Source organism: Eschscholzia californica, unplaced genomic scaffold (genome assembly GCF_041429995.1).
Source record: "Eschscholzia californica isolate CP2 unplaced genomic scaffold, dmEscCali1.0.p SCAF_2, whole genome shotgun sequence".
In the NCBI taxonomy this organism is placed as follows: domain Eukaryota; kingdom Viridiplantae; phylum Streptophyta; class Magnoliopsida; order Ranunculales; family Papaveraceae; genus Eschscholzia; species Eschscholzia californica.
Window position 1 is genome coordinate 27,646,298 of NW_028238309.1, and position 144,179 is coordinate 27,790,476.

At 36.8% G+C, this 144,179-nt stretch overlaps 3 protein-coding genes, 2 long non-coding RNA genes and 1 pseudogene across 6 annotated transcripts; 5 read left to right on the top strand and 1 right to left on the bottom strand.

Moving 5' to 3' along the window:
* The first annotated feature begins 18,725 nt into the window (after positions 1–18,725).
* LOC147557210 (shaggy-related protein kinase eta) lies at positions 18,726–24,376 on the top strand. Its single transcript, XM_086658192.1, has 12 exons — positions 18,726–19,106; positions 20,208–20,300; positions 20,613–20,672; positions 20,763–21,035; positions 21,120–21,194; positions 21,271–21,327; positions 21,862–22,002; positions 22,095–22,145; positions 22,227–22,322; positions 22,742–22,825; positions 23,041–23,142; positions 23,559–24,376. Exons 1-12 carry the CDS (start codon positions 19,002–19,004, stop codon positions 23,649–23,651), a joined length of 1,230 nt encoding a protein of 409 aa, XP_086514318.1. The 5' UTR covers positions 18,726–19,001; the 3' UTR covers positions 23,652–24,376.
* Positions 24,377–28,275: 3,899 nt separating this feature from the next.
* Positions 28,276–31,057, top strand: LOC147557211 (uncharacterized). The gene is made up of 4 exons (XR_015233894.1): positions 28,276–28,425; positions 28,508–28,556; positions 29,594–29,660; positions 30,748–31,057. It is a non-coding gene; the product is annotated as an uncharacterized LOC147557211 (long non-coding RNA).
* Positions 31,058–41,232: 10,175 nt separating this feature from the next.
* LOC147557212 (uncharacterized) lies at positions 41,233–41,904 on the top strand. The gene has a single exon (XM_086658778.1). It carries the CDS (start codon positions 41,233–41,235, stop codon positions 41,902–41,904), a length of 672 nt encoding a protein of 223 aa, XP_086514904.1.
* Positions 41,905–47,692: 5,788 nt separating this feature from the next.
* Positions 47,693–48,247, top strand: LOC147557213 (uncharacterized). The gene has a single exon (XM_086658779.1). It carries the CDS (start codon positions 47,693–47,695, stop codon positions 48,245–48,247), a length of 555 nt encoding a protein of 184 aa, XP_086514905.1.
* A 38,878-nt stretch (positions 48,248–87,125) lies between these two features.
* LOC147557214 (uncharacterized) lies at positions 87,126–88,748 on the top strand. The gene is made up of 2 exons (XR_015235187.1): positions 87,126–87,263; positions 88,308–88,748. It is a non-coding gene; the product is annotated as an uncharacterized LOC147557214 (long non-coding RNA).
* A 19,752-nt stretch (positions 88,749–108,500) lies between these two features.
* LOC147557215 (epidermis-specific secreted glycoprotein EP1 pseudogene) lies at positions 108,501–109,874 on the bottom strand (annotated as a pseudogene). Its single transcript, XR_015235103.1, has one exon. The product of XR_015235103.1 is annotated as an epidermis-specific secreted glycoprotein EP1 pseudogene (transcript).
* Positions 109,875–144,179: the final 34,305 nt, after the last annotated feature.

The following is a 144,179-nucleotide window of genomic DNA, read 5'->3' on the forward strand; positions in this document are numbered from 1 at the left end:
GGACAGGATAGACATGAAGTTAAGTGGGAGCCCAAGAATGGATTGTGTCATCCTAATCACATTAGGGCAAAGTGTCTCAATGCCACTTGATGAGTAGCAACTGAAAATGCGTGGCCACGCTCAAACGGATTAGGAGTTAATCGTTTGTCTTTTACAGTTGTACTCGGATATCAAGAAAGCCTGAATGACGTGACGTATCAGATGGGATACTAATTGACACAGGAATCGAGCATTGCATTTGTTCTAAGTCCAAGTAGGAGTCTGAGGGAGTTGAAGGAGATGTCCTTCGACCAAGGTGACAATGCAAACAATTTGTCGGATAGGAAAATTGATGTAGAAGATCATTAAGTCCGATTGATTTAGGGATCGTAGAGTTTAAGCTAGAGACCAACTACGATCGTCGAATTACGAAGTAATTCGCGGCTAACTTCGATCGGATCCTACAACGGGTTACACATAAGAGTGACAATTTGATCAAGGATATGACTAGTGGGAGTGAGATATAATCATGGGAGTGTCCCATAAACATATATCATAGGCCTAAAAAGGAATTAGGCAAAGATAGTACAAAAAGCCCAAAAACGAGGTTTTGGGCCTAAACCGATTCGGGCACTTTTAGGGCTCGGATTTGGCTGATTTTTGGAGGGACGTTTCCTTATATTATGAACATTAAATATGCCAATTTTGGCTGGGTTTGGACGTCATATCCTTAGGAAATTGAGAAAATATCAACTAGTTGCTATTTTCGACAATTTCCCTAAATCTTATTCTAAAGGGTGTTTTAGGAAACCTAAAAGGAGGTGCATTCTTATTAGGGTTCTATATAAACACTCTTAGGGTAGAGAATAAGGTGTGGAATTTCTCTCTAAGATTTCTTACTCTACCACATCAAGTAGAGAGAAGAAAGTGAGTTAATTCCCAACTATCTATCTAATCAAAGAAGAAGTAGTTCTTCTATCCAACCACCATTGGTGTGCTAGCTAACAACAAGGTGGGAGATCAAGTTGATTGCTCGTGTCCCAAGTAGAGGAGCTACGTTTGAAGATCTTGGTCTTCTCAAAAGCGATTGGAAAGGTTCGAGGGAAAAACTAGCGATTAAGGTAATCATCAAACTAGTTTTATTTACTTAGCATTATTGGTTTATGCATGTGATCCTGGGGATACTAATGTTAGACATTAGATGTCGTTATCCGCTATAAACATTAGTAGAAGGGTGTAAATCCCAACAGCCCCCTTAGGCCGGCACCTTCTCGGTGTCCCCCAAGACCTCACGGTCACGTGTGTTCTTGTCTCTTTTGTCACAGGTTGAGCCCAAAGACGTCGTCGGTGCCCGCAAAATTATTAATAGGTGGAGGTTCGACATCCAATCAACGGCCCGGTCCAGCTGACTTCTTGACCCACAATTTCCTACCCTCACAGTAGATTCTGATTTTTCAGGGGATCTTCATAGGAAGAGGTCGCTGACGGGCTATACGATCACACTCTGCGAGAGTGCCATTAGCTGGAAGCAGTGCTGCAATCGGTGGTAGCGTTGTCTGAAGGAGTTGAAGGAGATGTCCTTCGACCAAGATAGCAATGCGAGCAATATGTCGGCTAGGACAATTGATGAAGTAGATCATCAAATCCAATTGATTTAGGGGTCATAGTGTTTAGCTAGAAACCAACTACGATCGTCGAATTACGAAGTAATTCGCGGCTAACTTCGATCGGATCCTACATCTGGTTACACATAAGAATGGGTATTTAATCGGATTATATGACTAGTGGGGGTGTGATATAACATTGGGAATGTCCCATAAACATATCTCACTGGCCTAAATAGAATTTGGGCAAAAGATAGCAAAAATGCCCGAAATAAGGGTTTTGGGCCTCGGCTGGTTTGGGTACTTCCGGGACTCGGATTGGGCTGAATTTTGGTGGGTGAGTTTCTGACATACCCAGTAGTATGCATGCCAAATTTTGTGGTGTTTGGACACCTCATCCTTAGGGAATTGAGAAAATATCATTAATTGCTATTTTCAACTATTTCCCTAAATCTTATTTTAAAGGGTGTTTTAGGAAACCTTTGAGGAGGTGTAATCTACTTTAATCTATTCAACTAGCTCGAGGGAAATAGCGATTAAGGTAATCTACTATCTTCCTATTAGTTAATTACTAGTAATGCATGATGATCTTGGGGATACTAGTGTTAGGGATTAGATGTCGTTATCCGCTATAAACACTAGTATAAGGGTATAATAACCTTCAGTGGCGTGAGAGCCTCTTGCAATTAACTAGTTTTTGCTAAGAATCGAACTAATTGATATTAATATGCTTGATAGTTTGATAGATTGAGTTTATAAAAGTATTTTAAAAGTGTTTTAAAAGTACTTCAAACTCATAATTTGATTACAATGAATATGATTCAACTAGTTTTTCAAATTATAAAATCAAAATTGATGATTGAAAGTGTTTCAAAACATTGAATTTCATTGATTTTGAATTGGTTTTCAAAATTTTTCTTTAAAAAGTTTCAAAAACCTAGAATTTTGATCCAAAGTTGGTTGATTAAAAGAATTGTTTTTGAGTTTTAGGAAACTCCCAAAAAAAAACAAAAAAATTGGAATTTTATAAATATTCTAAAAGGAATTGTTTTTGAGTTTTAAGAAACTCCCAGAAACAAAGTTTGGAAATTTTAAAAGTTTCTAAAAGTTTTGTGAAATTTTAGAAGTGTTCTAAAAGGGATTTTAAAATTTAGAAAGAGTTTAAAATTTGGAAAATAGCAAATAGAGATTTGCAAAAAAAAAAAAAAAAAAAAATTGGAAACTAGGGTTTTGGAAACCCTAGTGTCTAGGACATGTCCAGAGCAGCTGCTGAGACGCGTCCAGCAGCTGCAACTAGATTGCTGCTGGACGCGTCTAGGACACGTCCAGAGCAGCTGGGACGCGTCTAGGACGCAACCACCAGCTGCGATGGAAGCATCTGGACGCGTCTTGGAGACGCGTCCAGGTCGCGTCTAGGATGCGACCAGAAGCTGCACTGGTAGCTTCCTGGACGCGTCTAGGACGCGTCCAGAGCTCTCGACCAGACGCATCTTGGAGACGCGTCTGGGAGATTCTGGGTGTCTCGGACTAGGTCCAAGACACCTAGTGCTGGTCCGGTCCAGCACCAGACGCGTCTGGTACATGGACTAGCGTCCTGGCCTCGGCCAAGACATGTCGGCCCTATGGGCCGTGCTATGTCCGGACCTTGTCCGAGCCCTTTTGTGGGCTCGGGCCGGGACTTGTCTAGGACTTGTCCCGGGATTTTTCGAGGCTTTTCGGACCACGAAAAGAGATCATCATTCGAGTGGGAGTTTTTGCCAAATTTTCTTCCGATTCCAACCAAATAATTCCAAAATTAATCCGGGCCATCCAGAAGGCCAAAACGGATTTCTCTTTAAATTGATTTATGAAATCATTAAGAATCGAACCAATATCTTTTTCGAAATTGACTCGGGGTTTCAAAACCCGAAATGGAGTTTTTCTTGAAGTTGATTTTAGAAATCATAAAAGATAAAACCGGAACGCACCATTAGTCGAATTCTTCGAATTTAGACTTAAGATCCGTAATGTGACATGTGATGTCGACAAAAGTGTCTCCCAAGATAATGATGCATATATAATTCTTAGCCTTAATATATTATATGAATGCATGTGATGTGAATGCGGGAAACTAGTATGGCCATAGATTTGTTTCTATATTCTTGTTTTAAGCAAGGATGGGTGCATATTTGTAATTAATTTTAATTTCAAGTTTATACGATCTGCGAATCGTTAAAGTCTTGTAATTAGAGTTTAGGGTCTATGAGTCCATTGAAGAAGCTTAAGGAGGAATCCAAAGGCGAGTGGGACAATTCAATGAAGGTTCAAAGATGGAGATCTAGATGAACCAAAAGGCGAAACAAGAAGCAAACCAAAGGAGATTAGATCTTCAAGGTTAGGGGTCATACTAGGATCCATGTCTGCTTGATTTATTTTCTCGCGCGCAGTTACTTACTTATTTACGCTTTATGTCGTGGATGTTAGTTAGGCTAAATAGTTCACTATAACAAACGCCAGACTAGCGTAAAAGTCCCCAAAAAGTAATCTTGAGTAATCGCCTATCTAGATTAAGACACTCGTTACGCCCTTGTTCGAGGAAGGTGGGTCGACCTTCGCAGAGTACCTCCTCTACCTTGGGACAATGCGGGTAGGTTTATAGAAGAGGCCTGCACGTCTAAATGGTTCTACTCAACGAGATCAGCAAGAGAGTCTTGGATACTCGAGGCAAAAGGATAGATTAGTCATTCATTAATGAAATCTATCAACCAAGAGTCATAAGGTATGATCAGTGAAGTAGTTCGCTCACCCGGAACGACGGAGTCAAAGGGGAGGGCCTTCGTCCGCTTTACTTCGAAGAACTGGGGTCTTGGAATCACTTATTCAATCGGGGACGATTTTATTGAATAATGTGGGAAAACTAATGTTTTTAAAAAATGATAACGAGTTTTAAAACTTTGCCATTTCTTTTTATGTAGTTTTATGATGACACAAAGAAACGAGTTCAACTTTAAATCACACCTAAGGGAGGTGTTAATCCACTTCCTAAAATGGAAGAATGAATCCGAGAATAGTTCTCATAGTCAAAAGGAAGGTCACTAGATTACCCAATCTCAATGTTGACTCATACAAGAGAAGGTCAAAGTCATTTGCAAGCAATCGTATAACATTCTCTTTGGAAGAGTGGATGCTAGCATAACCATTGAGACAAACTGAGGAAGAAATTCCTACAGAAGTCATAAATGGAAAGGTACGAGACCTCCAAGGTAATCTGAAAGTCATCCTAAGGGAAGACAACATCTATCACCCAATTCAATTTCGATTGAACAAAGATAGATAAAGACCTCAGATGAGTCACTCAGGTTGTTACGAACAAACTGAGCAGAACATACGGGAATATCCACTCTAATAAAGGTTCTTGAGATTTGGTACAAAGAATCTAAGAAAGAGCTCTTGAGATTCAAAAGGGCAAAGGATCAGTCAAGTGAGACAAACATTTGATCAAAGAAAAGCAGTTGTCGAGTACATGATCAAGAGTATTCCTCATTACTGTGAATGTTTCGAAACAATGGCTAGACCATTTAAAAAGAAACTACCTTTAGTACCTGGAGGACAAAAGGAATAGAATTATGAATTCTGGTTCCGTATCCTTGTTAACAAAGTTAAAAACAAATATCATAAAATTCCTTCATCAGGTATTTTAAACCGGATGTGCGGCTCGGTAAAGCTTAAGGAAATCACATACTTGATTAAAAGAAGTAAAGATCCAAGAGGGAGCAGAAATAGTAATGCTAAGGATGCTGAAAGGGATCGAAGTCTTCTCTTAGACACTGATCTAGCTTAGAACATTTTGTTCTTCTAGAAACATCTGATGTTTTAAACCAGTGATAAATTAACTGAAGGTTAACATCGATAATGGCTAAAATCAAGAGATTCAAACTCATCAACTTCAGCATTGTCGATTTGGTCTTAAGGACTAATTGACGAAGTCACCCTTTCAAAAAGGCATAAGACTGGTAACCTATTAGGACTCATACAGTATTATGCAGACCTATAAGTCTACTTGCAGAAGCTAACGAGAGCTACTTCAATATGTATTCTGACAACTTCAGAACGTTTGAAAGGCTCAAACAAAGTACACACCGAAGCAATGAATCACTTTGACAAGAAAGATTACGCCATCCGATTAGATTGGAGTGGTGAAAACTTGAGTCAAACACTTGATAACCATCAAAGGAGTTAAGAAACAGTTTCTAACTCTGCTCCATGGAACACATCCGAAGGATGGTGGTTTCAGTGGGAGTAATCGAACATTGCTATGCATGATTCGATCAAAGATGGGTTAAAGCCAGGCCTTCGAATACTTTGGGATATATTCTAGAAACGATTGTTTCCACAAATTTACCAAAAATCCGTCTAAAAGTTAAATGTTGTGTAAAAGTGTTTTACGAGCGTTACAAAACTAGCTAATATCTGACGCAATTTTTTTTTGAAAGAAATTTGGGCTTCTTCCACAACCAATCAAGAGAACAAAGTGTTTGTTGCTCATGATAGTATTCTTCTAGTAATTAGCACACCTAGTAGTCTGGAAGAAAAGTACTAATTATTACAAGAATAAGTAGGAGAAAAGTACAAGTCGATTTAATTCGATCATGAGAAAAATCATGAAGAGTCGGGAAGAACAATCATGAAACTTGTACAAGACGATTAAATTCGACCAAGAGCAGCAAACTGCGGCTCCTCGGAAAAGGAAAGGTTAAAGATATGATCTTATAAACCCACCGCACAAAAGCGAATGTCATTCGCAGGAGAACTCTCAAAGCAAGTGAAAGTTTCTCTAAAGGAATATCTCAAAGTAGTTGAGAAAATTCCAAATTGTTGTTCAAAAGCCCTAAAAGGTCAAAAGTAAAATCTCAAAGACTCAGAAAATAAAGGTTATTTCTGAAGAGATAAAAGACCTGCGTAGAAACGGAAACAGACTCTAGATTTTGGCTTCTAGCCAAAATCATCATGGAATCCATATCTCGTCAAGACATGAAGCTTGATAATTTAAGTCAACGGAAGACCTAATTTGGTTTTCCAAAGTAGAAAACTGAAAGGGATGGAAACATTCATGTTTCCCGAAACTAGACAAGAAGAATAAGATTCTTCCAATCAAGTTATGTCCATAGGCATGCTTCAGAAATCAATCGACGGATTAAAAGCACGCAAGAGTTAGAATCTTCGATTCAAAGAGGCAATCAAAGAAGTTTGATTCCTGAAGAATGAAGAAAAATCTTGAATCACAGTTTCATGGGCTATAGGAATAGTGTATTCGATTCGACTACGTGGGTGTGTAAAAGATTTATACACTAGATAACCCTCTAATGAGAAGTACATCACTCTTGATGAACATCAAATACTTCTCAAAAGACAAGATTGGAGAGATTCCTCAAAACTTTAGTGCTGCACTCATCTTATGTAAGGAATGTCCGACTTTGGTTCGGTCAAACACCGCGCCGTAAAAGGAGGTTATAAAGACAGATACTGGGAAGGGCAAGATAGACACGAAGTTCAATAGGAGCACAAGAATGGATTGTGTCATTCTAATCACATTAGGTCAAAAGTGTCTCAAGGCCACTTGATGAGTGACAACTGAAAATGCGTGGCCGCGCTCAAACGGATTAAGAATTAATCGTTTGTCTTTTACAGTTGTACTCGGAGATCAAGAAAGTCTGAATGACGTGACGTATCAGATGGGATACTAAATTGACATGGGAATCGAGGCATTGCACTTGTTCAAAGTCCAAGTGGGAGTCTGAAGGAGTTGAAGGAGATGTCCTTCGACCAAGATGGCAATGCGAGCAATATGTCGGCTAGGACAATTGATGAAGAAGATCATCAAGTCCGATTGATTTAGGGGTCGTAGTGTTTAGATAGAAACCAACTACGATCGTCGAATTACGAAGTAATTCGCGGCTAACTTTGATCGGATCCTACATCGGGTTACACATAAGAATGGGTATTTAATCGGATGATATGACTAGTGGGAGTGTGATATAACATTGTGAATGTCCCATAAACATATCTCACAAGTAGGGGTGGCAATGAAGCCCGAAAGTCCTATATCCGAAACGTTCACCCGAGTCCGATAAAGGTCGTGGACGCCCGAGCCCGCTGATGGGTAACACCCGCCCAGCCCGCTTGATTATGATGGGCGGGCTCGGGTGTTAAAGGCTACCCGAGGGTCCGCCCATGCCCGTACCCCTATTGGCCCGATTACAAACCCGACACCTACCCGCCTATTAGTGTGATCGTAGTTGGGGAGAGTAATGGTTAGAAACCTGGAGGCTATTACAACCCTTAGATCAATAAGGGATCATCTTTCCTGATCCGTTGATGTTAGGTCAGGGGTTATACACTAGTGGTTGTTTTTTCATAAACCTAAAGTCCACTCCTCATTATCTTCTTCATCCACAAATTTCTAGTGTGAGAGTGAGAGAGATTGTAGAGAGAGAAAGTATGTGGAAGAGCCAAGAATAGGAAAAGTTCAGAATAGATGAGTAGCAGACGCTACGAGATCAGATCTGACTTCTATCTTTCTTCTTCTTATTCTTTTTCTTATATGATTGTGGTATGATGGACATCAAACATAGGCAAATATATGTAATAAAAAGATGAAGTTGAATAAAGAAATTTTGCAAGAAATAGATATGTTCTGTTCTTAATATTTTAGGATGTAAACATTTTTGTTGAGGTACTCATTCCCCATCTTCTCTAACTGTTTTTTATGTTTGAATATCATGTTGTGATGGTAGTTGGGTAAGGAGATATCAATACATAATTCGTTTTTTATGATATAAGTCTGCAGATAGGAACTTCAAGTTCTATGTTCTACATATTTCATATTTGGAGCAGATTTGTTTTGGAGAACAAGAAACTCTAGATCAAATTTTACTTTTTTCTATTTTTATAAAAAAATTGAAGTGTTGCCCTCTGCCCGAGGTGCCCGGAACCCGACTGGCCCGACTCTTTTCGTGGGCTAGGGCGGGCTTTGGGCAGTGAAAATTTATAAAAAGCCCGCCCGAGTCCGCCCGACACCTGAATGGTCATGGAGGAAATGTACCCGACCCGCCCGAGCCCGACTTATCAATACCCGTGGGTGCCCATACCCGCCCGATTCCCACCCTTACTCACAGGCCAAAATAGAAATTGGGCAAAAGATAGCAAAAAGGCCTGAAATAAGGGTTTTGGGCCTAGGCCGGTTTGGGTATTTCCGGGACTCGGATTGGGCTGATTTTTGGAGGGTGAGTTGCTGACATACCCAGTAGTATGCACGCAAAATTTCGTAGTGTTTGGACACCTCCTCCTTGGGGAATTGAGAAAATATCATTAATTGTTATTTTCGACTATTTCCCTAAATCTTATTCTAAAGGGTGTTTTAGGAAACCTTTGAGGAGGTGTATTCTCATTAGGGTTATATATAAACACTCTTAGGGCAGAGAATAAGGTGTGGAATTTCTCTCTAGGCTTTCTTACTCTACCACATCAAGTAGAGAGGAGTAAGTGAGCTAATTCCTAAGCTATCTTCTAATCAAGCAAGAAGGTCTTCTTATTATCAAACCACCATTGGAGTGCTAGCGAGCTTTCAAGGAGGGAGATTAAATACACCTTTCGGTGTCCCAAGTAGAGGAGCTACGTTTGAAGCTCTTGGTCTTCTTTAATCTATTCAACTAGCTCGAAGGAAATAGCAATAAAGGTAATCTACTATCTTCGTATTAGTTAATTACTAGTTTTGCATGATGATCTTGGGGATACTAGTGTTAGACATTAGATGTTGTTATCCGCTATAAACACTAGTATAAGGGTATACCACCCATCACTGTCTACAACGGAAGCTGAGTACATGGCAGCAACAGAGGCGGTGAAGGAGGCAATATGGCTGAGTGGTTTAGTTCAGGATTTGGGCCTGAAGCAGGAGGTGACTGAGGTCTACTGCGACAACCAGAGTGCTATTCATTTGACCAAAAATCAAATGTATCACAGGAGAACTAAACACATTGACGTCAGGTATCACTTTATCAAGGACGTGATTGAACAAGGGAAGATCACGATGAAGAAGTTTTCTACGGCAGAGAATCCAGCGGATATGCTGACCAAGGCAGTTACAACTTTCAAGTTTAAGCATTGCTTAGACTTGATTGGGATTTCCAGATGTTAGCCCTACCAGGGCTGGAGCGACGATGGCTTAGAGGCGCTGAGCTATGATGGTGGCAGATCTAAGTCAAGAGGAGCATATTCAAGTCAAGGTGGAGAATTGTTAGAAGTGACTCGAATATGGATTGATATCGAACCCGGTACAACCTACCGAAGCTTGGACCCATTAGCGAAGCTGATTACTGAGACAAAGCTGGTATGCGAAGCAGTGCTCTGAGGCAAAGCTGGACTCCGAGACAGAGCTGGAATGCGAAGCTAGGCTTATGGCGGTGATTAGTGTTTATTCGTGTATAATGTTGGTTGTAGAGAGAGAGTCGGTGAGGCGGTGGGGTTAGGGTTTAGTGGCTATATAAACTAAACCCTAAGGAGATATCAGTAAGACACAATCTCACGAATCTCTTGTGTAAACTTGTTTGCTTATCATAGTGAAAATCATCGCGCCGTTGTCGCCATGGAGTAGGTCTCACCAACCGAACCACGTAAATCTCTATGTTTTGTTCTTCATTGTTCTTTACTATTCCTATTGCTTGTCTTGGATTACTCGTATTGTTCACATTAACCCCGATTAGGCACAACATTTTGATTACATATAAATCTAATTTAAACTAACAAAATGTGTTCGAATCTCTATTCAAACTAATCAAGAACATGTACGAATCTTATTCAAACTATTCAAGAACTTGTCCCGATCTATATTAAAACTAATTTACCTAATAAATCAAGTATGAATCTAATTCGTTCTAGTCAAAACTAGTTACATGCAAATGGCTTATGATGCCTTTGTAGGGTTTTGTACGTATCTAATACATATAATCATCTAACTAGTGTTGTAAGCGGAATCTCAAACATCATATGTTTAACACTAATTATCCAGGATCATATGCGTGAACTAATAATGAACTAGAAACTAAAAGAAGAATACCTGGATTCGCTTCCCACGAACTAGATTCCAATAACTTTATCCTAAAGAAGATGAGAGCTCCAATTGTCGCTCCTCTACTTGAGACACCCGAGTAAATAACTTGATCTCCCTTCTTTGTTCTCCGCTAGAACTCCATTGAAGGGTGATAAGAAGAACTATTCTTCTTTTGACTCCATAGATAAATTGGGAGTTTTTTCTCGAAAACCCCCTCTCTCCATTAGTTGTATATTGTGAAAGAGATGAAGTTTTCTCTTGAGAAAAATCCACACCTCTTCTGAACTTAGAATTGGTCCTTATATAGGCATTACCTTAGTAGAGTCCTACTCAAATAAGGAATCCTAAAAAGTCCCTCAGAAAAGATAAGCACAAAAGGAGTTTAATTCCTCTAGGATTCCCTAATTAGATAAAAACCCTAATTAGGGTTCCCCTTTAGTGTGGCCGGCCATAACAGCCCCTTATGGGCTCGATTTGGCCGACCCACTTATCTTATATGGCCAGCCAGGGGAATCCCTTAAAGTGTGCTTTTTCGCCTTTGCTGACTTCTCTTTCGAGTCTGATTTTTTTCTATCTTTTAAGCACTATCAGACTAGATCATATCCATCTATAGGCAAACTCCCACGAGTCAACTCTCTCCGATCAAGCTACCACTCTTTGGTGTAACCCGTTGTAGGATCCGGTCTATGTTAGCCGCGGATTACCGAAGTGATCCGACGATCGTAAGCGGCTTCTAGCTAAGCGTTACGATCCCTAATGGGACCGGACTAGATGATCTTCTAGATAAAGTCATCATCATCCTAACTGACAAATTGTACGCATTTCCACCTTGATCGAAGGACACTCCTTCAGAAAGACATCTCCTTCAGACCGAAGGACTATATCCTTCACGGATGTCAGACCACTTTTTTTCTCAACCGAATGATTACAGACAACAACAAAGTAGCAAATCATTTGATGAAAACCAATTGTAAGCAAAGATTTTCCCTTAAAGTAGACATGGCGAAAGCTTATGACAGAGCTAGTTGGGAATTTTTAAAATTTAACAATTGGGTATTCCTTCTCATATGGTTAATCTCATTATGGAAAGTGTAACTTCGGTATCCTACCAAATCCTTCTGAACGGCAAACCACTGCGAGTATTCACAGGTAATCGAGGAATTAGACAAGGATGTCCTCTATCTCCATAACTTTTAATATTAACATCTCAGTGGCTTTCACTTAATTTCTTACAAGCAATTTCAGACAGATCATGTGAAGGCATTCGACTCAACAACAGGGCTTCGGTGGTCAAACATTTATTATTTCGAATGACATTTTCATCTTCGACCAAAGTAAGCAAGAGAATGTTCAAAATATTATACAGATCTTTTAAGTTTACTCATACTCTGGACAAAAAAGCAACTACAGAAATCAAACATTTATTTCTTGTTTACAATATCTTCTACGGGTGTCTCCTTAATGGAGGATAATGATAAATACTTGGGTAACTTGTTGATGAAACCAGCCTGAGATATTGTCTCTTATGATTTCTTGGCAACATATTCTCTGGGAAACTACCAAGCAGGAAACAACAGTTTGTTTCACAGGTCGGACGAGGAGTTATCATCTAGCCCATCTTATCGGCTATGCCTATCTATTTCATGAGCACTTCAATTTTACCTAAGGGAATTATTCGACTACTTGAAAGAATATAAAGAAATTTCTAGTGGGGTCATGACTCAGATACCCAAAAACTATACTTCATTGGTTGGGATATTATTTGGCGCCCAAAAGGTGAAGGTGGCCTGGGTTCTTGGAATTTACATTATACGAATATATGTCTACTGACTAAATTATATGGAGATTCCTTACCAGTTCGAATTCCATATGGGCCTCCATTTTGCATGCAAAGTGATTCTGAAATTCATACTATTGGACTATTCACCGAGGATCCGTCATTCTTCTACTTAGTAAGGCATATTATCTACGACAAATATATTTCGAAAATCGTACATTTAGTTGATCGATAATGGTAATTCTATATCCTTGTTCGAGGATCTTTGGATTCCATATCTTCCAACACATATACTTCTGAAGCCATGAGGGATGGCGGGAAAATTTTACTGTAGTTGACGATTTATTTATTCCAGAATCCAAATTTGGGATATGGAACAAATTTCCGGTTATTAGATCCAGACACAACTTCGAAAATCTTGCAACTATATGTACATCAAACGGATGCTCATGATACCTAATACGGACTCCAACTAAACCGGGTAAATTCAGTGCCAAATTTTTTTTATACAAGTTTGTTAGAAAGCAACTAGACACCGCACATCCTCCCAGCATTCAATTGGAAGGCATTTTGGAAAAAGACATTTTACCCCCTAAGATGAGAACATTTATGTGGAAAGTCATACATCAAGGGCTACTTAATAAAAACAATACAGTAAGATTTGTTCCTCAGATAGTTACATATTGCCCTTTATGTGCAAATGAGTGGAAACTGAATACCACTTATTAATGGAGTGTTATATCCTTTTACTCAAGCTACAAATTATAGGTCTAACTTTTTTGTATATATTTTATTTAGTATTATCTATTCAAATTTGTAGATATGAAATAGTAACGTGATACACCAATTCAAGTTGTACTTAAAGATTTATTTAAAATAAATAAAAGTTTTGACTAATTTTTTTTAAACGTTATGAAATCAATTTTGAATGAAAAAACGAGAGAGAAGGAAAAAACTAGGATAGAGAAAGAGTTTCGAGGGGGGGGGGGTGTTGCTATGGTGGTGACTAAAACCTTAGATTTTTTAAGTTTTTTAGTTAAAATTTTATGTGAATGACGATTTTAATATTAATCATTCTAATATTTATTAAGGATTATTTTGTCCATAAATATTAAATCTCCATTGATTTGGTATTATTCCATTTGGGGAGAATTCAATTCCTAGAGGAATAGGATTCACCCTGCATTCCCACGAGCCAAACAGTAGCCAGGATTGTGATTCCCAGATTCTCACACGATTCCCGCACGCCAAACATGGCATGAGAGTAATTACTTATGGATGGCATTAATACATCATGAATGTAATATGCTATTCATAATGAATTTGGATGAGCACTATAACCGCCCTATTAATACATATGTGGCCCTAAAGGCCATATAAAGATTCTTAGGGCCATCATAAAGGGCATGAAAGGCCATCTATTCCTATATCTACTTTATTTATTTCTTTAATTACATGGGGTAAATCTTGATGATAAACTGCTTCCACCAAGACTTGATGCCAAGACCTCATGGGTTTGAGAGGAAGTGCCTAACCACTGCACTAAAGGAGCTTTTGAGTCAAATCAGGTAACTACTTTTGGTCGGTAAACAAAAATATGAATTTATGATATGCGCACTTCCTAAAATAGTTCACTAAGAAAACATATCTTCATGTTTGGCTCTAAAGTTTTACCAAACAACTATTTTGGCCCCAATTGTCCAACAAATCATTTTAGCCCGTTTAACGACCTAGCTAATAGTTTTGCTACAATAAAGTTGACTTTAATTATGCATTTATTTTCTTAATTTCGTCCTCTATTTTTTTTTTCCTCTCTATCTTCTTACTTCTGTCTTCTTCCTTCTCCTATTTTAATTGAGGACCTTTATTAATAAAAATCCGCCATAAGTCATCTCCTTTCTATTTCTTGAAAAAGATAACTCGTTCCCTTTCTAGATAGAGGAAAGGGGTTCATCTTTTACCCAAACTTAAGGTGTCGATTTAAATAAGGTATTCTTCTAATGCTTTATTGAGAACTTCCATGAAATAGTAGAGAAAGGAGAAAGTCCAACTAAATTGAATGGTAAGAGCAAACTCAATAGGACTGGGACTGGATTCTAAATTGAAAAATTTGGGAGTCCAGACCCAACCCTGTAGCTCCATTAGGGGAGCCCTTGGGCTTGCCCTACATAGGGGGTGTGGGGGCACGTGCCCCCAAGGTCTCAGAGTTAAAACTATTTTAGTGCGTTGAAAGTTAAAGTGTTCCTGATAACATATTATTGTCAAATGTAGTTAAACACATGTATTTGACGCAAAATAGCGATTGGCTTCTTGGTTAAAAAGATGGGATACTACTATGCTAGTCTTATTGGACAAAAATTCGAATCCTCCCACCAGCCAATTTTCTTTTATTTTTCTTTTTAAGTAATTCTCTTAAACTTTTTTGCCCTTCAGTTTTTTGCTTATAATTTTTTAATCAACATTCCATCTTGTGAGTTATTTCTTAATGTATCTTTTATGACGATGATTTTTCGGAATCAATCTTCTCTTGTCTCTTATCTCTCCTTATCTTCTTTAGCTAACATAAATGACGAGGATTCTATTTTAGGCAAAAAAAAATCATCTTATTTTTTTTAAATAATTTTTTCTATGTAATTTAAATAATATGACTAATTATCTATATTGAGTGCTTTCAACAAAAAAAAATTATCCATATTGACATTATTGTTGAAATGCTTCACAAGTAAGTTACATGCAATTCCTTGAGAATGTCGCTATAACATATTAGGGTTACTAATTTGAACACCACATAAATTTTGAACAAGTTACTTATAACACAAAAATTTATGTAAATTTGACAGAGGTTGGTAATGTAATTTGACAAGCAATCGTCGATCATGATATTTTCTTTTTCACCGTTTGTTATAATTAAAGTGTGCCGCCATAACTAAAATTTTCTAGGCCCGCCACTGACTGGGCCCCTCCCTTTGGGCTCCCAACCCCTCCCAGCTAACGGCTAGTTTGGGGTGGATTCCCTTAAAAAAAACAAATCCACCCCACTTATTTTTTCTTAAGTTCTTGACCAAATCTTGTGTAAGCTCAATTTATTTATTTACTTTTTATCTTTTCAAATTATTCTTCTTGGAAATTTGGTCAAATTTTAAACTTAGAAACCAATAATCCATATTTGGAAAATGAAATTGAATCCCACACGCATATGTCACACATGTACAAAATAAATTGAATTTGGAACGAGGGCCCTTCATTTAGGGACCTTTATTAAAATTGAAAATTCAAGAGGTTTCCAAAAATTTAGAGGCTTCTAGAATGTGATGGAAACCCCTCATTTTGGGGCCTTAATGGGTTTCTTTCTAAGACTAGAAGAAAAGACACAAACTAAATTGACTACCCTTGACAACATGATTGGCTAAGAGCATCTCCAATTTAAAACTAGAAAATACTCAAAAAATTTTTTGTGTCAATCTTAATTGAGATTCGTTTCATAGATGTTACTATTGGGATCATCAATTCAAAAGATATTTAAAATGAAACATCGCAAAAATTTAAAAATTAATTAGATATCTATTCTTTGATGTGTAATTTTGCTTTTAATATTGAGTGGACAACTGAGATCGTCAAGAGAAATCTTAAATATTTAATTTTTCTTGAGACATCTTAGAATTAAATGCCGCCACATCGTCTTAAAACTTAAAAACTGAGTTTTGCTTTGGAGTGAGTTATTTTGTCAAAAACTTAAAAAATCTTAAATGTCACTTAACAATTTTCAATTGGAGTCTTGCAGCGGAGAGGCTCAAAGCACCTCAAATGCAAGATTCACAAGTGTGAAAAGTAAATCTATAAATTGTTTCTTTCCTATATGTCCATTTAGAGACACTCTATTGGAAAATCTTCTCTAATGCAACATTTGAGAAAAACTCTAAAACTTACATTTTGACCATAAAATTAATTGATTTACTTTTGTTGCACTTAGAGCATCTCCAATGGTACACTCAATCTCTAACACTTATAATGTCACATATGATTATTTGGAGTTTTTGTTAAAAAACCATCTCCAATGGGACACTTTGTTAGACACTCTATTATGAAGTGGACACATTTATTATAGAGTTTCTAGAGAGAGAAACTTTAAAACTAGAGTGTCTTTTTGAGACTCTCCAAGTGTTACTTTAAATTTAAACTAATAGAAACATTTTCTTTTCAACTACTTTTTTCATATTCAATTTAAGAGTGGCATGTGTATTAAGTAGAGAAATTTCAGAGATCTCCAATGGAGACCAAAGAAATTTAGAGTGTCTCTAAATTGACACTTGAAGAATCTCCAATGGGACACTCTAATAAACACTCTAAAAGCCTAGTTGTCAAGTATCAAATAAATATTCTCTTTCCTAGTGTCAATATATTCTAAATTTGTTTGGTCTCCAATGAAGATTTCTAAAATATCTTACTTAATACACATGTCACTTTTAAATTGAATATGAAAAAAATAATTGAAAAGAAAAGGTTTATACTGGTTTAAATATTGAAGTGACACTTAGAGAGTCTCAAAGAGACACTCTAGTTTAGAGTTTCTCTCTCTAGACACTCTATAATAAATGTGTCAACCTCATAATAGAGTGTCTAACAAAGTATTCCAATGGATATGGTTTTTTAACAAAAACTCCAAAAAGTCATATGTGGCACTCTAAGGCCATGTTTGGCGCGCGGGAATCGCGTGGGAATGGAATGTGATTCCTGGGAATCACAATCCTGATATTGTTTGGCTCGCGGGAATGCAGTGGGAATCCTATTCCCGGGGGAATAGAATTCCCTCAAAATGGGGTAATAGCAAACCTAGGGAGGGGGGTGGGTTTGTGATTCCCATTCCCGGGAATGCTTTGTTTTAATATTTATAGACCAAATTATCCTTAATAAAATATTAGAATGACTATTATTAAAATCGTCCTCCACACAATATCACAACTAAAAAAATTAAAAACCTATGGTTAGCCACCACCATAGCAATACTTTCTCTCGCTCAAATGTAACTTTTTCTCCCTCTCTAGTTTTTTCTCTCTTCTCTTTTTCTTTTTTCATTACAATCGATTTCATAATGTTTAAAAAGAAAAAAATTTAGCCATGACCTTTATTTATTTTAAATAATTTTTTTTTAAATGGTCAGCGTCCCTCGAACCTTTGACCTCTGAAGTGGAAGATTATACCTTTTACGACTCCAACCAAAGGTTGTTGGCATTTTAGATACTATTTAATTGGTGTGTCATGTTACTATTTCATATCTGCAATTTTGAATAAATAATACTGATTAAAGTACATAATAAAATTGACGTTTTATTTATGTAGTTTAAGGATATAATAGGAATTTTACAAAAAATTATATTCCGATTCCTACACGAACCAAACACCAAGTTAGGAATCTATCAGGAATCGAATTCCTATTCCTGGCCAAACCAAACATCAAACTGAATAATCTGATTCCCGGGAATCGTGTTACGGGAATGTGATTCCCGGGAATCACATTCCATTCCCATCCGCCAAACATGGCCTAAGTGTTAGAGATTGAGTTTCCCATTAGAGCATCTCCAATGGGACACTCAATCTCTAACACTTAGAGTGCCACATATGACTTTTTGATAAAAAATCATCTCCAATGGAACACTTTGTTAGACACTCTAATATGAGGTGGACACATTTATTATAGAGTGTCTAGAGAGTAAACTCTAAAATGAGAGTGTCTACTTGAGACTCTCTAAGTGTTACTTTATAATTCTAACCAATAGAAAACTTTGTTTTTCAACTACTTTTTATCTATTGGATTGAAGAGGGACATGTGTATTAAGTAAGAGATTTTAGAGATTTCCATTGGAGACCAAACAAATATAGAGTGTCTCTATATTGACAATAGGAAAGAGAATCTTTATTTGCCACTTGACAACTAGATTTTTAGAGTGTTTATTAGAGTGTCCCATTGGAGATGCTCTTAGAGATGCTCTAAGAAAAAGAATCTTCATTTGACACTTGACAACTAGACTTAAGAGTTTTTGTTATAGTATCTCATTGGAGATGCTCTTAGAGATCCTCAAAAGGACACTTTAAATTTAGAATGTCCCGTTAAGAATTTCTAAATTACATATTACTACATCGTTGTTTTAGAGATTCACGTTGAGATTCGCATTGAACATGGTTTAAAAAAATCTACAAAATCTTACGTATCATTTTAAGTTTTAGAGTTTGAGTGTTGCATTAGAGATGAGGCGACGGATCAACATGGTAGGTAATCTAGGCTCTAAAATATGACTGATTGGTTACATATGGGGTCAAGATGGAAGTAATCGTATGGAATACTAATGCGAACGCCTGTAATTAGCTTAATAACAGCAGATATCTGTTGTGGACTGTGGTAATAACTAATAACGAGACCAAATTCTTATCTATTTCTTATATTTTTTTAAGGAAAAAAGAGAAGAGAGAGAGAAAGAAAGAAAGTATAAGAGTGGAAGAAGGAAAATATATAGAGAGAAAGTAGAGAGAGAAAGTGGTATTGAATAGCTGTAACCACATGGCTTCGTTGCCTCTGGGGCCTCCTCATCCACCAGAAAATGAGGGAGTAAAGAATTCTGCTTCTGCTGCTGCACCTCGTCGGACGGAAATGGGAGACGAAAAGGTACTCTTCAAAGCATTTCCGTCATGTTTTCCGACTAGATTTGCAGGATCCAAACTATGCGTTTGATTCTTTGTTATTGTTGTATTTACTTTATTCTCACTGATTTATGTTCTCTTTAGGCATTTTAAGCTCACTGATCATCTTTGTTTATCCTTGATCTAAGTTCATTACTCTTCATTATGATGAAGAGTAATGAAATCGAGATCTCTGAACTAGACTTGTTTATAAGCAAGGATTGTTTCTAGTTCTTGATCTCAAAAGTGATTCTTCTTTGAGATGGTGTTTCTTTTGGTGTTTTAGTTGTTTGAAGTTCTTTTTCATTACAGTTTTCTTCTCTGCAACTCACTCTTGATAAGTTGTCTTCGTAGATCTTTACACAGCTAATAGTTCAAGACTGAGCTTGATGTGTCTTTTTAACTGTTTCACTTTGAGATTTACTTCTTTCATGGCTTCTAAACTATTGATTTCCTATTTCGTATAGATCAGCAAATCTGTGATATTCTGCTGTTCTTTCTTTGCCGAAATTGAACTTTATCTGAGAATTTACTTGGTGTAGATGATTCTCTGATATTTTGCCATTTTAGGGTTTTCTTAGGTTTATGATGTTACTTCAGTTTAGGTTCATCGGTTTCTTGTAAGGGTCACTTCTCTTTTGTCTTTCCACTCGCCTTCTTTTGAAGTTTCCTATTTTTTTTTTGTTTGCCTTTCTTATGTCTTGCATTTCAATGTTGTCTGGTTTAAGTTTATGAGGTTGATGGGTGTTTGATTCTTTCTTCTTAGTTGCTCCAATTGATCTGTAAGTTTTCAGGCATTTGATGCTTTCTTGAGGGCAATTTTCCTTTAATTTTGCTTCTTCATGTATACCGTAGGAATCTAGCTCTTGGTTCATTTTACTCTAGTTCTATAAATATCTACTAAGGAAACTGGTCCGTACTGATGTTCAAATCTCATGGTTGGTGATGCCATTTTTCACTACTACTTTTGGTTTAATAATGTTCCTTTTGGGTTGTCTTCTAGCATTTCCTTTTCATACAACCTATTTTTTTTCTCTTATGGTTAATGGTGATCGCTTAAATTCTTTTGCTGACCTATTTTTTGCAGGATATATCAGCTGCCGTTGTTGAGGGAAATGATCAAGTTACTGGTCACATCATTTCCACCACGATTGGGGGAAAAAATGGTGAACCCAAGCAGGTTAGAATCAAATCCTAGGAATTTGTGCTTCGATTCTCACTCAATTATTTATTTCAAATATGTTTCAGATTTCCCGGATCATTAATAAATTGTAGCATTCTACTCTCCTTATTGATGGCCTCATCTTTTGAAGACTTTTCACAGTTTTGTGATAGTAGTTACCTTTGAATTATGTGAAGTGTGATAGATTGGGTAGAGTATAATGAACTTCGCACCAATGTTGAACGGAACTTAGGAAGTTCTCTTTTCAAAATTAAATGTATTCGTCTATTGGTTTGGAAAGAAAAATTAATGGTTTCCTTCTTTCTGCAGACCATTAGTTACATGGCCGAGCGTGTTGTGGGGACTGGGTCCTTCGGGATTGTCTTTCAGGTACAAATCTAGTAGTTGTCTAGTATTAGACAGTGCTGCAAGTTCTGCACCAGCTTATTGTATATTGCCTCTCATTTCCTCTTAACTCAGGCAAAATGCTTGGAAACTGGAGAGACTGTGGCTATAAAGAAGGTTTTGCAAGATAGACGGTACAAAAATCGTGAGCTACAGTTAATGCGTTCGATGGATCATCCAAATGTGATATCTTTGAAGCACTGTTTCTTTTCCACCACTAGTAGAAATGAGCTTTTTCTTAATTTGGTAATGGAATATGTCCCGGAAACTTTGTACCGGGTTTTGGAGCACTACAGCAATGTGAACCAGAGGATGCCTCTCATTTATGTGAAACTTTACACATACCAAGTACGTATGCTTCCCTCGAACAAAGCGATTTCACTGTGTTCTTTTTTTTCTTTTAGTCTAGTTAAGTTTAAATCTGTGTTCCAGATTTTTAGGGGTTTAGCTTATATTCACACGGTCCATGGAGTTTCCCACAGGGATTTGAAGCCGCAAAATCTTCTGGTATGTGTTTCGACAGTAGTTTCAATTTAGGCAATGAGATATAGTGGTTTCTTATTCTGTTGTGGATTTTTTATAGGTTGATCCTCTTACCCACCAATTGAAGCTTTGTGATTTTGGAAGTGCAAAAGTGCTGGTATGTTCATATCTTCTCCTGCTCCCCTTCCACCCCACCCCCCTCCTTTCAGTGATGGCCATGTTGTTTTGGTCCCTCCTCTCTCAAGTCACATGCTTGAAGAAAGATCCTGAGGGTAGCGGATGCAATTTTGGTTGGTTCATGCATATGATTTGTTCTGGTGCTGGTGAACTTTGGACTTATTTGCTATTTCACAAGTGGTCAATGTAACTACTCAACTACCCGTGCTCAATAAGTTCCTTCCACCAGCTAACCGGGGTCAGACGTGGAAACAATTAAAGAAGAGTCCTAGGTTTATCATCATTTGTTATACTCATGGCACACATGTGAAATTACTATTCAAGTAGAATTGCAATTGAAACAATTCAATTGTTTGGAATACGTCTGCAATAGTGTAATGTAGTGTAGTTTGTGTTATAATTTTTCATTCTGATCTGAGAAGTATTATGTTTCTATAAGGGACTTGTTTACTTCCTTGTTATTTAGTAACTTTTAGTTAATTTTCTTTTTAACTGATAATTTATTCACTATCAGGTAAGAAGTGAGGCAAACATATCGTATATTTGCTCTCGTTACTACCGTGCTCCAGAACTCATATTTGGTGCAACAGAATATACAACATCTATTGATATTTGGTCGGCTGGTTGTGTGCTAGCCGAGCTTCTCTTAGGCCAGGTCAGCACTTGACATTGTACATCATTATATTAATCGGAAGTTTTTCAGTCTTGAAGTAATTCTGATGTACTTTTTTCATTCCAAATTCATAGCCCTTGTTTCCTGGAGAAAGTGCTGTTGATCAGCTTGTTGAGATCATTAAGGTACACAGCATTTTCAATTTGATTTTGCTGCAAGGAAAATTTGGAATTACAAAAATGACCTTTCAACATGTGCTCTTTCAGGTCCTTGGTACTCCAACTCGCGAGGAAATTCGCTGTATGAATCCAAATTACACAGAATTTAGGTTTCCGCAGATTAAAGCACATCCTTGGCACAAGGTGAATTACCATGCCTTTACATTTCTCTAATGTCTACATAATGTTCTCATACTTTTATTGTTCTGTTAAGTTAAGAGAATCATTTCCTTTTCCTGAACTTAACCAGCACAATATTTTAAACTATAATTGCCAACAAAACTAGACCTTTAGTTTCACATTTTACATCCTTTTATTGTCCTTCGTCCCTTTCGGTTTAGCAGTACTAGTAAATGGCACATATAAGTTGGTCATTGAGAGAACACATTTAATTTGTACTAATTGACTTCCTGATAAGTTACTTACTAGGACTACCCCTTCAACTTAAAGATTTCATGCAATTCATAATTGATGTTGTATTTTTTTTATTGCCATGGCGAACAAGTGAAGATTTCCATCTCTCTTTCGATGGTTGTATTTATCACTTAAGTATCTTTACGCAGGTTTTCCACAAGCGAATGCCCCCAGAAGCCATCGATCTTGCTTCACGACTTCTTCAATATTCACCGAGTCTTCGATGCACAGCGGTGGGCCTTTCCTGTCCTTTTTAATCTGATGTCTTTCAACATTTTTCAATAACTTTTTTTTCACATTAATGCTTCCCCTACTAATTTCGTCTTCAAATTCTTTGAAAGCGATACAAAATAAAGTAGAATCTTCCAATAGGAAACTTTGTTTCTTTGGGATGAGTTCATTTGTTGATTATTTCATTTTCTCTCTGACCTCCAATTTGTAATTGTAGCTTGAAGCATGTTCTCATCCTTTCTTTGATGAACTCCGTGAACCCAATGCTCGTTTACCAAATGGTCGCCCTTTGCCTACACTCTTCAATTTTAAACAAGAAGTATGACCTCTGAACTTTGCAACTTTTCCTATTTTCTTTACTATTACTCGAAGGACATGTTTGGCCCGTAGATACGACCCAATATAATTGAAGCTAACTAGTCCGGATCAGAATTGACAGAATTTAAATCATCTTTATTTAACTCGTTTGTCTAGATTATGGTAATTTCAAGTTATTTCAGAAAATAGACTCTTATTTCATACTAACTTCATGACGGACTTGAGTGGACCCAAAATCAGCCATTCAGACGAGTTAGACACACGAGTCAGCCAAGGAAACAAACATTCTGAAATCATTACCAGTCAGGATTTCAGACCCTTCAGATGAATCAGATATCATTAAAAAAAAACACTACTTAATAGTTTTATATACTGACTTCTAACCATCACCCATTCTCTTGCTTTCTACTGATTCAGTTATCTGGGGCATCTCCCGAGCTCATCAACAGGCTAATACCTGAGCACATAAGGCGACAGTCTGGTCTGAATTTCTTGCACCCAACCACATAAAATGAAGACAGAAGCTTCGTTGTAATATTTGGACTACTTGGTCAAGGTGCAAATCAGAGGACTCCCTCTCATTGTGGTCAATGCATCCTCGTGTATCGAGGTCTTCCGACCAGCGATTTCTAGCTCTCATGCAGATACAAACAAGGGTAGCTAGATCCCATAGTCTCCTGGGGTTTAATTGCTTTTGTTTTCTTATTGTCTTCCTAAAATGTTTCTTTTGCCTTTTGTATATTTGTCTGATCATCAAAGATAATAACAATTGTATCGATCGGAACTGTGTTGGAATAGCTTATATTGCAGCCAACCTTTGTCTAGTTATATAGGAAGTTGTGGATGTAAAAGACCCGCAGGAGATAAACTGGGTTAGTTAGTTTGTTCCATTTCTGAACTTGGCTCCTCTCGTTGTTTCAAGTTAACACTTTGTGGGCTGCTCAAGGAACTACCAAATCGCTAAGGTCTGAACGCTTCCTTTCCCTTTTCTTCCTTTTGCAGTTCTTATATTAGGAATTATCTTTTTTAAACCTAGGTTTGTGTTGTTTGAATCTAGTTTTTATTGCCGACTTCTAACTTCTTCCCTGGAACATTTACACGTGAAATATAAGATTCAAGAAAGTCATGTTAATGCTACTTGTAAATTCCAATGGTGTTGATTCTTATGAAAAATAGACGATGTGAATGTATTTCTTTCGATTATATTTTTCAAAGGAAATTTTCGAGAGAATCAATTATGTGGAATTGTTAAGTCATGGTTGGTATATTACCTTGGCTGTTTTAAATCTGTCTGGGGGAGCATAGTTGGCATAACCATTTCTAAAGCTTTTGCGCTTCTACATGAGGGGTTTTGCTCCACAGACAGGGTGTAGAATCATATTGTGGTAACAAATTGTATTGCCTTAGCGGTGTCTTAAACTCTGACGTTATGACCTTTTAAGCAGAGCAGCCTCCATCAACTTGGCCAAGCAAATTTGTACATGCTTTTGGTGCACCTATCAACATAAGATACAACTTAACAAAAAAAAACATAAAATACCATATAATAATCAAGTTCTTAGGTATTCATGATGTTATCACTAAAAAGAAAAAATAAGTGTTTTTGGGTACACAAGGGGGCTTGAAGTCCAGACGTCTTCAACAACGCCTTACCAATTAAGCTATGTAGTACTATCTTTTAACGAAAACAAAGTGCAGTGCCAACCTCAAGTAGTCACGATTTTTTTCTTGGAAAGACTCCAGAAAGTAAGAGAAATCGTGCGATGCCTAGTTAAAAGAGAAACCGAAGGGACAAACATACACTTATTTTCATTTTATTGAAAATATGGAGGACATACATGCCTAGTCCTGAAGAAGCATTAGGGTTTATTTATTTTTATTTTTTTTGTTGAGAAGCATTAGGGTTTATGGGTGTACTTTTATAACTTCTATTGGGGTTTTAGTATTCCCATGTCTAGTCAAGTAGTGTAGGCAGCTTTATCTCATTTTCTAATTCCCTCAGTATTCTTTTCTTTCTTACACGCCTTAAAGGAAATAGTCACATGAATTATGTGTTATAAATTCGTTTTCATCAACAAAAACTCTGCATTTTGCTTTTTAGAATTTCCCTTGAACAATTTACTGTCTGAACAATAATTTCCACATAAATTAGGACTAAATAAAGTGAACCACAAAAGTATACCGACCATTTTTTATCCAAAATCTGAGTTTTGGAGACGCAATACATTTTAAAATATTATCCGAGCCTCAATTTGGAGTTGTGTTATGTTTGATTCGGGACGCTTTTTTAGATTTTATACCTTGTTCCATTGTAAAATAGTACAATGGTGTACGACCTAACATAGAAAACTCAATTTATTACTAAATATGAGTAATAATAGATATTATAGTTATATCTAATCTCTGCACAAATAATACTCCTATAGTTATCAAATATGAGAATATATTCATTAATAAATATGAGTAATATGGTTTATAAATAAATGGGAACTATTGTAGAAGATAAGAGAATGAGTAGAGTCTTCATTTCATTGGAGATCTTTGAGGAATTCCTTTTCTCCTATGCAATTTCTTCTTCGGTTTCAAATTCACAGATACCTAAATTTATTTCAAAAAACATATTACAGTTATATTCGAAATTAAATAACTGAGATATAGAAAAGTTAAATAGTCATTATACCTTGCACGCGACGGAAGAATATTGATTTTGGTCTGATAAAATCCTCTCGCAAACTTCACAATATACGTCCTTATACTAGATTTCGGTAACTTGGACTCTACCCGAGTATTCAAAAATATAACCTTGGCGCTATTGAGTGTATATGGCTGATAATAAGGTCAAGCATGAAGTTCAGTTTAGATCATAACAAAATCATAGCAAACCTAAAGGGTGTGTCTCTCGGTGCCCCTCCTTTTTACTCTTGGCCTTTCTTATTCTCGCGGCCCTAGGGGTTGGGCTGTCCAATGACACTCAGGTCTGCTCCTGATCCGTGTTGTGCTCAAAGCGCACAGACTGAGGCTGAGACCCTCGAACTGTCCTAATTGGTGGGCCTCAGAGTCCTCAAACCGAATCTCATAAGGAGTACCACGAGACAAGCTAAGAGCAAAAAGACCGAGACTCTTTAGAGGCAGCCAATACATAATGAGAAACAATATTTTGCCTTTTTTAATTAGTTTTTTAGGGAATCCATGTCTTTTTGTACATTCTCGGAGGAATATTTTATTTTAGTCCAAAAACTCACTTGATTAAACATTGCCCCACCTAATCCTTATCTTCTTTATCACCTTCACCACCAAAACTTCACACCACCACCATTCCGGCCAGTGGCGGACCCAGGAATTTTATGTTGTGGGGATACTTTTAATTATAAAAAGAAAATTTAAATTGTGCAAAAATTTCGATATGGCGTTCAAGCGATTGATTTATGTCTCTTATACCTACACTCTCAACTCATTCGACTATTGCTAACATGTGAGTTGCATTGACTTTTGTCTCAATACAAATAAACATTTTCATATACATTCTAATTATACTAAAAATAATGTGTAAATTGTATGTCAAAAGAATGACAGACCTTCATGCCTTGAATAATGATTATCACATTTTACGTTCTTAAAGAAATTAAGAAAAGAAAGAGAATTGACTAAGTTAAAAAAATAGCCCGAAATATATATATGAAAAAAAGACCCTTTCAATAAATTAAAGAAAAAGAAAAAAAGATCCAAACATGAACTTATGTGAAAGTATGGAGTCATAAGGGAGAAATACAAGGACTAAATGATAATGATCACTCATTATACATTGAAAGTTAGGGGCCACAAACAAATTTAGGCAAAAAACAATAAAAACGAGGGTGGAGGGAGTCGAACCCCTACTCACACATGCAACTCTCTCTCACTCTGTTGGGCTAAGACCTAATCCTTGCATAGAAAGTGTTACTTGGACTATTTTTACAACTGATTTTACCTCATTTAATTGAAAACTCGGTTTGGACTGTGGGGGCCCGTGACCCCACGGGCCCCTACGTGGGTCCGCCCCTGATTCCGGCCACCATTGCAACCTCTTTTCTTTCCTCTCTAACTCACTATTACTCTCTCTTTCTTTCTTGTAGCTTTCATTTTCTCTCTCTATCTCTCTCTCCCTCCCTTTCACAGACTACTTCTCGAAATCTGAGTGTGTTTGAATATCAAGGCAAATCACAATTAAGTTGAAATTGACGACGCAACAAGAAACGATACATTAACATGTTAAGGTATCTGTTACATTACATATAGGTATTTCCAATCGTAAATAAGTTTGATTTTTGAGAAAATGTATTTTACGATCTTATTTTATTAGAGTGATAAAAAGAGCATGTAACAAGTCATATTTCACAAGCGAATTAGAAATAATTAATGAAATTTATCTTTTTGACTCTGCTAAGTATAAACAAATAATGCTTGGTAAAATCACGAGAGATGTGACCCAGACCCTCCCCGAGTTCATAAAAGTAGATGGATTAGAATGGCTCCACAAACATAAGGCTTTCAAAGTGTATTGTGTTTTTTTATAGGATTATCTTTATTTCTTTTTAAAATATGCACCTTCTTAGTTCCTTCAACCAATAATGATTTACAACAAAAAAACCAATAATGATGGCAATTGCGGCTAACGTTTGAGCATTGTTTCCAAGGTTTGCTAACATGTTCACACTATTTACTGGGTGTAGTGGGCTGACACTACTCCGCATAGCAGTAGTTTCAAATTCGATTTCTATGAAAGTGAAAATCTATGATTGATTTATTGAACATGGATAAAAAAAAGGTATATGTAAGAATAAATGCGCTAGCTCTCATGTTTCGTAGGATGACCTAAAGGGTCTTCATATGACCTTTAACGCCCAAGATGTATTTGAAATGGTAGTTATTGAGGTTATTCAATTCATGATGTATCCATGCCATGTAATACTGTTGTAACATCCCGTGTTTAAAAGGTTGGTTTAGGGACTATTTGACATTTAGGTCAAATCAAAAGAGGGACTAAATCAGCAAAGAGTTCAATTTAGGGGTTATTTTGCAATCCAGCCAAATTCAGGGACCAAACGGGAATTTCGTGAAATTGGATAAGAATAAGAAAATCAGATTTCTTTATCTCTTGTTCGATTTTTTCAGCAGGGTTAGGGTTTGGAAGGAGAGGAAATACTCAACCAAAGAGAGGATTTGATTGGATTTTGAAGGAAAACCTTGTTTTTGTTGAATTCAAGCTTCAAGAGAGTGATCTACCATGGTTTTTAATGGAGATTTAGTAAGTGAACATTGTTTTCTCTCTCCAAACCGAGTTTATGTTGTATTTGGTTTTAATGGGTCTTTTTGCTGCAAATTTGTAGTGGATTGAGAAGATACTATGAAGATACAATTCAAAGACAACTAAGTAAGGTATAAATTATGTGTTTGATGCTTTAATTTGACTTGTTCTAAATTCTAGGGTTTGAGGTATATGAATTGAGAGTTTTTATGATTCATGAAATTTAAAGGTTAATATGGATGGGAATTAGTTAATTATGATATTTAAACAATGTTAGAGAGAAGTTATTTGGGTTAAATTATCGATTGAACGCCGATTTGCGGGACTGAATTTCAGTCTACTGTCCGAGCCTTTCTGGGTTTTATATGTTACTTGGACGGACTTTCTCAAAACACAAAAGTCGTAGATTAGGATCTTAGCTTTCCAGAATGGTATGGTACAAGTCGTTCCGATATCGGACGAGAGGGTTACGACTGTTTTACTAAACAACGCGCTATTCAACAAATCTGAAAACTGCCTACTGTTTTACTATTTTATCTGGTCATCGAGATATCGAATGCTGTTTGATTCTTCATCAATATTGTAGTATGTCTCGTGACGATTCCAGAAAGGTATAGTACGAGTTTATTGGAGTTCGGATGAGGGAAATATGAGCATTCGAACACGCAGCGTACGGTTAGTCAAATTGATGCACTGCTGCGTATATTTTGTGGTTTTCGGAGATGTTTTAGTTGGAAATAGAGGATACTACCTTACAGAAAAATATCATAAATGATATAAGATTTCTAACGACTAAAGATTTGATTGAAACCGATCAACGATAAGAGAGTTGTGATTGTTATAGTGCGTAATGCGTTGTTAGGGATATCTATGGTGCTGTTGTGTGTGTGGTAACTTTCGAGGGTGGTTCACTCGGAGTTTGGCGTAGAAATTTAGTAACCAAATGTTAAGGACATAAGTACCGGTCAAACGGTGTATGAGTGGGCTTGATTGGATATGTCTGTGGAAGTTAGATCGATCAAATCCGGTGATATTCAAAGTCTTCCGAAGTTCGCGAATTTACTTTTATGTTTTAAGTTTTCTTTACGCTATTGCTTTGTTGTGCGAAGGTTATTAGTATAAGAACTTAATGCTTTTATTCGGTTTTGGTTATTCTTCCTTATCCCAGAGTTTGCGAATGAGGAGGAATTGGGTCGTCTGGTAGGCGGGAGGTCTTTGGTTATGCAAGGACTGAGGTAGGGGTTCTGAATCCTTTATCCAGCATGGTTTGATAGATAATGAATATGCTAGATTCTATAGTTATATATGCGCCATTATAACTAGAGTTTAGGTAGCATGAAACTCGATTTATGTGATGAACTGAAATATGGTTGAATGATTTTACTGCGATATGAGAAATGCTTTCGAACTGTTTTTGATATGATTGCGAACTACTTGAGATTTTCTTGTATGTACCCGACTGCGGATTATGTCAACCTACGGGCACGTAGCCATTGAGGGTAGGTGACATGTGGACCGGTGAGGTGGGCGACACTAGTCATGAGACCTGTGGGAGTAGAGTGTTTCACTTACTGGCCATTGGTGCTCGTGCCTCCAGTTCGAGGCTCAGGGACGTACACCTGACCGCTCGTCTGGGAGGTGACATTGATTGGGAATCCCTCTGCTTTGTGGCGATATGACTCTTGGTTGTTCCACTTCCGTGTTTGATAAGATAATGAATCGAATGAGAATATTGGTTTTGCTATACGAATGAACTAATTTGGATCGAATATGAGAATGTGGTTTTGAAATACGAATAAAACTGATTTTGAAAGATCGCATTAGATGCATGACTAGGTACCGAAGAGAATGAGGTTCAGGTCCTTCCATGGTAATTGGGGGACGACTCTCTTATTCGAACTAGGTGATCAAAAATGTATTTAGATACCTAAGGTATATATGTATCATGAAGTAAACTCTTCAATGATTGCGGAGTCCCTTAGTGGAAGAGGGGCTTACCGGCTAGGGGTAAGTCTCTTTCTCGAGGAGGCGTAGTGCATTAGCTAGTGCCTAAATGGGCTGGTACTATCTAACACACTCTAGGTTCTCCTGAGGAACTCTCCCCTTATTGGGAGCGCACCATGGGTGGGCAGCTAATCACTGCTATTGCTTGCTAGATTAAGGAAAACGGTTTTGTATATAGTATATATGGTAACTGGTTTGATAACTCGTTTTGTCACGATGCTTACAATTTATTAAATGAACTTTTGAAAACGTGATGGGTTTTGGATTGGTCTTCTACCAGAATAACTCGTGTCGGTGAGTATTCTAACCCCCTACTAGTTGTTAGTGTGCAGGTGCTTTGTCGTAGCCTCGAGGCGGAGTGTGTATTCCAGCCGGTGATCTTGTCTGACGAGGCTAGTGGAGTTTTGTCGTTTTATATGGTTTTTCGTTATTTCCAAGTTATGTAGTTATTGCAGAACCGAACTCGAATATGTATATACGTAACACTTAGAGTTGTTTATAAGTTGTATCGGTCTTTAGGAGGCTCTTGTAGTTTTTTTTTGTGGTTCGAGTTTCGACCCGAAACAGAGTTGGGTTTGTTTAGCTTCCGCTCGATAGTTTATTTTTGGTGTATGCAATTGTATGGTTTGCATGACTGGTTTACAGGTGCGACCGGTTCGATTTACAGAGGAGATTCTGCCGGATTTTTGTCTCATCTGTGAATTGCCGGGGCGTGGTCGTGTCTATTTTGGGACACGGGGCGTCACAACTTTAATGACTCTTCCGTCAAGAAAAAAGAAAGTATCGCTAACCATAACCAAATGTTATGTTTCTAGAGATAGAAAATCAGTACAAGGATGAAAATGACATTTAGTTACTTTCGTCGTTATTCTTTGATTATTGCTTACTCTCGAGTCAAGAAAAAAAATGCAATATCTAATTAAAATTCGAAGAGAGATAAATAAATATAAGAGTGGTCACTAGAACCGTGGACAAGAATTTGGGAACAGTGTTAAAAATAATCGACATTGATACAACTAGAAATTTATATGGACTAATTTTAAAGTTGAAGTCAATCAAAATAAGAATTTATATAAATAGTTTACTAGAACTTTTACGATACGAGGTAGTATTTTTAGTTGTACATATACTCATGCACCTATCAACATAAAATACATCTTAACAAAAAAAACATAAAATACCATATACATATTATTGTATATCATTATGTCTTAGCCTACAAGCAATGTAGGGAAGAACACAATAATAATCAAGTTCTTCGGTATTCATGCTGTTATCACAAAAAAAAAAAAAGTGTTTTGTGTACACAAGGGGGCTTGAAGTGAAAATCCATGATTGATTTATTGAACTTAGATAAAAAAAAAAAGGTATATGTAAGGATAAATGGGCTAGCTCTCATGTTTAGAAGGATGACCTAAACGGCCTTTATATGACCTTTAAGGCCCAAGATGTATTTTAAATGGTAGTTATTGAGGTTATTCAATTCATGATGTATCCATGCCATGTAATACTGTAATGACTCTTGAGTCGAGAAAAAAGAAAGTATTGTTAACCATAACCAAATGCTATGTTTCTAGAGTTAGAAAATCAGTACAAGGATGAAAATGACGTTTAATTACTTTCGTCGTTATTCTCTGATTCTTGCTTACTCTTGAGTGAAGAAAAAAATGCAACATCTAATTCATATTCGAAGAGAGATAAATAAATATAAGAGTAGTCACTAGGACCGAGGACAAGAATTTGGGAACAGTGCTAAAAATATTCGGCATTGATACAACTAGAAATTTATATGGACTAATTTTAAAGTTGAAGTCAATCAAAAAAAGAAATTTATATAAAGAGTATACTAGAACTTTAACGATATGAAGTAGTATTTTTAGTTATACATATATTCATGCACCTATCGACATAAAATACATCTTAACAAAAAAAAATAAAAAATACCATATACATATTATTGTGTATCATTATGTAATAGCCTACAAACAATGTAGGGATGAACACAATAATAATCAAGTTCTTCGCTATTCATGATGTTATCACTAAAAAAAAAGTGTTTTTGGGTACACAAGGGGCCTTGAAGTCGAAACGTCTGCAACAACGCCTTACCACTTAAGCTATGTAGTACTATCTTTTAACGAAAAACAAAGTACAGTGTCAACCTCAACGGCTGGTAGTCACGATTTTTTTCATGGAAAGACGTTGGACAGCAAGAGAAATCGTGCGATGCGTAGTTAAAAGAAAAACCGAAGGGACATACCTACCCTAATTTTCATTCTATTCAAAATATAGGGGGCATACATACCAAGTCCTGAAGAAGCATTAGGGTTTATGGGTGTACTTTGTAGTGTAGGCAGCTTCATCTCATTTTCTGATTCCCTCCGTATTTTTTTCTTTCTTACACGCCTTAAAAGAAATAGTCACATGAATTATGTGTTATAAATTCGTTTTCATCAACAAAAACTCTGCATTTTGCTTTTTGGAATTTCCCTTGAACAATTTACCTTGTGAACGATAACTTCCACATAAACTAGGACTAAATAAAGTGAACCACAAAAGTATACCGACCATGTTTAGTCCAAAACCTAACTTTTGGAGACGCAATACATTTTAAAATATTTTTCGAGCCTCAATTTGGAGCCGTGTTATGTTTGATTCAGGCCGCTTTTTTAGATTTTATACTCTATTCTATTGTAAAATAGTACAATGTTGTACGACCTAATGTAGAAATTCAATCTATTAATAAATATGAGTAATATATTCATCAAAGATTTTATAGTTATCTCTAATCTCTACACAAATAATACTCTTATAGTTATCAAATATGAGTAATATATTCGTTAATAAATATGAGTAATATGGTTTATAAATAAATGGGAACTATTGTAGAAGATAAGAGAATGAGCAGAGTCTTCATTTCATTGGAGATCTTTGAGGAGTTCCCTATGAATATATTAGTCATTTTTCGAGCCTCAATTAGGATCCGTGTTATGTTTTATTCAGGACACTTTTTTAGATTTTATAACTTATTCTATTGTAAAATAGTACAATGTTGTACGACCTAATGTAGAAAACTCAATTTATTAATAAATATGAGTAGTATATTCATCAAAGATTTTATAGTTATCTCTAATCTCTACACAAATAATACTCCTATAGTTATCAAATATGAGTAATATATTCATTAATAAATATGAGTAATATGGTTTATAAATAAATGGGAACTATTGTAGAAGATAAGAGAACGAGCAGAGTCTTCATTTCATTGGAGATCTTTGAGGAGTTCCTTTTTTCATGCAATTTCTTCTCCGGCTTCAAATTCACATATACCTAAATTTATTTCAAAAAAACATATTCGAGTTATATTTGAAATTAAATAACTGGGATATATAAAAGTTAATTAGTCATTATACCTTGCATGCGACGGAACAATATTGATTTTAGTCTGATAAAATCCTCTCGCTAACTTCACAATATAGGTCCTTACTAGATTTCGGTACCTTGGACTCTGCCCGAGTATTCTAAAATATAACCTTGGCACTATTGAGTGTATATGGCTGATAATGAGGTCAAACATGAAGTTCAGTATTAGATCATAACAAAACTATAAAAAACCTAAAGGGTGTGTCTCTCGGGGCCCCTCCTTTTTACTCTTGGGTCTCTCTTATTCTAGCGGCCCCAGGGGTTGGGGTTGTCTAATGACACTCAGGTCTGCTCCTGATCTGTGTTGGGCTCAAAGCGCACAGACTAAGGTTGAGACCCTCGAACTGTCCTAATTTGTGGACCTCAGAGTCCTCAAACCGAATCTCACAAGGAGTACAATGGGATAGGCTAAGAGCAAAAAGACCGAGACTCTTTAGAGGTACCCAAGACAAAATGAGAAACAATATTTTGCCTTTTTTTAATTAGTTTTTGTTTTTACAAATAAAAACTCTTATTTTCTTGTCCTACATGGAAAACATAAGAAGAATGTAATAAAAAGTAAGAATTCACTTTAGGTGTGCAGTGACATGTAGAGAGAGATAGAGACCTGAATTCTAGAATAATGAAGGTAGTTTAGCATATCAATAACATGAACAACGTTATGATAAACGTAACAGCCAATCTGAAGATATCTATGAGAGGCATGTGAAGAAGAGACAATGTTGGCAAATTCCAATGTTACAATCTAAACAAAACACATTTGTTTCATTCTTCTTTGATTCTTTTTGACAAGTGCATGACTCAAAGAAACTTCTTGACAATAGCTTATCCAACTAGCAATTTGTACCCAACCTTGCCTCCTACAATATCAAATTCATCGTAGGTAAAAACCCTAGCTAGTAGTATATCAACAAAAAAAATCAATAATTAAATTAAACTAACCATTTTCTAGTTGAATACTTTTACTAATTGACTTCGAGAGTAGTTCTGAAAATAAAGAAGTAATATGAGGGTATTTAAGAAGGTGGGAGATTTCATTATTGAGTAAGTAAAATTTGAAAATATACAATTTAGATGTGTTTGCTCTTAATATTCTCTCTCCTTTTTGAAGATATGTTCTTAATTAGGGTTGGGCGGGAGGCAAAAAATTACTAAACTCAGCAGTTCACCAATGTATCATTTTTTTTTTGGAAACCGATTACATTGTCGTACAATTGACATTGAATACATTAATGGTTATTAATGTATTCAATGTATCATTAATGGTTATTAATTTATTTCTGTTTGTAAAGATAGATGCCACGTAATGGGATTTTTTATATGGAAAACTAAAGGCGGCTTTGGTGAATAAAGAATGATTTTTGAATTTAAGGTCCAAAAATAGGGAGGGTAATTAGTCATATATCCACTTCTAAATTAATAAATAATATAAAACCAAAATAAACAGAAAATAGAAAGAAGTCCTAAAATTTATTATTTAGTGGGTCCCAGGCATCAAATCATTTATTTCCTCTCATTCTTGCCCTTTCATAAATATATATTTAACCATTGACAAACAAAAGGTTTCTAATGGTTGAGTTAATACATTTATTCTTTCCATAAATTTTAAGAGAAATATTTATGGTGGATATTTATTGTCAATATTTATTTCAAAAATTTATATTTGTCTAAAGTAACCTAGCAAGACAATCCTGATTTACCTAAAACGAGTTCATGTCTCTATCTAACTTTATGTTCTTCGAACTTGAAGAAATTGTGAATTTGTGATTGGCTTTTTATCTCTACCTCGATATTTCCATCTCTAAAAATAAAACATATTTTTCCTCGGATTTAAGAAAATTATATTTAGGTCGATTAAACTTAAAATCTTGTTAAAAAATTATTTAATTATAACAAAAAATTTAAAATCTAACACTTTTTCGTACACAGTGAATTTTGAAAACTCTATCACTAATCTTGTTCTCATAAAAAAAATATAAAGTGAATTTGTTTTTGCTACATTTTCAGTATTTTACTAGCATAATCTTGATTCTATTAGCATCTGTTATGAATATGTTAGAAGTAGGTTAATAATCATTTTATTATTTTGCTAGCATCTTATTGATTCTAACAGCGTTCTTATATATAACAGAATTCTAAAAAGTTTTCTAGCATTTTATTTATTTTAAAAATTTAATAATATACATACAAAAATAAACTCTTCTGAAATTAGGATTGCATTTCTCTAGCATTTTATTGATTCTAAAAACATTCTTAAAAATTTATTTAAGAAGAAGGACCATTTTTTTTCTCTACAATTTCTTTGATTCTCTTGCAATAATTATATTTCTCTAGCATCTTATTGTAACTAACAAAATTTGTCTGAAATTGTATTATGTTAACCAAATTTTTAATATTTCTCTAGCATTTCACAGATTCTCCTACACATGTCTTAAATTATGTTTCTCTAGCATTTCATTGATTCTCATGCAATACTTGTATTCTCTAACATCTTATTTATTCTGACACAATTCTCCTGAAATTATATTATGTTAACCAAATCTGTATAAAAAATGTATAACTATAAACTTGGTCATTGCGATAAACGGAAAAGGAAACTTTTATCGTAGAAGAAAATTTCTTTTTTGAGGAAATAATTTAGTGAATCTTTAATTAACTAAAAACAGGTTGGACGATAGCTTATCCAACCAGCAATTTGTACCCAACCTTGCTTCCTACAATATCAAATTCAGCATAAGTTAAAACCTTAACTCGGTGTATATCGATAAAAAAATCAATAATTGAATTAAACTCACCATTTTCTAGTTGAATAATTTATTAATTGACTTGGAGAGCAGTTCAGAAAATAAAGAAGTAATATTAGGGTATTTAAGAAGGTGGGAGATTTCATTATTGAGTAAGTAAAATTTGAAAATAGACAATTTAGATGTGCTTGCTCTGTTTAAGGTTATTCTTAATATTCTCTCTCATTTTTGATGATATGTTCTTAATTAAGGTTGGGCGGGAGGCAAAAAAATTACTAAACTCAACGGTTCACCAATTTATCATTAATGGTTATTAATTTATTTCTGTTTGTAAAAATAGATGCCACATAATAGGATTCTTTTATATGGAAAACTAAAGGCGGCTTTGGGGAATAAAGAATCATCTCTTGGGAGATGATTCTTTAGGGAATCCATGTCTTTTTGTATATTCTCGGAGGAATATTTTATTTTAGTCCAAAAACTCACTTGATTAAACATTGCCTCCCTAACTTCATCTTCTTTATCACCTTCACCACCAAAACTTCACACCACCACCATTCTGGCCACCATTGTCACCTCTTCTCTTTCCTATCTAACTCTCTGTTACTCTATTTTTCTCTCTTGTTGCTTTCGTTTTCTCTCTCTATCATTTTCACTCTAACTCTTTCTAATATTGTAGATCATTCTCATTATTTTTCTCGTTCTAGACATTTCACCCTCTTTTTCGCAGTCTCTCTCCTTCCCTCTTTCTCGGTCTGTATAGATTATTTTTTTGTGAAAATCACAGAGTTTGTGGTCACGAAACATTTTGTGCCACGAAACGCTTTGTAGCCACGAAATGGTCATAGACACAAAATGTTTTGTGGACACGAAATCCTTGAGGAGGGTCTCACCAGAAATCCTCCTTGATATTAGGTTCCGATGAAGAGGACGCTTCCTGTTGTCGGAACGATGTCTGTGTGGGGGAGATAGAGAAACAATAAGAGATCGATTGAGAAACAATGAGAGATTGAGAGAGAAACAGTTAGATATCGAGATACATAGATAGTGAGAGCAATAGAGAAATAATAAAAGATAGACAATTAGTAATTGAGATAGTGACTAAGAGAAGAAGAGGGAAAGAATAAGAGAGAGATGGTGAGAGACAGTGGGAAAGAGAGAGATAAAGAGAGATAGAGAGAGGGAGGGATAAGGAGAGAAAAAATGAAAATTAAGGGGCAATGTTTGATAAGTCAATTTTTCGACAAAAAAAACCCACGAGTCCATATTTATTGACAATTTTTATTCCCCTGAGGATTTTATTTATTCCCCAAAGCCACGGCCAAACTAAAGGCCTACGCAAAAAAAAAGACAAAACTAAGGGGTAAATGTGAGTTGGGTTCGGAAAATGCATGGCAAGACAATGGGATTAAGGTCAAAAGTGCATGCCTCAAACCCATGACATTGAGATTAAGCTTGTCTGAACGATTCTAGTGTTATTTGGAATTGATCTAGAACCTTTAATTTGTTCTGGCTCAGGATGTCTGACTTGGTTGTATGGGACACCCCCTTCTCCCAACCCTTGATGTCTTAATTTCCTGTTGATGAAACGCTTTGTGGACTGGTAGAAAGTAACACGGTTAGAAGGATCGTTAGGTCGATCGGTTACTAACAACTAGGCTTCGAGCCTTCATGTAGGCGGGTAGACGAATAGAAGGTCCATCCTGAAAGCTGGATAATTTGGAAGGTAAAAACCCGGGTAGGAAAAGGGTACTGGTAGACGAATGCCATAGTAAGAAACGAGTACTGGTAGACCTGCACAAAGGAAATAGAATCGTGAAGTCCAAAGATACCAGGATGGTGTCTTCTATGGACCCTCCGACGGTCAAGTCGGGAACCAAATTCAACAAAGAAAGATAAAAAGAGCGAGTGTACGGACTAATGATATCAGCGTGGTTGTAAAGTCGGAGTGTGGTGCGACTTGTAGAGTGGTCAAGGCTCGATTCTATGGAGTTATGAGTCTGGGTAGATTATGGCCTACTGGGTCGGCGAAAAAGATCACTGGAGTAGACTTTGGGTTGTTGGAGAATATACTAGCAAGGGGTAAGGAACAGAGAGCTTCTAGCGACATCGGATAAGGCGGAGTAGAAGAATTCTTGCGGGAACCTCCTTCCTTGACTAGCTTGATGAAAGATGAATGCAGTAGGACACTTCTAGTCGGAACCTTCTGGTAAGGGTAGCTAGATAAGAGGTGATCGGAGTAGGAGACTTCTGGTATGTTGATCAGAGATTAAGTGATTTCCGAGTGAGAGTTTGTGAACCCCTTCTATGAGTGTGGCTCCATTTATTTATAGAGTTAGACAAGTGTAGACACCTTTGGAGCGTGGGGCTGATCAGATCCGAAATAATAGGATCTCACTAGGATCTTTAGTAGTCGTTGATCTCTCGGAGAGAGCAACTTGACCATACGATATACGCCATCCCCAGTTTGTTTGTTCCTGGTAGAAACGATCTTCTACCGTGACTTCAACGTGTACCAAAATGTAGGATTAAGACGACTCAATCTCTAACGATCTGGTCACTTGGGCAAGCGACTAGCTGGAATGCGAGTGGATTGACATGGCAGACTAGGGTTAGCATTCTAGAAGCATGGGCTTGAGCAATGGTCCATGGGTTATAGGCCCAAAATAAAATTCAAAAAGGGATTAAGGTCCAATCTTCACAGAAAAAGAAATTTTAGTCCTTTTCCCTTTCAGAAAAAACATTGTTGATACATAATGTATTATGTATGACATATATAAAAAAACTGAAATAAAGTACGAAACTTTAACAATAAATAACGCGTTATTTATAAAACAAAACGAGAATTAATAAACAGAAAACACTGTAACTTTGACATCTAGACATACTTTAACTATACTAAATGTGTTTTGTTGTCAAAATATACGTAATTTATACTAAATAACGTGTATATTGCGAAACAGATAGTAAGTTTGAAGTCAATCGAAAAAATCTGACAAAAAAAAAAGAATTTTGGGGATTGGTTATCAGAAGTGGGATTTTTCTTATATAAAAGGTTATAATGGGTATTGTGATTAAATAGAAATGATAGAGATCTGTTTTTTCTATAGAGATGTGTCAATTTGGACTAAATATTCATTATAATTATTATTTTTCCTTAAAATCCTATATTAATATTAGGGTGGACTAAATGTGTGTTTAGGTGTAAATTTTTTGACTAGGAACCCAAAAATTACTCGAGCAGACATCCCAAACTTCGTGGACTTGCTAGGTGAAGGGCTTCTAGTGGACGTCCCAGTTAGGCTAATTGAACATTTGAACTACTAAAAGAACACCCCTCAAGTTGTACAAAGGCGGATGCATAAAGGAAGATCTCAGTACGATCTCAACTTATGTTAAGTCCATATGCCATTTTGGACTAATACACACGTGAATGAAGAATGAAATTCATGGATTGAGGTATTTTTTGGAGTTCAATATAACTAGGTCAATGAGTGCTTCGTCTTGATTGAACTAATACTAGGACTAGAATTTAATGTGATGATAAAATATTAATTAATATCTTTAAAGAAGAGTTTAGAAACAAAAATTTGTATATTTCTCATTCTTTTTCTCTCTTCTTTTTTTTTGTTGAAAATTCTTTTTCTCTTCCTTGTTAGTCCTTGTTGTTAGGTATCTTGGTGGTGGGTCTGTTAGTTGTTACGTTGGGTGTTTAGTTGGTTTCAGTGTCTTAGTCTGTTTTCATTCTCCATAGACTAGTAGTCTTTTCTGGACTTTTTTGGTATTTCTATTGCAGTAGTTTGAGCTGGAGTGGTACTAGACACTCCTAGTCTCTTTCACTTCTTTCTTGTAGTCTGGTCAGAATGTTAACAGACTTTTATGGTATTATGAGGTATTGTTTAATATACTACTAGTTATTTTGCTTCCTTTGTTTCCTCTCTTAGTCTTAGTGCTTGCTTATCTTTGTTTTGTTGTACTTGCTTATCTTTGTTGGCTTGTATTCTTTTTGTTGTTCTTCTCTTCTTGTTAGCTGTAGGTGGCCTAGTTTAGTGCAGTTCTCTCTGCATTTAGATGTAGGTGCCTTTAGTTTTTAGTCTAGTCTGCTAGCTTAGGCAGTTAGCTTTGAGTAGAGATTTTAGACCTTAGCTTTTCCTTTCTTCAGCGGAGGCTGCCTATAGGGATTAGTTTGTAGGCTTCTGGCTTCAACTTAGTTTTTGCTCTCACCCTTCGTAGGTGCCTTTATAGTCATAACGCTGTCTTGGACTTTGTCCCGCTAGAGATTTTCTTGGTTTGATCTTTGGGGGGCCTTTATAGTCTTAGTGTTGACTTTATTGTCTTAGTGTTGACGTGAACTTGGCCCCGCTAGCGATTTTCTTGGTTTGTTCTTTGGGGGAGGGGGGGCCTTTATAGTCTTAGTGTGACCGGCAGAAGCTGTCTTTAGTGTGGTGATCCTTAGTACTTATTAGGGTGCCTTTAGTGTGTTCTGTTTAGGCTTTGTGTTGGACGTTAGAGGTCTGGCAGTGGGTGCCTTTAGTGTAGTGTCTCTGATTAGGTTGGAGGTGCTGTTATCTTCTCGGTCAGCCTGTCTGGCTGGGGGGGTGCCGTTATATTTTTTAGTCCCTATCATTATTTAATCATGGATATCTCTATGCTGGCCTGGAATGTTCGTGGTTGCAACAACTTTGCTAATCGCAAACATCTCCTTAGCCTTATCAAGGATCATAACCCAGACATTATTTTTCTGTCTGAAACCAAATGCATGAATGCTTACTTAGGTAGGATGTTGAATCCCACTAACATTTACAATAATTATGCTATTGAACCAGTTAATAAAGCAGGGGGTCTTGCCCTCTTTTGGGCTCCGAATTATGATATTGACATCATCCACGCTGACAATAATATGATTCATGTAGAGTGTACTCAGTCTGACACTGGTAATCAGTTCTACCTCACGGGTTTCTATGGTTGCCCGTACAAAAGCAATAAAATGAAACCTTGGGAAATCCTATCTAAACTTGTCCCTAACAACAGTACCCCTTGGTTAGTTATAGGTGACCTCAACTGCATTCTTGATCAATCTGAAAAATTGGGAGGTCAACCGGCTCACCTTCCTACTATCCAGCAGAACAAGAAGATTATTAATAATTTGGGATTACATGATTTAGGTTTTATTAGGTATCCGTATACTTGGACTAACAAACAATTTGTAGGAAATCTTATTGAAGAGAGGCTTGACAGAGCGGTGGCTAATTATACTTGGCTCACCAGTTTCCCGTACTCTAAAATCAATCATCTTGCCACTTCATAATCCTATTCTTCTGTCTACCAAGAATTCGTCGCCCCTGGGGCGTAAACCTTCAAATTCATTCGTACTTGGATGTCTCACCCCAAATGTGCCAATTTTATTAAGTCTAACTGGCTTACCATCCCCTACCCGATTCAAACCAAACTTAATTCCTTGGCCATCAAACTCTCTAAATGGAACAAGGAGGTTTTCGGTAATCTGGAGAATAATATAAAGCAGCTCACTCAGAATCTTCAATTGATTAAAAACGCAGAGGTGTTCAAAAACACGTATTCCCAGATCGAAACTCTCCTTCTCCAGCAAGAGAGTCTATGGAAAAAAATCGAGAATAGCCAATATTAACCTGGGTGATAGAAACACCCAATATTTTCAAGCCAAGGCTACAACTAGACATCGTAAGAATAAAATTCTTTCCATTAAGAGGGAAAATAATACTTGGGCCAATGATGAAGTGGAGATTTCTAATATCTTTTCTACTCATATCCAGAAGATTTCCACTACAGCGGGCTCAACAATGTCCTCGAATATTAGAGAGTGCTTCTACCCTCAGATCTCTTCCGCTCAGAATGAGTCTCTCACAGCAATTCCACAGTATGAAGAGATTCAGATTGCCACTTTCTCTCTCAAGCCAAGAGTAGCTCCTGGCCCTGATGGCTTTCCGCCCTATTTCTACCAATCTAATTGGGATACGGTGAAGGAAGACATCCAGCTTATGACTTCCTCCTTTTTTCAGAACTTTACCTTACCAGCGATGTCTAATCACACTCACATCTGCCTTCTCCCCAAAACCAAAACTCCCCAATCGCCGGCAGATTATCGTCCAATAAGCTTGCTGAATACCACGTATAAAATCATTACCAAAATTCTAGCCAATAGACTGAAACCTATCCTGGCTGATATTATTTCTCCGTTTCAAGGAGCCTATGTTCCGGGCAGACAAATCACTGATAATGTTATTATCAGCCAGGAACTCATTCGTTTTTTCAAAAAAGTAAAGGGATCCAAGAGCTACTGATGTAGAACGCAGCGGAATTTAAGAATAAAATAAACTAATACGAAGAACGATAAAATAACGATTAAATAACTCTAAATAACTGTAAACTCGATTAAACCTGATTGGGTTTTCTCTTCAACATGAGAATAATGGACAAACTAGATATCCTTTTATAGGATTCTGGACTTTCCTAGATAGACTTGAATTAGACTTTCCTAAATAATTAAAATACTGCAACTTCCTAAATAACTAGACTCAAATTTGGACCTTTCCAATTATTGGAAATACTAAAATAACATAATTTCCTAAAACTAAATTCTCTAATAATCATACTTAAATTGGGACTTCCTAAAACTATTCTCCATGGCCGGTTGGCCCGGTTTGGTCATGGAAAAAGCCTCCACGCCGGGTGCCCCTGCATCAGCTTCCTCTTCTCCCACGAGGTTCGTCCCGAACCGTTTCGACGAAGAAAATAATGTGAGCCGCCCGTATACGCTGAATTCCGTCATGGCGATTCGTAATTCCCACTTCGAACGATTTTTACATTGAATCTGAAGGAGACGAATTTGGCAAAAAGCGCCAACTTCAATTCCAATCTCATATGCCACTGAATCAATTATAGTTTGAAGAGCTACACGTCGGTCTACTTCCAATAAATCAACATACGGAAAAGGGGGACGTTGGCGTTCATGTGCAGCTACATCCTTACCATATTCTCTAGGCTGAAGTATGAAATTAGGGATTGAAATAGTTCTGAACTTCTCACTTCCAACATCAAATGCAATTATACATGCACGTCGATCATTTGCACCCAAAAGAAGTGCTCTAGTGCTCCAATATATAGAACCACTAACATAAAACGAAGGACAGCCAACAGCCACAAAATAAGGTGCCACTTCATTGATCCTTCTCCATCTATTAAGCTTATTACAATTGTCTTCTCTCCCGACTCTAGCGACTAAAACTGTCAACACCTCACAAACACTATATGATATACTCTTATCTAAGGTATAAAATTGATGTAAACCAACCAACTTGTATTCACTGCAAACAGGATCGTATCCAAATTGATAGTTTGATTGTGAGATGAGTAAATTGTTACTATATGTTTCTTTGTTTACTATCATTGGTTTAACTAGTGGTGATTCTTCTCGAGTACTGATATTGTACAAACGAGGAGTACAACCAAACCTTGAGTCAATAAAACAAATCAGGCCATTAATGGAGTTTGTTATTATTTGAGGATAGAATGACATTGCTTTCCTTATGTTGTAAAATTGAATGGAGACCGCTGTTGCTGCTCTTGTTTTTCCTTCTTTATAAAAATCTTCAAATAAGTCACATGTCAAGAAGATGTCCCCATCATATTCTGGTTTATAATTTTGATTTGGTAGTGTAGCGATTAAATAGGGATTAGGTTTACGTGATTTTGATCTGGAAAGGTGTAAATCAATGAAGTTTTCATCTTTTTGAATAATAGAGTTCCAACTGTTCCGGACAGATTTGAAACGAAGAAGGGATTTGACTGGTAATCTGGTTAGTATCTCATATACTATTGTATCTTCATGAACAATAACATCACTGCCACTACTGTTAATAGGAGAAAGATATGGAATAATAACAATACCTTCACTGTTCTTCTTCTTCTTGAATTTGTTGTTGTCGTCTTTGTTGTTGATAGTGGAAGAAACTGCATTTATCATCGTGTTGGGAGGTGCCATTTGTAAAGATGGAGTAGAATGATGGAAGAAAATTAGGGTTTCCTTCTTTATTGATGGAAAAAGAGAACGATTCACCATTGTTAATGGGATGGAAGATGAGGGTTCAATGTCGGACTGAAATTGTTTAACAGTTTGACGACCATCTTCTAGGTTTTGTGTTGGAGCTGACGTATTGGTTGTCAGTTGAAAAGTAGACAACGATGAGGTTTGTTCAGATATGGTTATATGAGGAAGTGTTTGGTCTGTAGTATCCTCGAGTTCAACGTGTGGACCTTCTTCATCTAGATAGTCATTTTCTGTTTCTTCATGTTCTTCTTCTTCTTCTTTAACTTCAACTTCTTCTTGAGCATCTTCTTTAACTTCTTCATTCTTTTCTTTTTCTTTTTCCTGAGGAAAAGATATAATCGACGAGGAAGATGGTTGACGTATTGTTTTGACGTCGTTACAATTATGTAGTATCTTATCCAAATCGGACTTTAGGGATAGAACCTTCTCTGAAAAACACGGTTATGGTGGAGGTGGTGAGTAGTAAAGAAAAGATGATTGTGTTGGTGGTGGCGGTGCCGAAGATGGTAGAGGCGGTGAACACGGTTGTGAATAATAAGAGTACGGAGTTGGTGTATAAGAAGAATATGGATGTGAAGCTGTATAAGACAATGGTGGGGGTGTTGACGGTGGTGAATTCGGCGGTGGTGAATGATTAGAGTACGGAGGTGGTGTATAAGAAGAATATGGATGTGAAGCTGTATAAGACAATGGTGGGGGTGGTGACGGTGATGATGAATACGGTTGTGGAGGGGTTTCTCGTTCGATTTCTCCCGGATTCCAATGATAATTGTACGAGTCGTTATTCGCATATAAACATGAAGAACATGAGCATTGATTCGTTATCTCTTGATGAGTATAATTTGATTGAATAATCATCTTGACGAATATTAATACGATTGATACTGATGTAACTGGTCTGAAAAAAAATTTCCAGAATCATTAGCCAAAAACTTTGGTGGCTCTGAATACCACATGATGTAGAACGCAGCGGAATTTAAGAATAAAATAAACTAATACGAAGAACGATAAAATAACAATTAAATAACTCTAAATAACTGTAAACTCGATTAAACTTGATTGGGTTTAAACTTCAACATGAGAATAATGGACAAACTAGATATCCTTTTATAGGATTCTGGACTTTCCTAGATAGACTTGAATTAGACTTTCCTAAATAATTAAAATACTGCAACTTCCTAAATAACTAGACTCAAATTGGACCTTTCCAATTATTGGAAATACTAAAATAACATAATTTCCTAAACCTAAATTCTCTAATAATCATACTAAAATTGGGACTTCCTAAAACTATTCTCCATGGCCGGTTGGCCCATGGCCCGGTTTGGTCATGGAAAAAGCCTCCACGCCGGGTGCCCCTGCATCAGCTACTTTGGTCTCAAGCTGGACATGTCTAAAGCGTTTGATAGAATTGAATGGAATTACCTGGAGAATGTTATGAGATTGATGGGATTTTTGAGTACTTGGATCAATCTCATCAACACATGCATCTCTACTAGTTCAATGACGGTTCTCATCAATGGGCGTCCGGACATCATTTTTAATGTCAGTCGCGGTATTAGGCAAGGCGATCCGCTTTCTCCGTTCCTTTTTGCCATTGCTATGGAAGGTCTTAGCCGTCTGCTAGAAAAGAATTTCAATGATTCCTCTTTTATTGGTTTTCCTATTCCTCATTCGAACATCTCTATTAAACATCTCCTTTTCGCTGATGACTGTATCATTTTCGGGCAAAACTCTCTTGAGAATATTTTCAACCTCAAGCAAATTCTTAAGGAATTCAGTGAGGCTTCTGGCCAAAATGATCAACTATGCGAAATCGAACATTTTCTTCTCTAAGAACTCGCACCCTAAATTCAAACGCATGATTATTAGAGAACTTAAGGTCCATCAATCGTCTTCTGGTGATAAGTATCTGGGCACTAACCTTTTCATTGATTGTAATAAGAAACAGGCCTTCAACTCTCTTCTTACTCAGATAAAAAATAAACTTGCTAAATGGCAAACCAATCTCCTCTCGCAAGCTGGCCGCTCGGTAGTTCTATCCACTATGGCAGCGGCTTTTCCCCGATACCAAATGCAGTGATTTGCCCTACCTAAAGGCATTAGTGACAGCATTGAGCCTATTCAAAGGACTTTCTGGTAGGGGAAAATCCAAAACATTCCATACCATCAACTGGCAATCTATATGCAAACCTCGCAAACTTGGTGGGCTCGGTCTTTGTCTGCCTCATCTTGATAACCAAGCTTTTCTTCACAAGCTTTTCTTCTTAAACTTAACTGGACGTGGAAATCTATCTCTAAATATTACCCTCAGATTGAGAATCTTGTCTTTTGGAATATAAATAAAGGCGAGCATATCAATATATGGACTGATTATTGGATACCGAATCATCCACCCCCCATTACGAACTATAACGATTGTACTTTGGAAAAGGTATCTCAACTTATTACGGATAGTATGTGGAATTTAAATGTCATTCATACTTGTTTTAATAATGATATTTGCAGTGCCATTCTCAGCATCAACATTAATCCTGACCAAGAGGATAAAGCCATCTGGACGCTGACTAAATCTGGTAATTTCTCGCTCAAATCTATGTATAACTATTTAAGAACTAATACAGTATACACGATACAAGAACAGATGGACTGGTTCTTTATATGGAATATGAATACAATTCCTCGCATAAAATTATTTTTCTGAAAATGTTGCACTAATAGCTTACCGGTGAAAGCAAAAATTGGTAGATTTATTGATAATAAATACTGATGTGTTAATTGTAATGAAGATGAGACTCTTGACCATGTGATGCTGCATTGTACTTTTGCAAAAGCATTTTGGTTTCACTATCAAGTTAGAACGGATCAAATCACTACTACTATACAATGGATTCAACAATGGAAACCTCTAGAGGAAGAAACTATAAATCTATATGCTAAAATTTTATGGTTTATTTGGAAAGCACGATGTGAGAATTGCTTTACGACGAATAAGCAAAATCCCTTACAAATGATCGAGAGAATTAACAATACTACGACTACTCCACTCAAGAATGAGTCTAGTATTACAACTAAATGCAGAGAAAAAACGAAGATTCAAACATGGAGACCTCCATCGACACCCTTCTTAAAGATCAACGTCGACGCCTCATTTGTTAGTCTCGAGGAACCGGCTGGGATTGGATGCATTATCCGAGATGCAGAGGCAAACTTTATAATAGCGGCAGCGGATACCGTACGTGGACAACACGCAGAAGAATGTGAAAGCTTGGCTATATTATATGGTCTTTTATGGGCGATTCAACTACAAATCTCTCATGTGCAATTAGAAAGCGATAATCAAGCATTAATTCTATATCTCAATAGCAATGGGGGAGGAACTCACTGGCAGTCGCAAAAAATCATCCAACAAATTACAGACATCAAGGACAAATTCACAGGAATAATCTTTTCTCATGTGTCGAGAACTTGCAATACTCATGCAGATGCTTTAGCTAAATGGGGTTGTACACATTGTCAAAAGAAAATTTGGAATGATGTTCCCACTTTTATTTCTGATGTTTAGTTGGTCTGTAATTGACGTTAATTTTTTTAATGGTATTTCTCTTCATAAAAAAAAAAAAATCTTAAATATTATAAAGACTATCACTTTTTAGGCTAGCTGGAGTAGTAAAGAGACCACCCTCAAATTAAAATCTTTATTCCATTTTAATGAAAAAAGAAGATAGGCTTGAAATTGCCATCCTGCCGTTAACCAAGGGAGGTCACATTTTTTTTTGTCACATTAAGAATTAACTCTAATTATTAGATTCAAACGGGCTAGAATTAGGTAATGAAAAGGACTAGAGAAAATCAACCCCACCTCTCCCGGTTTGGTAGTTAAAATACAGTAGGTAAAAGGTAGCCCAACTCTAGAAGTTTTAGAAATTATCAGAAATATGACATCTTTGTGACCTCGTACTGTTATCATCTATTTTCAACAATCTAAATGGGTTTATAGAAATTTTCACTTGACCATTCCCCAGCTTTTCTAAACGTAGTTGCTTTATTCACTGAAATTTCAATCGAACCACAATAAATAAAGCAGTAGGCATGCCTAATGCAACCTTCTGGGCTAGTTCTCCCATATATCAATCTTTTTAATCTTCATTTTTCAAAATAGATTGTACATGATTAACTTTCTTATCATTATTCTTCATAAAATTTATGAAAAGTAGTATCCTTCATTTCGAAAACTTAAATGCAATTATAAGTAACTCTTCACTCATTAAATGAGTTCCAAGAATAACAGATACAATTACGAATCAGTGAACTGATGCCAATACCAGTATTGAAATGATCAAGTTGGCAAGCCAATGATGTCGAAATTATGTACTCTACAACCTGGGTAAGATGCGTGGTTGATCCCACTCGGTGACTATGTGGTTACGAGTTATCTCGTTGAGTGAGCGGCATCCACTTAAAGCCATGGTTAATTCGAATTCATCACGAAGCATTTGGAGTACCTTTCTTACTCCTGCCTCCCCTTCGGCAGCCAAAGAGAAGACCACAGGTCTTCCGATCTAAGATCAAAAAAGGAATTAGATGAGTTAACATGCCCTAATTGAGAATTTTGGGGTCCTTATTGCTAAAATGATTAATTCTGTACTTACAAATATGACAGAGGCTCCCAGTGCTAATGCTTTGAAGACATCGGTTCCACGACGAACTCCACCATCAAGGAAAACGGGAACTCGGCCTTGTGCAGCTTTGACTACCTAAAATTTTGCTCAAATAGAAGGCATCGCATTAGAGAACACCACATGATACAATTTCACTTTTTGCAAGTTGAAATGATTATGTGAGAACATTGTATGCGTTAACTATCTGGTTCAGTTGAATTTCTAGTTCAGATTTGTCCGTGCGTGAGTGAGCTTTAGTACCATGTTAAATTGGTATACATCCAACTCAATATCAATTTGCGATTAGCGAAGAGGACTTGCATCTTATATTCTTTCCTGCGGACTAGTTTCACCCGTTTCTCACGTTGGTGTTCTTTGAGCCTATAATAAGTCTTTTATTGAGTCATGTGGAGAATGTGTGGTTGTTGGGTTTCTCACGTGTCGGACTAGCACTGATACCATGTTAAGTGTACACATCCAACTCAAAAGCAACTGGCAAGAAGTGGAGACGAAACAAATATAATATTTTCTGTTATGGGAGTACCCTTTGTCCAAGAGACTACTCTCATGCACCCCCTAACATTTGGTGTGCTTTGAGCCTAACTCGTGCATTCTGTTCGGTGACATGGAGTACGTGTAAGCAGGGTGTATCACAAGTGGACCTAGCTCTAGTACCTTGTTATTTGTAGAGTTGTAGAACCCAACTTAAAACCAGTTGGCAATGAGTGGATATGACCTAAATTTTATATATTTGTAGAGTTGTAGAACCCAACTTAAAACCAGTTGGCAATGAGTGGATATGACCTAAATTTTATATTTTGGTTATGGGAATACCCTTTGTCCATGCTCACATACTTGATTTTAGAGACATGTAGATAGTGAAATGCCAATATACCTCTTCAAGGCAACTGATTGTGGCAGGAGCATAATCGAGTTGTCGAGCTCTATGGGGGGAGACAATTATCCCTGCTGCGCCAGCTTGTATAGCTAATCTAGCTGCATAAGAGAAGACGAGAGTTACACAGAAAACGATTACCAAGACGTATATAATCAAGATTATAAGACTCGAATGAGTTAAACTCTAAAATGATTACTATCCTCCGCAGCGACAACACCCTTTACTAGAATTGGCATTCTTGTAATTGTTTGAAGCCACAGCACATCATGTTCAAATCATGACGATTCTTTTAGAAAAATGATTTTTGAGCAAAATTAAGATGAAGAGACAGTCTTACAGTAAGTTAAAACTATACACGTTCGATATCAACTAGAAATTTTGGAACAGTGCCAAAAATAATCGGCATTGATACAACTAGAAATTTATGTAGGGCTAATTTTAAAGTTGAATTCAATCAAAAAAGAAATTTTATATAAATAGTTAACTAGAACTTTTACGATATGAAGCGGAGTGTATATATATATATATATTATTGTATATCATTATGTAATAGCCTACAAACAATGTAGGAAATAACAAAATAATAATCATGTTCTTTGGTATTCATGGTGTTATCGCTACAAAGAAAAAAAAAGTGTTTTTGGGTACACAAGGGGGATTGAACTCTAGACGTCTTCAACAACGCCTTACCAATTAAGCCATGTAGTATCTTTTAACAAAAAAAAAAGAAAGCGCAAGTGCACGGCTCACAGTGCCCACCTCAACGGCCTGGTAGTCACGATTTTTTTTTTCTTGGAAAGACGTAGGAAAGCAAGAGAAATCGTGGCGATGTGTAGTTAAAGAGAAACCGAAGGGACAAATCTACCCTTATTTTCATTCTATTCAAAATACATACCTTATACCTAGTCCTGAAGAAGAATTAGGGTTTATTGGTGTACTTTTATAACTTCTATTGGGGTTTTAGTATCCCCATGTCTAGTCAAGTGGTGTAAGTCTTGCAACAAAAAAGTAGTGTAGGCAGCTTTATATCAATTTCGTCTTCCCTCAGTATTCTTTTCTTTCTTACACGCCTTAAAAGAAATACTCACATGAATTATGTATTATAAATTCGTTTTCATCAACAAAAACTGTGTTTAGTTTTTTAGAAGTTCCCTTGAACAATTTACAATGTGAACAATAACTTCCACATAGATTAGGACTACATAAAAAAAGTGAACCACAACAGTATACCGACCATTTTTAGTCCAAACCTAACTTTTGGAGACGCAATACGTTTTAAAATATTTTTCGAGCCTCAAATTGAAGCCGTATTATGTCTGATTCAGGACGCTTTTTTAGATTTTATACCCTATTCTATTTTAAAATAGTACAATGGCGTACGACCTAATGTAGAAAATTCAATTTATTAATAAATATGAGTAATATCCTTTCAACAAAAAAAAATAAATCTGAGTAATATATTCATCAAAGATTTTATAGTTATCTATCTGAGTGGCGATTCAATGAGCTCAAGCTCACACGGTGAACTATGAGCTTGAGCTGATGACCGTTAGATCTTCCAAGATCATGTTATAAATCATGGTTTTCCTTGATTTAATCCTTGATTTAAGGAGTAAGTTAAACCAAGAGATAATAACAAATATATTCTTAATTATACTATATTCACATATTCTTTCTGTAGTTCTCAAGCTCGTGCTCCTCTCCCCAGTCCGCACTATATCTTTCTAGTTTTCTTCTCTAATGGGTCCTTTGTCTACTGCCATCACACTAAAAAATCGTAATTCAAAACAAGAATATTGCACGATTTCGCGATTAAGAACAAGATTGTCATAGGAAGAAGATGGTGATTTTTTTTTTTACAGATTCATAAGCCAAATTTCATAAATCCTTTTCAAGGACTGAAAATAATAAAATAGAATGAAGATGAAATCAGCTCATGTTTGATCTTATTCTACAATTAGAGGCAGATTTGATTATTCGGTTTAGCAACTACAACAAGTTGAATTGTTAATTTACGAACCATTTCCTTTTCTTGTTAATTTATGAACCATATCCTCCAAATTGAAAAAAAAAAAAAAATCAAATGCATAAAAGATATTTGATTTGTTAGTTAGTCGTGAGGGAGGTGAAGATGAAAGGACAATGGTGAATGAGATTAAAGAAGATTATAGTGTTAACAAATAAATCTAATTATTGTATCCCGACAACCAAAACCTTCTTCTTCTTTAGCAGACCAACCCGGATCACCTAGGGGTGGCAATTTGGTCCGAACCGGTGGGTTTTTACCCGAACCCGCCCCTAATGGAACGGGTTTTACCGCCCCGTTTATTAAATGGAATGGTCATGGTATGAAGATAAAACCATTTACCGAGTTCGGGGCGGGTTTGGGATTAGGTAGTAAAACCCGCCCCGCCCCGATTAAATATGTTATTATTATATATACAATAGGTTTTTAAAATTTTTTATCTTATATCATCAATTTAACTATTTTATATTTTATATTATGTAACAAGTTGTAGTGTTTATAGTTGATGTTGTTATAAATATCTATATTTTTTATTAATATAATTTATTTGAAATAAAAATATGAAAATCTATGTTAAACGGGGCGGGGCGGATCGGTAATGGTTAAATAATTTTTAATCGGAGCGGGTATGGTAATTAAATACCCAACCCGATTAACTATTGGGGCGGGAACGGTAAAACCCGTTTATTAACGGAGCGGACTTGGGAAAGAGGTAAACCGTCCCAAACCCGCCCCGTTGACATCCCTAGGATCACCCCATGGCCATAGATGGGTAATGGTTGGACCAAGGCATTGGTTCTCAATCGGTTCATTTTAATGGTGAGAGAGTTTATACATTTGGATAATTAAATCGGCCTTTGGAGTGGAAAACAAGAGAAAGAAATTAGAGAGAGGGACGAGGAAGAGGTATGGAAGGATATTCAGTAATATACTTTCTTTCGTTTAATCTATTCCTTAAATCAAGGAGAATCATAGTTCACCGTATGAGCTCTAGCTCATTGAATCATAGCTCTATCTCTAATCTCTATAAAAATAATACTCCTATAGTTATCAAATATGAGTAATATATTCATTAATAAATATGAGTGATATGGTTTATAAATAAATGGGAACTATTGTAGAAGATAAGAGAATGAGCAGAGTCTTCATTTCATTGGAGATCTGTGAGGAATTCCTTTTCTCCTATGCAATTTCTTCTCCGGCTTCAAACTCACAGATACCTAAAATTTATTTCAAAAAAACATATTTGAGTTATATTTGAAATTAAATAGCTGCGCTATAGAATAGTTAATTAGTCATTATACCTTGCACGCGATGGAACAATATTGATTTTGGTCTGATAAAATCCTCTCGCAAACTTCACAATATACGGCCTTACTAGATCTCGGTACCTTGGACTCTGCCCGAGTATTCAAAAATATAACCTTGGCGCTATTGAGTGTATATGACTAACAATGAGGTCAAACAAAACTTCAAGTTCAGTATTAGAACATAACAAAACCATAGCAAACCTAAAGGGTGTGTCTCTTGGCGCTCCTCTTTTTTACTCTTGCGCCTCTCTTATTCTCGCACCCCTGATTCGTGTTGGCTCAAAGCCCACAGACTGAGGCCAGTCTGAGTCTCTAAGTCCTCAAACCGAATCCCACGAGGAGTACCACTGACAGGCTAAGAGCAAAAAGACGGAGATTCTTTAGAGGCACTCAAGACAAAATGAGAAACAATATTTTTTAATCCGTATTTTTTTTAACAAATAAAAACACTTTTTTTTTTCTTATTTTACATGGAAAACATAAGAAGAACGTAATAAAAAGTAAGATTTCATTTTAAGTTGAAAATCAATTCTTCAACAACTGTGAAATTTACTTCGGTTGTGTGGTAACATGTAGAGAGAGATAAAGACCTGAATTCTGGAACAATCAATATAGTTCTGCATATCAACAACACGAACAACGTTATGATAAACGTAACGACGAATCTGAAGAGATCTATGAGAGGCATGTGAAGAAGAAGTAAGACAATGTTGGCAAATTGCAATCTTACAATCTAAACAAAACACATTTGTTTCATTCTTCTTTGATTCTTTATGACAAGTGCATGACTCAAAGAAACTACTTGACAATAGCTTATCCAACCAAATATTTGTACCCAACCTTGCCTCCTACAATATCAAATTCATCATAAGTTAAAACCCTAGCTAGTAGTATATCAATAAAAAAATCTATAATTAAATTAAACTCACCATTTTCTAGTTGAATAATTTTATTAATTGACTTGAAGAGTAGTTCAGGAAATAAAGAAGTAATATGAGGGTATTTAAGAAGGTGGGAGATTTCATTATTGAGTAAGTTAAATTTGAAAATAGACAATTTAGATGTGCTTGCTCTGTTTAAGGTTATTCTTAATATTCTCTCTCATTTTTGAAGATATGTTCTTAATTAGGATTGGACGCGAGAGGCAAAAATTACTAATCTCAGCAATTCACCATGTATCATTAATGGTTATTAATTTATTTCTGTTTCTAAAGAAAGATGCCACATAATATGAACTTTTTTTTTTTTATAGAGGGGCGATTGGATGACCTCGAGCTCTCGAGTCATCAAGGGTCAGATTTCTAGGAAATCCCCGTGAGATCATTCCAATAGGCTAAGATGACCGCTGGCATCCCTAAACTTTCTCCCAATTTTATGCTCACTAAATATAACCCAATAAAACTGAGATATTCACAAAATTGCCACCAATACAAATGACACGTCCCTTCCCATGACAACTCAGTTTATTACTTTGTTCCTAAAAACACAGTTTATTACTTTTTTTTTTTTGTTGAAGAACACAGTTTATTACTTATTTCTAATAACTTTATTGCAATTAATATAACATAGTAAAATCATATTATTTACATACGTTTCACCCAAGGGTTATATTCTGCAAAATAATGAGTATAGTGTTATATAGAACTTGGCTTTCTGAGTTTTTTTAGGAGAGAGAAGCTCCAAGTTGACGTCATCAAGGCGATTTTTTCTCTCTTCTTTCTCGAGTAACTCTAACCCTCTTTCACCTTCTTCAACACTTTCCACACTAAATTCGACTCCAATCCCTCTCTATTAGTTGATGTAGAGACTTCAATCTCCACCTAAACCCTATAAAATCATTAACCCTAACCCAATCTAGAAAATAAACTCAGAGCTACTCTCATCTTGGAAATAGAATCAAGAAGAACAACAACGATTGGAGTTACATCACAACCAGGGCCGGCCCTGAGTTTTTGGTGGCCCGAAGCGAAATCTAAAATTGGGGCCTCTTTGTTAAACACAATTCAGATTTTCTCTTAAAACTCTCTAGAACCTAAGGTCGTCCCAACTATATAAATATGTCTAAAAACTTAACATCTTTCCCATTATCCAAACTTCATTCGAAAATGCATATATAACATTATTTTATTATATTAATCAATAGTTTGACACAGGTTCACCCAGGGGCGGATCCATGGGGGTGTGAGGGGGTGCGGCCGCACCCCCTGGACCCTCCCAAAAAAAAATAGTAGTAGTAGTATTTTTTCTTTATATAGATGTAGGTATATGTGCATATGTATATAACGATGTGTTTAGATGACATGAAGAAGACTCTGGCGTAATGGTTAAAGTACGGGATTCAAGTGCCCTTGACATGAAGGTCATGAGTTCGAAACCCAGTACCTACATTTTAAGTTTTATTTCTGAAGTGCCTGTGCTTGTAAGTATATGTAAATGACCGTGCATTGTTCTAACAGAGTTGGAGAATGGCCTGATGGTAGAGATGGCAAGCCCCTTAGCATTGGGAACCAGTGTGACATGGGTTCGAACCTAGCTGCCCCCCAATTTAGTTTTATTTTTTTAAAATATAATCAATTTAACTACTAACCTATATAAAATCCATGTGCTTATTATGTCCACTGCTTTGCTCATCAGCTGCAACTTTGTTTGGTATCACTAGCGGATAATCATGTGAGTATGAACTTACTTTTCCATTTAGTCGGGCAAATGATTAATGTTATTAGAGGATCGTGCAAGCGACAAAGTATGCTTAACATTATACAAAAAACAAAAAAATAGAAGCAAATGAACTCGGAGACCTTATAACTGGACAAGGTTTAAATCAAGAAACAAGTCTTAGGCGATCTGGAGCTACTCGTTGGGGTTCCCACTATAACAATTTGACATCTTTGTTAGAACCTTTCATGTTCAGTACTGTGATGGACGTCCTTGAAGTTATTGCTACACATTCTGTTGGAGCGGATCAAAAAAGGGAAGCAATAGATTTGTTATCCAAGATGCAAACTTTTGAGTTCGTATTTTGTTTACATTTGATGGAGCTTTTGTTGGGAATAACAAATGAATTGTCACAAGTACTACAAAGAAAAGACCAAGATATTGTGACTGCAATGGATTTTGTTGAGTCATCAAAATCTAGAATCCAATATGTACGAGACCATGAGTGGTCATCGTTGGTCTGGAATGTTTGTACTTTTTGTGAAAAAACATAATATTGAAGTTGTTGATCTTAATGGTTCGTACATAGTTCAAGGGAGAAGCAGAATGAATGCACAACAAATTACAAACTTGTATCACTATCGAGTGGATATTTTCAATACCGTTATTGATATGCAACTTCAAGAATTAAATGCTCGTTTCACTAAGAACAATACGGAGTTGCTCCGTTGTATGGCATGTTTGAGTCCATCTAGAGATTTTGCTCTTTTCGACAAAAGTAAGTTGATGCGTCTTGCTGAATTTTATCCGTCAGATTTCAGTAGTCTTGACACTATGCTACTAAGTTCTCAGCTTGATAATTACATTTACGATAAGAGGCACAATGATGGTTTCTCACATTTAGATGGAATTGGAGCTCTTGCCAGAACATTGGTGGAAACTAAGAGGGATAAAGCATATCATCTAGTTTATTTGCTTATCACTTTAGCACTGACTTTGCCGGTTGCAACTGCCTCTGTTGAAAGAGCTTTTTCAGCAATGATGCTAGTTAAAACACGCTTAAGAAACAGGATGAGTGATGCGTGGCTAAATGATAGTTTAGTAGTCTTTATTGAAAAAGAAATTTTTAGTGAAATTGACAATGAGTCGATTATGCGAACATTTCAAAATATGAACTCTCGTAGAGGTCAATTGCGTTTGTAATCGTTGATGTATTAATATAATTAATGAATATAAGTATTTTATTAATTATTGTGTTTGCAAAAAAAATTTTATTTAGGTATATAAATCCGCACCCCCTAAGTGAAAATCCTGGATCCGTCCCTGGGTTCACCTTCTTCGATGCGAAAATAAGATAACGGACATTTGGTCTGTTTCTCATTTTATTTTCCTTCCACTTTCGTTTAAGCTTAAAAAATTTAGGAATCGCTCAATGTCATGAAGTAAAGAAGTAATTTTAGTTCCAAGACTACCTTGATTTTATGGTAGCAAGACTCATCGCAATCTAACATATTTGAAAGTTATGTGTCCACAAAATTCTTAATAATGTGTTTGTGTAACTTAAATGACAAATACATTATGTATAAAACATTGTTTTACGCTTTATACTGTTGGGAAAAAAATCAAATTATTTCGCTATCAGCCACCAAATTCTAAACCTCCTGTTACGAGAAGAATTTTATAAATGAGTTTTGGCATTTAGAAGGGTTGAAATACCCTAGTTTATTGAAAATTCCACTTAGGAATATTTTTCTTTTGTTGCAAGTAATTAGGAATAACTTGTTTCAACAAAAAAAAAAATTAGGAATAACTTGAACATAATAAAAGGAAAACAGAAATCATTCAAAAAAAATGAAACTTAAATTAATTTTGTTTAACAACAAGACGAAAATTAATTAGGAATAATTACATAACAATAATAACTCAATAATAAAGTAAAAAATAAAAGTTATATATATGCTAACTGATAATTTTTTTATGTACCGACCCTAAAGTATAATACTAACTAATATTATAAATTTACAATAAAAAATAATAATATTGTAAATACATAAAAACATAAATAAACATCCTATAATCCCATGTATTAGTTGTGGAGAGAAGTGGGGATGAAGTTAGAGTGTTAGACCGTGAGAGCGAGTGGCTGAGAGATAGAACGAGACAAGAATAGGAGATGGAATCACGTTCAAACTTTTGGTGGGCCCACTTGATGAAACAAATTAAAAGAAATGAGCTCATCTTGAATACGGGCCCTCTTATGTCAATTTCTACTGGGCTTAAGTTCAAAAACATAACTACTACAAAATTCTACAGGCGCATCTGGAAATGTGGCCCCAAAATTTGGTGGCCCAAAGCGAGGCTTTGCTCGCTTTGGGCCAGGGCCGGCTCTGATCACAACATGAACAACTAGGGGTGACAATGGGTACCTGTTTACCCGAGAACCGAACCGACCCGAGTCTTAATGGGTAGGTTCTGGGTATAGATTTTAGATCCATTAAGGAAATCGAGTCTTAAATGGGTATACCCGATAGGACCCGATTATGAAGCGGGTCCTTGCCGGGTATATCCGTCGGGTACCCGACGGGTAATGGGTACCCGAGATAATACAAAAATCTACCCTTGATTGTATAGTACTAGGCATAATCCCCGCCCTACGGGCGGGGAAATGCCTTTTAAGCCAAATATAGAAGTGATATTTGAATATTTAACTTTGCTCTTTTTCTCCGCGTTTAATATTTTCTCATTGTAATTTTTAACTTTTCAGATCGTCTAAATATATGTGTAGTATTCTAGAAGTATAAGACGTAATTATCTTAAGGTATTTAAGGTTTAATTTGAGCCTACAAAACCATTTGACGTTCTTAAATCTGTTAAGAAAATATATTTCTTGCTACCGTGATGCTCATTACAACATAAATGATGAAATTTTTCCATACCATTGCTTAACGAACATACTTGATTTACCACGTGCATCTGAATCAACATCAGCCGTGTCCTATCAATCCACCATATACAAGAAAATCACGAAACTGTATCAAACTTATTCAAAAATATGAACAACAATTTACATCGAAGTAAATAGAAATGTTCCTTTTGATCAGATTATCTTGTTTGACATATATTGATATAAGTATGTTAGGATTCTGATTAAAAATTTAAAGATCAAAATACCTGAAATCGAATAACATTTATCCATTTGTTACCTGTGGAGTATTTTTTTTTACTAAAAGGGAAAGATAAAATAAGTTTTTCAGCATAAAAGATCGAGTTAACGCAAGATGCTAATTAAATGAAGTTCTTAGACCGATGTTGTTAGTCCTATTTATCCACCCTATAGATGAAAATCACAAATTTTGATCTAATATAAGCAAACTAAGATGCACAACCATGACGATCAAAGTAAACAAAACTATTTGTTGTGTTAAATTATCTTGTTTGACATATATACGCAAACTAATATGAACAACCATGACGATCGAATAAAAACCTAAATCTAATTGTTACTTAATTAGGTTGAACTCCTGAAAGTGTCATATGTTCAACATAAAACAAAACACCAACAACATTTATAGTAGCTTCATTTAACGTTGTTCATGATTCAAAATCTCTTTGTGGTATTTCAACACACAGTTCGTGACATTTACCCATTCACCACAAAATGAGTAATGATTGAAGATAGAATGTTGAATATAAATACTATCATTAAAAATAACCAATTTACGAACATGGGTTTGAATATATTGCACTTGTTTAATACATCTAAAACAACAAAAGGAAATGTATAATTATTAGGAAAAACTGAGTTTTTAAGTATATGGATGTAAATGGTTTTAAGATAATTAGAGTGAGAGAAAGATCGAAAGAAAGAGTTACAAATAAAAACAAGGATAGAACATGAGAAAGATATAAACTACAAATGGAATTATGCAAGAAAGACTTATGAGAAAATATATTTACCTGGTAAGTTGGTTTATCATGAATAAGCTCTATGTAAACCAAAATTACAGTCAACGGTCTAAAGAATGAACAAACTAATTTGTATGTAACATTTAATCTAGGAAATTCCAACCATAAGTTCAAACAAATGGCTAAAAATTGAAAAAGAACACGTACTGAACTTAATTTGTGACAACTCCATAACTAAACTAATTAATTTCTTAGGAGGGGATGATAATAAGTGAGAGTTTCAGATAAACGAAAAGTAATGAAGAAGCTTGCAGGGAAAGAAAGAAAAAGGTTGCGAAAGGCGATGAATTGAGAAATTACACTGCGGGAGAACCTTGTAGGGGTGTGTTTTAATTTCTTCGCAAGAGATGCACACTCTTGATTAAAGAACAAATGATATCTCTAGTGATCCTCCTATAACAGATGGCTTACCCAGTTTTAGTTTCTACCTTTTACTTGGCAAGCTCCTAATTTTTAAAGTTTCAAGGAATCTAATGCTTGCAACATTTTCAACTTTAACAAGTTAATAGGTCTTGTCAAGATATATTTGAATGTTTCCGTATTTGTTGCTCATTTTGCCAAGGTAATTTTGAATGTTTCCGTATTTGGTGTTCTTTTTGCCTAGACTATATTACAAAACAAAATGGTCTAAAACAACAAGAAGAAAAAGCTTAGTATAAGAAATTTTAGTTGCGTTTGTTGTACATAACAATTTCGCTAAACAAAGAGTCTCACTCACACGGTAAGATGGGTTTAAGATACGACTACCAACCTGGATAAACCTGCAACGATAGGAAAACAATGTTTAGTATAAGGAATTTAAAGTGCAAAAAAAAAAAAAAAAAAAAAAAGATCATATCTTCTTTATGCGGCGGCTAAGTTTACCTCTACAAAATTTCAAGTAACTGGCCACACACTCTATCGTCTTCCCGTTGTACATCTTAGTAATTGAATCCTTCTCTACGAGTTAAAGTGGTAAGCCTAGTGGCGGAGGATATTAACAAACATATTTAATCTTTAAGCTAAAAAAATGATAACTCAATTCGAATTGAAAATCTTGATATGTACTTCACTAATAGGATCTCTATTTTTCTTATCTGCATACTTCAACTGTAACAAAACAAGAAGCTGAAGGGTTTGGTGCCAAGAAATTCGAAGAAAGAATTGTCATGCATGCAATGAATCAAAGACCAATTTATTTCACGGGAGAAAGGAGAAATAGAAATTGTTCACTTGTTCGTAATTTTTTGTCATTCTAAATTGGCGATGAAGAAAGTTTTGTTAGTGTGACTTTGAATACTTGAAAATTGTGTTTAATTTTGAGGAGAAATGGAGTTGGGTTCCGAACTCTCGGATTTACAGATTTGGGATTCATGAGAGAAAAAAAAGGAGGAAAAACCAAAAAATAATGACAACGTGGGAATTTGATTTGTGAGAAATAAAAATTGTTCACCTGTTGGTCATTTTTTGTCATTATAAACTGGTGATGACGACAGTTTTGTTAGTGTAACTTTGACTACTTGAAAATTATGTTTGATTTTGAGGAGAAAGGGAGTTGGGTTTCAAACTGGGATCTACAGATTTGAGATTCATGACGGAGGAGAAGGGAAAAGATAAAAAACCAAAGAGTTGTGACAACGTGGGAATTTGATTTGTGAGAAGTGGGACATTTGAGAGAAATGAAGGACCTATACGGTTGGATTTTACTCGAGGTGGCGTATTATATGGTATGATTTATGAAAGTGGGAAAATAGAGACATTAGTCTCGCAGCATAAGAGTTAACTCGATCAAACATATATAATTTTTTAAGATTTTTAGTTCATATCATGTTATACATGGAAATCAATTATTATTTCAAGGTTCTTACGAGTTAATTAGTATTAATTGTACGACAACCTCCTAGTATTCTCCTGTAAAAATTTTCACATGAGTTGGAAGCCTTGACCCTATTATCATTATTTGTCCATGCACCAACAATGAAATTTGTAATTCATCGATTAAAAATTCATCTAGATCTTTTGACTCTTCAATATAGCATTCGACATAACAGGGATTTGGAGTTATTGATATAACAACTATCCATCAGAACATATTTAATTTTTTCACTTCGAAATTTTCCCAAGCAGACTGTGCAAAGATAGAAAGATGTAGTGAGAAATTTCGAATGAAGTTTTATATATGAGAAATTTCATATGAAGTTTTATATATTCTAAAATCCAAAGAAACTAAAATGGCCGGCGTTTCAAGATTGAAAAAACTAAGGGAGAAATAGACAAATTAGAATAAAATTTGATATATGTGGGAGGAGTAAGTAGATATTAAAATGAGAAATAATTACAGTGAAATTAAACTAAGGGAGAAATAGACAAATTAGGATAAAAATTTGATATAATGTGGGAGGAGTAAGTAGATATTAAAATACAAAATAATGGAAGAGGGAGAGATAAAGATGGAGGGATAATAATTATTAAGAAATTAAAAGTAATTTAATTCATGTCCTAATCACATAATCACATATCATAGGTCCAATCATATTAATTTTGTCCTAATCACATATCCTAGTCACATTCTTTTGTATTAATTGTGTCCCAGTCACAAGGATCTGTTTTGTATAATAGATTTTTATACGTCAGGATTTTTCTCACCAAATTACCAACTTACCAAGTTATGAAATTTCTGAAATCCTCTTTTCCTTGGTTTAAAGTTAATTTATAAAACACAAAGGTGAGCGAGTTAATATATAAATGTTCATTTCTTCTTTCTTGATTCTCCTAATCTCTAATCTCTTATACTCATCAACTATTGTACCCGAGAGATTTACTTATTTAAGGATATATGTCGTTTATGGCATTTTTTTTCATCAGATTCATGCAAATTCTTTTACTTTAAGAAATATTTGATATACTCTTGTGAATACCCAATGGATACCCGATACCCGATGGTACCCGAGAATTTTAAAGGTTCCGGTTCTGGATCCTTTGATTGAGGTACCGGTACCGGAACCGTCAAGAACCGAAACCGTTACAATTTATAGGTTCCGGTTCTGGATAGTTAAATACCCGAACCGGAACCGACCCGTTGACACCCCTATGAACAACACGAGAGCTTGAACTGATCATCCATTTCTGGCCTCTAACACTCAGATCTGAGAAGTGACGTTCACTCACAACAAAGATAAGGATCAGCTAAACCCAGGGAAGTCCTCTTGAACTATTTTGTAGTTTTCTAGGGCTCTTGGATATAACATATCTACTGTTAATTTCACTTGATTCATGTTCTTTTTTGTTAAGTCTTGATTTGATTCATGTTCTTATTTATTAATAGTTGATAGCTTTGCCCTCAAATCTGTTTGGCATGGTAGAATATTAAGTTTTTTTGGAGTCCACTTCCTTCACTACCACACCTAGTAGACTACCATATCCAGTAGATTTAGTGATCCGTGTTTTACTTCTTCTTTCATATTTAATCTCTCACTTATTAATTAATGTTCCTAGTCCACCACTGTTGTAGTTTCTAATATAATTTATTTATCTTGTCTCTTTCTCCTTCACTGTTTTCACTTATTTGCTCTAGTTTTGTAGTTTTTGTGCGTCCATAGTCTTGTTCGGTTGCCTCTCCCTTTTTCCCTATTTTATCTCCTGAAGATGTTGAGTATATGTCTATCTGCTTTGTTGTTTTGGCTGCTCTCTTTTGCCTCTAAATATTTGAGTTGATGGGTGGCTTTTGTCTTCTTTAATTCTATGCTACCTCATGTTAAGTTAGTGTAGTTTTATTAGCTAGTATTGTCTCTTAGTAGATTTAATCTGTTCATCTTTTTGTTGTTAGTTAATCTGTTTACATAATCTCATCCTCTGTTAAATAGGTTTATAGTTTTAGATTTGCTTTTTATTTCTCTTTGCAGTACTATATTACTAGACTTGGTCTTAAGATCAGCTTATTTGAGTGTTTGATTCTTCCTTGAGTCTCTCTTTGTTTTCTCTTAGGTTTTCTCTCTTTTGATCTCTGATTAGTTAGTTTTCTTTATAAAAAATAAAAAACCTTCATAGATATATTAATTACAGTCATATTTATAAATGGAGTTGTGTTAGTTTCATAGTATGGTTGTTAGCTTGTATATTTTTCCTGTTTGTTTTCTGTGCTTTAGGAGTCCACGGGTTCCGCCTAGTTTTAATCTCGTTTAGTTTGTAATGTTAATATTATTCGTGTTTACTTTCTACCATCCTTATATGTTATAGTGTTAGTGATTATCTTCTTTCATTGTAGTTTATGTATATGTCTATTACTAGCTTCTCATTATAGTTCGTCTACTTAGTTTATGCTCTTTATTTTACTATTTGTGGTGCTCTTGGGGAGTGCCTTTATACTTTGGGTCTCTGGGACTTTAGGCCTGCCTCTATACCTCAGTATGCTGAATAACACCCCCACCATGAATAATCCATCCATTATAAGTTGGAACGTGAGGGGAGCCTCAACTTTCCTCACTAAGAAACACACCCTTAACATTATCATGAAACACAAGTCGGACATCATTTTCCTTTCGGAAACCAAAAACACATCATACAATATGAATAAACACATTCCCATCTCCAAAAACTACTCTAGTTACTTTGTGGACCCTTATAACAAAGCAGGAGGCCTCGCTATTTACTGGAAGCACCACCTCAATCTCAAAGTTATATACTCGGACAACAACATTATTCACGCTGAATTGAAGAATGCCAGCTGGCCCACTCCCATCATGATTACTGGTTTCTATGGGTCCCCTTACCACAAGAACAAGTTCAAGCCTTGGAAAACTCTCAGTCAGCTGAATCAAGACCAAGAGAACCCTTGGGTGATGATTGGGGATCTCAACTCTATTCTTGATCCCACAGAGAAGAGTGGCGGTTCTAAAGGGTCCTACTCTAATATTACTAAAATCTTGGAGATCATCAATAAATTAGGTTTATTAGATTTAGGCTATCAAGGTAATCCCTACACTTGGAGTAATAAACAACTTGGAGAGAATCTGATTTAAGAGAAGTTGGATAGGGCATTGGCTAACCTTCAATGGCTTCACCAATTTCAATCTTATGGAGTCACTCACTTGGAAGCAGTCGGATCAGATCATTTGCCCATCCTTCTTGACAACAAAGTTCCTAGTCAAACTTCCCCTAAACCTTTCAAGTTTATCAGAACGTGGATGACCCACCCTGACTGCTATAACTTCATTGCTGACAATTGGAAACACATAAAACAATATCAGAACCCCAACAATATTTAACAAGACCTTAAAAAGCTTAGCAAGCAGCTATCTAAATGGAATAAATATGTCTTCGGTAACATAGAAAATAACATCAATCAGATTACAAAAAGCCTTCAGAATAGTAAATCGAAAGAGGAAGACCACAAACTCACACTTGCCTTGGAGGAGCTCTACAACCAGCAAGAGAGTTTATGGAAGGAGAAATCAAGAAACAACTTTATCACCTTAGGCGACAAAAATACCAAATATTTTCACTCTCAGGCTATTCAACACAACAGGACCAACAAAATCAGTGCTATCAAAGATAAAGATGGAGATTGGCACGAAGATATGAAAGACATTCAGGATACCTTCACTTCACATCTCCTTGATATTAGTACGACGATCAATCCTAGAGAAGATCAGAATACTCTCAACCTTTTCACCCCCACTATCACGCAAAATCAAAACAGAGACCTAATAGCTATCCCAGACAAGGAAGAAATCAATTGGGCTATTCATAGTCTCAAGAAGGAAGCTGCCCCGGGCCCAGACGGTTACCCTCCTTTTTTCTTCCAATCTAACTGGGAGACTGTCAACGCAGATATTTATGACCTGGTTCAGAATTTCTTCAAAAAAGCCTACCTTTCTCCTGATATAAATCATACTCACATCTGTCTGATACCCAAAACCCCTATCCCCCAAACCCCTATCCCCCAAACCCCGGCGGACTATCGGCCCATCAGTCTCCTGAACACCACTTACAAGATCATAACCAAGCTGTTGGCTGAACGTTTCAAACACACCTTAAACCCTATTATCTCTCCCTTTCAAGCAGCTTACGTCCCAGGTCGACAGATAACCGACAACATCATTATGGGACAGGAAATTATCCACTCCTTCAAGAAGATGAAAGGTTCCGCTGGATATTTTGGTCTTAAGTTAGACATGTCCAAAGCGTTCGATAGAATAGAATGGAAATTTCTAACAGACATCATGAGAAAACTAGGCTACGACGAACATTGGATTAAGATGATCTATACTTGCATCTCGACTTCATCAATGTCAGTGCTTATTAATGGTCGACCAGGTAAAGCTTTTTATCCTTCTAGAGGTATTCGGCAAGGTGACCCGCTTTCACCGTTTCTCTTCACTTTAGCTATGGAAGGCCTAAGTTGTAAGTTGATGTTGAATAATAATCAAGATAGGTTTTTGGGTTTTCCTACTTATCATGCAGACTTTGAGATCTCCCACCTCCTATTCGCCGACGATTGCATCATTTTTGGTAAAAACACAATAGACAACATCCACATCCTCAAAAAGATTCTTCAGGACTTCTGTGATAGCTCGGGTCAAATGATTAATTATGCTAAATCCAACATCTTCTACTCTAAGAATTCACACCCCCAAGTTCAAAAGACTGATTATGCGCACTCTGAGAGTTAAATATGCTTCCGCCTCAGAGAAATACCTGGGAGCCCAGCTATTCATCGGAGCACAAAAAACCAAAGTATTCAAGGATATCCTGGAGCACATCAAGAATAAGCTCAACAAGTGGAACCACTCGTTCTTATCCCAAGCTGGTCGCACTGTGGTCATCTCAGCCATAGCGGCGGCCGTACCCCGATACCAGATGCAGTGCTTTGCAATTCCTAAAGGAATAAGCAAAAGCATCAAGACCGTTCAACGGAATTTCTGGTGGGGTAAGTCGAAAGGTATTTGCACCAAAGCATGGTCTTATATCTACACTCCTAAAAAACTTGGAGGGCTAGGGCTTCATCTGCCTGATCTGGATAATACAGCTCTCCTTTCTAAGATGGCATGGCGGCTCACGACTGAACCAGAAGCAATATGGGTCAAACTCCTTAAAGCCTATTTCCCGCACTCCAACACCCCAGGCCCAGCTAAATCTCATCACTCCTGGAATTGGAAGACGATCAGAAAGCACTATAGCCTTCTTGATGATCTATCAACTTGGGAAGTGCAATCGGGTAATGACATAAACATCTGGACTGACAATTGGATCCCTGAAATCAATGGAACTATTCAGAACAACAATCAATCCGATCTTACCAAAGTAGCTCAACTTATCTCGAACAACAACTGGAATAATGAAGTGCTCAGAGCCAACTTCGACGTTAATACTCAGAATCTTATCAAAACTATACCGGTGAACAGCGAAGGTAAGGACCAGCTCAAATGGAAACTTACCAAATCGGGTAAATTCACGGTTGCTTCCATGTATCAGCACCTCAGCAATAATAACAATAATTACAACCATAACTGGAATTTCATCTGGTCTCTCCCGACCGTTCCGCGCATCAAAATGTTCATCTGGAAAATCTGCACCAAAGCTCTCCCTGTTAAGGAAAGAATCGGAAAATACATCGACAATAATACCACTTGTCCCAACTGCACTAGTATAGAATCTATTGAACATGCTCTTTTGCACTGCGCTTTGGCTAAAAACATCTGGTTTAACTACAATATTATATCTGAAAATATTACGTCCATATCTGACTGGATCTTCTCTTGGGAAAATCATATTCATCTTTGCTATACCAGAGAAAATATTCACTTTTCGACCATTTTATGGATTTTATGGAAAGTGAGGTGTGACCATTGTTTTCAATATGAAATCAATGACCTGAATAAAATAATCAGAATGATCGAAAACTTCCCAAAAATCAATATGAAACAGGAGAAAATCAAACATACTTCTAGTGAGAAATGGCAACCCCCGCCCAGAATTTTATTAAGGTGAATGTTGATGCATCTTTTACTAATATAACATCCAATGTGGGAATTAGCTTGATTGTTCACAATGCAGAATCGAAATTCATAGAAGCGAAAGTAAAATCCACTAGAGCCAGAAACAGTGAAGAAGGAGAGTCGATGGCAATCTTACTCGGCCTCGAATGGGCGAAAGCTAATCAACTCAAGAATATAATTGTAGAAAGCGACAATATCAATCTCATCAAACATCTTCACAATAAACATCACATGATACACTGGCAATCTTTAATCCACATCCGGAGAATTCGAGAAAGCAGAAAAGAATTCGAAGTGGTGAAGTTCAAGTATATTAAAAGAGAACTCAATTCCAGCGCAGACAAATTAGCTAAATGGGCAAGGAAGAAAAACGCGAGCAAAGAGTGGAAGAATGTACCTTGTATTTTAGTTAATAAGTATTGTAATAACGCTGTTATTTAATCTATGTAAGCTAGTTCAACAAAAAAAAAAAATAGAACATTGAAATTTTATTTTCTATTTCATTATTTAGCTTTTTATTTTTTTTATTGTTTTAGAGAATTTATTTAACCGAAAAATCATAATACATGTACAATTTTAACTTCTCTTCTCTACCCGATCAACTATTGAATATGAAAAACTTAGAAAAAAAAAGGAACACAGAATTTCAATTAAAAAGATGTAATAATGTTGGACCATTATCATATAATTCATAAATAAAAATTAGTTAAAAATTGAATTCATAATTTAACAAAGTACTAATAAATAAAAGAAATTAAAATGAAAAAGCGGTTCCAAAAATATAGAGAAGATAAAAAAACAAAAAAATTATAAGGTTTAAACCTAATAGTACAACAAAGAAGATATTTTTTTTGCATGAAGATAAGAACACAATAAACAATTAGCCATGCAACTTTACCTGGAGTTTGATAGTTACGCAAATTTGATGAAGAAATATCCGAAATTCAATTTCTGAGAAACTCATTTGTTGAAAAATTGAAAAGAAATCATCAACACCCCCACCTGAACCCTAGTGAGAGAGAGAGAAAAAAGGAACCAAAAAAAATGATTTTTTTAAATATGAAGGTCGTCGGCCAGTCGCCAAAAATTTGGTCGACCGACGACCTTATCGGAGAAGGTGATGAGGTAGCAAGAGGGATGACGTGGCAGAGAGAGGTGATAAGATAGAGGAGAGAGAGTTAACGCACATTTAATGATAACAGAAAAATGAAGTCATTTCGATATTTTTTGATAAAGTATTGGGCCATGCGGGAAGCTGGTTAGAGAGAAGGGGCCATTAAGGAAATAACCCTTAGAAATAAGTAACAAATTGAGTTGTGAACCGAAGGGGACGTGTTATTGGTTTTGGTGGAAATTCTGTGAATGAATCAGTTCTAATGGGTTATATTTAGTGGGCATAAAATTGAGATAAATCTTAGAGATGTGAGCTGTCATCTTAGCCTAACCGAATGATCTCACCGGAATTTCTTAGAAATCTGACCGACAATGACTCAAGCTCATACCTCTAGGTATCATCCAATCGCCCCTCTTTTTTATATGGAAAACTAAAGGCGGCTTTAGGGAATAAAAAAATCATCTCCCGGGAGATGATTCTTTAGGGAATCCACGTCTTTTTGTACATTCTCGGAGGCATATTTTATTTTAGCCCAAAAACGCACTTGATTAAACATTGCCCCCCCTAATCTTCATCTTCTTTAGCACCTTCACCACCAAAACTTCACACGACCATCATTTCGGCCACCATTGCCACCTCTTCTCTTTCCTCTGTAACTCACTGTTACCCACTCTTTCTCTCTTGTTGCTTTTGTTTTCTCTTTTTATCTCTCCCTCCCTTTCACTGATTATCTCTCTGTCGTTCTCACTCTAGCTCTCTCTATTATTGTAGATCACTCTCATTATTTCACTCGTTCTATACATTTCTTTCTCTTTCTCGCAATCTCTCGGCCTGTATAGAATATTTTTCTGTGAAAATCACAGAGTTCGTGGTCACGAAATATTTTGTGGCCATGAAACGTTTTGTAGCCATGAAATGGTCATGGGCACAAAACGTTCATTTCATGGCTACAAAACGTTTTGTGGACACAAAATCCTCGAGGAGGGTCTCACCAGAAACCCTCCTTGATGTTAGGTTCCAGCGAAGAGGACGCAATCTGTTGTCGGAACGGTGTCTGTGTGAGAGGGAGAGAAACAATAAGAGATCGATTGGGAAACAGTGACAGATTGAGAGAAAAACAGTGAGATATCGAGAGACATAAGATAGTGAGAGCAATAAAGAGAGATAGTAAGAAATAGACAATTAGGAATTAAGATATTGACTAAGAGAAGAAGAGGGAAAGAATAAGAGAATAAAAGAGAGATGGTGTGGGAGAGAGAGAGATAGATAGATAGAGAATGAGAGACATAGAGAGAGATAAGGAGAGAAAATATGAAGATTAAGAAGTTTGATCAAGTCAATTTTTTGACTATATTTATTGCAAATTTTATTCCCCCGAGAATTTTTTTTTATTCACCAAAATCGCGACCAAGCTAAAGGCAAGCAAAGGAAAAGACAAAAACTAAGGGATAAATGTGTGGGTTCGGAAAATGCATGGCAAGACAATGGGTTTAAGGTCAAAAGTGCATGCCCCAAACCCATGGCATTTGGATTTAGCTCGTCTGAAAGATTCTAGTGTTATTTAGAATTGATCTAGAAACTTTAATTTGTTCTGGCTCATGATGTCTGACATGGTTGTATGGGACACCCCTTCTCCCAACCTTGATGCCTTAATTTCCTATTGACAAAACACTTTGTGGACGGTTAGAAACTCACACGGTTAGAAAGATCGTTAGGTGGGTTACCAACAACTAGGCTTCGGGCCTTCAAGTAGGCGGGTAGACGAACATAAGGTCGATCCTGGAAGCTGGATAATTTGGAAGGAGAAAACCCGGGTAGGAAAATGGTACTGGTAAACGAACGTCCTTGTAAGAAACGATTACTGGTAGACCTACACAAGAGAAATATAATCATGAAGTCCAAAGATACCGGAATGGTGTCTTCTAAGGACCCTCCGACGGTCAAGTCAGTAACCAAATTCAACAAAAAAAGATAAACTCCGAATAAGTCTTTCGCTTTACCATGACAATTAGCTATGTCACAGAGAGTTAAGTTCAGACTATGAGTCCTTATCCAGATGTATCATTGACAAATTGTACAAAGTATTCTTCTATTTTCACAGGACTTCCAGACATATAAACACACCTCAAAACTAAAGTCATTTGTTCTTGGTAATTGACATCAGGAGTGCAATCAAGTATAACGGAATAATATTTTGTTTCTCTCACCTTTTTAAGAATCGCATCTCTAACTTTAGAAGATAATAATTGAATCAATTCGTTTTGAATTCGATTACTAAGATAATGGTGTCGAATTTCATTGTCTTGAATTCGACGAAGATGTTCTTTCATCAATGGATCATGTTCTGCCAACATCTCAATAAGACTCACAAAATTTCCGCTGCATTCTTGACCAATCTTGTGGTTGCTTCACAAAATGCGAGATTATACTTCGAAAGATATTTTACTATTGAAATCAACCTTTGCAATAAGAATCTCCAATGATCTTTTTCTTTTTGAATTGAGTCTTGTATAGCTTGATCAATGGTATGCTTATTTTGAAATCGAAGCTGCAATCCAATCCAGGTGGCCATTTTAGATATATGGTCACTGCTAAGCTCATGTTCTTTAAGCCTCTCACTAAGATGTCTCCAGTCTCCGTAACCATCATTTGCTAACTGTTTTTTTGAGAGTTTTTTCTTGAACAATTTGCAACAAAAGCGGAAAACTTTATCGTCATCTTTTAAGTACACTAGCCAAATTCAATCATGTTTTTCTCCATTTGGTAAATGTCTAGTGTAAATTTTGACGAAAAACATCTATTTGCCTTATCCTTAGGACCTTTCTTTAGTGATAAGTCTCTAATTGGACCTTTTTCAACTAATAGATCTCTCCATTATCCAGCAAGACAGTCTCAAATTTTCGGATCATAAATATTATCTGGAATTTCATCAGTTGGTTCGTCAACTGACTCATTCAAATCATGATTAGGAATACCACCGTCAAACTCTTCATCAACATCCACGTTTTCGGAACTCCCCTCGTGAACCAATATTATGATCATCTTTTACTTTCGTCTTCAACGCGGACTTCAGTTGATTTTTCATTATTTTGCCCAGCTACTGCCTCTTCAGTCGAAATCGGTTGTTGTTCTCTTATAATTAATTTATCAAGAGCTCCTCTTTGTGATTGAATCAAATTTTCTTCTTTTTTTTCCTCTTGCCTTTTTAAATTTCCAAATTTGTATTTTTTTGGTGCCATGTATTATAACTACATGAATAAAACAGCTTATCAATAATAATATAATAAAAATTATTGAAATATAAAATCGTATACCCAGTTGGATATTTCTTTAATAAAATACTAAAGACTTAATCTGATATAGCAATTACAACGACTAAGTTAAAGCGACTGATGTAACCACAATGAATTATTGCTCTAGTAGCTAATAAATTAAGGTAATTGCCTAGTTTCATCAAAAACAAATTATAACAACTAAATAACAAGAAGAGAAATAAAAATAGAAAAAAAGAGATAAATTACCCGGTGATATTGATGCAATTATTTCAACTTCAATATAAATTTATAGAATAATGCACTCATAAAGAACACACTACCAATACAATAGTAGTAATTTGGAAAAAGACTTAAGTAGGATAATGAAAAAATTGTTTTGCACCCACAATTTATAAAAAAAAAGTTAACTATGCCAACAAAAAATCTAAACCGACTAAGCGTCTAAGCCGGTTCTAGAAAAAGGAAAAATCCACTAACCGATTTTTGTGCAAATAAAAAAAAAGAAACTAGAGCGAGAAAGAGTAATAGCCGGAGAGAGAAAGGTAAGTAGAGAGAGAAATAGTAAATAGCCTAGAGAGAAGGAAAATAGAGAGAGAGAGAAAGAAATGCGTCATAGTGGAGAGTGGGCCCCATACTTTACTTAAATATATATATCCTAACTCCTTTTGGAATTTGACTTTTTCAAACTTCCTTTTTATTTTTAATTGGAAATGGCATAAAACAGACAACGACATTGAAACTTGGAAACTAAATTTTTTTTTTTGGGCCCCACGTGGGTGGTGAGCCAGTGCGGGCGCCCTGCCCGCACTGGGCACCGCACGCCGCTGTATATAGTGACAGGTTTGATAAATCGTTTTGTCATGATGTTTAGAACTTATTAAATGAACTTTTGAAAACGTGATGAGTTTTGGATTGGTCTTCTAACAGAATAACTCGGGTCGGTGAGTATTCTGACCCCCTACCAGTTGTTAGTGTGCAGGTGCTTTGTCTTAGCTTCGAGGCGGAGTTGTATTCCAGCCGGTGATCTTGTCTGACGAGGCTAGTGGCGTTGCGTCGTTTTCTTTGGGTTTTGTTTATTGGTTTTTTGTTATTTCCAAGTTATGTATTTATTGCAGAAACCAAACTCTAATATGTATATACGTAACACTTATAGTTGTTTATAGATTGTATCGATGTTTATGAGGCTTTTATATTTTTGTGGTTCGGGTTTCGACCCGAAACTGAGTTGGGTTTGCTTAGCTTCCGCTCGATAGTTTATTTCTTATATATGCGAATGTATGGTTTGCATGACAGGTTTTACAGGTGCGACCGGTTCGATTTACAGAGGAGGCCCTGCCAGATTTTTTGTCTCGTCTGTGAATTGTCGGGGCATGGTCGTGTCTATTTTGTGACACGGGACGTCACAGTTGGTATTAGAGAAGTTAGTTCTGGTGTCCCATATCAGAACAGTTAGTTCTGGTGGCCGATAAGTCACGTATAGTGTAGAGCATTGACTGCTCTAGACTTTAGGGAAAGATAAAATTTGCCAACATTAGGTTTCTAAAAGCTTCAAGATTAAAAGCGACCAAGAATAAACGATGCTATATATGTATTTGTTTCTTTGTGATTTTCGTTTCTTGATTCATTTTACTCGCGAACGGAAGGCTCGATGGATGGTTAATGATGGTAGTTTCATTCCTCTGTTGTTGTACAAGATGGTATGAGAGGATGACTAAGGGTTAAAGAGGGTTTGATGGTAAATTTTGGGCAGGTCGTCATATTGATGATGTTTTGGTATCAAAGACAAAAGTGTCGGAGGAGGTTAAGTGTAGTTGACATTTGACGGTACACAAGTTCACAACGATTGACAACAACGAACTGTTAAGAAATTTTACAAGATACATGTATATATCAGTTTATTTGGGCAAGGATTATTTTTGTGGTCAACTTGTTCGACATCGATGAATTTATGGTAGAATTTTGTGAGCCTAAGTCACTCGAGCAGGTGATTCTCATATGAAGGCACTGACAGGAGTAGCTAACCTAGGCGAACCGGTAAATGGGAAATGCCATGGAGAAATGAAAAAGTTACTGATTGAACCACTTAAGAGGTATTTCGACCACAATAGTGTGACCACAATTTCAGTAAGGATACACAAGCTGAGGATTTGTGATGAGGTAAAAAGATTCAGATGCATGAAGAATGTAGGAGAGGTGAACGATATGATTCTATCTAAGCAAGTCATAAGTTACTAGTATAAGAGGAGTTCTTTAAGAATCTGTCGATGGACTTAGAAGTTCTTCGTTGTAGTGGGAAATGATAAGGAAGAGTTGTGGTATCGTTTGATTAAGGAGTCGTTAAAGGAAAACGAGTCGATTTAGGAGATGCATTAGGAAAAGTGTGAGTTGACCCAAATTTCGGGGACGAAATTTCTATAAGGGGGGAGGATTGTAACCTCTCATGTTTTTTAAGCTTAGTGGAGGGACTATTTGATATTTGGTCCCGAACACTTGTTTGGTTGAGCTACAACATTCGCCAGATAAATTTTGAGAACCATGAGTTTTGCTTGGTCAGATTCGAGATTTGGACGTCATCTGGACCTTGATCAATAGATGGTAGCATTTATCATTATCGATGAACGTCGACCATTAATCGCGTTAGGACGTTTTCTAGTGAGTGAAGATCTTATTTGTTTTCTTTATCGTTCTGTAGAAGTAAAAATGGTTTTATGGATGTTTAAAATAATTTTATTTATAAAACAATTTAATTCATGTTTTCTTTAAACAAAACCATTGGTTTTCATAATATACTGAAGTATTTAATATTATGAGTTTTAGTATAATATAAAAGTTGTTGTTTTGGGGATAATTTGAAAAGTCCATTAGTGATTCTAAAAGTCAAATGGTTTTGAAAATCAAATGAGTTGGAAAATTAATTGAAAAGAAAAAGGGTTATTTCCCTAATGGCCCCCAACTTTGTGACCAGCTTCCCGCTTGGCCCCTACTTTACAAGAAATACTCATATGGCCCCCTTTCGTCATAACACCGTTACTCTCTCTCTTCCATTTCTTTTCTCTCTCCTCCAACATGTTTTCTCTCTCCTCCAACATGTTTTCTCTCTCTGCCACCTCGTTAAAACCAGCCACATCATCGTCTTCATCGGCAAGGTCGCCGGCCGACCAAATTTCAGGCTGTGGCGACCTTCAAATTTTTTTTTCTCTCTCTAAAAAAAAATTTATTTTTAAAATTCTCTCTCTCTCTAAACTCACGAACAGACCTAGCTCAGGCGAAGGTTTCCCTTCGCCGGAGTTTAGAGAGAGAGAGGAGAGAGAATTTTAAAAATAAATTTTTTTTTAGAGAGAGAGAAGAGAGAGAAAAAAAAAGTTTGAAGGTCGCCGGCCAGAAATTTGGCCGGCCGGCGACCCTGCCGGTGAAGACGATGATGTGGATGGTTTTAACGAGGTGGCAGAGAGAGAAAACATGCTGGAGGAGAGAGAAAAGAAATGGAAGAGAGAGAGTAACGGTGTTATGACGGAAGGGGGCCATATGGGTATTTCTTGTAAAGTAGGGGGCCAAGCGGGAAGCTGGTCCCAAAGTTGGGGGCCATTAGGGAAATAACCCAAAGAAAAAATAAATGGTTTTTGAGGTGGCTATGCAAGTAGTGACGTGGTAGCTGTGGGTTAATTGGATTTTAAATAGTTTCTTATTGTGGACCCCACTGTATCCTTTAAAAATAAATGGTTTTTGAGGTGGCTATGCAAGTAGTGACGTGGTAGGTGTGGGTTAATTGGATTTTAAATACTTTCTTATATGATTTGTCAGCTTATGAAGACTCTGAAAAGTAAAGTAGAGTTTACGGGAAGTTGGTTGGTAAATTCGTATACATTTCAGATATTCAGTGGACATAGGTATGAAGTTAGAGATCGATCGAAATGCGGGTATATTTGAATTCTTCCGAATTTGACGAATTTTCTTTTATGTTATAAGTTTTCATTGTATTCTTTTATTTATTCTTTTGATTTTACGAAGGTTCTTAGTACAAGAAACTAATATTTCTATTCGGTTTTGGTTATTCTTCTTTATCGCAGAGTATGCGAATGAGGAGGAATTAATCGTCTGGTAGGCGGGAGGTCTTTGGTAATGCAAGGACTGAGGTAGGGGTTCTGAATCCTTTATCCAGCATTGTTTTATAAATAATGAAATGTCCTAGGTTCTTCAGTTATATATGCGCCATTATAACTAGAGTTTAGGTAGCATGAAACTCGATTTTAAGTGATGAACTGAAACATGATTGAATGGTTTTACTGCGATACGAGAAATGTTCTTGAACTGTTTTACTGTGATTGCGAACTACTTGAGATTTTCTTGTATGTATCTGACTGCGGATTATGTCAACCTACGGGCACGTAGCCATTGAGGGTAGGATGACATGTTGACATGGGTGTGACCCATGTGAAACCGGTGAGGTGGGAGAAAATAGGTTTTGGGATTGAATGAGAATATTGGTTTTGAGGTATAAACGTAACTAATTTTGAAAGATTGCATTAGATGCATGACAGGGTACCGAAGAGGATGAGGTTCAGGTCCTTCCATGGGTATTGGGGGACGACTCTCTTATTCGAACCCGGTGATCTAAAATGTATTTAGACACTTAAGGTATATATGTATCATGAGATAAACTCTTCAAAGATTGCGGAGTTCCTTAGTGGAAGAGGGGCTTATCGGCTAGGGGTAAGTCTCTTTCTCGAGAAGTCGTTAGTGCATTAGCTAGTGCCTAAATGGGCTGGTACTATCTAACGCACTCTGGGCGCTCCTGAGGAACTCTCCTCTTAATTGGGAGCGCACCATGGTTAGGCAGCTAATCACTGCTATTGATTGCTAGATATAAGGAAAACGTTATATATATATATATATATAGTATATATAGTAACTGATTTGATAAATCGTTTTTCATGATGTTTAGAACTTATTAAATGAACTTTTGAAAACGTGATGGGTTTTGGATTGGTCTTCTACTAGAATAACTCGTGTCAGTGAGTATTCTGACCCCCTACCAGTTGTTAGTGTGCAGGTGCTTTGTCTTAGCCTCATGGCGGAGTTGTATTCCAGCCGGTGATTTTGTCTGACGAGGCTAGTGGCGTTGCGTCGTTTTCTTTGGTTTTCGTTTCTTGGCTTTTCGTTATTTCCAAGTTATGTATTTATTGCAGAAACCAAACTCTAATATGTATATACGTAACACTTAGAGTTGTTTATAGATTGTATCGATGTTTACGAGGCTTTTATATTTTTTGAGTTCGGATTTCGACCCGAAACTGAGTTGGGTTTGTTTAGCTTCCGCTCGATAGTTTATTTCTTATATATGCGAATGTATGGTTTGCATGACAGGTTTTACAGGTGCGACCGGTTCGATTTACAGAGGAGGCGCTGCCGGATTTTTTGTCTCGTCTGTAAATTGTCGGGGCGTGGTCGTGTCTATTTTGGGACACGGGGCGTCACACATACTTTAAATTTTAGTCTCTCAATGATACTTTAATTTGATCGAGATCCATTTTAGCCGAAATAACCTGCCCCCCTCCTGTTCTCTTTTTGTTTGTTGAACTGAGCCCCCTCCTCATGTTCTCTCTACTCAAAGTGGAAAACTTAGGTGCTCCGTTGTTTGTGCTTAAGAAATTAAGTGGTGGAAGGGTTTTCGGTGATTTCGGCCAAATCTTCTATGGGTTTTTCTGTAATTCTTTTGTTGAAGCCTTGAGCTTATTTTTTTTACGAAATTTCTATTGAATCTCTCCCAATTTCAAGTTCTAAAAAGACCAAGGTTTATGGTTTTTGAGATTTTTTCTATTATTGGTTGTTTTGAGTGGTTTTGAGGTATGTATTTATCTTATTTGAGAGGAAATAAGATTTTGAGGTATGTATTTGGATTTTTTATGCAATTATTTTGTTGAAGCTTTGAGCTCATTTGGTGATGAAATTCCTACCAAATGTGAGTGAAGAATTGTTGAACTTCTTCTTCTGTTACTCTGGCTTTTTAGGGTTTTAAGCAGTTAATCATGGGAAAGTGGTACCCAAATGTCAGTGAATAATACAAAGAAGAAGTCGAAAATGCAAGAAGAATCTCAGAGGATTTATTGCTGAGAAGAATTGTGCTCCTATTATGCTTTGAGTTGCATAAGGAACTATAATCTAATTCAAAAATTCACATATAAACTTGGGTTTTAAGTTCTAATGGTTTTTTTCTGTTCAAAATTATGGTTTTAAATGGCATTAGGCTGGAAGTTTCGATAAGATAACAAGAACATGAGGTCGATTTAGTGGGAGGTGATTTTCCTTTACTCTAATATATATATAGGTATGAGTATGCTATTAATATCAGAGGATCTTATAAAACTTAGTGACATAATAGTTGAGCATTCTCTTGGTCCTAATGGACGTAAGCCTTACTTTTCAATTTGTTATTCCGTACTCCATTGTATTTTCTTGGTAGATTGTTTATTGTTCTTTGAACTGCCTTGTTGGGCACTTCAATAGTTATTTAGCCATTTGATTTTTTTTTTTAATTGTATGGATTATAATCAGGTATTAGTTTCAGATTAAAGCTTTGATTTTTTTTCCACAAGATTCTTCAATTTCTCTGTTTCTTTCTTTAATGGGTAAAAATTATTAATTTGAAGTTGACTGGAGTTGGTATTGTTGAACTAACTAGAGGACCTGAAATAGCATTCAATCCGAGAAGAGAGGTAACAAAAAAATATGGGTTCATATCTAATTCATGATTCTAGCTGGTATCTATTAATACATCTGAAGAAATTGACTTGAATTGTAAGAAATTCTAAGAACTCTATTTTATTTTTTCAATCAATTTAACTACTAGTTTATTACAAGTTTATTTATACTAATGAAAATCTAAAGAAGAAGAGAAAAGAAAGATTAGAAAGTTAGTTAGTCAACTAAAACAGAATTTAGTTGTAACTAACTTTAGTTGGTTATTCTTGTTGCAGGTTGACTTGGTCAGAAGACTTTGCTTGACTCGGTTTGACCAGAGAGTTACTTGACTTGACATTGGTCTTCTTGGCTTGACTTGATATTGGTCTTCTTGACTTGACTAAAGTCTTGGTCAGGATATGACCTAGATATAAAAGGCAAAGTTTTGCCCTAATCTCTCATTTCGACCTCTCTCTCTTTCTCTGTAAAAACCCTAGATTAACATGAATGATAAGAGATAATTCACGACTGTATGGAGTTTGGTTCGTTGAAGTCGAAGATAAAGAGAATCTCGTATGGGCTCTACGCCTACAACAGCATAGGTGACGACGACATTCCAACAAGGATAGGCTCTGCTTGCTCGTTTCACTCCTTAAAACACGAAGAAGACTGATTCATATTCGAGGTCGTGAAAAGCTTCCATGTTGCCATAAGTGACATGGACCTCCTACTGAGTTGCGCCAATTTTTTTTTTTTGCTTTTTGAACTCCTTGAAATTCTATGTTATTTAACTTTGGGAAATGTGGACGTGAATTTTGGAGAACAATACATGTTATTTTTTGTTAAGAGAGAACAATACAAGTTGCTATTACATGTTTAAATCTTATCTTATGTGAAATTGGACAAATTTTTTATATAAATAAAGCCTTGAAATTAAACATGTCAATTAAAAATGCAAAGAGTATTACAAGAACCATCAAAATAAAACATTAAAACAACTAAATCCTCCAAAACTCATCAAAACGTATATGTCAAAAACACTACGATATCCTTCCAAATGAAACGTAACAACTAGATATTCCAAGCTCATCAAAATTCCTTCGAGTTCTATCATCACCACCATATGTACCCGGTGATAAGAAAGTTTGAGGACGATAAATACCATTAACAACTCCATATTGGACTGCATATGCGGATAAAAAACAATAAGTCATTGGCATCTAATTGACTATATGAAAGAGATGAAATACATATTAAGACTTATAACATAATCACGTGTCCAAGCGGTGTGAAAAATATATTCTCTTATGTATAATGACTACCAAGTGTAGTTCTTTGTGTAGTTTGAAGATCACAAACCGGATCATAAGAATGCATTGTAGAAGCAGTACAATAACTAAACATAAAACACGATGAGATAGTTAGAATAGAAATAATCATTCATTATAACAAATCGACATATGATGATAAGAGTTATAAGTTACCATGTGGGTAGACGTTTTAAAGAACACATTTTCTTGCGTAACATTACCACCAAGTATACTTTCTTTTGATGTGTTAAGATTAGATGTAGGAGTGGTACACTAAAAAAATACACGTAAGTTAACATAAAAACAAACATAAAAGTATGAAAAATTCATAAATTGAGGTCGTACACTTACACATTTCTTTGGTTTGTAAACTTTCTTCTTAAATCTTTTCTCTCGAGGACACCCCTTAGCCTTACAGGACACTGGATTAAGTATATCTTCTCGTGCATTATCCTCACAATCAACGGTATAACCCGTGAATTTACTTGTATTAGCAGAAATACTCATTTTAATCAAAATAAATTGCCTTTGGTTTGTATTTAAGCAAATAATGTTTTAAGTCTTCAATACTTCTTTCATTTTCAGATGCAACAATTACTAATTCGGTGCAGAATAGAGACATCACAACGTTTTTGCCCTGGTGTTGTATTCCAACCTCTCTAATGCACATTAGTCTTCGTATGAGATCTTATTACATCTTTACTCCATCTTCTTAGGATATATTTATCGGGTATAACATTAATTTTGTTTTTACACAATACGGCACAGTATTACCTTAAATTCAGACATTAGACAGTTGCACCTAACCATTCAATACGATCATAACTAACCCTTATACATTGGAACTTTAGTGCCTTTACATAGTTCATGCTCTTCTGAAATGTTATATTCGCCACTCTATGCAATCTACTACCTCACAAGCCATCTTTCCAACAATTTCCTACTGAAATTCCTTAAATTTTATATGTATACTTTTCTCTCGTTTGTTTTTTATTTGGAATGGACTCACACATAGCATTTCCAAATTATGACCTGCAATCTTTTGCCTCTTTTTCAACTTTATCTGTTAAGGCTAAATTATATTGTTCAATAAAAAGCTTTAATGTCGTTTTTGGACCCACATATCCACCAAAGAAAGCATTCATACTTTCATTACGTTGGGTACAAGACATTTCCGCCCAAAAGTGATTTATCACAAAAATTGGTATCTACCGTTTTCTCTCTTTTTACAAATCTTCCAACCAACTAGTATCCTCTAGCTCATATTTTTCCATCATAAGCCTCAACCTACGCTCAAACTCTTCTGAATTAAGTGTGTCGTAGACGGTCTCACTAAGAGTATGACTTATAGAGTCGAAATTTTTGTAACTTTTAAGTTTTCCGGTACTTTCTTCATTACGAGCCAAAGGCACCATCAATGTCTTGTATTATGAAATACATTAGCAATTAATTGCATTCTGCGTAGCTTTATCTTGATTCGTAATAACGGCATATGGAGCTTTTTCCTCCATAAAGGAAAGTTAAGTCCTAAACAACCAACAACAAATTTTCACTACAAAAAATTTTATCTTTTAGAGACACATAAAATCGTCCCTAAATTAGAAAAAACCATCCCAAATAGCCATTTGGGAAAAGATGTTATATGCCCCAGAAAGCCGTGTCCCTCATAGTATGAGGCGCAATCTTAGGGGCCGGAGTTATTTGTCACTAACATATTTTGGGGATGATAACTCTTTACCACCAAAAGTATTTGTGACGATTTTATCAACACAAATTATTGTCATGGATGGACGTTAGGGACGCTTACTAGTTGTCACTAATAAGTATTAGGGACAAAATTAAAGGACAAGACCAGTCTGTCACAAAAATTAAAAGTGACACCTCTATGTCGTCACTAATAATGACAAAAAATTTTGTATTATATTTGTATATATAATAGTTTTCCTGGCTAAAGCCTATTATCGTACATGTAACACACATTAAAAAAATTACATTAATCCAATCCCCATCAAGTTTACGAAATAATATAAAATTATCATTATAGTGAGAAAGAACAAATGTAAAACAATATTTAACCATGAATCTTCAAACTAAGGTCTCTTTCCTTTGCATATTAAAACAAAACAGATTTCGAAGTAACTTCCAATACCTATTATTTCATAAGTCAATTCAAGTATAACTAACTAGAATATTACCGAAGCATATACAAAAAAATAATATAATAATAGTTGCCGTTCACTCGTCTCCATCACCAAAAGTCAGTATCCCTTCGTATAGCTATGTAGCACACTGAAACAAAACAAAACATAATATACAAGATTCAACTAAATAGAATCATAAAATATATAAGTAACGTTATCGAAGCATACTTTAATTAAGTAAGAAAGTATCTTACTGCAGAAGAGTTCACTTTATATATGTTAATGAGAAAATCATAATGAAACATAGAATTTCAAACTCAATACGAGTTTAACATCTAAAAACATCATCTATAAAATTTCAAAGAAAATAGTTGAAGTAATAGTGCAATAAATGTAACTCAACAAGCAACCAGTAATGTGTAACAAAAGAGATCTATTTATTCCCAAATACATGCACTTTAGATGTATATGAAGTTAACTAATGTTAAAGATAATTCATGTTATGCTAAACAATGTACGTGAACAGAAAATGATCAATTACACATAACGTGTAAGATTCACCTGAAAAAGACAATATGACAATATATGAAAGAAACAAGACACTTTGAAACATACAAGCTTATTCTAATAAAAATATAAAATATGTCATTTCTACCATTCAAGATACAAGTTCAAATGTTTCTTCACATCAAACATTTACATCTTTACCATTCTATGAGACGTTTTGTTGGAGAAAGACAAAATTACAATATAAAGAAGAATAAAACAATTACATAAGTTATATATTTCAAGATAAATAAAAAATTTGTCTTCTTTTCTTGTAAATAAACATTGCTACTACGCAATCTAATATTTATTTAAAATATGAGAAAATAGTGTTCACTTCACAAGTATCGCCAACTAATAACATGAATGATAAAGAAAAGTACTTTATATTAGTCGCGATAAGTAAATTAATTTGGACTACTAGGACGACTATTTGTTGAGAAGTTAGCCGACCATGTATGTATGTACCTACAACAAGATAATATAGATTATCATGACTTATTGTAACCCAAGGTACATTGATACAATAACTCTATAAGTTTATACCTCTTGGTTGTTAAGACGTTTGAAATAAGCTCTCATATATGCAAGTTCAGTTTCCATTTCTTTCACGTTTCTCTTTAACTTTAAAACCTCTTCATCGTCTCCGCGAGTTTTAGCTTTTGAGGATTACCCCCACACAGTTTTAGGAGTGCCTTTTCCATAAGAACGAATATGACCTCTTTTTTCCGGTCCCATGACTGCTTTACAAAATTTGTTATTTGACCCATCACTATATACAGGCAATCCCTCTTGATTAGCCTTTCGATCAAATTATTCATTTGTTCCTTTAAATATTGAGTGTAATATGAGTACGAAAATTATATATATATATATATATATATATATGTGCAAAATAAAAGTAACATTGATTAATTTCATCATTGCCATTTTTACAACTGCTTCGGGTGTTATTGGTTCATTGTTCTTCCGTGTATGAGTTTTAACCGAAATATCTTTTGATTGTTAATATTTGGTTAAATAAAGTTCAAATTAGGTCTAAACCGAAAAATCAGATCGAAAACTTGTACCAAAAGACCGGTTTTAAATGGGTGATTTTGTTCTGTATGGGCTTTTGGTTGTTTTTTTTTACATGTAAAAACCAGACCATCGTAATAGATACCCTTTCAAATATGTCAAAAAACCGGTCCACCCGAACCTGTTTCACCCCTACACTTAATTAGTACAGACTTTTAAAGGCCCTCTCACAGGAATGTGGTCCTCAGATTTGGTGACCAAAAGCGAGGTTTTGTTCGCTTTGGACCAAGGTCGGCCCTGTAGAAGAGGGTTAAAAATGGAATGGTGTACGAGTTCCCTTTTTTTCCTAGAGACGAACAGAGGGTTAGGGGTTGGAACCGCTGCCATAAGAACTCCTTTTACTGAATGGTTATTGATTTGTCACTTCAATAGTTCAGTGTCGAAGATAATTCTGCCACCATGGGTTGTAATGGTGTTTGTTTTTTTGAGTACATGAACCTAAGGGTGGGAATTTAGACCGGAAACCCGAAACTTGCACCAGAACCCCCGAGTCCGACGAAGAAACTGTTTGGTTTTGTACGTCTCTAAGACTACATATCATCTAACTAATGTTGTAAGCGGAATCTCAATCATAATATGATTAACACTAGTTATCCAGGATCGCATGCAAGAACTAATAATGAACTAGAAACATGAAGAGATTACCTGGATTCGCTTTCCTCTGTTTGGATTCCAACTCTTTTATCCCAAAGATGAGAGCTTCATATGTAGCTCCTCTACTAGAGACACCCGAGTAAATAACTTGATCTCCCTTCTTTTTATGTTGCTAGGACTCTATTGACGGTTGAGAAGAAGAACCATTCTTCTTTTGACTCCATAGACAGATTGGGAGCTTTTTCTCTAAAACCCTCTCTCTCCACTTAGCTGTATATTGTGAGAGAAAAACTGTTTTCTCTTGAGAAAATTCCAACCCTTTTTCTGAACTCTAATGAACCTTATATAGAGAAACCCTAATGGAAGTCTCACTCATATTAGGTTTCAATAAGAGTCCCACAAAAGGTAAACCGTAGGAAATTCCTTCTGACTCGAATTATCGTTTCAACCCTAATATGGTGTGGTCGTCCACTTAAGCCCATTATGGGCTTTCCCTGGCCGGCCCACCCACCTTATATGCCCGGTCTTGATCAATGCCCTTTGGGCTTATTCAGGACACCCTATAAGTGGGTTTACAACTTCTCAGGCTTCTCTTTCGAGCCTGATTCTTTCTATCTTTTTGGCACTATCAGACTAGATCATATCCATCTATAGGCAAGCTCCCACGAGTCAACTCTCTCCGATCAAGCTACCACTCTTTGGTGTAACCCGTTATAGGATCCGGTCTATATTAGTCGCGGATTATCGAAGTGATCCGACGATCGTAAGCGGCTTCTAGCTATGTATTACGATCCCTAATTAGACCGAACTAGATGATCTTCTGGATAAAGTCATCGTTATCCTAACTGAAAAATTGTACGCATTGCCATCTTGGTCGAAGGACACTCCTTCAGAAGGACATCTCCTTTAGACCGAAGGACTATATCCTTCAGAAACGTGCAACCCGAAACTCAATACGGGCTCTGCTCGCCCGGCCTGTTAAGTTTTAGTGGGCGGGCTTGGGCTCAACAAAAATATGCCTTGCCCGAGTGCATAGCCCGAGTCATATACCCGACTCATAAGGTTCATTAGATTAGAGATGGATGGTCAGATTTAGATGTTATCTTAGTGTTTTGTACAGTATAAAAGACACTTTTTGCCTCTCTATTCTTCACTGACCGAAATGAGAAAGGAAAAGAGGAAGGCGGAGAGAAATAACGAGAGAAAGTGAAAGACAGAGAAATGGAGAGAGGTTCGAAGATTAAAGAAAAAAAAACGAAGATAGTGAGTTGTTGGTTGAAGATAAGCTATCTTTTAGATTCGTTGCGGTCTTGCAGATCTGGAAATAGCCGTAGAAACATGAATAGATATGAAGAGTGAAGATTAACATAATAAAAGATCTACATGAAATAGATCTTTATGTCTTTTCGTCAAATATTTTCTCTATTCTTAGCTTTTCTCATAAATATTTTGTTTTCAAGTAGATCTGTATATTTGTTTTTGGGTAAATTTAAAGAAGAAACATGTGAATTTTTTAGAAAGATTTTGATATAGATCTCTAAAAATAATTTTATGAATCTTTCATGTATATAGATATGGATATATCTCCTTCTCTCTATTTCTCTCTAAAGATAAAATCGTAAAAGCTTAGTATCTTTATTCATGTCTCATATTTGTGTGGATATATTTTTTTTCTTTTGTTGTTGATGTTAATTTATGAAAGGCTTGGGCTTACTATCATATAAGATAAATAAATTTAGGATTCATACAGATATCTTTTTTCTACCAAAAAAAATTAAAAAATCGTATATTAGGAGATGGTCTGCCATTACCTGGCCCGCTTAATGCCTGATATGCCCGTCACGGGCTAGTACCCATGGCGGGCTTTGTGCAAGAAAATTTGACTTTTACCCGACCTGAGCCCGCCCGAGAAGTCAATTGTTCACTAAGATATGATACATGAAACGCCCGAGCCCGGACTAGAGGTGCCCACGGGTACCCGAGCCCAACCCGTTCCCCCTACATGAACCTCCAAATTTAGAGAGTGGCTAAAGGCACCAAAAAAATGGTTATTAGCACCAGGCCTCTATGGGCATCCAATATACAGACTAGTTAGGCCCGCGAGCACTCATTTGACTCACGGTCCAAGGGGAAAGACAAATGCAGAATATTTGCCTGAATCCCTTTCGCTTTGCTTCCTCGGTCGTTCCCTTTCTTCCGCGCGATTCCTCCTCCTTTTCTTCTTCTTCTTCCATAATTTTCTTGTTCTAACTATCGTCTGAGACCATCTCCATTCCTCTTTATCTTTCTCTAACATTCCTTGCATCCATGGTTGTCTGGAAGGGCATATTTGTGACCTCTCCTCTTCGTTTAAGGTAAAATTTTGAATTCTTAAGCAATACTTGGATTGGTCTCATTTAAGGTAGATGTGTTTGTGATTTATATGTTCATAAGACCTCATTTTACATGTATCATATATGTTTAAGGAAGATTTTACATGTATGATGTATTTTTACTTGGATTGATCTTGGTTTTGAAATCTGGTACCTTTCGGACTCGGACCAGTCCGAATGACGCTTCAGACTGACCCATCAGAAATGTTTCAGACCACTTACCAGACCGTATTTAGTGAGTAATCCTTAGAATGACTCCTCCGAACTGTTTTGGATTGGTGAATTAAAAAAATATTCGGAGGGATCAGTCTGAGGCTTTAGTTCTTTATTCTGTATATCAGCTAGCTTTAAATAGATTTATTGTTCTTAGTTTTATTTATTTTCTACCTTAAGTTATTTCTTTATTCCCGTGGCGGAACTGTGCTCCTAGCAGGAGCAAGAGGGCTTGTAGAGTTCAGAGTCGAATGGGGGTTGATACTTCGGCTCCAATTGAAGAACCACTCTTAGACCATCCTATTGGGATAGAGACGACCAATTGTGCCAAAGTTAGGCAAAAAATGCAACACGAGGAACCTCGATAAGATCCTTGGGAGATCTGTAGGATAGATCTTTGCTTTCAGAGTTCAAGAAACACATCAAATTCCTGATTTGGAATAAACCGGTAAGTTTAGTCATGAATTTAAATAAAGAATTTAGTTATTTTTTGTTGTTATTGTTAATTTACTTTTTCTTATTTTAATTTTTTCATGAAATACGACTTTGAAACTACAAAATCATGTTTCCGCTGTTCTCTGCAAATCTCTCTTTAACCCTTTTATATATTCCACAAAGAAAGAGCAAGTGTACGACTTGGGACGAGAATGCGACTTTGAAACTACACTATCATGGCTACACATTACACAATTTAAATTGATTAAATGGGTCGTGAAAAGCCTATGTCTCTTTGTCGACTAATCCATGCGAGAAAATCGGCGAGCTTGAAAATCGGAGAATATCTCCCTACATATATACTCTAATCTTTTGCAGCTTCCTGTACCATCCATTGTTTTTCCTACTTATTCTAAACCAACACAATGGATAATGAGGACGTTGGTCGTGAGCTCAGCCGCTCAGGCAGGTCATCAGTGTTGAAAGATTTCAAGGCGGTGAAAATGAAGATGGATGAAGGTTGGGGATCTCTAGGGTGGCTAAGAGCATCTCCAATGGGACACTCAATCTTTAACACTTAGAGTGCCACATATGACTTTTTGGAGTTTTTGTTAAAAAATCATCTCCAATGGAACACTTTGTTACACACTCTATTATGAGTTGGACACATTTATTATAGAGTGTCTAGAGAGAGAATCTCTAAAATGAGAGTGTCTACTTGAGACTCTCTAAGTGTTACTTTATTATTTCCACCAATAGAAAACTTTGCTTTTCAACTACTTTTTATCTATTGAATTGAAGAGGGACATGTGTATTAAGTAAGAGATTTTAGAGATCTCCATTGGAGACCAAACAAATGTAGAGTGTCTCTATATTGACACTAGGAAAGAGAATCTTTATTTGACACTTGACAACTAGATTTTTAGAGTGTTTATTAGAGTGTCCCATTGGACATGCTCTAAGGGAAAAGAAGATTGGTTAACAAAACCCGAGGAGGAGTATTTATACCCACTTGGAACTTGGAGCCAATACCTGTTTGTGGTCAAAGGAGGTTGACCAAGGTCAATCTCCTCCTTTAGGTGGTAATAGTCATTTCATTGGGTGTCTTTAGCCGGCCCCCCAAATTTATCTTAGGTTGTGTTTGATATGAGGAAAATTATAGAAATAAAAGAGTTCCATGGAAAGTCTTCCACAGAATTTATTCCGTGGAAATAAAAGTTCTTTCTTTTGGTAGTCATTTATTATTCCGTGGAATTACTAATTTTTTTATTTGGTTGACAACTAACTTCTACGAATATAATATTCAATTAAGAGTTTTTATTTACTCTTTATGTAGTCAGAATGACATTTTTAAAATTGCATTTTCATCCTTATGCTGTCTAAAATACATGTTTGCCCTTATATTTGCAAAATTATATTTTTACTCCTGTGTTGTAAAATTATTTAATCTTGTGTCACTTTGCTAATTTAAGAGTAAGAATGTCAAGCTGTGAATAAAACAAGATAAAAATGTAAAAGTGTTGAAATGTCATTTTCACACGATAAAGGTAAGAATGTCATTCAGACCACATAAGGGTAAAAATATCATTTTGATATTATACGAGGGTACAAATGTCATTTTGACAACATAAGGGTAAAATGTCATTTTGACAACATAATAATAAAATGTCAATTTGGTATTATAAAAGGGTGAAAATGTAATTTTGGCTATATAAAACCAAAAAGCCATTTTGACAACTTCGTAAACATGTCATTCGGTTAGAAGGACAAAAATGTCATTTGCCCAATGTATAAGTAAAAGTTCGTTTTACTAAATTTTATGGGTAAAAATGTCATTTTGACATATATGGAGATAAATATTAGGTTTCGGGTATCCAAATATAATAAAATATTTTAATTTGATTTTTGACTTTTCACGGAAACTAATTCCTAGGGGGCGAAGGAATTAAAAATGGATTGTTTCATTGAAATAGATTCCCTAAGGAGTTAAAACCATGGAATTATACTTCGTATCAAACGGTGGAAGTACCTATTTCCATGAAAAAAAAATTATTTCCATGGAAATAGGAGATATCAAACACACCCAAATGGATCTAAAATCATCTTGAGGTTATCATTCAACCTAATCAAGAGTAGACTGTCGAGGCAAACAAATCAGCTAAGCAACTAACATTCTTAAATGACCCCGCGCTCAAATCATATCTAGACTCGGATTTCAGGTTTGAAATGGAAACAAAAAACCCTATCTTCAAAGGGCATTTTAGCATATCCCACAACAACTGAGCAAGCTATTAGGAAGTAGAAGATGGTTGGATGGGCATACCCTAATCTTTTTACCCTTTAAGTTGGACAAAGAAAGCGTGGAATATCTCAAAAGAAATTCTCAACTACTTTTGGTAACAGTGCAACGAATTTATTCTTTGTTCGCGAATTCTACAAAGCGTTGAAATTTTAAAAGATAATTTGAAAGGTGTTACTCTGAAATCATTGTCGACTACATGTTAAGAGAGTCGTGTTGATAGTATAAAGGAAATCATAACTCAACCTCTACAAATTAGAGAAGCTTTACTTCAACTTGTAGAAAGTGACACTTAACCTAAAATAAGTAGTGAGGCAAGATCAATAGCAATATTTGAATTTGATAATTTTGAATTTTTACTAAGTCTAACAATTTGGTACAACTTATTGGTAGCGATTCATAAGGTAAGTAAACGTTTGCAGACAAAGGACATACATATTGACGTTGCTATAGAGTTAATAAAAGGTTTGATTGATTATCTGAAGAAGTATAGAGAAACTAGATTTGAAGAGGCCATGACTGATGCTAAGCGAATGGCTATTGAAATGCAAGTTGACCCAGTTTTTCCTGAGAGACGTGAAATTCGTCGAAAAAGACATTTTGATGAGACTGGTGATGGATCATCACAATTAGTTCCACCATCAAGTGAAGAAAATTTTAGAGTTCATTATTTCATCTTATTAGTAGATCAAGCTATTGGTTCATTAGAAAAAAGATTCGAACAATATCAATTATATGAGAAAAATTTTGGCTTTTTGTTGAGACCGGAAAAGTTGAGTATGGTGTTGAAGAATTAAAATCTTGTTTGTCATAATCTTCCAAATAGTTTGAAGAAAGAAGAACATTTTGATGTTGAACCAGATGACTTGTTTGTGGAGTTGAAACTCTTGTAAACTATTTTGCCAGGAGAGATTACTGAAGCTACTGATGTATTAGATTTTTTGAAGAAGATGAATTGTTTTCCAGCTAGTAGCATTGCTTACAGAATTTTATTGACTATACCAGTCACAGTTGTATCAGCCGAAAGGAGTTTCTCAAAGTTAAAGCTCTTAAAATCATACTTGAGATCAAGCATGTCGCAAGATAGACTAAATGGATTAGCTTTGCTCAGCATTGAAAGTGGGTTCTTAGACAAGATTGATTACGAACATTTAATTGATGATTTTGCTTCAAAAACTGCAAGGAGAAAAAATTTCAAGTAACATTTTTTGCTTCAAATATTTTTTAAATACATTCTGAGTTGATAAATAAACGATCAATTATCTTTATAGTCAAATTGTTTTGAATTGTTATCATTTTGTGTGTAATTTTTTTATATTTTGATTATACGAAGGGCCCAAATTAAATTTTTGCATTGGGCCCCCGAATTCTCAGGCACGGCCCTGACTATATATACTATATATAAAACGTATTCCTTATATCTAGCAATCAATAGCAGTGATTAGCTGCCCAACCATGATACGCTCCCAATTAAGAGGAGAGCCTAGAGTGCGTTAGATAGTACCAGCCCATTTAGGCACTACCTAATGCACTAACGTCTCCTCGAGAAAGAGACTTACCCCTAGCCGGTGAGCCCCTCTCCCACTATGGAACTCCGCAATCATTGAAGAGTTTACCTCATGATACATATATACCTTAAGTGTCTAAATACGTTTTAGATCACCGAGTTCGAATAAGAGAGTCATCCCCCAATACCCATGCAAGGACCTTAACCTCATTCTCTTCGGTACCCTGTCATGCATGAAGGATTTATCCGTTCGGTCTGAAGGAGATGTCAATCCGAAGGAGTATCCTTCAACCAAGGTGGCAAAGCGATCAATTTGTCAGTTAGGATAACGATGACCACACGATGAAGATCATCCAGTCCGGTCCAATTAGGGGTCGTAATGCTTTGCTAGAAGCCAACTACGATCGTCGGATCAAGGAGTTGATTCGCGGCTAATATAGACCGGATCCTGCAACGGGTTACACATAAGAGTGGTAACTTGATCGGAGAGACTTGACTAGACGGGAACAGGCTAAAGATGGATGGGATCCAACTGGAAAGGCCGAAAGGGTTCGAATGGAGATTCGGAACAAGATAGAAAGAACCGGGCCTTAAAAGGGGTGCCCAAAGGAAGGCTCATTAGGCCGGCCATGTGATGGCCAACCAGAGTAAGTGGGCCAGTCGTAGAAAGCCCATGGTGGGCTGTTCTGGGCGGCCACACTTAAGGGGTTTGTCAAAATACCCCAAAAGGATATTTTGGTAATTATCTTTTCTGTGACCCGAAAATAGAAAGACATAATCTGAATGGGATTCTAATTAGGGTTTGTCTATATATTGGGTCAGTTGAGAACAGAAAAGGTGTGGATTTTTCTCTGGTAGAAAAATATACAGCTCTCGCTCTCTCTCAATATACAGATAGTGGAGAGAGAGGAATATAGAGAAAAAGCTCCCGTTCTATCAATCTAGTCAAGAAGAAGAGTTTTTCTCAACCTTCTAGTAAGTCCTAGAAGTCTGAAAGGAAGGGAGTTCAAGTCTATTCACTCGGTGTCTCGAGTAGAGGAGCTACACTTGGAGCTCTCAATCTTCACACGCGATTGGAATGGTTCGAGGGAAAAACGCGTTAAGGTATTTATCCCTCTTCTAGTTCATTGATTAGTTTATGCATATGATCCTGGGAAATCGAGTGTTAACATATGATGTTTGAGATTCCGCTTAGAACACTAGATAGTGTATAGGATACACAAAACCCTACAATGCATCTAATGCAATCTTTCAAAATCAGTTCCGTTCATATCTCAAAACCAATATTCTCATTCAATCCCGAAACCCATTTTCTCATTCATAACATTATCTTATCAAACACGGAAGTCGAACAACCAATAGCCATATCACACACAAAACAGAGGGATTCCAATCAATGTCACCCCCTAGGCGAGCGGTCAGATGTACGTCCCTGAGCCTCGAGCTGGAGGCACGATCACCAATGGCGAGCAAATGAAGCACTCTACTCCCACGGCTCTTATGACTAGTGTCGCCCACCTCACCGGTCTCACATGGGTCAGACCCATGTCCACATTTCATCCTACCCTCAATGGCTACGTTCCCTTAGGTTGACCTAATTCTCAGTCGGGTACATACAAGAAAATCCCAAGTTGTTTGCAATCACAGTAAAACAGTTCAAGAACATTTCTTGTATCGCAGTTAGACCACTCAATCATATTTCAGTTCATCACTTAAAATCGAATTTCATGGTACCTAAACTCTAGTTATAATGGCGCATATATAACTGTAGAACCTAGCACATTTCATTATCTATAAAACCACATTGGATAAAGGATTCAGAACCCCTACCTCAGTCCTTGCATCACCAAAGACCTCGCGCCTACCAGACGATTTATTCCTCCTCATTCGCATACTCTGCGATAAGGAAGAATAACCAAAACTGAATAGAAATATTAGGTTCTTATACTAAGAACCTTCGTAAAATCAAAAGAATAAATAAAAGAAAGCAATGAAAACTTATAACACAAAAGCAAATTCGTCAAATTCGGAAGAATTCAAATATACCCGCATTTCGATCGATCTCTAACTTCATACCTATGTCCACTGAATATCTGAAATGTATACGAATGTACCATCCAACTTCCCATAAACTCTATTTTACTTTTCAGAGCCTTCATAAGCTAACAAATCATATAATGAACCATCTCTATTCCAATTCATTCCCAAAACTAGTATGAATATGAAATTGACCACAAAAATAATTAGACAGCATCTCATCTATATAAGGATACGTCGAAATAGCCCATAATATCCTAAACATGATCCTGAATATAAATCATTCGAAGAAACTAAAGAATAACCACTTCAAGTTATGAACCCAAAAAAATCTAGACCCAAATATACCGTTATCGATATAACTATCATAAAATTACTAAATTCGGACGAAATAGAAAATTTCGATAAGCTAAATAGGTAGAACGAGTCGAATAGAACTACCTGAAAGAAGTTTCACTTAATTCTGACCACCGAGCGCGAAGGAATCGACGAAGGAACATTCGAACCATTAAACCTCTCAAGCACCTCATGGCCAAAACCCCTCTTTATCAATTTCTTTCTCTGGTTCCATTAGTTAACAAATGAGATGAGATGAAATGGTTTATAGGATACAGTGGAGTCCACTGTAAGAAACTATTTAAAATCCAATTAACCCACACCTACCACGTCACTACATGCATACCATTTTTACTTCTAAAGAACGATAAAGAAAACAAATAAGATTTCACTCACTAGAAAATGTCCCAACACGATCAATGGTCGACGTTCATCGATAACGATAAATGCTACCATCTATTGATCAAGGTCAAGATGACGTCCAAATCTCGAATCTGACCAAGCAAAACTCATGGTTTTCCAAATTTATCTGACGAACGTCCCCCTTTTGAATTTCTATTGGGTTTTTGGTATAGGAAGAACAATGTTTAGTAAAGGCAGAGCATTAGATAGGGAGAGCAATCATTTTAGGAGAGAGATAGAGAGGGAGATTAAAGAAGGATAAAGTTGTTGTTTGATCAGAGAGAGAGATAAAGTTGTTGTCAAAGAGAGAGATAAAGATGGAAACCCCAAATCCTAGAAGACAAACACAACACTCATCTCCATGGAAGAGTTTATACCCCTTGTTATTGCTTGATTTCTTCATAGATTGTTAGGGTTTTAACACTGATTACAATCATTTTTTAAGAAGTTTCGTTTAGCATAAATAAAAATTCATGAATCCAGAACCATTGAAAAGTTAAACAAATTTCGTCTAGAGCGGATGAAAAAATTGACCAATTTCAGCCAAGCCGGACGAATCTTGTTATTTTTATTCACTCAATCCAATAAAACATCCTTTACTAGAACAAAGACCTAAACCCCTAAAAATGTTTGTTCAACCGTAGAGGAAGATAAAAAAATGATTCTTCTTTACCTGAAACATATTATATTCATTTAATATGTCTTTGTTTAAGTCGATATCATCGTTTAAGTCGATGCCCTCGTTTAAGTCGATGTCTTCGCTTAAGTCAAAGGACTCTTCGTTCTTGATGTAGGTTGCCTCCTTCATTAATGGTGTTTCCCCATCCATGAGATCTTAAGGCATCATTAAAAGATTGTAACTAAGACAATATTGATAGTAAATTTATGTACTTTGCAAGTTTTTTAATATAAATGGTGATGTTGATAGTAGTGATCGATATTAGTGTAGGATTCTTTATGTGAGAAAAAACTACAAGTGAATAGAATATTAGATTTATTGTTATTTTTTACAAGTCCTTATATTTAGGATTTTATATTAAATGATCCTTATAACGCTCCTTAAATTAATTTGGTAAAGGAAGAACAAATATATAAATTGACCTTTCTAACGCACAGTATATTCCTCTTGTTATTGCTTGATATCTTCATAGATTTTTTGGGTTTTAACACTGATTACAGTCATTTTTTAAGAAGTTTCGCTTAGCATAAATAAAAATTCATGAATCCAGAACCACTGAAAAGTTAAACAAATTTCGTCCAGAGCGGATGAAAAAGTCGACCAATTTCAGCCAAGCCGGACGAATCTTGTTGTTTTTATTCACTCTACCAAATAAAAATCCTTTACTGGAACAAAAACGACCTAAACCCCTAAAAGTGTTTGTTCAACCATAAAGGAAGATAAAAAAATGATTCTTCTTTACCTGAGATATATTATCTTCATTTAATATGTCTTTGTTTAAGTCGATATCTTCGTTTAAGTCGATGCCCTCGTTTAAGTCAATGTCTTCGCTTAAGTCAAAGGACTCTTCGTTCTTGATGTAGGTTGCCTCCTTCATTAATTATGGTTCCTCATCCATGAGATCTTGAGGCATCATTAAAAGATTGTAACTGAGACAATACTTTAGTAAATTTATGTACTTTGCATGCTTTTTAATATTAATGGTGATGTTGATATTAGTGTTTTGTTCTTTATGTGAGACAAAACTACAAGTGAACAGAATATTAGATTTATTGTTATTTTTATTAAAGTCCTTATACTTTAGCATTATATATTAAATAATCTTTATAACGCTCCTTAAACTAATTTGGTAAAGGAAGAGCAAATATATATATTGACCTTTCTAACGCACTGCATATACCTCTGGTTCTTGCTTGATTTCATCATAGATTTTTAGGGTTTTAGCACTAATTACAGTCATTTTTTAAGAAGTTTCGCTTAGCATAAATTAAATTTCATTAATCTCGAACCACTGAAAAGTTAAACAAATTTCGTCCAGAGCGGATGAAAAAATTGACCAATTTCAGCCAAGCCGGACGAATCTTGTTGTTTTTAGTCAGTCAACCCAATCAAAAATCCTTTACTCGAACAAAAACGAACTAAACCCCTAAAAATGTTTGTTCAACCGTAGAGGAAGATAAAAAATGATTCTTCTTTAGCTGAGACATATTATCTTCATTTAATATGTCTTTGTTTAAGTCGCTATCTTCGTTTAAGTCGATGCCCTCGTTTAAGTCGATGTCTCCACTTAAGTCAAAGGACTCTTCGTTCTTGATGTAGGTTGCCTGCTTCATTAATGGTGGTTCCTCATCCATGAGATCTTGACGCATCATTAAAAGATTGTAACTAAGACATTACTTTTAGTAAATTTATGTATTTTGCATGCTTTTTAATATTAATGGTGATGTTGATATTAGTGTTGGGTTCTTTATGTGAGACAAAACTACAACTGAATAGAATATTAGATTTATTGTTATTTTTATTCAAGTCCTTATATTTTAGCATTATATATTAAATAATCCTTATAACGCTCCTTAAACTAATTTGGTAAAGGAAGAGCAATATATAAATTGATCTTTCTAACGCATTGCATATACCTCTTGTTCTTGCTTGATTTCTTCATAGATTTTTAGGGTTTTAGCACTTATTACAGTCATTTTTTAAGAAGTTTCGCTTAGCATAAATAAAAATTCATGAATCTCGAACCACTGAAAAGTTAATCAAATTTCGTCCTGAGCGGATAAAAAAATTGAACAATTTCAGCCAAGCCGGACGAATCCTGTTGTTTTTATTCTCTCAATCCAATAAAAAATCCTTTACTAGAACAAAAACGACCTAAACCCCTAAACATGTTTGTTTAACCGTAGAGGAAGATAAAATAATGATTATTCTTTACCTGAAACATTTATCTTCATTTAATATGTCTTTGTTTAAGTCGATATCATCGGTTAAGTCGATGCCCTCGTTTAACTCGATGTCTTCGCTTAAGTCAAAGGACTCTTCGTTCTTGATGTAGGTTGCCTCCTTCATTAATGGTGTTTCCCCATCCATGAGATCTTGAGGCATCATTAACAGATTGTAACTAAGACAATATTGATAGTAAATTTATGTACTTTGCAAGTTTTTTAATATAAATGGTGATGTTGATAGTAGTGATCGATATTAGTGTAGGATTCTTTATGTGAGAAAAAACTACAAGTGGATAGAATATTAGATTTATTGTTATTTTTTACAAGTCCTTATATTTAGGATTTTATATTAAATGATCCTTATAACGCTCCTTAAATTAATTTGGTAAAGGAAGAGCAAATATATAAATTGACCTTTCTAACGCACAGTATATTCCTCTTGTTATTGCTTGATATCTTCAAAGATTTTTTAGGTTTTAACACTGATTACAGTCATTTTTTAAGAAGTTTCGCTTAGCATAAATAAAAATTCATGAATCCAGAACCACTGAAAAGTTAAACAAATTTCGTCCAGAGCGGAAGAAAAAGTTGACCAATTTCAGCCAAGCCGGACGAATCTTTTTGTTTTTATTCACTCTACTAAATAAAAATCCTTTACTGGAACAAAAACGGCCTGAACCCCTATAAGTGTTTGTTCAACCATAGAGAAAGACAAAAAAATGATTCTTCTTTACCTGAGATATATTATCTTCATTTAATATGTCTTTGTTTAAGTCGATATCTTCGTTTAAGTCAATGGCGTCGTTTAAGTCGATATCTTCGCTTAAGTCAAAGGACTGTTCGTTCTTGATGTAGGTTGCCTCCTTAATTAATGGTGCTTCCTCATCCATGAGATCTTGAGGCATCATTAAAAGATTGTAACTAAGACAATACTTTTAGTAAATTTATGTACTTTGCATGCTTTTTAATATTAATTGTGATGTTGATATTAGTGTTGGGTTCTTTATGTGAGACAAAACTACAAGTGAATAGAATATTAGATTTATTGTTATTTTTATTCAAGTCCTTAAATTTTAGCATTATATACTAAATAATCCTTATAACGCTCCTTAAACTAATTTGGTAAAGGAAGAGCAAATATATAAATTGACCTTTCTAACGCACTGCATATACCTCTTGTTCTTGCTTGATTTCTTCATAGACTTTTTAGGGTTTTAGCACTGATTACAGTCATTTTGTAAGAAGTTTAGCTTAGCATAAATAAAAATTCATGAATCTCGAACCACTGAAAAGTTAAACAAACTTTGTCCAGAGCGGATGAAAAAATTGACCAATTTCAGCCAAGCCGGACGAATCTTGTTGTTTTTAGTCACTCAACCCAATCAAAAATCCTTTACTCGAACAAAAACGACCTAAACCCCTAAAAATGTTTGTTCAACCGTAGAGGAAGATAAAAAACATGATTCTTCTTTAGCTGAGACATATTATCTTCATTTAATATGTCTTTGTTTAAGTCGATATCTTCGTTTAAGTCGATATCTTCGTTTAAGTCGATGCCCTCGTTTAAGTCGATGTCTCCGTTTGAGTCAAAGGACTCTTCGTTCTTGATGTAGGTTGCCTCCTTCATTAATGGTGGTTCCTCATCCATGAGATCTTGAGGCATCATTAAAAGATTGTAACTAAGACAATACTGTTAGTAAATTTATGTACTTTGCATGCTTTTTAATACTAATGGTGATGTTGATGTACTTTGCATGCTTTCAAGTCTTTATATTTTAGCATTATATATTAAATAATCCTTATAACGCTCCTTAAACTAATTTGGTAAAGGAAGAGCAAATATATAAATTGTCCTTTCTAACGCACTGCATATACCTCTTGTTCTTGCTTGATTTCTTCATAGATTTTTAGGGTTTTAGCACTGATTACAGTCATTTTTTAAGAAGTTTCGCTTAGCGTAAATAAAAATTCATGAATCCAGAACCACTGAAAAGTTAAACAAATTTCGTCCAGAGCAGATGAAGAAATTGACCAATTTCAGCCAAGTCGGACGAATCTTGTTGTTTTTATTCACTCAACCCAATCAAAAATCCTTTACTGGAACAAAAACGACCTAAACTCCTAAAAATGTTTGTTCAACCGTAGAGGAAGATAAAAAAAATTATTCTTCTTTACCAGAGACATATTATCTTCATTTAATATGTCTTTGTTTAATTCGATATCTTCGTTTAAGTCGATGCCCTCGTTTAAGTCGATGTCTTCGCTTAAGTCAAAGGACTCTTCGTTCTTGATGTAGGTTGCCTCCTTCATTAATGGTGTTTCCCCATCAACGAGATCTTGAGGCATCATTAAAATATTGTAACTAAGACAATTTTGATGGTAAATTTATCTACTTTGCAAGTTTTTCAATATAAATGGTGATGTTGATAGTAGTGATCGATATTAGTGTTGGATTCTTTATGTGAGACAAAACTACAAGTGAATAGAATATTAGATTTATTGTTATTTTTTACAACCCCTTATATTTTAGCATATTATATTAAATGATCCTTATAACGCTCCTTAAACTAATTTGGTAAAGGAAGAGCAAATATATAAATTGACCTTTCTAACGCACAGCATATTCCTCTTGTTATTGCTTGATTTCTTCATAGATTTTTTGGGGGGATAACACTGATTACAGTCATTTTTTAAGAAGTTTCGTTTAGCATAAATAAAAATTCATGAATCCTGAACCACTGAAAAGTTAAACAAATTTCGTCCAAAGCGGAGGAAAAAGTTGACCAATTTCAGCCGCCAGACGAATCTTGTTGTTTTTATTCACTCTACCCAATAAAAATCCTTTACAGGAACAAAAACGACCTAAGCCCCTAAAAGTGTTTGTTCAACCATAGAGGAAGATAAAGAAATGATTCTTCTTTACTTGAGATATATTATCTTCATTTAAAATGTCTTTGTTTAAGTCGATATCTTCGTTTAAGTCGATTCCCTCGTTTAAGTCGATGTCTTCGCTTATGTCAAAGGACTTTTCGTTCTTGATGTAGGTTGCTCATCTATGGCATCATTAATGGGGGTTCCTCATCCATGAGATCTTAAGGCATCATTAAAAGATTGTAACTAAGACAATACTGTTAGTAAATTTATGTACTTTGCATGTTTTTTAATATTAATGGTGATGCTGATATTAGTGTTGGGTTCATTATGTGAGAGAAAACTACAAGTGAATAGAATGTTTGATTTATTGTCATTTTATTCAAGTCCTTATATATTAAATAATCCTTATAACGCTCCTTAAACTAATTTGGTAAAGGAAGAGCAAATATATAAATTGACCTTTCTAACGCACAACATATACCTCTTGTTCTTGCTTGATTTCTTCATAGCTTTTTAGGGTTTTTGCACTGATTACAGTCATTTTTTAAGAAGTTTCGCTTAGCATAAATAATAATTCATGAATCCAGAACCACTGAAAAGTTAAACAAATTTCGTCCAGAGCGGATGAAAAAGTTGACCAATTTCAGCCAAGCCGGACGAATCTTGTGTTTTTCCGCCATCCCCATTGAAATTTGTTGTCTTTTTCTGCCATCCCGATTGAAATTTGTTGCCTTTTTCAGTCGACCCAACCGAAAATCCATTACGAAACAAAAACGACCTAAAACCCTAAAACGTTTGTTCTGTTGGCATGATAGTATATTATGGAATATTGGATTTAATCTTGTGAATAATAATAGTTGGCAAAAGATCAAGATATCAAGATCAAATATTTGAGATAAAATAAGAATTGTATGATATCAAGGAATTAGCAAAATATTAGGGATTATTAGAATATATTATGTTATCCTTTGTAATCCTATAAATACCTCTAAGAGGTTTGTAATGAGATATACTTTCTTCATCACATTTTAAGTTGGTATAGAGAGCGGTTCAATATTACTATTGTTTTTTTGTTTTTCTTTTTTGAAAACAAAAGAGAACGAAAGAGTTTCGATTTATTCCTTGTTACTTTGATTGATTAGTAGAGTACTGCAATTTGTTTCTTTATCTTTTTTTTATCAAATATGAGTGACTTATCTAGAACCTCAAATCTTGTACCTGAACCAGTGACCATTCCTTACGGGGTGAAACTTAATGGTACAAATTACTGTCTTTGGTCCCAAGTTGTTGAAACTTGTGTTGCAGGTCGAGGAAAATTGGGATATCTAACAGGAAAAATAGAAGAACCCTCTATTGATGATGCTTTGTATGAGAAATGGTGTATAGAGAATGCTATAGTGAAAGGTTGGCTTGTCGGTGCCATGGAACCCGATGTAATGATATTATTTGTTCGACTTCCCACTGCAAAACAGATTTGGGATAATTTATCTCAAACTTATTACGAAGGAGCAGATAGATCAGTAATATATGATCTGTCTTGTCATGCTATGCGTATGAAACAAGACGGTAAATCTGTGTCTACATATTTTGCTGATTTACGCAAAATATGGCAGGAACTAGATTATCGCAAGCCAAACACATTCACGCAACCTGATGTTATACTTACTCGTCAAAAAGAAATTGAAGAAGAACGTGTTTATATTGTCTTGGCTGGTCTTGATGATATCTATGATCGAGTGCGAAGTGATATTCTTCGCACAAATCCTTTTCCAAATCTAGAATCTGCATTTGCTATGGTTCGTAGTGAAGAACAACGAAGAAATACCATGTTAAATAATAATGTAGAATCCAGTATGGCCATGGCGGCTAAAACTACTATTAATCAACATCGAAATAATCACTTAAAAACTCGAAATGTAAGTGAAAAAAGGTGTACTCATTGTGGAAATTCTAAGCATACTGTAGAAAATTGTTTTAAGTTACACGGTTACCCAGATTGGTGGGATGGTTTTAATGAAAAAAAATCTCGTGAACGACGTAGTAAAAAAGAAGGTGACAAGGTAGATGGGAAAGCTGCAGTTCTGGTATCATCTAGTACCTGTGATCTACCATCAAATGTTGAAGTTTTTTCATCAGTATCAACTGAACTTGGTGACTCTGATATATCGAGTCATTCAACAGGTAATATTGGATATGTTTTTATAAACACAGACTCAACCAAAGACACCGGATGGGTCATTGATTCAGGAGCTACTGATCACATGACCTTTGACCGGTCACTTTTACAAAGTTCGAATACACCACGTCGAACACATGTATCTAACGCCAATGGAGTATCATCCCCTGTCACCAGGGCCGTGCGGTGACCAGTGCGGGCAGGGCGCCCGCACTGGGCCCCCCACTCACGTGGGCCCACTTTGGTGCTCAGGTTTGAATGTCAAAGATAAACCTAGGGACCTGGGGTAAAGCAATGAGGTAAACTCAAGTGGGCCCCTATTTTTACTATAAAGTAACTATCTGTTCCTTTTCAATTCACGTGAACTTATTACAAAATTTTCTCTTTCTACTTTCTTTGGTTACACTTTTTCTTTCAAATTCTTTTTTTCTAATTTATTTGGTGGTCATATTTTACTCTCTATCAGTCTTTTTATTTTAACACATTACAACATTACTTTTTCATCTCTAATTTTCTTACTACAAATCATATCTTTACCTGGAGATTAAATTTTATCAAATTAATTAGTCCCGTTAGAATTTGTATTGATTAATTTTTCTTTATAAATTGTGAATGTAATAATTTTTTTAATAGCTTTGCTCAGTATTGAAAATGGATTCTTAGACAAGATTGATTACGAACCGTTAATTGATGATTACGCTTCAAAAAATGCTAGGAGAAAAAGTTTCAAGCAATTTTTTTTATTCGAATGTCTTTTAAATACATTTTGAGTTGATAAATAAACAATCAATTATGTCTTTATGGTCAAATTATTTTGAACATGTTTATTATTTTGTGTATAATTTTTTTATATAATACAAAGGGCCCAAACCGAATTTTGGCACTGGGCCCTCAATTTCTCAGGCACGGCCCTACCTGTCACCGGTGCAGGGACAGTGGTGTTAACACCTTCATTATCTCTTGAGCATACATTATATGTTCCCTCACTATCTAATAATCTTCTATCCGTGTCTCAAGTAACTGAACAATTAAATTGTCTAGTGTTAATGTATCCTCAATTTTGTCTTTTTCAGGACCTCAACAGCAAGGAGATTATTGGGCGTGGTACTAAGAGAGGGGGGCTATATTATGTTGATGATGTATGTCCAGGAATTGTCTTAATGAATCAAGGTTCTTCGTCAGTTAAACAAAGTAAAATTTGGATGTGGCATCGAAGACTTGGCCATGCTTCTTTTGGTTACATCAAACACTTATTTCCGACCCTATTTTTAGATTGCAAACTTTCTGATTTTCATTGTGATATCTGCGTATTAGCTAAAAGTCATCGTATTAATTATCCTTTGAGCACCAGTAAGGCGACAGAACCATTTGCTTTGATTCATTCAGATGTGTGGGGGTCCTGCTCCTGTTCCTACTTTGTCTGGTTTTCGTTGGTTTGTGATTTTTATTGATGATTGTAGTCGTATGACTTGGCTTTATCTAATGAAGAATAAAAGTGATGTTTCAGAATGCTTCCGCTTATTTCATAAGATGATACAAACACAATTCTCTACTACAATGAAAGTTCTTAGGTCCGATAATGGTGGTGAATTTATTAATCAAGTCTTGAAGTCTTATCTTCAAGATAATGGGATAATTCATGCAACAACATGTTCCATTACCCCACAACAAAACGGCGTGGCAGAAAGGAAAAATCGCCATATTTTAGAAGTCACACGTGCATGCTTAATTGGTGCCAATATGCAACCTGTTTCTTGGGGAGATGCTATTACCTACGCTGTTTATCCTATCAATCGTTTACCTAGCAGTGTCCTAGACTTCAAGACTCCTTTCGAAAAACTTTCTAGCTATTGTAGCATCCCATCACATTTAAATCTAGAGCCTCGAATATTTAGATGTGTAGTATTTATTCATATCCCTAAACATCAACGTAATAAACTTGATCCATGTGCATTAAAGTGTGTATTTATTGGGTATTCTCCTCATAAAAAGGGGTATAAATGTTATCACCCTCCTACCAAGAAGTTATACATTACTATGGATGTTACCTTTTCTGAGGCAGATTTGTATTTTTCTCCAACGTCCACCTCTAATCTTCAGGGGGAGAATATGAGTGAAGATAAAAGGTGGACAAGTTTACTACCTGACAGTAATGATTTGGGATGTTTGTTAACTGATTTAGCCTCAACAGATAATAGTGATCCGACATTCTCAATACATGATATGGTAGATGAAGGACCTAACATAGATCATAGTCCTAATCAAGTGATGCAACGAAATATTAAAGAACCCCCTTCTTCGACAGTACCCACCAATAATTCTTCTTCTGATGTGGATCCTGAGGTATGTACTAATTTTGAGGATAATATTAATATTAGTAATTTAATTAATGATGATATTCTAGTGTTGCCTAGTGATAATGACAGGTATCAATTACCTTCTCGGAGTAACCGAGGAAAGCCACCAGAGAGATATTCACCTGACAACTCAAAAGTCGTCAGGTATCCAATTGCTCATTATGTTTCTAGTAAACATTTACCTGATAGTATTCAAGGGTTTGTTAACAAAACGGCAAATGTCATAATTCCTACAAGAGCTGAAGAAGCGTTAAATGACCCTAAGTGGGCAAAATCCATGGCTGAGGAGATGCAGGCTCTAGAAAGAAATAAAACTTGGGACATCGTAACTTTACCAGAAGGCAAGAAACCAGTTGGATGTAAATGGGTATTTTCAATAAAACATAAGCCAGATGGTTCGATTGATCGGTACAAAGCAAGGTTAGTGGCTCGTGGCTTCACACAAACATATGGTCTATTGCTGCTAACCTTGATTGGCCATTGCAATAATATGATGTAAAAAATGCATTTTTACATGGAGATTTATCAGAAGAAATTTATATGAATATACCTCCTGGTTACAATACTTCCGGTAATACAAATTCAGTGTGCAGGTTAAAGAAAGCATTATATGGTTTAAAACAATCACCCAGGGCATGGTTTGGGAGATTCCGACTAGCAATGAAGAAATATGGTTATACTCAAAGCAATGCAGACCACACCTTATTTTTGAAGAGACAAAATGGTAAGTTAACTGCACTTATCATCTATGTAGATGATATGATTGTTACAGGTGATGATATAGATGAAATGACTAAGTTGAAGACTTGTTTGTCATCTGACTTCGACATGAAAGACCTTGGAGGATTAAAGTATTTTTTGGGCATTGAAGTTATCAGATCCAAGCAAGGAATTTTTTTTATCACAACGCAAATATATTCTCGATCTGTTGATGGAGGCTGGTATGTTAAGTTGTCAACCCATCAATACACCGATTGAGCAAAATCATGGGTTAGAGGAACTTCCTGATCAAGTTCCCACTAACAAAGGAAGATATCAAAGACTTGTTGGTCGCTTAATTTACTTATCACATACGCGACCAGATATCGCATACGCAGTTAGTGTGGTAAGTCGATTTATGCATAATCCAAGTGAGGCCCATATGAACACCGTCATTAGGATCTTACGATATTTAAAGTCCACACCAGGAAAAGGTATAATGTTCTCCAAGAACTATAATACCACAATTACAGGTTATTGTGATTCTGATTGGGGTGCAAAAGGAGATAAACGACGTTCAACTAGCGGATACTTCACATTCGTTGGTGGTAATCTAGTTTGTTGGAAGAGTAAAAAACAAAAGGTTGTCTCGTTATCCAGCGCGGAAGCTGAATACCGAGCAATGGTCAAAGGAATTCAAGAACTATTGTGGCTGAAAAGGCTTATGGAAGAGTTAGGTTTTCCTCCTACGGAACCTATGAAGTTATATTGTGACAATCAATCAGCTATTAAGATTGCAGAGAATCCTATTCAACATGACCGTACTAAACATGTGGAGATAGATCGTAATTTCATATATGAAAAATTTGAAGACAAAATCATTGAAGTTCCATATGTGAAAACCTCAGACCAATTGGCGGATATTCTAACTAAAGTTGTTTCAAGTCAAGCCTTCAGTAGCTCACTTGTCAATCTGGGCATGCATGATGTTTATGCTCCACCTTGAGGGGGAGTGTTGGCATGATAGTATATTATGGAATATTGGATTTAATCTTGTGAATAATAATAGTTGGCAAAAGATCAAGATATCAAGATCAAATATTTGAGATAAAATAAGAATTGTATGATATCAAGGAATTAGCAACATATTAGGGATTATTAGAATATATTATGTTATCCTTTGTAATCCTATAAATACCTCTAAGAGGTTTGTAATGAGATATACTTTCTTCATCACATTTTAAGTTGTTCAACCATAGAGGAAGAGAAGAAAATGATTTTTCTTTACCTGAGACATATTATCTTCATTATATATGCATTTGTTTAAGTCGATATCTTCGTTTAAATCGATATCTTCGTTTAAGTCGATGTCCTCGTTTAAGTCGATAGTTTCGTTTAAGTCGATGTCTTCGTTTAAGTCAAATGACTCTTCTTTCTTGTTGTAGGTTGCCTCCTTCATTAATGGTGGTTCTTCATCCGTGAGATCTTGAGGCATCATTAAAAGCTTGAGACTAAAACTATAGTGATGGTAAACTTTTCAAGATTTTAATACTAATGGTGATGTTGATAGTGGTGACGATATTAGAGTTGGGCTGTTTACGTGAGAGAAAATTACAAGTGACTAGACTATTAGATTTATTATTAAATTTTATCAAAATTTTCATATTTGAGCACTATTTATTAAATGTTCCTTATAACGCTCTCCTTAAACTAATTTGGTAAAGGAAGAGCAAATGCATAAATTGACCTTTCTAATGCACTGCCTTTACTAAACATTGATCTTCCTATACCAAAAACTTTATTTTTTAGGGGCCTTGAATTGAGCAGTTGGAGAGCCTTCAGACTTGCCTGGTTCGTGAGAGCACCAAAAGTGCAAGTGGGCTTGAGTAAAAGGCAGGGCGCCTACACGCATTCCGCACTATAAATATATACTCATAATCTTGAATTCCCCACACGACAGTATTTGCTTCTTATCGTATTGGTTTCGATTTTTTGTAAATTTATGTCATTTATACGTGAACCTAAATAACTTCTTGGAAGACTTTTTTGTTTTAATCTTCCGTGGTGTTTATTATTTTTTTGTCATTATTTGAATTTGAACGGTCTAACTCAAATAAACTTACAATTAACCCATAATCAGTCATTCACATGGGTTAAAACTTGGACATCACAAGTCAGTTGAAAACAAACATTCTTAAATCTAACTTAAATCAAGTCAGACCTGAGTTAGAAAAAGAAACTCTACATCTGTTTCCTAGTGCTAATAAAAGACTGAGTTAATTCTTATTTGCCCCCTACTTTGTGACCAGCTTTCTTTATGGCCCCTACTTTCTGTAAATTCAAATACGGCCTCCTTTGTTAATGTAAATGTCCTAACTACCCCCTACTTTGTGACCAGCTTATAAATATTTTTTTTAAATAAAATTAAAAATAAAACATGAATTCCACCTCACTTCCATCTCCACGTCACCTCTCTCTCTCTCCATCTCACCTCTCTTTCTCTCCATCTCACCTCTCCCTCCAACTCACCTCTCTCTCTCTCCAACTCACCACTCTCTTCTCCGACGAAGGTCGCCGCCCGAAAAGTTTCCGACCGGCCGACAACCTTCGTCGGAGAAGAGATAGGTGACTAGGAGAGAGAGATGAGAGAAATTTTTGTTGAAGAGAGTGGTGAGTTGGAGAGAGAGAGAGAGAGGTGACGTGGAGAGAGATGTGTGGTGGAGATGGAAGTGAGGTGGAATTCATGTTTTGTTTCTAATTTTATTTTAAAAAAATATTTATAGGAAGGGTAGTTAGGACATTTACATAAAAAATGAGCCATATTTGAACTGACAGAATGTAGGGGGGCGGAAAGGAAGCTGGTCACAAAGTTGGGGGCCAAATAGGAATTAACTCTATTTTTTAATAGAGTGAGCAAACATAAGATACTCAAAAGGTCAAACCCAAGTAAATCATCCTCTGTTGGCACCAAAGAAACTTGAAACGATAAAGAAGATTAAGATACATTATTTAATGAATTCTACTTAGCATACTTAATATAAGTAACTCGCTCGGAACTTGAAGAATCCAAGGCCTTAATCAAGGTATTGAGTTGAACAGTAACCAAGCACATTGAAGTATCCTTCCTATAGAAGAATGCCATACACTTGCAGTCATTGGTACATTTTCTCCTGCATTCCTCGATTTTCATCGGTCCTTTACCTTCGTTATTAGTATCCAAGAAGTGATCGACACCATCGACTTTATAGTAACTCACATTGGTTCTGGCGACATTGCAAGAAGGTAGCTTCGCGGGTTTACAGTCTTTGCTCCAACCCATTAGGCCATTAGGTGTAGGACAAGCGACACATTGACTTTCCTCACAAATACCTAATGACCCACATTTCTCAGGTAATAGACACTCACCGGCATACCAAGAACTTGTGAACTCGGTGTATGTTGTCTCCCACGCGTCTCTTTTCCCCTTCTCATAATAAGTATAGATATGAATGTTACCATCTGAGCCAAGCCGAAAGAGTGATAAGGTACTATTATATTTTGGCTGAGCCCAAACGAGTCGCCCGTGGTACATATCAACATATTCAAGACGTAATTCGTTAGAGAAATCTTGTCCATCGCTTTCAGGAGCAATATTGAAAGTCACGTTCGTTAACAAGCCGTCGCCTTCTTGAGCCCTTAGTAAGTTATAATAATGTAAGGGCTTCGATGAATGCAGGCTTTTGAAGAACAAGTTAACCTCTTTTGCATCTATAACCATACTGTAATCTCCATTCACTAGCCTGTTCTTATTGGAACTAGGACTTACACGAAGACTTTGACCAACCAAAAGGGTATCGGTAGGATACTCGAAGCTCTGCCAAAGAAACCTACCCATCTTGTCAAGAAGAACTAAGTTACCATTAGGTAGTAGCTTAATATCTACTACACCGACGTTAGCAGTACGACTTTGCCAAGCAACTCGGCCATTAGCATCAACCAAGACAAGATTACCATTCCGACCGAAGATGAGTTTAGAGTTCTCTCTGACGGGGCGAGCACGGTTAGCTGCCCAAACCCAACGTAGAAGCGAAGTCGAATCAGCATTACCCATACCAATACCAAGAATGAAGTCATTAAGAGTAGAGTTATAGAAACAAAGACGAAAAGGGTAGTTTTCGAGTCGGGATAAGGGACGGTAAGCTGCATTACCTTCAACAAGGCCAACATAAGAAAGACCTTGATTTACATATGTGAATGTCTTTGATAATGGAACTATTGCATCAATTGATGAAGAACATAAGAAAAAGAAGAAAAATAGCAAGAGAGATTGAATAAAAGAGGTGCCCATCTTGAATCCTGCGTTTGTGTGTGTGTGTCTAGTATTAATTGATGAAATGACATATATAGATAGAGTAAGAATCATCTTGTTTGACTAGTGAGGTCTTTAATGGCTCCACATTTCATAGTACAGATGGTGGGACCCAGGATATTGCAATGAGTCTCCTTCATGATGGGCTTAAAATTAGGGCTTCACATTAATTGGCGATTGGCCGACCATACTTGACTAGTTTTGGGGAGTAGTTCTTTCAACTAAAAATAAATTTTTTGGGAAGTAGTATAGGAGTAGGTAAGATTCGACTTTGATGGGGAACCCAATGAAGAAATCGTGGGAATTCTGCATCATGAGTTTTCGAACTTTATTTTGTTCTATTGCTTTTTCTTTCTATTATTTTCTTGAAGGGAATAGCTTCACATGGGCTCTACACCCACCTGATGGTCGAATTCATGATAATTGATAAAGTGCTTTTCCGGATATGTATGGAGGAGCGGCTAATAGCACCCGCTAAACCTCCTGTTTGCCCCCGGCCTCTGTAGGCACCCGGTACGGATTGGGTGCCTACTACGGAGGCCCCCCGCCCAGGTTTTTTTTTCTTCTTCTTGTTCTTCTCCATTTTGTCTTTCTTTTCCTTCATCTCTTCTCCTTCTTCGAGTCATAATCAACATTTTATCATGGATACAACCTTATTTCTAAATTCATCATCATCAACCAACAACGAGGAGTTAAAGAGAGAAAGAACCTTGTTTTAGAGAGAAAAAGAGAGTAAAGTGCTTTTCTCGGACCAGCCCGAAAGGATTAGGTCTTCGGACGGACATTCCGATTGTCCTCTCTGAAACCATTCAGACTGTCCTTTCCGAAATCATTCGGACTGGTCGGAGTCGGAACCTTTGCTTAGGCCGACGGGTCGATCCGTGTAAACAATTTCAGCGGGTGCCAACAGATGTTTGTGGTCAAAAGAGATTGACCTCGGTCAATTTCCTCCACCGGGGGCTAACATCACTTTTAATGGGTGCTTTTAGCCTTTACCTATGTATGGTAAGACACCCATTTTTTCCAAGCAACTCAACCCATTTTTGCTTATGCCTAACCGTGGTTGTAAGGTGACAATAGAGTTCTACTACTTTCCTCCTTGCGTAGCTTTCATGATGACTTAATCAGAATTTGGGAAGGGGTCCTTGTAAACAATTTGACCCCCACAATAGTTCAATGTTCACGATAAACTAACCAGAAAAAATATTAGGGTTTGACTCGATCCCCTTTAGGGTGAAGTGTTATGATTATATAGGCCTGGATGGCGGTAGAAGATCACCAGCCGAGAGTTTGAAGCGGTATCTGGGGAATAAGCATCGGCTAACTCTATGCCAGCAGTCGCGGTAAGACAGAGGATGCAAGCGTTATCCGGAATGATTGGGCGTAAAGCGTCGGTAGGTGGCTTTTCAAGTCCGTTGTCAAATCCCAGGACTCAACTCTGGACAGGCGGTGGAAACTACAAAGCTGGAGTACGGTAGGGGCAGAGGGAATTTCCGGTGGAGCGGTCAAATGCGTATGAATAGTAAATTGTCTATCTATACCCTGATGTATATGAGGTTTTTTTTTGGTTCAAAAGAGAATCTTATTTAATAACAGAGAGTGTTATGGTTATACATCTGATGAGATGTTAGTCCATAATTGAGTGCACTTCCTCTTCCTTGTCCATTTGCCTAGTTTGTCATCTGAAATGTTATATCGCCTGTTAATGTATGTGAATGTTGTTGATGTAAAAAATCTCAATCTCGTTATCAGTAAGGAACAAAAAAAATTGATGTTGGATCAAGTCTGAGTGAATGATTGCCTTTCTTGGAAACTCTACAAAGAGTTCAGAAACCTCTCCGATGCTCAAGACAGTCAGATTTCCCTTTGCAGTTAAAGTATTGAGTTTGATTTATCCTTGTGGAACGTAAATAGATCGTACCTTATTGAAGGTGATGCGATGGCCTTTTATAGGCCGCTTTGGACCGACCGCTAATAAATGATGTGAACGAAGCGGTTTAGATCCACCGTTCATGATTAAGACTACTCTTCGGTAGTTTGGGATGAAGCGGTTTAGGTCCACCCGTTCAGGACTAAGACTACTCTCAGTAGTTTGGGCATTTAGAGTTTCCTTTTGTGTTTATCTCGTATCTTGGATATTTTGAAGTTCTTATGTTCAAGGATCCTTGCTAGATATCCTTCCAAGTTGTTAGATACTCTGGGAGATGTTTCCTCCTTCGAGACTTTTGAATCCCAAGTTAATTAAATACTTGAGATCTTGCCCGGTTGAGATCTTTGGGTAGATTCGGAATTAAGTCGGTAACCGTACGGCGTGCTTCTGCTTTCCATTATTCAAGGCTTAAGGCATCGGCCTTACTTACTTGGACCCCCTGTACTTCTTGCAAATCCCAAGGCAGACCTGGTTGTATTTGAGGCAGGGCAGGGTTGCAGCTCCTTAGATCATCTTGTCAACCTCCGGATTTTGGGCTTAAGTGGCAGACCTCTTTGGGACTGAGTGGTCCTGTTACCTTGAGACGGTTGATCCATTGGACTTTTGGTCTTCTCTTGACTTATTGGCGATAGTCAACGGGTGACCATTTTATGTATCATCACGAGTCCCACAAGTCGATCCTTAGTCGAAAATAGAGAACCAAAGGAGTTGAAGTACACAGAAGTCTTTCATGCAGTAATAAATGACTTCAGTAAATAAATCTTTGAAGTTTTGAATATACCTGAACCAAGGTTTTGCGTGAAGTTTGGTCATCTGTCGGGTGCTCGGTCTTCCTGAGCGCCGCATATCAGGGTTGTTGTTAGTTGGGTTGTCCTTCGTGTACTCAAACTTCTCGAGCCTTGTTTACCGGGGTTGTTTTTTTGGAACAGACCTAGTTGAGGAGTTCTGGAAGATTTGTCCACTTGTTGATTTGATCGTGATGACTATTAATTCTTAATCGTGGGAAGCAAGTTTCTGCTTCTATGTTTGCTTTCGTGACGTCACATACCAGATCTTCTGATCACGCGTTTTCGGCTTGATCTTTTGGGTAAGTGTCCACGGTACCTTCGCTGCCATGCGTGGGGTACGTGGCCTCCTCAGGTTGGACGGATACTTGAGTCGTTTCAGGTTTAATTTTCTTTGACTTGGTAAGTCTTTTTGTCACGATTTGATGTACGGTTGATGTGGCGTTAAAATGCCACATTTGGATCACTTAACTTTGATGAGTTAGTTCTTTTCGTGTTTTATTTCTAATTATTTATGTATTTTTCTTGGTAGGTACCTTATTTGGAGTTTGACGCTTGATTTTGAATAAAACGGAGCATTTATCACATTTTTGTCTCATGTGGAAGAGATCGGAAAGAAAGAGCACCAGGGGTGTTTTTGTCATTTTGTGAAAATCAGTGCTTAAATGGCAAGTGGAGTCAATGGTGAGTCCTACGGCAAAAACGGAAGTCGAATCGGAGTTCGGACGGAAAAGTTACGGAATAAAGAAGTCGAAGGACATTTTTTGTGTTTTCATAAAATTAGAAGAAGGAGAAACAATTATGCAGGCAACCCTTCATTACTAAATGGAGCCCAAAATCAAAGGCCCAAGAGCCCCAAAAGAAATAATAAAGAAGAGTTTTGTAGGCACCCCTTTAAACTAGTCAAAGATGGATTAAGTCAAGGTGGACTTAGGGTTTTATTTTGACTGGACAAAAGTGACTTGGAAAAGAGGAGGGTTCCTGCTTCTCGGGAAAAAGGGGGGACAACTAGGGTTTAGCAGGTGTTTTGGAACCGAAGCTAGGGAGAGAAAGGAGTAGCTGCCGGCCAGAGCTTGGCCGGCACAGCTAGAAGACGGAGAACAACAGCTCACGGGCACTGGAAGAACAGCTCGGGAACAGCAGCAGCTCGAAGGAGCTGCAACTCGGGTCTAGGGGTTTTTAAGAACAGGAGGCAGCTCGGGTTTTCACCATTGAAGCAGCTCGGGTTTCATTGTGGACAGCAGCAACAGCTCGGTTACTTGAAGGACAACTCGGGACGGCAGCAGCAACTCGGGACAGCAAGTTCTTGGCTGGAATCCATCTCTGCTTTGGCCGAATCTTTCTCTTCTCTGGCCGGGTTTTTCTAGGTTGTTCCGGCCATCCTTTTGGCCGGAAACTGTGGTGATTTAATTGAGATAACTTTGGTTTGATTCCCTTGTCATTTGGTTGTGTGTTCTTTGGATTTGGTGTTGATTTTATAGAGAGAGAAAGCTTGGTTTAAACCTTTCATGGTGGATTTGGTTTGAGAGGAAGAAGATGTCACTCTGTTAAGGGGAGGTCAAGTTCTGCTGAGAGGACACCTATTATACACTGTTAAGGGGACCCCTGCATTCTGTTACAGGGAGATCGACATCACTTGAACACTTATATTTCCCGTCGATCTTAGTCTCGCGCCTCATCGGAATAGGGAGATTCTCACCTTAACTCGTGTCTTTCTTTGTTTTATTCCCGTTTATTATTTGTATCGCCATGTCTAGCTAGCTTTGTAGTCGGATACTCGTGAAACATGTTTTGATGTGACAAAGAGTTTTATTGCTTTTAATGATAAAATCTTCCGGGTTTTTAGACCGTTCATGGACTGGAATCTGAGTTAAACAAAGAGTTCGTTGACCAATCCAAGTAAATTGGTGAAGTTAACTAACTTTTCATTCTTATAGATCATTAGTACTAGTCACTATCGATTTTGTGGATCGAAGTATCCTCCTCACTTTGTTCTTGCTCGACCCTTTTTCCCGAATCTTCCTCGTCTCTCCTTTTATAGTTTAGTTTACTTTTCGTTGTTTCTTATAAATCAATCCAAAAAAACCAAATTATCACCTTTTGTTTTAGTCTGAGATAGTGAGTGACACATAGACCGGTGGCTAGACTCTCTCGATATCCGAATTACCTCTCTATCCTTGAGGATCGATCCCGGTCTTACCGGGTTATTACTTGACGCCCGTATACTTGCGGGTGGAGACCTTTTAGGGTAACCTTTTAGGCCCATCAAGGTGTTGTCTTTTCAGAACCGAAATGATACTCATATTGGCTGGTCACGTGCACTTTGAGTCTTGATTACTAGTGAAGGGATTTTAGCATTTGTATGGTCTTGTTGACTTGGATTTCATTTCTATTAACTTTCGAAAATCTATCGGATGAACATTTTTAGTCCATGTCATATTTAGACCCTTCTGGATTTTCGAAATTTTTGAATTTTGTGGGTATATTCACTGCAAACCCTCACGAGACAAAACTCGTCCTCTTGGGCAACCTAGAGGTTTAACGGCTTGTTGCACGTGCTAAGTGCAATCGTGATTCCCTGCGAAAGTGGTGAAGTGAGTAGTTTTATTTTTCTGTTTTGCTCGAGGACTAGCAAAATCTAAGTTTGGGGATGTTTGATGAGACATGAAAATGTCCCATCTGAATCTCTTTACTTGGACTAGTTAGTCTATTTCGGGCGGTTACTCTAATGAATTGGTTGTTTCTCTTACTCAGGAGGTTTTATGGGATTGAGCACGGAAAGTGGTTAAAAACGGGAGAAAGAGACACAAAAGGGTAGTTTGGTCTTTTGGGGAGTTTAGTAATTTTGGCCAACGTCGATGCTCCGATGAAAAAGTAGAGTCCAAGACGAACCTAACGGCGAAAACCGAAGTCAAATCGGAGTCCAGATGAACAAATTAGAGCAAGTCAAAGTTTTGGTCAAGATCAGGAAGACTTGGGCTTCTCAATTACACGTGGCGTGCAACCTGACGTTGTGGGATAAATTTTCGGTACATTGGTGGGCTGCACGGGACGACTTTTGGGATGCTTTCCAAGTTATGATTCCGTGTGACGCGAGGTGTGATAATGCTGTAGTCTAACAAGATCTGACGGACAAGAAATACAACAGCGCGTCCCGCTCATGATCGCGATCCAGAACAGCCGGGCCACCTCGTTAAACTGCTCCGTGCTACACCGTGTTCTCTCCACATCTGATATCCAGCAGGGCATTGCACGATTAGTTGATCCCCAAGATTTTTTGGGAATCAATTTTTCAAAATGGGAATTACTTAAATTTTTCTTTCCCTCTCTACTAACTCTATTAACAGCAAAGAAGATTTGAAAACAGGGAAAGATAAGATTTTTCTTATCTAATTAGGGAGAGATATCTGGAGAGAAACCGATTGGGGATAGGTTGAAGATATTTTTCTAGAGAGAGAGAGGCCTCTCGTCTGGTTATAAAAGAAAAGAGATGGCAGCCATTGAAAACATCTCTGAATGGGGGATCATCTCTCCACGGCTAAAGGATAAGAAAAAGGTTTAGAGAGAGAGGAGGATCATCACGGCTGAGTAAAGAAATAAACCATTTTTATCATCTTCATCATGTCGGTTTTGGGAGCTGAAATCATTATCTCTCCACGGCTAAAGGATAAGAAACCAGGAGTTAGAGGGAGAAACTGAGATCATCTCTCGGCCGAGTATCAAAATACCACTTTGTATCACTTTTTTGGAGATCACAATTTAAACAGAAAAGAGTTTATTTGTTTCGATTGTATTTTCTCTTTCTAGTTGTTTCTGTTAAGAATACAATTGAGGGGTTTTCTCGATGAGAAACCCAGAAGAAACTGATTTCAATTTATAGACAATTCTTGGTAGTACAATATAGAAACTTTACAAAGATAAAATAATTACAAGGAAACTATATGTAGTATAATGGTAACTATTCAAATTAGTATATTCTTCATATCTAGATTATAGCAAATACTATAATAGAGAATAGAGAATATTTCAAGTTTGTATATTCTCCTTATTAAGAGTGATTGTAATTGATTCAATCACCATCAAGATTTTCTGTGATTGAATCACTCAAATCTTTCCTATTAACACGCCCCCTCGATCCAAGCGGGCATGGGCACACAGTTAGCTTGGAGCGCAAGAGAGAAAATCTGTCCTTGCTAAGTGGTTTAGTGAAGATGTCCTTCGACCAAGGTGACAATGCGAACAATTTGTCGGATAGGATAATTGATGTGGAAGATCATCAAGTCCGATTGATTTAGGGATCGTAGAGTTGTAGCTAGAGACCAACTACGATCGTCGAATTACGAAGTAATTCGCGGCTAACTTCGATCGGATCCTACAACGGGTTACACATAAGAGTGACAAATTGATCTAGGATATGACTAGTGGGAGTGAGATATAATCATGGGAGTGTCCCATAAACATATCTCATAGGCCTAAAAAGGAATTAGGCAAAGATAGTACAAAAAGGCCAAAAACAGGGTTTTTGGGCCTAGGCCGATTCGGGCACTTTTAGGGCTCGGATTGGGCTGATTTTTGGAGGGACGTTTCCTTATGTTATGAACATTAAATCTGCCAATTTTGGCTAGGTTTGGACGTCATCTCCTTAGGGAATTGAGAAAATATCAATAGTTTCTATTTTCGACTATTTCCCTAAATCTTATTCTAAACGGTGTTTTGGGAAACCTAAAAGGAGGTGGATTCTTATTAGGGTTCTATATAAACACTCTTAGGGCAGAGAATAAGGTGTGGAATTTCTCTCTAAGCTTTCTTACTCTACCACATCAAGTAGAGAGGAGAAAGTGAGCTAATTCCCATTACTATCAATCTAGTCAAAGAAGAAGGTGTTCTTCTTTCCAACCACCATTGGTGTGCTAGCTATATAGCAAGGTGGGAGATCAAATTGATTGCTCGTGTCCCAAGTAGAGGAGCTACACTTGAAGCTCTTGGTCTTCTTTAATCAATTCAACTAGTTCGAGGGAAAAGCGATTAAGGTAATCTACTATCTCCATTAGTTTAATTACTAGTTTTGCATGTGATCCTGGGAATACTAGTGTAGACATTAGATGTCTTATTTCCGCTATAAACACTAGTATAAGGGTTGTAAATCCCAACAGTGGCGTCAGAGCCTCTTGCAATGAACTAGTTTTTGCTAAGAATCGAACTAGTTCATATTAGATATGATAAATAAGTTTGAAAAATTGAATTTATAAAAGTATTTTAAAAGTGTTTTAAAATTATTTAAACTCACAATTTGATATTATTGAATGGGACTCAATGAATTTCAAATTGAGAATCAAATTGATGATTAAAAGTCTTTTAAAAGTCTCAATTTGATTGAATTTCAAACTAATCCATGCTTGATTAAATTGATAGTTATGTTTAAAAAGATTTTAAACATAAAATTTGATTAATTTTGAATTGGATTCAAAGATTTTTCAAAATTGATTTCAAAATTGTTCTTTGAAAAATTTCAAAAACCTAGACTTTGATCCCAAATTGGTTTGATTAAGAGTTGTTTTTAAGTTTTGGAAACTTTTGAAAAACAAAAATTTGGAATTTTAGAAATGTTCTAAAAGAAGTGTTTTGAGTTTTAGGAAACTCTCAAAACAAAATTTGGAAATTTTAAAAGTTTCTACAAGTTTTGTAAAATTTTAGAAGTGTTCTAAAAGATTTCAAAATTTAGAAAGAGTTTTAAAATTGGAAGTTAGCAAATAAGATTTGCACAACAAAAAAAAAAAAAAAAAAAAAAAAAAATTTTGGAAACTAGGGTTTTAGAAACCCTAGTGTCCGGCCAGGAAGCTTCCTGGCCGGACAGAAGCTGCTGGTCGCGTCCACTGGACGCGTCCAGAGCAGCTGCTGAGACACGTCCAGGAGACGCGTCCAGCAGCTGCAACCAGATTGCCACTGGTCGCGTCTAGGACGCGTCCAGAGCAGCTGGGACGCGTCTTGGAGACGCGTCCAGGTCGAGTCTAGGACTCGACCACCAGCTGTAATGGAAGCATCTGGACGCGTCTAGGAAGCGACCAGAAGCTGCACTGGTAGCTTCCTGGACACGTCTGAGACGCGTCCAGAGCTCTCGACCAGACGCGTCTGGGAGGTTCTGGGTGTCTCGGACTAGTCCGAGACACCTAGTGTTGGTCCGGTCCAGCACCAGACACGTCTAGGACGCGTCTGGTACATGGACTAGCGTCCTGGCTCCGGCCAGGACGAGACCAGGCCTTGATAGGCATGCCGGCCCTATGGGCCGTGCTATGTCCGGACCTTGTCCGAGCCCTTTTGTGGGCTTGGGCCGGGACTTGTCTAGGACTTGACCCGGGCTTTTTCGAGGCTTTTCGGACCACAAAAAGGGACCATCATTCGAGTGGGAGTTTTTGCCAAAAATTCTTCCGATTCCAACCAAATAATTCCAAAATCAATCCGGGCCATCCAGAAGGCCAAGACGGATTTCTCTATAAATTGATTTATGAAATCATTAAGAATCGAACCAATATTTTTTCCGAAATTGACCCGGGCTTTCTCGAAGCCCAAAACGGAGTTTTTCTTAAAGTTGATTTTAGAAACCATAAAAGATAAAATCGGAACGCACCATTAGTTGAATTCTTCGAATTTAGACTTAAGGTCCGTAATGTGACATGTGATGTCAACAAAAGTATCTCCCAAGATAATCATGCATATATAATTCTTAGCCTTGATATATTATATGATTGCATGTGATGTGAATGCGGGAAACTAGCATGGCCATAGATTTATTTCTTTATTCTTGTTTTAAGCACGGATGGGTGCATGCTTTGTAATTAATTTTAATTTCAAGTTTATACGATCTGCGGATCGTTAGAGTCTTGTAATTAGAGTTTAGGGTCTATGAGTCCATTGAAGAAACTCGAGGATGAAATCCAAAGGCGAGTGGGAGAAATCAATGGAGGTTCAAAGATGGCGATCTAAGATGAACCAAAAGGCGAAACAAGAAGAAAACCAAAGGAGATTAGATCTTCTAGGTTAGGGGCCATACTAGGATCTATGTCTGCTTGATTTACTTTCTCGCGCGCATTTACTTATTTACGTTTTATGTCGTGGATGTTAGTTAGGCTAAATAGTTCACTATAACAAACGCCAGACTAGCGTAAAAGTCCCCAAAACGTAATCTTGAGTAATCGCCTATCCAGATTAAGACACTCGTTGCGCCCTTGTTCGAGGAAGGTGGGTCGGCCTTCGCAGAGTACCTCCTCTACCTTGGGACAATGCGGGTAGGTCTATAGAAGAGGCCTACACGTCTAAATGGTTCTACTCAACGAGATCAGCAAGAGAGTCTTGGATACTCGAGGCAAAAGGATAGATTAGTCATTCATTAATGAAATCTATCAACCAAGAGTCATAAGGTATGATCAGTGAAGTAGTTCACTCACCCGGAACGACGGAGTCAAAGGGTAGGGCCTTCGTCCGCTTTACTCCGAAGAACTGAGGTCTTGGAATCACTTATTCAATCGGGGACGATTTTTATTGAATAATGTGGGAAAACTAAGTTTTTCAAAAACGATAACGAGTTTTAAAACTTTGCCATTTATTTATGTAGTTTTAAGATGACACAAACGATTTCAAAATTGAATCACACCTAAGGGAGGTGCTGATCCACTTCCTAGAATGGAAGAATGAATCCGAGAATAGTTCTCAGATTCAAAAGGAAGGTCACTAGAATACCCAATCCCAATGTTGACTCATACAAGAGAAGGTCAAAAGCCTTTGGCAAGCAATCGTATAACATTCTCTTTGGAAGAGTAATGGATGCTAGCATAACCATTAAGACAAACTAAGGAAGAAATTCCTACAGAAGTCATAAATGGGGAGGTACGAGACCTCCAAGGCAATCTGAAAGTCATCCTAAGGGAAGACAACATAATACATCTATCAGCCAATTCAATATCGATTGAACAAAGATAGATAAGACCTTAGATGAGTCACTCAGGTTGTTACGGACAAGCTGAGCAGAACATACGGGAATATCCAATCTAAGAAAGGTTCTTGAGATTTGGTACAAAAATCTAAGAAAGAGCTCTTAAGATTCAAAAGGGCAAAGGGTCAGTCAAGTGAGACAAACATTTGATCAAAGAAAAGCAGTTGTCGAGTACATGATCAAGAGTATTTCTCATTACTGTGAATGTTTCTAAACAATGGCTAGACCATTTAAAAGGAAACTACCCTCAGCACCTGGAGGACAAAAAGGAATGGAATTACGAATTCCGGTTCCATATCCTTGTTAACAAAGTTAAAAACAAGTATCGTAAAATTCCTTCATCGGGTATTTAAGACCAGATGAGCTGCTCAGTGGGAGCTTAAGGGAATTACATACTTGACTAAAAGAAATAAAGATCCAAGAGGGAGCAGAAGCAGTAATGCTAGGGATGCTGAAAGGGATCAAAGTCTTCTTTTAGACACTGATCTAGCTTAGAACTTAATAGTGATTATTTCGTTCTTCTAGAAACATATGATGTTTTAAACCAGTGGTAAAATTAACTGAAGGTTAACATTGATAATGGCTAAAATCAAGAGATTCAAACTCGTTAAACTTTAGCATTGTCAATTAGGTCTTAAGAACTGAATTGACAAAGTCATCCTTTTCAAAAGGCATAGAGACTGGTAATCTATTAGGACTCATACAGTGTTATGCAGACCTATAAGTTTACTTGCAGAAGCTAACGAGAGAAACTTCAAATACGTACTCTGACAACTTCATGAAGTATAAGTCGGAATGTTTGAAAGGTTCAAACAAAGTACAAACCGAAGTAAAAGAATCTTTTTGACAAGAGAGTTTAAGTCATCCAATTAGAGTGGAGTGGTAAAAACTTGAGTCAAATACTTGATAACCATCAAAGGAGTTGAGAAACCGTTTCCCAACTCGCTCCATGGAACACATCTGAGGGATGGTGGATTCAGTGGGAGTAATCGAACATTGCTATGCATAATTCGATCAAGGATGGGTTTAAGCCAGTCTTCCGAATATTTTGGGACATATTCTATAAATGATTGTTTTCACACTTACCAAAGTCCGTCTAACAGCTAAGCTTGTAAAAGCATTACAAAATTAGCTAAAGTCTGACGCAATTTCTTTTTGAAAGAAATTTGGGCTTCTTCCATAACCAATCAAGAGAACAAAGTGTTTGTTGCTCATGATAGTATTCTTCTAATAATTAGCACACCTAGTAGTCTGGGAGAAAAGCACTAATTATTACAAGAATAAGTGGGAGAAAAGTACACTTAATTTGATCATGAGAAAAATCATGGAGGGTCATGAAGAACAATCATGAAACTTGTACAAGACGATTAAATTCGACTAAGAGCAACAAACTGCGGCTCCTCGGAAAAGGAAAGGTTAAAGATATGATCTTGTAAACCCATCGCACAAAAGCGAATGTCATTCGCAGGAGAACTCTCAAAACGAGTGAAAGTGTCTCTAAAGGAATATCTCAAAGTAGTTGAGATAACTCCAAGTTGTTGTTCAAAAGCCCTGAAAGGTCAAAATAAAATCTTAAAGACTCAGAAAATAAAGGTTATTTCTGAAGAGATAAAAGACCTGCGTAGAAACGGAAACTGACTCTAGATTTTGGCTAGAAACCAAAATCATCGTGGAATCCATATCTCGTCAAGACATGAAGCTTGATAATTTAAGTCAACAGAAGACCTAAATTGGTTTTCCAAAGTAGAAAACTGAGAAGGATGGAAACATTCATGTTTCCCGAAACTAGACAAGAAGAATAAGATTCTTCCAATCAAGTTATGTCCATAGGCATGCTTCAGAAATCTATCGACGGATTAAAAGCACGCAAGAGTTAGAACCTTCGATTCAAAAAGGCAATCAAAGAAGTTTGATTCCTGAGGAATGAAGAAAATCTTGAATCACGAGTTTCAAGAAGGTAAGTGGGAGAAACAAACCTTCCGAGTCTGTATGCTGAGTACATACAAAAGATTGAGTACGACATAAGATGTTGTGTAACAGTGAACACACTGACTCAATAAAAGGACCACGCACAAGGATGAAATGCCATTTTGGGCATCTGAAGATCTATAAGCATAGATCAAAAGGATGATAGGATTAGAGAGACTCAGTACGCTGAGATGCTTGAGATCCGAAACAGAAAATCTAAGACTCGGAAAGTCTAAAAGAATTTCGACCCAAAAACTCATGACAGAGGGCGTTGCAAAACTCAGAGTCTGAAAAGACACCGATGAGCTAGCACGCATGAGAGAGACATTTATGTTCGAAAACATAAAGTCAATCATGTTGGACATGATTAGCATTTAAACATCCGAATTCGGATTGGAAAACCGAAACACTACTTAGTACATCCTAGAAGGCTAAAGGATGAAGTAGTACAAAAATTGAACAAGTCATCGTAGCAAACTTTCAGACATGGAAGGAAAGTAGGCTAAAAGTGTTTAAGCCGGAAACTGTTGCAAATACTACACAAAGAATTAAAGGCCTTAACTCTAGTAAAGATTACTAGATATTATCAAAGTTGAAGATAGCAATCTTCAAATTAATTGATAATAAGCAAAGTTTAAAACCGACTACCACAGTAGTCAAACTGAACTGTCACCTAAGACATAGTATGAGATTCATACACAGTCTAAGGCATGAGGTATAATTTTAAACCTCGACAAGTAAAACTGAGTGGGTAAAAAGAGTTTTACGGAAGAGGCTCAGATTTACAACTCTCGTTATCAGAAATAATAGAGTTATTTCACCAGTCGTCTAAATTTGGTTTAGTATTTAAACGACAGTCCATCGATAATAAAACGTTCCGAATAGGTTTGTCAGATACGTGATCTGATGAATGAAACCCTATTAAGTGAACTTGGAATATTTATTATCAAAAACCCTGGTCCAGGTCATTGCATGGACAACAATGACTCACGAAGACTAGCACGGGAGTCGATGGGATAGCGCAGTTTCATGGGCTATAGGAATAGTATATTCTATTCGACTACGTGGGTGTGTAAAAGGTTTACACACTGGATAACCCTCAAATGAGAAGTACATCACTCGTGATGAACGTCAATACTTCTCATAAAGACAATTGGAGAGATTCCTCAAAACATGAGTGCTCCACTCATCTTATGAAAGGAATGTCCGACTTTGGTTCCGTCAAACGCCGCGCCGTAAAAGGAGGTTATAAAGACGGATACTGAGAAGGACAGGATAGACATGAAGTTAAGTGGGAGTGCAAGAATGGATTGTGTCACCCTAATCACATTAGGTACAAAGTGTCTCAAGGCCACTTGATGAGTAGCAACTGAAAATACGTGGCCGCGCTCAAACGGATTAAAAGTTAATCGTTTGTCTTTTACAGTTGTACTCGGATATCAAGAAAGTCTGAATGACGTGACGTATCAGATGGGATACTAAGTTGACACGGGAATCGAGGCATTGCACTTGTTCTAAGTCCAAGTGGGAGTCTGAAGGAGTTGAAGGAGATGTCCTTCGACCAAGGTGACAATGCGAACAATTTGTCGGATAGGATAATTGATGTGGAAGATCATCAAGTCCGATTGATTTAGGGATCGTAGAGTTGTAGCTAGAGACCAACTACGATCGTCGAATTACGAAGTAATTCGCGGCTAACTTCGATCGGATCCTACAACGGGTTACACATAAGAGTGACAAATTGATCTAGGATATGACTAGTGGGAGTGAGATATAATCATGGGAGTGTCCCATAAACATATCTCATAGGCCTAAAAAGGAATTAGGCAAAGATAGTACAAAAAGGCCAAAAACAGGGTTTTTGGGCCTAGGCCGATTCGGGCACTTTTAGGGCTCGGATTGGGCTGATTTTTGGAGGGACGTTTCCTTATGTTATGAACATTAAATCTGCCAATTTTGGCTGGGTTTGGACGTCATATCCTTAGGGAATTGAGAAAATATCAATAGTTGCTATTTTCGACTATTTCCCTAAATCTTATTCTAAAGGGTGTTTTGGGAAACCTAAAAGGAGGTGGATTCTTATTAGGGTTCTATATAAACACTCTTAGGGCAGAGAATAAGGTGTGGAATTTCTCTCTAAGCTTTCTTACTCTACCACATCAAGTAGAGAGGAGAAAGTGAGCTAATTCCCATTACTATCAATCTAGTCAAAGAAGAAGGTGTTCTTCTTTCCAACCACCATTGGTGTGCTAGCTATACAACAAGGTGGGAGATCAAATTGATTGCTCGTGTCCCAAGTAGAGGAGCTACACTTGAAGCTCTTGGTCTTCTTTAATCAATTCAACTAGTTCGAGGGAAAAGCGATTAAGGTAATCTACTATCTCCATTAGTTTAATTACTAGTTTTGCATGTGATCCTGGGAATACTAGTGTAGACATTAGATGTCTTATTTCCGCTATAAACACTAGTATAAGGTTGTAAATCCCAACAACATGGAGATAGGAGATCTCAGATAACCTCCCGCATAAGTCGAAATTGATTCACAAGAGAGCCCTCAAGGAGTTGAGAGCGTCTCAAAGTTGTTCAAACCCCTTATAGGCCTTGAAGGCTCATATATCTGTCTCAAAGGACTGAAATCCTGCTGAAGAAGAAAGTGAGCTACCTACACAGAAATTATGATAGAATCATTCCAAAATGTGGCTTCAAGCCATAAGATCAGAATGAAATCCATGTCTGAAATCAAGTTTAGAACTTGGTCTATTTTCTAAAAAGAATAGTTCCTGTTAAGTACAAATCGGTTTTTCAAAGTGAAAAGCAGACAAGGATGAAAACATTGGTGTTTCCAGGAGCAAGACTAAGAAAGAAGGTCACAGAATTCATGGTATTGACTATGAAAAGACCATCTCTAATGTCACGAGGCTCAAAGACCATACTGATCAATCACTAGCCAAAGAATGTGTACGAGACACATCCTGGTGGAAGTTAACACTTCTAAAAGTTGGTGAAAATCGCAAGCTTCAGAAATCCATCAGTGGATTTAAGCGGGCAAGTAGGAGTTGGAATCTTTGATTCTGCAAAGTAATCAAGAGTTGGTTTTTTTGGGAAAGAGGATAAATCTTGAATTCAAGAAAATTCAAGAAGGTTAGTGGGAGTGACCCAGTTTTCTTTGGTTCGGTATGTAGACGACATACTAGAGATTGAGAACAACATTCTGATGTAGGAAACAGTTTAGAAAGGAATCAATAAAAGGACCACACACATAGGTGAAATGCTTTTGGGCATCAAAGATCTATGGAGATAGATCGAGAAGATGATAAGCCTCGTTCAAGAAAAGGTCTTGAAAAGTCTAAATGTGAAAGACTCAAGTAGAGTATTTCTACCCAAGTCTCGTGGCACACAACTTAGCAAGATTCACCATCTGAAGGATTCTGATGAGCAAGCACGCATAAGAAAGATGGTTATGCTCAAGGCATTAGATCGGTCATGTTGGAAGTGATTAGCATTCGCCTAGACGTCTCAAAATACTTGGAGTATCTATGGTCATCACCGATCAAAATCAGATAAGCTGATCTGGATTGCACAAAGTTCTTGAGAAGAACTTGTGATAAATTCACGGTAGGAAATAAAATGTTGAAAAGTCATATGTTGCAAACTTCCAAAATCAGATTACAATCTTGACATGGAAGAACAGTAAGCTGGAAGGGTTCCAAGTGAAGAATGTTGCAAACTTTACAAATAAAATTGTCAAAGCTTGAGAAGCTTTAATTTAGTATTGAAATACTAAAGATTAGTATCATGATGATAACGAACAAAATCTACATAGATTAGATCTACTAACTAAACTGTCACCTTAGACTAAGTATGAAAGCCATAGTAGGGTCATAGGCTTTCCTGAAAAGCTTAGACTGGTAAACTTGAGGGAGTAAGGAGTTACACGGGAAGGCTCAAATTTACAAACTCTTATTATCAGAAATAAGTTAATTATTTCGTCGTTAAATCGTGGTTTAGTATTTAACCGACAGTCCAAAAATAATGAAGCATTCCAAGGTTTATCAGATACGTGATCTGGTAAATGAAACCCTACTGAGTGAACTTGGAATAGATTCATTATTAAGTCCCTAGTCCAGGTCATTACAAGGACAACAATGACTTACGAAGACTAACATGGGAGATTAAATGATAGCGCAGTTTCATGGGCTATAGAAATTGGGAATTCAAGTCAATTACATGGGTATATGATTGGAAATATACACTGGATAACCTAACCTGAGAGTTCTTCAAGTTTTGAAAAACGTCATGAACTCTCATAGGCAAGATTGGAGAGATTCCTTAAACATGAGTGCTCCACTCATCTCAAGTAAGGAGTGTCAAACTTTGATACCGCCAAACGTTGTGCTGTAAAAAGAGGTTATAAAAGAGGATTACCGGGAATGACACGATAGACATGAAATTAAGTGGGAATACAATATTGGAGTATGTCCTCCTAACTAGGTTGGGATTAGTATCTCCAGGCCACTTAAGGAGAAGCAATTGAAAATGGGCGGACACACTCAAATGGATTAATAGTTAATCATTTGGTTTGGCAGTTGTTTTCCAGATCAAGAAAGACTGAAAGGTATGACGTATCAGATGAGATACAAAGTGACATGGGAGTCGAGCATTGCACTTGTTCGAAGTACAAGTGGGAGACTGAAGGATATATCCTTGCGGTCTGAAGGATAAGTCCTTCTGAAGGAGTGTCCTTCGACCAAGGTGGCAATGCGTTCAGTTTGCCAGTTAGAATAACGATGAATTTATCCGGAAGATCATATAGTCCAGTCCAATTAGGGGTCGTAATGCTTAGCTAGAAGCCGCTTAACGTCGTCGGGTTACTTCAGTAATCCGCAGCTAACATAGACCAGATCCTACAATAGGTTACACCAAAGAATGGTAGCTTGATCGAAGAGAGTTGACTAGTGGGAGCTTGCCTATAGATGGATATGATCCATTCTGGTAGTGCCAAAAGATAGAAAGAATCGGGCTCGAAAGAGAAGCCCGAAAAAGTGGAAAACCCACTTATGGGGTGTCCTGACCAAGCCCGGTAAGGGATTGATCAGGACCGGGCATAGTGTGGGAGTGGGCCGGTCAGGCCAAGCCCATTAATAGTCTTAAGTGGCCGGCCACACTAAATTAGGGGTAACCCTAATTTCCAGTCAGAAAGAGTTATGATGAGTTTATCTTTTCTGGGACTCCTATTGAAACCTAATTTGAGTGAGACTCCTGTTAGGGTTTCTCTATATAAGGGTCATTAGTATTCAGAAAAAGGGTTGGATTTTTCACAAGATAAAACAGCTTCTCTCTCACAATTTACAGCTAAGTGGAGAGAGGGGGTTTTAGAGAGAAAGCTCCCAATCTATCTAATTAGTCAAAAGAAGAATGGTTCTTCTTCTCAACCTTCAATGGAGTTCTAGTAGACAACAAAGAAGGGCGATCAAGTCACTTACTCGTGTGTCTCAAGTAGAGGAGCGACAATTGGAGCTCTCATCTTTGCGATAAAGTCATTGAAATCTAGTTTGGGGAAAAAGCGAATCCAAGTATTCTTCTTTCAGTTTCTACTTCATGTATATGATCCTTGTTAGACTAGTGTTCAACATATGATGTTTAAGATTCCGCTTACAATGTTAGTTAGATGATTATGTAGTCTTAGAGACGTACAAAACCCAACAGGTGGTGCTTTCGCCTCGTTGGCGTATCTTCGCCGAGCACCTCTCGTGTCTCCACTGCGAGTCGGCCCTCCTAAGATGGTGGTAATGACTCCCACTGTTATCTTCCCTGGGTCGTCTTCAGATTCCTTCTCTTTATATTCAATAGATTGAGATCGGTATTCTCGTATGACGTATTCTCCGAGATATCCTTTTCTTACGAGTTCCTCTATTAGGTTTCTGAGGTATCGACAATCCTCATTTTTATGTTCGTGCCCGTTTTGGAAAGCACACAATGTTGTCCAGTCCCTTGGCCCAAAATCCTTTTTATCGATACCTGGTTTGGGTAGCTGGACTATGTACTTTTTTACAAGAATTTGCGGGATCTCTTTCATGTTTCAAGTCAAGGGAGTTTAAGATGTATATTTAGGCCTTCCTCGCTTGTACCGGTCTTGTTATTTAACAGGTCTGGTTTCTTCTTGTTTCCTTCTTTTGCGTTCTTCCTTCTCGTACAGGATCTTAACGACTCCCTTCATCTTTTTGTATTCCTTTTCAGTTATTACAATAGACTTGACCTTGTCGATAATTTTTCTGAGATCACGAGGTTTAGTTCTTGCAATTTTATAAAGGATGTCATCTTGTCGTATGCCTCTCTTCGAGGCTATGTAAGCAACTAGGGCTTCTCCCATTCCTTGGACGATGTTGAGCAAGTCCTCTGACGTTTTTTGCACCGTGTAACTCCCTTGGAAGACGATGCCAAAAGCCATCGCTAGCTCGTCAAAGGAGTGCATGGACCCTGCCTCGAAGGCTTGATATCAGGCCTATGTGGGTCCCTTCAGGACTGTAGCGAACACTAGACACCATACAGACTGGGTTGTCGTGCTCAAACTCATCAATGAAACATAATTTCTACGGATTATGCTGGGATCTTCAGTTCCATCGTAATTCTCGAGGTTGCGGAATTTTAAACTATTCGGCCTTTGAGCCTCCAATATTTCATGGCTTAGGGGTGGCAAGCCTATAATGGCTCTTGTTGGGGTGGTTCTTTCTTCGTAGATCTTAGTCTACTCCGCCACTTGATGTAGGATCACATCATTCATCGTCGGATCTTGAATATCTTGTGGTTCGCCTCCTATAAATTCGGGGATGTATGACTCGTGGTAGTTGCGCCGCATTTCCTAGGCTCGAGCCTACTCTTTTCCCCTTTGTAGCTGCCTCAAAGCTTCTGTTCGATCTGCATCAGAGTGTTCCTTAAAGGCGCTGACCGGTGTCAAGAAGAGCTTTCGAGAGAGATTTTAACTATCTCGAACTTCTTTCTAACTTCCTGCTCTCTCATAACCGAATTGATTGCTCCTTAGACTTAAAGAGGTTCTCACGAAAGCTTCGTATATTTTCGTCATCGCGAAGCTTTTCTGCCCTTAGACGCTCGACCTCGGCCATCAACTCCTCTAGACGAAAACGTCCAGCTTCGTTTTGAGTGTCCTCTTGTGAAAACATTTCCGGAGCAGAGTCTACAAAAAGTAGTAAAAGATAATTCTGTGAAGAATTAAATGGGGATTCGGGTTGAATTGATGATTTTGCTGGAGTCAACCCTCCTTCTAACGCCAATTGCTGATGTCAAAAAATGTCAATCTGGTTATCAGTCAGGAATAAGATACTCGATGCTCGATCACGTCCGAGTGAATGATTCTGCTTCGTTGATTCCTGCTCGTTGAAACCTGGGGAAAAATTTGCAAAGAGTTCGAAAACCTCTCTCACGCTCAAGATAGTTAGATTTGCCTTTGCAATTAAAGCATTGAGTATTGATTGATCCATGGGGAAGGTAAAGATATCGTACCTTGTTGAAAGTGATGTTATGCCCTTTTATAGTCTGCTTTGGATCGACTGTTAATAGATGGTGTGGATGAAGCGATTTAGGTCCACCGTTCATGATTAAAACTATTCCTCGGTAGTTTAGGGATTTAGGGTTTTCTTTTTGCGTTTATTTCGTATGTTGGATATTTAGAAGTTCATATGTTCAAGGATCCTTGCTAGATATCATGTCGACTTGATAGATTCTCTAGAAGATGTTTTCTCCTTCCATACTCTTGAAGCCCAAGTTAATCAAATACTTAAGATCTTGACCGACTGAGATCTTTGGGAAAATTCAGGATTAAGTCGGTAAGCATATGGCGTGCGTCTGCCTTCTCTTGTTCAGGGCTTAAGGCATCGGCCTTTCTTACTGGACTCACCTTGTACTTCTCGCGAATCCCAGGGTAGACCAAGTTGTATTTGAGGTAGGGCAGGGCTGGAGCTCCTTAGATCATCTTACCCACCTCCTAATTCAGGGCTTAAGTGGCAGACCTCTTTGGGACTCAACACTCCTGTTGCCTTGAGACGGGTTGACCCGTTAGACTTTTGGTCTTCTCTTGACTTATTGACGATAGTCAACATTTGACTATTTTATGTATCATTGATGTGGCGTGAAAATGCCACATTTAGGTCACTTAACTTTGATTAGTTAGTTCTTTTCGAGTTTTATTTCTAATTATTTATGTGTTTTTATTGCTAGGTAGTTTATTTGGGGTTTGGCGTGTAATTCGGAATAAAGAGAGCGAATTATCACATTTTCATCTTATGCGGCAAAAGGGAAGAAAAGAGCACCAGGGGTATTTTGGTCATTTTGGTTAAAATCAGAAGTCAAACAACAAGTTAAGTCAATGACGAGTCCGACGGTGAAAACGGAAGTCGATTCGGAGTTCGGACGGAGAAGTTGTGAAGGAAAGAAGCCGAGGTTCGGTCTTGAAACAAGGATTCTATGAAGGCACCCTCCTTTGGTTATAATTCTAGAAGGCACCATCTTGATTTCCAAGTGAAGTCTAAAACCCAAGCCCAAAGAAGATGAAAGAAGGAAGAGATTTTGGAGGCACCCAATGGACTCAAGTTTGAGTCAAAGTCAAGGTTGACTAAGTCTAGGGTTTGAGTCAAATACACTATTCATTTTCTTCTTGAATCATCTTGAAGCTACCAAGAAGGAAGGAGAGAAAGAAAGAGGCAAGAGGCTAGGGTTCGGTGTTCTTGAGAGCTAGATAAAGAGCTTGAGGAGAGGAAAAGAGAGAAGAAGGTGAAGGGTTGGCCGGAGCAGCAGCTCGAGCTCGAGATGACGCGGGAGCTGCTGCTGCTCGGGAAGCTACCAGCAGGCACGGGATAGCAGCAGCTTCCCGGCACGAGCAGCACGGGATGGCAGCAGCTCTCATGGAGCTGCAACAGCAGCTCGGTTTAAGCTTTCATGGAGCTGCTGCTCGGGATCCTCAAGGACGGCACGGGACGGAGGCCTCTTTGCTCGGAACGCACCCAGGAGCTGCTAGGGATGCTTCCAAGATGGTACGGGACGCCTAGGGTTTACTCATGTGCGGCTCGGGAAGAGAGATGTGGCCGGATCTAGGGTTGGCCGGAATCCTCACTTCTTTGGCCGGATTTTGCTAGGTGTTCCGGCCACCTTTTTTGGCCGGAAACCATAGGGCTTTTGTTTCCCACATCATGAGCTTGCTTCCTATGTGTTTGATTTTGATTTTGGGTAAGAAATCTTTAGAGAGAGAAAGCTTGATGAAGCTTTAATGGAGTTTGGGTGAAAAATGGAGAAGATGATGGTGGTCGCTATGGGGAAATCTGATTTTTGCTCGGGGACACCCAAAGTGCACTATAAAAGGGAAATCCAGAATTTTGCTACGGGGAGATCGACTACACTTAGAGACTCATTTTTCTCGACGAACCTAGCCTCGAGCCACATCGAAAAAGGGGGATTTCTCTTATCATTTCTTTTCATTTATTACTTATTCACCATGTTAGCTAAATCAAGTGTGTCGATTATATGAGATGAAATGTGATGAATTTGTGATTATGTTTAATATGATTTGATGTTTTGATTATGAATTGATGTTCATTTGATTTGATTATCGTTTTGATCGTATTTTCATGTGTCTTGTCAAGCACTTCGCATAGTTAATAGACGAAACGAAGTATTCGATATCGATCGTAGTCTAAGTCATAATTTCATGTGTCTTGTCATGCACTTCACATAGTTAGGCGACTAGACGACACTTTTGATGACTCGGGATTAACCGATTTAGACGTTTGTTTGACTAAGTATGATCTCCGGATATACGTAGTACTTAGAGACATCTACTTTAGGAGTCGAACATCGATTGTACTTCGACACATTAAATCGGACTACACATAGTCGTAGGTTTATCATTATGGATTCCCGGACTTCGACACCTCTCTCACTTATTTGTTGCCCGAATCGAGTCTTACCGTCTCCCGACTCTTGTTCCTCCGACTCTTCTCTCGAATCTCTCTCGGCCGTTTACTTTTATTGTTTAGTTTGGTTTATTTTACTTGTTTGCTTTATTCTCTTATCACCTTATTCGATCAAACCCCCATTTATCTTTGTTTCCTTTCCTTTTTAGTCTAAGTTAGCTTGAAATATCTAGACCGAGGGACAAGACCCTTCGATATCCAAACTACCTTCCTATCCTTGGATCGATCCCGGCTTTGCCGGATTACTACTTGATACCTCCGCTTGGGTGTGCAACCTTTTCGGGTGCATCAAGTTTTTGGCGCCGCTGCCGGGGATAGGTTTAGTAGTTAGGATAGCGTTAGTTGTTTTGTTCATAAGTTTAGTGTTACTTATTTACTTAGACGGTTTCTTTGTTTATTTTTCGTAGTTTCTTTTCATTTTTTTTTTTTTTGGTTTTTTCGAAGGTACTCATCCAAGGAGCTTTAAAGGACGAAAGCTAACAAGTTTGGGATATAAAGGGAGAGACAAGAAAAGGGAAGAAGATCAAATTGTGGTAACGAACGCCACCTCTAGTATCATTCCCTAACCTTTACCTATTTGAGCGGCTTAAGTGCATTTGCATCTTGTCTATTATTGATAGTAGTAGTTGAATTGAACACTTGTGATTGCTTGCATTTTGCTTTAATTGTGCTTCAATGGATGTTTATGGGAATGATAGTTGGAATGATGGGTATGAGGTTCATCGACCACTTAGAAGTCTTAGAGACTACCTTGAACCTAATATGGCTAGCATACCTTCATGCATCATATTTCCGAGTAATGAGTGTAATTTAGACATAGACCCTGAGATTATTCCATTACTTCCTATATTTCGAGGCCTAGAGAATGAAGATCCATATTTTCATTGGAGAGAGTTCGATGAGATTTTCTCGATACTCCCAATCAATAGAGTACTTGAGGAGGTCGCTAAGCTCAAACTATTTCCATTATCATTGAAAGAAAAGTCGAGGATATGGTTTCATTCTCTAAGGCCTAGGACTATAAGAAGTTGGGATGAGATGACTAGGGCGTTTTTGAAAAAGTTTTTCCCAATCCATCGAACCAACACCTTAAGAAGAGAAATTATGAATTTTGAGCAACACAAAGAGGATACCTTCTTTGGGTGTTGGGACAGATTTAAAGACCTCCTTCTCGCATGTCCACATCATAACTATGAAATATGGAGGGTCATCGGGTTCTTTTACGATGGCTTGACCTCCAAAATGAAACACTTCGTGGAAGTGATGTACAACGGAGAGTTTATGAGTAAAAGTCCTAATGAGGCTTGGGAGTATCTCGACCTCTTAGCGGAGAAAGTCCAAGATTGGGACACACCCGTTAATAGTGACCGAGATATAGCCGAAGGAAACCATTACTCAAAAAGAGGCATATGCTTTTTAAAGGAAAATGGGGAAGTACATGATGAAGTTTTCAACTTGTCTCGAAAAGAATTAACAGATATGCATGATGGTGATTTGGTGATTGATAGTGTCTGTAGCATTTGTGCAAGTCGAGAACACCTAGCGGGTGAATGCCCTACTATTTCTCTTTGTCGAGATGTCTCACTAGGATGCACAAATGTCGTAGACACTCATATGAAGCACGTAGGTTCGAGGAGTGATGTCTTTACAAATGATTATGAGAATCTTCAAGAGCCCTTAGTCGGTTTCACTTATGCGTCTCATCATGAGAGGAATCTTGAAGATGTTTCGAAATCATTTTATGAGGCAGAAACTCAGATTAGCCAAAACACTTTGCACGCCCTTAAAGAGTTGGAGGAAAAATTGAAAGACATCGAGAAAGGGGTTTTACAACCCCAAACTCCAATAAATCCCAAGGGTATAGGTGAAGGTAATACACCTAATGCTAATGTTAAGTCCAATTCCAGTCTCAAAAGTGATGAAATGATTAGCTTGGATACTCCCATGACGGTAGACATACCCAAGGATCGTGCAACTTTTGAGAATGGTAATGGGAATAACAAGGTTTTAAAATCGAAATCTGAGTCTGAACTGGTTGATAAACCTCATTCCGCTTTCCCTCAACAATTGTTCCCTACCAATGATATGAATATGCTGGCATCGATAGTTAAGAGGGACAATACTAGTAGTGCTCAGGAGAACCATAACGACATGACTAGTTTGTTACCTGAGACCCTTGTAGCTATTAAAGATGGACTAGATGTGGATGCCCTCTTGAGCGGAGCTATAGATTTCTCTAAGGACACATATGATATCGAGACGAGAATAATGTTTAAACGATTGGTTGAACCTTCACTTAAGGAAACTTCTGACTTAGTCCCGAGCCTTATGGACAAATCCTTAAGTTCTAGTTCGACATCTAAACCAATATCTCATACATACGTAGATCCCTTTAGTGAAATGCATGTCCTCCCTGTTATTATGTCAAACTTTGTTGCCTTGTCGTCATCCAAGTTTGGGGATTACCTCTTATTTTTTTCCGTCTCACGTATAAACCCATACCATTACATTGTTGTGAGACGGTTCTTACCAGTTAAAACTTTCGTATGGGTAGACCCCCCAAATATTTCGTCTTTTGTTATATGATTGGTTGGTCTATTGAGATGAGTTTGATGTTTGTGGGTATCATCTCTGGAAACCCTCCACGAGACCTAACTCGTGCTCTTGTGAAAGCAAGAGAATCAATGACTAATTGCATGGTTCGATGCAATCGAGTGATCATGCGTGAGTGGTCATTTTTATGTGGTCATGCTTATGCTTCATTCTTATGTTTTATATTGATGTGTTAGGAGTGTTTCTCACTTTGTATACTTTTGGGACGTGGTTCGTTCCAAGTTTGGGGATGGCAATGGGCTTATCATCAACTTGGAACTCGAATACACAAATCTTGGTAGTATAAATTTTTATCTCCGTCGGCTATGGTAATATCCTTCCACTCTTCTCTTTAACTTATTGTACCTCTTATCTTTTGGTGAGTATATGCTTAGTACATTGAGGACAATGTTAGTTTTAAGTTTGGGGATGGGGATACGACCATTTAGTCGCATGACATCATGACCTTAGATTTCAAAAGACAAGAGGGTTCAACAAATTGACCAAATTTGAAAATTTTTGGGTAGATTTGGTATGACTCTAGTGGTATTCTTGAGTATGTTGATGCATGTGGTTCTTTCTCGAGAAATCTTGTGCATGCTCTTAGTCTTTTCATGAATGTTGAGTCCTTTGGTGTTGGTGTTTTATCATGTGAGTATCATCTTAGGGAAGAAGGAACACTTCTAAGTGACCTAAAATAGTCATTAGTGGAGACTTAAACCCATGTGAGATATCTGAGCCTTTTTATTGCCTTTGAGTGTACTCTTCCGCGCTAACTCCGAGTAGAATGAAGAGCTACTCAACTTCACAACTTTCAATAGAGCTTAGACGATCTCATGAGCTCAACTTCCTTAGCCACTAGGAGTGACATCAGGATAGCGAATAAACCTTACTCTTGTAGTCCATGAAACCCGATAATGGTGTCAACTTTAGGGAAACAGATACTCCACCATCCATTCATCATACTACTCTCGAGAATGAAGACATGAAAAGTAAAGAAGAAAGGATGTGAAAGCAAAATGTGATAGTAAAGGTGATTTGTTGAGAATACTAGTTGTATTTTTGTTTTGGTGTGTGGGTATGTGTGTAAAAAAGAAAAGAAAGTGAAAAAGTGAAAAAGTGAAAAAGTGAAAAAAGGAAAAAAAACGAAAAAAAAAAGAGAAAAGTGAAAAGAAAAGAAAAAAAAAAGAAAGTGTTTAAATGTGTTATTTTGTGTTTGTGTAACTGTTGTGGAAAATAAAGTATTCAAGGCAAAAAGTCAAGTTTAAAGGTTGTTTGAGTATTCTTTTATCATTGAAGGCGTCGACATTCTCGGGATTTCATCATCTTCCATTCCATCACTTGTATCCGTTTACCTTTAGGAAACATTATTAGAGGGTAGAGTGGGTGAGAAGGGTGAGTGAGCTTCCCCATTCCGTTAGTGGTTGTTTCTATTCCTAAGAGATCATTTCGTTTTAGAACTTGATATCCTCATTCAATTTTGTATGTGTTGAGTTTACTTTATTCCATGCTCACACATGAGAGTGAACCATTACAATTCGATTTTGAGTGATTTCATGTTTAAGAGCGTATGACCGTGAGGCTAAAGTCGAGGCGAAATGTGTTATGATAGGAAACAAGGTTTTGTAACTTTAGCCTTGGATGATACTCATGATGATGAGACATTTGCACTTGAGTATGAAACTATTAGTGAGGAGACTCTTAGCATGCTTTTGTGTTTATTGGTTTGGTTCATATGTTTGACATACTTAAGTCTCTCACTTGTTGATCATCACCTTATTTGCATCGATAGTTGAACCCTTATATCTCTTGGAATCTTGAACTTTGTGGGTGTATTCACTGGAAACCCTCACGAGACAAAACTCGTCCTTTAGGGTAACCTAAGGGTTTAAAGGCTTGTTGCATACGCTAAATGCAACCGGGATGCCTCCGAAAGTGAGTTAGGTTTACTTTATTGTCTTGTTTTGTTTGTTTGCTAGAGGACTAGCAAATTCTAAGTTTGGGGATGTTGATGTGGCGTGAAAATGCCACATTTAGGTCACTTAACTTTGATTAGTTAGTTCTTTTCGAGTTTTATTTCTAATTATTTATGTGTTTTTATTGCTAGGTAGTTTATTTGGGGTTTGGCGTGTAATTCGGAATAAAGAGAGCGAATTATCACATTTTCATCTTATGCGGCAAAAGGGAAGAAAAGAGCACCAGGGGTATTTTGGTCATTTTGGTCAAAATCAGAAGTCAAACAACAAGTTAAGTCAATGACGAGTCCGACGGTGAAAACGGAAGTCGATTCGGAGTTCGGACGGAGAAGTTGTGAAGGAAAGAAGCCGAGGTTCGGTCTTGAAACAAGGATTCTATGAAGGCACCCTCCTTTGGTTATAATTCTAGAAGGCACCATCTTGATTTCCAAGTGAAGTCTAAAACCCAAGCCCAAAGAAGATGAAAGAAGGAAGAGATTTTGGAGGCACCCAATGGACTCAAGTTTGAGTCAAAGTCAAGGTTGACTAAGTCTAGGGTTTGAGTCAAATACACTATTCATCTTCTTCTTGAATCATCTTGAAGCTACCAAGAAGGAAGGAGAGAAAGAAAGAGGCAAGAGGCTAGGGTTCGGTGTTCTTGAGAGCTAGAAAGAGAGCTTGAGGAGAGGAAAAGAGAGAAGAAGGTGAAGGGTTGGCCGGAGCAGCAGCTCGAGCTCGAGATGACGCGGGAGCTGCTGCTGCTCGGGAAGCTACCAGCAGGCACGGGATAGCAGCAGCTTCCCGGCACGAGCAGCACGGGATGGCAGCAGCTCTCATGGAGCTGCAACAGCAGCTCGGTTTAAGCTTTCATGGAGCTGCTGCTCGGGATCCTCAAGGACGGCACGGGACGGAGGCCTCTTTGCTCGGAACGCACCCAGGAGCTGCTAGGGATGCTTCCAAGATGGTACGGGACGCCTAGGGTTTACTCATGTGCGGCTCGGGAAGAGAGATGTGGCCGGATCTAGGGTTGGCCGGAATCCTCACTTCTTTGGCCGGATTTTGCTAGGTGTTCCGGCCACCTTTTTGGCCGGAAACCATAGGGCTTTTGTTTCCCACATCATGAGCTTGCTTCCTATGTGTTTGATTTTGATTTTGGGTAAGAAATCTTTAGAGAGAGAAAGCTTGATGAAGCTTTAATGGAGTTTGGGTGAAAAATGGAGAAGATGATGGTGGTCGCTATGGGGAAATCTGATTTTTGCTCGGGGACACCCAAAGTGCACTATAAAAGGGAAATCCAGAATTTTGCTACGGGGAGATCGACTACACTTAGAGACTCATTTTTCTCGACGAACCTAGCCTCGAGCCACATCGAAAAAGGGGGATTTCTCTTATCATTTCTTTTCATTTATTACTTATTCACCATGTTAGCTAAATCAAGTGTGTCGATTATATGAGATGAAATGTGATGAATTTGTGATTATGTTTAATATGATTTGATGTTTTGATTATGAATTGATGTTCATTTGATTCGATTATCGTTTTGATCGTATTTTCATGTGTCTTGTCAAGCACTTCGCATAGTTAATAGACGAAACGAAGTATTCGATATCGATCGTAGTCTAAGTCATAATTTCATGTGTCTTGTAATGCACTTCACATAGTTAGGCGACTAGACGACACTTTCGATGACTCGGGATTAACCGATTTAGACGTTTGTTTGACTAAGTATGATCTCCGGATATACGTAGTACTTAGAGACATCTACTTTAGGAGTCGAACATCGATTGTACTTCGACACATTAAATCGGACTACACATAGTCGTAGGTTTATCATTATGGATTCCCGGACTTCGACACCTCTCTCACTTATTTGTTGCCCGAATCGAGTCTTACCGTCTCCCGACTCTTGTTCCTCCGACTCTTCTCTCGAATCTCTCTCGCCCGTTTACTTTTATTGTTTAGTTTAGTTTATTTTACTTGTTTGCTTTATTCTCTTATCACCTTATTCGATCAAACCCCCATTTATCTTTGTTTCCTTTCCTTTTTAGTCTAAGTTAGCTTGAAATATCTAGACCGAGGGACAAGACCCTTCGATATCCAAACTACCTTCCTATCCTTGGATCGATCCCGGCTTTGCCGGATTACTACTTGATACCTCCGCTTGGGTGTGCAACCTTTTCGGGTGCATCAATCATCAAATGTGATCTTCTGAAATTACAGAATTAGCTTCCGCATTTGTTGTTGCTAAGCAATGGATTGCCATTAGATGTCTTTCCTTTCGTGACACAGATAATGAATGAACTGAAGGTTATCTCTTTCAATGTTGATATGTTAATACTTCTTGTCTGCTGCCCAGCAATTCCCCGTAAGGATGGCTTTAGCTTCACTATCACGGGCATGAGTAACTGAGGTTTTAGCTGTAATAAACTAAATAAGATAATACAGTTATACAAATCCCAACATGCTCCATTATTTTAGTGAAACAGGCATCTACGTTAATTTGATATAGGGTCGAATAGGGGTCCTTTTATGAGATAAAAAAATGGGTCCTTGGTCTATCATCACTACACTTTATCTTAGGGAAGGCCAATATTTGGTCGATAGCTTGTGAAGGTGAATTGAGTATATAGTGAATGCACGGATGACATCGAGCTTTCCAAATGAATCATAAGATAGTGGAGTAATGAATGTTTTGTGTTTTATATTCATGTTCTATAATATTTCTCCATGAAAAAATCCTATCATATATAGTTTGGAATATCAGCAGAGATAATGTAAAAATAAACCCAAATATGTCTCACAAACGTGCAATGAAGAAGAGCATGATCACTGGTTTCTGTCAGGTGACAAGTAGAACAATTAAATTGGTTATTGATATATTTTTCTATTCTCTATGTGACTGGTACTGCCTATGCCCAACATTTCTAAAGAAGTGATTGAATTGTATGTAACTGTCAAATAAACTTTCAGTCAGAAGTGATTGATACAAGGAATTGTATGTTACTGTCAAATAAACCTTCAGTCAACTAAATTTTGATCCTTTGTAACGTGGGATGTAGCTATATAATTATACATATAGCATACTGTGTATTTTCCAGACTTAGTTAGAGACTATTTCCTAGAGTCCTGTCCACTATCCTAAATCTCAATGGAATTAAGGATACTAATAACATATATTTGTTTCGAAAACGCGATCAAGTTTGATTCCATTAGTTATTAATGATAAACTGAGAAACTATCATTTCGGGGAAGTTAAATTGGTTATTCAAAGGTGGAGGGGTTATTCGGTATCTAGTAGTCATTTCCAGGGACGTATCTACTTGAGGGCCAGGAGTGGCCCCCCTCACCCATAAACCTTCCCACAACTGCCACATTCAAACTCCATGATAAATCTATCTTTTACTTTATTGGCCCCTCCCCTCTTAAGCCTTAACCCAACTATCCCAATCCAAATTCAGTCTAAAACTTAAACCCCAATTTAAATCTCTATCTACCAATTTAAACCCCTACCACCTAATGACCTAATATTACTCCCTAAAATCCACTGTCCAAGAGTTTAAGTTTCTGTATTTGAAATTTCAATTGTTGTTATTCCAACTTTCTGTTATTTTAATATTATTTTAAGTTGCCATTATTTCAAGTTTCAATTGTTTTTTTGTTGTTAATTTGTATTGATTCCAATTGTAAAGATAGATCAATTCAAGTAATCTAAACTTTAACCTTTCATTATCTAAAATCGGCTGTCTCTCGATTCGTAATTCGAAAAAAGATAAATTTATCAGAGATTTGAAGGAGCGACGACTCCATTTTAATACATCAAAGAAAAAACTAGCACGTATAGTAGTATCTCATTATTTTATTTTATTTTTGTTAATCTTTGTGGCTTAATTGATATTTTTTCAGTGATAATTTTGAATGGGATGATACTTTTTTAAGTGGTAGTTTTGAATGGAGTAGAATTGATATTTGTGTCTATGATTTATTTTTATATAAATTTTTCAAAAGTTCATTGTTAGAATGGTTCGGCCCCACCCTAACAAAATTTCTGGTTCCGTCCCTGGTCATTTCAAATATTAATTTTGGAACCCGTAAGAATTTCCCATAATACTAGGGGTGCTAAAACATCGAATTGTTTGTGAATATTTCCAAATACAAGAGTGAGTTTGCTTTACCTGACATGGGCTGACTGATTTGAAGAAATATTTTGCTTTTAACAGATTAGTCCAAATTGCATTAGGTTCGGAGAGGAGTTTCTACACGAGTTTACCGAGGAAAGCTTTATTGTGTGTGTAAGGGTTGTGGATGCCAAATCCTCCTGTGCTGCTGGGAAGGCAGTTATTTGCCCAAGCTTTGGTGAAAATGACTTTCTATTTTCCCACCAAAATGACTTTTGAGAAGTCGTGGTGCATTGCATTTGGTTACGTGGAAAATTGTTCTGCCATTTTTTGAGTTTAGGTTGAACTTCGTCTATTAAGGTGTTGAAGATACAAGTATTTTGGGCTCCTATGAAGAGTTGAGCTCCAAGATATTTTTCGGAGAGAGACACTTGGTGAACTTTTAGGCTCTTGACAATCATGCGTTTGAATTTGGGGGTGAGATTTTCTAGAGAAAAATATTAGACTTGTTAAAGTTGATAATTGGACCAGATGAAGAGCAGAAGGTGTTCAGGATGTTTTCAAGATTGTGAATATTATCTAGGGAGTTTCTGCCGAAAATAATGCAGTCATCTGTATACAGGATATGTTTAATAATAAGATAAAAGTGTCCCTTATCTTTTCTTGATCACTTTACAACCAAATGGCCCTCTATGTTTACTCATTATTTTTTCAACTAAACAAATTCTTTCTGATGAAACCATAGTAATCAACTATTGTTTACTCAGTTTCGCATTTTAAAGTTCATGATAATGTTGATTTTCCAAAATTTCCCCTTCGTTGTTTCTCACCCTTGCTCATTCTCCTCTTAATAGATCTCGCTATGATTTTTCATCTTGTCCAAAAAAGCTTTTGCTTCAAGACCCTCTCCATGCTACACGGAAGAATTGATGTTGTCCTACTTCATAAGGTAAAGTTGATTAAAGATATACAGGCTAGGCTCTAGTTTGAGCTCCAATTTACAGGTCACGGTGAAATTCATAATAATAACACAACAGTAAATTCAGTTGGCACGGTAGAAACCCATAGGTATGTAGTTGGTCTCGGTCGAGATGGCCGAAAATCTTGGGTCTCGGCCCTCTCCAGAGATGAGACTCGACCGATACACTGAGTTAGGGTTTGACTGAGAATCTCGGGTGTCTCGGCCGAGACAGACTGAGAACGAAACATCTCTTTATATTTTGGAACTTTTTTTACTTTAAATCTTAATTGTATACTACTATTTATTACCTTCTTAATTACTTGTTATATTCCTAACCATTGTAAGGTAAGTAGCAATAATATTATATAGATATTTAAGGTCTTTTGTCTTATAGAAACTTAGAAAAGTCTATGGGAACTTCGAAAGTCCTAGTAGATTAGGAAAACAACTATTAAATTAGCTATACATGTTGTTTGGATTGAGTTTCCCGGTCTGTCTCGGTCCCGGCCTTCGGCATGACCGAGACCAAGTACACAGACCTATAGTGATTCAACACGACCACGAAGAATGGATGAAGATGGTCAATGGCCTTAAATATCCGCTCTCTGGGTTAGGACAGAGCTTTTCGAATGTGTGAGGGATGAAATTTGTAGAACGTAAAGTTGCAAGGTCTTTATCTTTAAGAGTGCTAAAGTGATCTCGATGACCCTAAACCCAAGGATTGGTAACTATGGAGTCAGTGATAGGGTTTGGAGGGCTACGAAGACATTCTGACAAAGAAGCAACCGAAGGATTGAAGGAGATGTCCTTCGACCAAAGATGCAATGCGAGCAATTTGTCGGATAGGACAATTGGTGAAGACGATCATCAAGTCCGGATGGTTTGGGGTCGTAGTGATTAGCTCGAAACAAACTATACGATCGTCGAATCACGAAGCGATTCGCGACTAACTTCGTATGGATCCTACATCGGATGATATGACTAGAGGGATGAGACATGAGATGATGGGATACACCCATAAATATGTCCCTAAGGCCTAATGGAAGTTTAGGCAAAGATAGTACAAAAAGCCCGAATAAAGGGGATTTGGGTCGGGCTTCTAAAATAAGGATTCGGGCCCAAAAGGGGGCGGCTTTGGTTGGCCGTGTGGCCCTATGTGGTCGGCAAAATCAAGGTCAACTAGAAAATAACAACTAGTTGCTATTTTCAAGGGTTTCCTAATTCTTATTCAAAAAGGCTTTTAGGGAAACCTAATTAGGGTGGGACTTTAACTTAGGGTTCTATATAATGTCTCTTAGGACTTGAATAAGAGTGGGGAAGAATTCTCAAAGAGTTTTCTTCTCTGCAACATCAAATAGAGAAAGAAAAAGAGATAATTCCCAACTATCTATCTAGTCAAAGAAGAAGGAGTTCTGCATCAAACCACCATTGGTGTTCTAGCTAGCCATAAGGTGGGAGATCAAGTTGATCATTCGGGTGTCTTGAGTAGAGGAGCAACAATTTGAGTTTTTGGTCTTCACATTTGATTGGAAAGGTTCGCGGGAAAATTTAGCGATTAAGGTAATCTCTAACTCTTAGTTCATCATTAGCTTATGCATGACATCACGGGGATACTAGTGTTAGACATGTTAGATGTCTGGGATTCCACTACCAACACAAGGAGACACCATAACCCAACAGTGGCGTCAGAGCCTCTTGCACGTAGCTAATTTTTGTTAAGTTTCGACTAATCAATGATTGGTTCGATATATAGTTATGTCTAAAAGTGTTTTAGACTTCAATTTGTTTATTTTGAATGTGATTTGAAGTTATTCAAATTGTTTTTGAAAGTTCATGATTGAAAAGAATTTCAAAAGACTCGATATTGATTGATTTCGGTTTCGATAAGTGTTTTCAAAATAGTTGGTTTTCATGATTTTAGAAATAGTTTGAAAATCAAATTTTGGGTTTTAGAAGTATCTAAACTAGTTGGAACAGCAGCTTTGGAAGCAAAAGAAAAAAGGGAAACTTGGAGTTTTTCAAAATTTAGATGTTT

What these genes read in the sequence shown, in the direction of transcription:
- LOC147557212 (XM_086658778.1), top strand. Translation starts at nt 41,233, where the DNA reads ATGGATATCTCTATGCTGGCCTGGAATGTTCGTGGTTGCAACAACTTT.
- LOC147557213 (XM_086658779.1), top strand. Translation starts at nt 47,693, where the DNA reads ATGATCGAGAGAATTAACAATACTACGACTACTCCACTCAAGAATGAG.
- LOC147557210 (XM_086658192.1), top strand. Translation starts at nt 19,002, where the DNA reads ATGGCTTCGTTGCCTCTGGGGCCTCCTCATCCACCAGAAAATGAGGGA. An exon ending in TGAAACTTTACACATACCAA is followed by an intron (nt 21,036 to 21,119) that starts GTACGTATGCTT and finishes TCTGTGTTCCAG; the next exon opens with ATTTTTAGGGGTTTAGCTTA. An exon ending in TTGGAAGTGCAAAAGTGCTG is followed by an intron (nt 21,328 to 21,861) that starts GTATGTTCATAT and finishes ATTCACTATCAG; the next exon opens with GTAAGAAGTGAGGCAAACAT.